This window comes from Pipistrellus kuhlii, unplaced genomic scaffold (assembly GCF_014108245.1).
Source record: "Pipistrellus kuhlii isolate mPipKuh1 unplaced genomic scaffold, mPipKuh1.p scaffold_m20_p_1, whole genome shotgun sequence".
Taxonomy (NCBI): domain Eukaryota; kingdom Metazoa; phylum Chordata; class Mammalia; order Chiroptera; family Vespertilionidae; genus Pipistrellus; species Pipistrellus kuhlii.
The window spans coordinates 158,757,406-158,901,584 of NW_023425404.1; the positions used below are offsets into that span (position 1 = coordinate 158,757,406).

The 144,179-nt window shown below is 38.7% G+C and overlaps 4 protein-coding genes, 1 long non-coding RNA gene, 1 other non-coding gene and 1 pseudogene across 20 annotated transcripts; 3 read left to right on the forward strand and 4 right to left on the reverse strand.

Annotated features, from left to right (window-relative positions):
- Nucleotides 1-6,318: 6,318 nt before the first annotated feature.
- RUFY3 (RUN and FYVE domain containing 3) lies at nucleotides 6,319-72,318 on the reverse strand. 15 transcript variants are annotated; one of them, XM_036414403.2, is made up of 19 exons: nucleotides 71,899-72,309; nucleotides 41,825-41,878; nucleotides 34,370-34,543; nucleotides 33,253-33,370; nucleotides 31,756-31,857; nucleotides 30,689-30,812; nucleotides 29,422-29,483; nucleotides 26,868-26,933; nucleotides 25,028-25,097; nucleotides 22,250-22,342; nucleotides 20,911-20,994; nucleotides 18,635-18,802; nucleotides 18,049-18,146; nucleotides 13,928-14,047; nucleotides 12,871-12,970; nucleotides 12,457-12,521; nucleotides 10,172-10,199; nucleotides 9,332-9,400; nucleotides 6,319-7,682 (listed from the first exon to the last, which is right to left on the reverse strand). In XM_036414403.2, exons 1-19 carry the CDS (start codon nucleotides 72,203-72,205, stop codon nucleotides 7,539-7,541), a joined length of 2,046 nt encoding a protein of 681 aa, XP_036270296.1. In that variant the 5' UTR covers nucleotides 72,206-72,309; the 3' UTR covers nucleotides 6,319-7,538. The 15 variants fall into 15 exon arrangements, 11 of the variants coding, with proteins under 11 accessions (XP_036270296.1, XP_045427848.1, XP_045427847.1 ...); XM_045571892.1 differs by lacking the exon at nucleotides 71,899-72,309 and adding an exon at nucleotides 58,452-59,244; XM_045571891.1 differs by lacking the exon at nucleotides 13,928-14,047 and having other exon boundaries at nucleotides 71,899-72,318.
- LOC118710779 lies at nucleotides 50,111-50,239 on the forward strand. The gene has a single exon (XR_004985523.1). It is a non-coding gene; the product is annotated as a small nucleolar RNA SNORA11 (small nucleolar RNA).
- A 545-nt stretch (nucleotides 72,319-72,863) lies between the features above and the next one.
- On the forward strand, nucleotides 72,864-74,848 carry LOC123651245. The gene is made up of 2 exons (XR_006739833.1): nucleotides 72,864-73,130; nucleotides 73,554-74,848. It is a non-coding gene; the product is annotated as an uncharacterized LOC123651245 (long non-coding RNA).
- Nucleotides 74,849-81,987: 7,139 nt separating this feature from the next.
- Nucleotides 81,988-83,654, reverse strand: UTP3 (UTP3 small subunit processome component). Its single transcript, XM_036414549.2, has one exon. It carries the CDS (start codon nucleotides 83,446-83,448, stop codon nucleotides 82,027-82,029), a length of 1,422 nt encoding a protein of 473 aa, XP_036270442.1. The 5' UTR covers nucleotides 83,449-83,654; the 3' UTR covers nucleotides 81,988-82,026.
- Nucleotides 83,655-106,876: 23,222 nt separating this feature from the next.
- On the forward strand, nucleotides 106,877-116,028 carry JCHAIN (joining chain of multimeric IgA and IgM). Its single transcript, XM_036414591.2, has 4 exons — nucleotides 106,877-107,032; nucleotides 110,173-110,299; nucleotides 114,333-114,413; nucleotides 115,035-116,028. The coding sequence occupies exons 1-4, from the start codon at nucleotides 106,930-106,932 to the stop codon at nucleotides 115,237-115,239; spliced, it is 516 nt and encodes a 171-aa protein (XP_036270484.1). The 5' UTR covers nucleotides 106,877-106,929; the 3' UTR covers nucleotides 115,240-116,028.
- Nucleotides 116,029-122,936: 6,908 nt separating this feature from the next.
- Nucleotides 122,937-136,744, reverse strand: ENAM (enamelin). The gene is made up of 8 exons (XM_036421208.2): nucleotides 136,691-136,744; nucleotides 134,819-134,887; nucleotides 134,653-134,697; nucleotides 133,920-133,961; nucleotides 131,643-131,918; nucleotides 130,587-130,640; nucleotides 129,072-129,122; nucleotides 122,937-125,840 (listed from the first exon to the last, which is right to left on the reverse strand). Exons 1-8 carry the CDS (start codon nucleotides 136,742-136,744, stop codon nucleotides 123,021-123,023), a joined length of 3,411 nt encoding a protein of 1,136 aa, XP_036277101.1. The 3' UTR covers nucleotides 122,937-123,020.
- A 1,948-nt stretch (nucleotides 136,745-138,692) lies between these two features.
- Nucleotides 138,693-138,801, reverse strand: LOC118709742 (annotated as a pseudogene).
- Between the last annotated feature and the right edge of the window lie 5,378 nt (nucleotides 138,802-144,179).

Consider the following 144,179-nt stretch of genomic DNA (forward strand, 5'->3'; position numbering starts at 1 on the left):
CTCTACTTCAGCCACTATTTCCCTTGGCAGCCCTGTCATCACTTTCTAATATAAACTTCCAGTGATATTTACTGTATAGATAAGCAAATATAATAAACATTTTCATTTCTTTTTAGCATACTATACACCTTTTCTCATTTAATATATCCTAAAGATCATTTGATGTCATTATACTAAATCTTTCCTCTTTATTTTTATTTTTTTTATTAATCTTAGAGGAAAGGACAGAGAGAGACAGAGACATTGATCAGCTGCCTCCTGCATGCACCCCAACCGAGAATCGAACGTGCCACCTGATGTACGGAATGAGGCTCTTACTGTCCAGGGCTTCCCTCATTTTTAAAAAGTGATTGTACACCATGGATGTATGCAATCGAACCTGTGTCCCTTACTAATGAACATATAAATTGTTTCCAATCTTTTGCTGTTGTAATGCTGAAGTGAATTGCCTTGTATAAATCTGTCATTTTGTACATATATAAATTGTAGAATAAGTGGTCAGAAAGTTTATATCAAATTATATTTTTTCTTAATTTGCACTAACAGTGCAAGTGCCCATTTGCCCATAGCCTCACTGACAGTGTATTAGCAACTGCTCTTTGCCACTCGGAGAGGTTAAGCACGCACACACGCTTGGAATGGTATTCTTTTATGAGGTAGCATTTCACGTTTGGCTTTTGAATTTCCTTTTCTGTTGTTCTCTTACAATCCCTAATACTAATCACCTTCATTAATTTTAAAGCAAATCCAAACCATAGTATCATTTGTCTATTTCAGTGTGCATCTCTTTAAACAGGACTTTAAAAATACCATCATTTCTAAAAGTACTAATACTTTTTATCACCAAAAATGTCTATCTGAAATGTCAGAATCTAAATAGTCCACACATTGCAGATGGCTACTCTTGCCTCTTTTTGCCCTGTGAAATTTTTAGATACCAAATTTCAATCATACTATAAAGTGATATTTTTTAAATCAGTGCACCCATTGATCTATTTTCTTTATGTGTGTCAAAGTTTGTAAATATCTATATTTGATTCTTAAGCTTTTGGGCATATAAAGTTTTTACTTGTAAAATTTACAGTGAACAAATGTTAAGTGTACCCTTGATGAGTTTTGATGTACAACTTGTAACCCAAACACCCAGCAAGCCATGGAATGTTGTCACCACATCAGGAAGTTTCTGCACCTCTCCCATCTCTTCTCCTTGTTAGGATTTTCACCATGGATTAGTTTGGTCATTTTAGAACTTAATAGAAATGGAACCATATAGTATATGTATGTGTGTCAGTTTCTCCTCAGCGAGATTTTGAGATTTCATCCATATGTTTCAGCTTGGTTTCTTTTCAATGCCGAGTAGTATTCTATGAACATGCCACAGTTTAACTTCTGTGTTAGATGAACCACTGGTGGACAATGGGCTCTTTCCCATTTGGGCTATTATAAATAAAGTTGCTGTGAACCTCTTGTGCAAGCTTTTTTGTGGACCTATGTTTTAATTTCTTTTGAGTAAGTACTTGGCAGAATATCCTGAGTTGAAAGATTGGTATATTTTAAGTTTTGCTAGAAATTGACACACCTCTTTCAAAGTGGTCATCCTATTTTCATACCCACAAACAATATGAGAGTTCCACTAGGTCCGTGGTCGGCAAACTGGCTCGTGAGCCACATGCGGCTCTTTGGCCCCTTGAGTGTAGCTCTCCCACAAAATACCACGTCCTGGGCGAGTCTGTTTTGAAGAAGTAGCGTTAGAAGAAGTTTAAGTTTTAAAAATTTGGCTCTTAAAAGAAATTTCAGTCGTACTGTTGATATTTGGCTCTGTTGATGAATGAGTTTGCTGACCACTGCACTAGGTCTCTAGCCTCACCAATTAGTGGTGTCATCCTGTAATTCCAACTATTCGGTACCCCATTGTAGTTTCCATTTGTCTTCCTTGACAATCGAGCATTTTTTTCCTCATAAGCTTTTGGGCCATTCAAATTTCTTTAGTGAAGTTCAAGTGCTTGTTTCCTATTTTACTCCATTTGTTTCCTCTTCCATTTACTTTTTCCTTTATTTTTGAACAGTTAAGATTAACGATTAGAAGTTTCCACAATCTGAATTTTGCTCATTGTATTCTGTGAATATTGACCACTTTTCTATTTGTTTTTTTTCTTAACTAGTTAACACAGTGGTCGGCAAACTTATTAGTCAACAGAGCCAAATACCAATAGTACGATGATTGAAATTTCTTTTGAGAGCCAAATTTTTAAAACTTGAACTTCTAACGCCACTTCTTCAAAATAGACTCGCCGAGGCCGTGGTATTTTGTGGAAGAGCCACACTTCAAGGGGCCAAAAAGCTGCATGTGGCTCGCGAGCTGCAGTTTGCTGACCATGGAGTTAACAGAAGCCTGTTATTCTTGCAATGAACTAGTTTTAACATCCCTCCCCCCGCCTCCCTCACCAGCATACACACACACTTCATCACTGTTTATTATGGCAGGATATTTTTATATGGTAGAATTCTTAAATTTCCTCTTTTATGGCTTCTAGGTTTTGTGTCAGAATTAGGACATCCCGGTGAGAGGATTTTGAAAGCACCTGGTGATAAGGCATGAAAGCCTGTAGCCAAGGCAGAGTAGAAGGATTCAGTGAAACAGAATCACCAAGATACATTTAAGAAGAAATTTTTCAAGTGATCAGACTAATTTGAACCCCACAGGTGAAACTGCACAAGTATATTCAAAGACTTGTCTCAAAACATACCTGGTTCTAATTGAAATACAAGAGGCTTACCACCTCTTTTTGCCATTTGGCAATGACATTTGGAAATACCAAAAGCAAAAGAGACACTTGAGTTATTCATAATCCTGATAGCTTGGCTGAAATTCCATTTATTTCTTGTCCCTTAAGAAGGCAAATGAAATACAAGTGATAATATTGTGATTTTTAGCCTCTAATTAATGGATAAATTATTTGTGGTAAATGAGTATGAGTGACAGTATTGTGCCAGAAAGCAGCACTCCACAATGGCAAGGCAATAGTGCTGCCTGGGGACTCATAATTTTCCATCTCCTTGCCTCCTGGAGTCCTGAGTGATCTGTTTACCGAGCTTAATTATTATCTCTTAGGAATGTGACATCCTCAGCCATGTTGACAACTGGTCAATGGTTCTTTTAACCAGTTAAATTTTAAAATTTTATATATATATATATATATATATATATATATATATATATATATATATATATATATATATGTGTGTGTGTGTGTGTGTGTGTGTGTGTGTGTGTGTGTGTATGTATATATATATATTGAATATACAATATATATTATATATATAATATACATATATATATATATATATAATATACATACATATATATATATATATTATTGATTTTTAACAGAGAGGAAGAGAGAGATAGCTAGAAACGTCAATGAGAGAGAAACATCAGCCAGCTGCCTCTTGCACACCCCCTACAGGGGATGTGCCCACAACCAAGGTACATGCCCTTGACCGGAATTGAACCTGGGACCTTTCAGTCCGCAGACCAACGCTCTTCCACTGAGCCAAACCGGCTTCGGCTTAACCAGTTTTATATATCAAGATATTAGGTTGTCTTTATTTCTATTTATTTTTAGGGAGGAGAAAGGGAAATGATGTGACAGCAGGAAAGATCATTTACTTCCCCCACTGGGCATGTGCCCCAACCCATGTGTGCCTGACTGGAATTGAACCAGCAATCTTGTGGTACATGGGAAGACATACAAACAACTGAGCCACAGCAGCCAGGGCAACAGGCTGTTTTTGAGTAAAGTTTGTCATTTGAGGCATAGCAATTGTGCTTGCCAGGTACTTGATTTCTGACTTGGTAGACTGACTGACATGCTTACAAAATCAACTGTCCTGAGGAATCTCTATATATAAAAGCCTAAGCAATTGGTTGACTGGTTGGCTGATAGCTATGACATGCCATGACCACCAGGGAGCAGATGCTCAACGCAGGAGCTGCCAAACGACAGCAACTTTGCAGTGTCCTCTTGCCCACTGTGGGACCTCTCGGGGGATGTCAGACTGTCAGTTTTGGACCAATTCCCCACAGGCCAGGCCGAGGGATCCCACCTGCTGGAGGGACTTCGCTCATTCCAGACACCCTTCAAGCCCTGCAGCCACCCCATGTGGGAGGTTGGCTGGACCCATCTCGCTCAGTCCTGCCCTGCCAGCCACCTTCTAATTATTTTCCTTTCAATGTGCACAAATCTGTGCACTGGGCCGCTAGTGTTGAGAATAAAATGGAATATCCCCAAGCAAGTGTTTAAGAACCATTAAGATGGGACTGGAGATAACATTTTGGGGTGGGGGAGAATAAATTAAGTTACTTAGATGTTTTACTAGAAAAGGATGGCCACTTATTTTTGAAGTATAGTTCTTAAATGGGTGGCATTTTCTGTTGAGTAAAGCTGAAATGAGGCTGTGATAATGGCCCTGAGAGCTACCTGGAAATCACTAGGCCATACCTGGAGTCCTTTCATAAAATGAATTTATTTCTAGGCTCTCTATTCTATTCCTTTGGTCTGTCTTTATCACAGAACCACTGCTTTGATCACTGTAGCTTTGTAATAAGTTTTCAAATCAGGAAATGTGAGACTTCCAACTTTGTTCTTTTTCAAGATCATTTTGGCTATTTGGATACCCCTTAAGATTATATATTAATTTTAGCATGGATGCTTCTATTCCCACCATTACTACTATATTGGGATTTTTGGTAGAGATTACATTACAGACTCTACATGGCTTTGGGTAGTATTGACATCTTACTTAAAGGATATCAAGTTTTCTAATTCATGAACATGGGGGGGAGTGTCTTTCCATTTATTGGTATCATTAATTTCTGCAATGTTTTATAGTTTTCAGTGTAAAAGTTGTTTGCCTCTGGTTAATTCTTATTGATGCTGTTGGAAATGGAGGAAAGCACAAATTTTAAGGATGATAGGCTTAACATTAAGTCAAGGTTTTTATGATTTTGTTTCCTTGCTCTTGTGGGCTGCTGCACTAATAGATTTTTGGAGCTTTAAAAAAATCTCATGTAATTAGTTATTACATCTTACAGTCTATGTACAGAGCTGCCTCTTTCCAATTTAACTGAAACTATAAAATAACTTGCTAATTTCCCAAATTATCTGTAGCACCTACAACACTGCTGGCATATATAGGTAGCAAAAAATGAGAAAGAAGAATAACAAAAAACCATTTTTTTCCTCCTTTTTTTAGATTTTTAAAAAATCAATCTTTATTGTTCATATTATTACAAAGGTTCCTCATTTCTTCCCCCTCCACCAGGTTCCCCCCACCCCCCCACCCCCATTGTCCTCATCCGTAGGTGCACAGTTTATGTTCAGTCTCTTCTGCATCCACCACTCCCCTTCCCCCCCCCCCCCCCCCCCCCCCAGAATTGTCAGTCCACTCCCCTCCCGTATCTCTGATTCTATTATAATCAACAGTTAATATTGTTCATCGGGTTTTTTAATTTCCTTTTTTTTTAATTAATAAACTTTTATATTTTTAAGAATAAATTTTAAAATCTAATCATTTTAAACCTTGTTTTTTTTCTGCCCTGGGAACTGAGAAGCAAACTTGTTTACATGTAAACTTGCCCTTAGGCTATCAAAAGGCATAGCCATTCAAATATAAATGAACACATTGTTTAAAGATAGCTGCTGGCTGGAATTGGATTACCTGTTCTGGGTGGGAAGGGCTTGTCCTCCCCTTTCTCCATTAAAATTAAGGTGTTAGCTTTAAAACCTCTTTTTGGCAAGAGACCTTAAACTTTCAGAACTTTAAATTGCATAGGACTCAACTCCCTGGTGGTCCTTGGGGATCACGAAGTCTGGCATAACATAGTAAATCAATTACTTAGCATTTTCTCAGATCAATAATACCTCCACATGCCCAAGGATACACTTCACACAAAAGACATTTCCAAATAGATCAACCAACCTCATCCAGACCCCATTAAGGCACTCAGATCAACACCCCAGCGCTATAACAACTCAACACATCCAGATCTAAGCCTTCATCACTTGATTCAGCAGACCCTCAAGTTCCTGCAAAAGTTTCCAGCCATGTCTGAGAAGCAGCCCTGGGGCGGGGGCAGGCGAGGAGCGAGCTGTTCCGGGTCCGGCTGCTCAGGGCCTGGCCTCTGTTGCTCTGGTTCGTTCCACAACCAGCTGCTTCGGGCCTGGCTGCCCCCGACTGGGCTGCTCTGGGCCCGGCTGCTCCGGGCTCGCAAAAAACCAATTTTTAAAGGTGTAAAAAGACAACAACAAGCTAGGCTAGATTTATTAGATTTTATTTTTCCTTATTACTCTTAAAATTCAGCTTCAAATAACCAGACTTCTGAAATAACAACTCTTTCCCAGGCTGTAACCCTTTTTTAGGAGACAGGTTTATCAAATACAACCGTTCCAGGATGTCTCCACTGAGAATTCTAACCCAGTTACAATCTAGGCACATGTAACATAATGAATATAGCACATACCATTTCTTTCCTTCCTTTGCTAAACGTACCCCCCTCCCCCCCCATTTACCCCCGCAAAGCTTGTTACTGAAAGGTGTTAGAATATCATACTTTCCAAGAAATCTGTCTACCAGTGCTAATTCTTGGCTCAGAATAAAGGATCTCTTGGTCAAGAAAGAATTTAATATTCTGAGCTTATTGTTCTCTGCCATGGATATAATTAAATTGCTTCACTTAACACCCGACTTAGCCTTGCTTTCAATACTTTTTATTTGCAAAAGTTAAACCCCATCTTAAAAACTAACAATTTGCTTTACGACTTGGAGAGGGGAGACTGGGGAAGACAGGTGGCTTGTTTGTAGCTGGAGACTGAAAAGGGCAGGTATTTACTTCTGAAGTCATTTCGTGGAAAAACAGCAACTGTTCCTCCACCTTGTTCTGATAATGAACATACCTACAGGCCAGGACCAGAAAACTCTTGTCCTGAAACTATAATATATTATAGTATTGCTTAAGTACATTTAGAATTTATATTACTCTTTATTGTCCCTGAGCTTGTGTTCACAGTTTGGTAGAGATATTTTAAAGAGGTAGGTAGTGGGGTTGAAGAGGAAACATTGTTCATGTTTAGCAGCACTTGGGAAAATATGTAACGTCTGTCATTTTGATCCTAGATAACATCTTTCCTCCTCAAACATGCAAATGTAAGGAAGGATGATCATTTTTCTTTATATTCTTATCAGCTGAGGACCCTCTCCTATATCTACCAGTGTTAACACTATTCACTCATATGAATAGCTCTTTCAAAGACATGCCGTAAAATAAACCCTTCAAAGTGGGGTTGTCTGGATTTAGAAGAGAGAAGTTCAACTGAGTAACTTTTATTTATACAGTCATTAGGGAAAACGGGCAAAAGTTCCAGCGCCCCAACCATGTCTTCTTCCTGGTCCTGGTTTACTTAAACCGTCTCCATCAGCTCCGGGGAATCCCACGTCTCACACAGGGAGGGCACTGGTCCAGGCGCTGGCCCCCAGCCTTACCCTGGGCTGGTGGAGTACTGCTTCATCAGCTGCTCGTGACAGGGATTGCAAACTCGCTCGGGCTTAATGCTTGAAGGAAGAGGCAGTTCGTTTGTTGAACAGGCATCACAGAAGGTTCCTCTGCAGTTCTCACACACATTCTGTAAGGAGAGGAGCGGGTTAGGAGGGGATGAGAAGGGACAAGCAAGCATAGGATATAAAAGGCCAAATACCATCAACACTTAGCGTCTAATCAGGCTCTGCCTTGAATGTTTGCTATGCACAATCTCTGCCTACAGAGAAGCTTACAATTTAGTTAAGATTTTAAATGAAGAGGATTAAGAAGGACGGATAATACACACATTCCTTATCTTTAGGATACATACTTTCCTTCGCTATATTCACTGTTAGGTAGACTAAGCTAAAATTAGTTTGCAAATGCCTAAGCATTCTCCAAGGCAGGCAGGTAGGCAGGCAATGACTTCGAGATGGATTGGGTAGCAGCCCAAGATTAAAGCATGTGCTGGGCATGAACTGAAAGTGTAATTCCTAATACACAGATGTGCTCAATGCTTTCCTGTGATGCTCTACAAGCAAAGCCTTTGGGATGTCAGTGCAACTCCTCGAATCCTGTCCAAAGGGACATTAGTCTCTTTATTAAGCACTTTGCATCTTCAGAGGCCGAGTGGCAGGACAGCAGGTGGGTCACCATGGCAGTGCCAGTGATGAGGCTGTGGTAGGGTGGTGCACACAGCCCCCAAAGTCCCCATACAGAGACAGTGACAGTGGCCCCTACAAATACTGCTACTTTCTGTCTAACAATCATCTCCCCGGAGGGTGCAGCGGAGGCAGGGGCCACTTCTATTTGAAAGCGGGGAGGAATTTTCCTGGCACAATGAGTTATTTTGCATGGCTTAGAAGAGAGAAGCCAGAATTAGAAGAGCAGTTTCTTCTATATTTCTGAAATTTGTTAAAATCCAGCATAATGACAAATGATGGCAGGCAGGTTGTAATCCAGAAGTTGGGCATGTTTTCTTATCTCTTCCAAGCACTTGCTTCTCACACTCCTGGTCCATGACATTTCTTGTGACTCTACTATGAACAGGGCATGGTATTAGATGCCGAAGGTCCTACTGTGAGCAAGGCACAGCTATGGCAAAGGCACGCTTTCTGAATTTCTCTCCCTCTGACCACTCCAGTAGCATAACGAACGGGAAAGGTGCTCGGGTAGAGATCCTTGAAGATCTTAGAGGAAAGCAAGTGGTTGAGAGTGAGCTCGTTTCCTTCTCAGAGGCTATTTCCCCAAATAATTCAAGGAACCCCCTACCTAAAACCTATCTCATCTGTTCTAAGCAGGATGGACTACAGGGAGGAGTGCAGACTTTGGAGTCAAAGTCAGGGCTCTGCCACTTAGGAGTGGAGTAACTTTGGGAAATGTATTTAACATCTCCGAGCCTGAGGTTCTTCATTCATTAAAATGATGGCACAGAGGACATTAGCTTCACAAGAACAGGGACTTGGTCCACCCTTTGCTCATCGTTTTCTCCAGCACATGGAACCTATATTCCACACTGCAGGCACTCAAGGAATATTGATAAGTTTATGTTTATTTGTGTTAAATTATTTTAGTTGCTTATATTTGTTTTAATGGGGATTTAGCAACATGACTGGAAAAAAAAAAGGTGCATGTTCCTTTTGCCTTCTCCCACCCTGCACTCTCCACAGCCAAGGCCCTGCTATGGGGGGGTAGGGGTAGGGCTATGATTGTAAGGGCTTCCCTGTGAGAACCTGCTCATTTCTCACCAGTTACCTTTGTTAGGCTGCCACCTTCCTGGCAGAGCTGACACACTTGTGGCTCTTCAGAGAGCAGCGGCTGATCCTAAACCACACAGTGAGCCAGTTAGTTTCCCTTAACCCCAGAAATAGTAATACTTTCAGAATATGCAGTTAGTTACAAAGTTAATATAAGCACAGTACAGACTATCTGGAAACTGGCAAATTACATAGAGTCCCACCACCTTAACAAAGCTCTGATAATACTATCTTTAGCCTTGGAGCTTCTTTAATTTTTATAATAAAGTAACGTGATTTTATTTATAAAAAGGAAAGTATGTAAGTATGATGTAAAAAGTGGGGTGGGGGGAAGCCCCATCCTTCTTGAGTTCCTCTATGAGAGAATGCAAAGCAGTGAGCTTCGCTTTATATCCTAATACATAACAGGGTAACTCAGACACAGAAGCATTCATCATCTTTCTCTTTGGGTTGGCAAATGCTATTTATTTGTACAGTATTTTACAATTACTTACTTACATTGTTTATTTCTAAGTGATTGAGAAATATTTTTCTCTCTCCATTTTATATAGGGAAATCTAAGGGATATGGAGGTACTGTGAGCTCTCTTAGGACCAATTTCTTGGGTGACAGAATTTCAAATAAGAGGTGAGAACTAGTGTTTACTTAGGAGACTGAACAAAGTTGTGCTGCTCCCTATGAGTTTCAGGCAAATGCCTGTCTGTTCAGGACCCTGTTAAAAAGCCAGGACACAGAGGCCTGTAGCACTCATCTCCCTCCATGCTGTGTTTACAGCCAGGCATGGCACAGCCAGCCACACAGTTTGTACAGATTTTTCTCAGAAAGGAGACTTAGTTACCTGTTCATCCACCGGGGGAGACTGCAGCCTACAATGGAAAATTAGAAACAGTAAATACAGCAACTGATTATATTTTCCCTTGTATCATTTCAAACGCACACAAAAAGCAACATCATGGTTCTCTTATGTTGTTGGAATCAATATAATCACTAATCTTGACCTTCAAGGAGAGGAGATTTTGGTGGTTACATTTATCACTAGAATCTGACCCTTGGTCTACATTGTGGTTCCTGTTTAAAAACAGATTTGGAATTACAGTTTGTTTCCTTTTTACTACCCAGCAAACAACATTTATTTTTCCAAACCTGTAAAACTCCAAATGGACAACACCATGTTTTAATAGCTTTTTTCTATCTAATATTATAGAAATCTATTCACTATGTTAAATATCAGTCCCCTCTTCCTAATATGTTAACATGTGAGGTTAATTAATCAGGGACAGGGATATGAAGGAGATTGTCACATGCTGATTTTCCCAACTTCAAATAGAACTTAAGAGGAAAGCCAGGTCCACTCTGGCTCTAGGGAAAATGTATCTCAGATCCACAGTGGTCCCACCTCCATTCGGCCGAGTGGCAGTGTGACCCTCAGTGTGACCCGGTTTTCAGCTGTTCCTTGGACCACAACCCTAGGAAGCCCAGGCCTGCCCTGTTTTGGGACGGCCCTGGGAGCAGCTATCATGTAGTGCCTTTCTGAGGTACTTAAAAAGAGAAGACAAGGTAAACAGAGGCAACTTGGGTGTGCCACCCAGCCTGTTTATGCTCCTAAAACTTTCTCATATGTAAGGCAGGAACAGATTAAAGTTCTGCACGGAGAATTACATTTTAAGGCAATGGTGAAGAAGAAATACATTACGGACATAAAGGAGTACTGTCTTACGTTCCCAGGGCCCAAATCAGAACCTGGGGTGTGAGACCTCCTGACTGTAATGAACTGACTTTAGTCTGGAAGGAGCTGCCCCTGAAAGGCATTTTCTACTCCTGGTTAATCTCATGGCCTATTCCCTTCCATCGCTCGGGCCGACCTAATGTTACTGGGCTGTGTCTAAAGTAGGTCCTGGGTCAGACCAGGCTCTATGGGATTAAAGTTAAAGTGTTGGAATCACTCCGGCCTTGGCGTGAGGATACTTAGGCCGAGTACCTGCACAATCAGCCTGCTGTTGCACTGGGTGACTTATCGTCTCCAGCAGCTGCTTTTGCTCCAGATGACACACAACCTTATTCTTAAGGCATCAAAGCCTGGACGGGCAGGCAGATACCAAAAATACACACTGTACAGTTCTCTCAGAACCTTCTCAGGTATATTTCCTTGTTACTAATCTTTTGCTGTTGCAATAGACCTTAACTTTTAGAGCAGTTTTAGGTTCACTGCAGAACTAACTGAGCAGCAAGTCCAGAGATTTCTCATATATTCTGTCCACTTTCCCTAATATCAACACTCTGTACCAGAGTGGTACATGGTGTTATAATCAATTAACCTACACTGGCATACCATAATTACTCAAAGTCCTTAGCTGACCTTAGGGTTCACTCTGTTTCCTACATCCTATGGGTCTGGACAAATATATAATGACAAGTATAATCACCATCCATCTACACTCCCTAACCCCTGGCAACGGTGTCCATGGTTTTGCCTTTCCCAGGATTCAAATAGTTGGACCTCCTTCATTTTTTAATGCAGTGGGATTATGTAATATTTTGTTGTATTTCTACCTTCTAGAATTATTGTTAAAAGTCAATGTGCTTTGAATGACATTATGCTCATCATTGTAGTGAGCAAATCAGATGAAGAATTAAGAAAAAGGAATAAAGTTAACATGTTTGAGACCCTTAAGAGAATAGACATAAGAGCAATTACTGGATTTCTTTGAAACATAGCTGCCTTTCTCTTAGCACACAGGTAGAAGTGAGTCTTACTCAAGTAAATGTAAGAATCTAAGAAACGCCATGACGTGTGCTTCATTTTCTTGGGATACCAATCCAGCAGAGATTAGAGATAATCTTCTAAATGATAATCAGAATTTGGGAATTAACTTTAGGGAAGAGTCAGAGGACAGCTTGATCACCCTCCTTGTTTCTGAAATGGACTAAGTGGGTTTGGTTTACTGTGTTACAATACTTACTTGGTTTTTTATTTACTCACTTCCCCTTCAAAATGTCTTTCTAGAATATTCATATTAGAAGTCAGTGTCTGGACTTATCATTGCCAATGCATATCCAAGGCTCCCTCTTTCCCACCACCCCAAAATCACTTTATATCTTAGTTAATACTTTATTAACAAACACCTGTGGCTTTCTTCCAGGGGCTGTTTTAGTTTAACATGTTCCTCTTGAATTTTATGCTTCCCATCCTGCCAAAATAAAATAGCTTAATTTATTAATGATTCAGAATGCTAAACAATGATGATATTGCAGTCATTTTTTCTTAAGCTTAGGTATAAAGCTAAGCAGCTTTTTAAAGGGAAGGAATTAAACTTTCAAGATGTTTTTTTCTCATTCTTTACTCCAAGTGGTTTCTTATCAGATTATTATGATAGAATTTGCAACAAATAATTTTCAGAGTAGATATTTTCTTTAACTCTTGAGATTCAAATGAAAATCCAGAATGTACTAGTATACTATTTACTTGCATAGTGGGCTCAAGGTATCAGCTATTCTTAGAAGTATAAAATAAGTAAGAAAGGGAGAAACAATTATTACCATTTTGGGTTCTGGCTTCTGGGAACTCTTTCCTGGGATGCTCCTGCTGTTCTTTAACCTTCTTTCTCTTTCCTGTTTTAGTTCTAACTCAAGCTGGTTGCTGGGATAGGTGGGAGAGGAAAAGGATGAACATTTAGAGTTCTGAACTCATTCTAAAAATAATCCCAAACCCTTTTCTTAAAGCTTAATAATAAAATTTCAATACTTGACTAATAAAAAGTTACTCTATATATGGACAACTAGGTTTAGGATCTCCCAGTTCAACTCTTAACGGAGAGTTGTGGTCAACTGAATGACAATTAGTAGCATTTACTACGACTGAAAGACAGTATTTATAAATTTTCAGCATTTATAAATTTTCAGCAGAATCAGTATATAAGCACTGACACTGAAGTCCCATTTCATATGAACGACTATTTCTTCCTACAGTTATCAGAGTCACCTTCAACCACGTGTCCTTAGCAGCTATGAGCATTTATATCCAACACTCAAGTTCTATTTGAAGTTAGTGATTTTAGCACAGAAACGAGCCTCTGAGAGATAATGTGGAAAAGTGAGTTGAGGGCTTGGAGTCAGTGAGAGACAGGCTTTTTAATTAGAACGTCACATTTATTAGCTTAATTGTGTGAATCTGGACAAATTTAATGCCTCTAAACTTTAATTTCATCTGAAAGTGGGGGTAATAAAATCACCTACTAATAGGTTTGATGGGGAGATGTTAAGAGAGAATGCATGTGAAGTGCTCAGTGAAGTATGTGGCACACAGTAAGAATTCAGAAAATGCTGTTACTATTAGTTTTATGTTGGCTATTTGATTCTCTCACTCTTTCCTGTATATCTGGGACCTTAGGTTGTAACTTCCTAATTCTTTGAACACAAAGGATATTGATAAGATTGTGGGAATTCTGAGGTATGTGAAGCTTTCTGAGTTCGAATGTCAGAGAAAGGGCACTGGAGAGACAGACGGAGATGGCTGGGTCACGAGAGCCCCTTCTCTCGCTGTCCAGCCTTAGAATTACCCACAACCGCCCTGTCGGTAGCAGCGCCCTCTCTTCACCGCTGCCTGGTGAGCTCCTCCACTTCCAGCTGCAGGCTGTTGATCTTGTCTCCGAAGTCCTGTTTGAAGAGCCTGTTGTCCAGTTCAGCAGACTGGCGGCCTCGCTCGGCCTGGCGCAATCTGGATGTGAGCCACATGAACTTGTGATAAAAAACAAAAGCCACGGTGGGGAGGAAGACCAAGTTCACAGCACAACATAAAACAACCCAAGGAAGAAGGCATGGAGAGACAGAGAGAAGACAAAAATTCTGCAGGACACAGGGGAAGAAATTATGGGGGAAAAAGATGGAGAAGAAACAAATTCTAAAGAAAAGCAAGATGAAGGTGAACCAGGCAGGAGAGAAGTGATTTTCCATTTTTTTTTATTCTAGTACTACAGTTTACAGCCATTAGATGATGAACAACAAAACACCACTTTTTAGAAAATCCATATCCAAAGCCAACCTCAAGCACATATACTAAAGTTAAAGCCATTTTTTTAATTAAAATTTCCTAATTGGTTTGGTACTTTATAGTCCTGTTTTATACACATAACTAGAACTTGCAAATGGGAAACTACCTTCTTATATATGGAACTGGAACATTTTCCTGGTCCTTCCTCTAATCCACAAATTGTATTAAATCATTGGACATTATATATCAGCCCTTCCCCTGGCTTTGGGTTATTACATAAGGAGAAGCCGTTGTTAGAATTTGGCCACCTCTTTCCTTTTCTATTCCTGCCAAGTGATGTGTAATTGGATAAGCAATTTAGCCTGAGCCTGCTTAGAATTCCTGACCAGATTCTCTGGGAGATTCTGATGAATGTGTTCTGTAACTCTGCACCTATAAAGAAACATGTTCTAAGAGGTGAAATATCCAGGGCTCTATAAAATAGAATTTGGAAGCATGCTATGTGTAGTCTCTAAAAATGTTTTATTTTGGTGTTTGGGCACTCCTAAATGCTCATAGAAAAGGCAATTTACCACAAAAGTTTGATGAAGAAAAAATAGGGGTAAAATTATATGAACTAAAAGGAATGGAAGAGCACAGGATCTTCCATGAGGTTGCTCATGTGCTCTATGATTTGACTTTGGTTCAAGTTTACAAGGACCTGTAAAAGCATACATGAAATCTAGCTTACTCTTTTAATTCTGTCCCCCCCCCCCCCCCCTCGCCCAGGAAGGTATGAACTTCCAGGAGCAGGAAGCAAAGGGATTATTTTTGTCCCAACCCAAGCAGCTGAAATGCTGCAAATAACCGAATGAAAAAAACACTTGCCATGACGTTTTGAAGGGATAAAGGCCTGTCCCCCAAAATTCAAAAGCTATTAAAAAAAAAAATCACATTATTTATTGGATTATTTACAATGTGGAATCTAGAAAGGGTTAAATCTGTGGTCACTTAGAGAAATAAGCCCTGCTTATGATTGTTTGTGGACACCTATTGGGAATCTTTATTTTTAGACTAACTAATAAAGATTGTTTTATTATTTATTTATTTCCTACTTTGGAATGATTTCCTAATAATTAGATCGTTAGTTTCCTAGAAACTTTGGCAAATCCCTATCTAAATAAAAAATAACAGAAACTCTTAGGAAAATGTTTCTAGCATGGAATGACAGGCAGGAAACCATCACTTGTGTCAATACCTGGTTGCCTTTACTCCAAAAGAAAAAGCAGGATTTAAAATACGTGTAGTGTATTTTCTCATAGGAGAGGAGTGTTTTTATTAAAATTTTTCTCTGTGAACTACCTAAAGAGGGAATTGCAAGAAAATGGCAGAGGTAGAAGATGACAAATATTAGGAGGGTTTTCCCAAGCTTCCACATTATTATGTTATCATAAGTTACCTAATCGCTAATTTTATCTCTATGTACTTTATAGAAATGTAAGGATGTTGTTTTCCACCCCCGAAGTCACTAAGGCAAAAAAGTTGCAAGCAATCTTGGTTACAGAGAATAGAATTGCAGGGAAATACTAAGACTTATCCTGGCTTGAGGATTAAATCTACATAACAAAAGTGAAAAGGGGTCAGGGCCTAAGAGACCCAGAACTACTTTAGAGAGTGCAAGCCCATAGGTAGTCACCTGTAGTTCATTACATCGCAGTGGTAGACCAGGCTTGTTATACAGACAACGCCTCTAGAATCTGATATTTCAGGGACTGGGTTGTAAAACATCAATAATACGTATACAAAGCTTCAATTCCCTAGGCTTTTTTTTTTAAATGAAATATTTATTTATTGGTCAACTCAGAAGTAATTTCTCAAGGTTTATTTGGCATTTAATTGAGAACTTACACTAAATTTTCTAACTCTGGGGAGGAAATAAAGAAGAAAAAACACAGCCTATATATCAAATTGTTTCTTTTTAAAAAGTCCAATAAATTCAATTTTTGGTGATGTTTTATATGAATCAGAGCCTAAATGTAATAGCTTTCAGATTTCTTCCTTTTACAATTCCGTTGTGATATCAGACTTGCAAGGTGACAAGCTGCAAAATGCCTAATGAGGTTTGGGGATCAATTTATTTGCTGCAGTATTTAAGGCCTTTGCCTGTTTCACCAAATCCTTTTCACTAAGTTAATAAAATAAAAATAAAAATGGAGTGAAAGGGGAATGAGAAAATGAATAAAAAGGAAAGAGAAAAAATAGCAGGAGAATAAGTCAGCATAATACTTGAAGAGATGTCATTATTTTAATTTTGTCTGCTTTAAATGCAAAATCTAAAAAACACTGAAAATTGATTTTATACATTTCAAACACATAATTTATGAACACTAAAATTGATTTGTTGAATCATAAATAGATAATTGCTTATGAGCAAACACTTAGATAACTTCCTGGATAGACGGATATCTTTTTATTTAAAATCAGCCAAACCTGAGGTTTCAAGCTTTTTTTTTTTAATTAATTTGCAAATGAATTTTTAATTAATATTAATATTAATATTCAGTGCCATTCAGGACCCTACTGGTCAAGAATCATCTGAATAAAAGACATCATCCATTCATCCATTCATCTACTAAATGAATGCCTTATAAATGCACAGCACTGTAACAGATCCAATGAGGAAACTTAAACAACTAGTTAACTAACCCTAAGAAGTTCACATTCTCACTAGAAGATATGACACATATACCAAGGGTATGAGGTAAGGCAGGGATGAGAAGTGGAAAGCAACATGGGAAGGTATAGATATAGGCAATAAGAATTCCAATGGTAGATTTGGCAGATTATTTTTATCTGGGAAGAAGTATTAGAGGAAGCTTTAGGAAAGTCGCATTTGAACCTGAATGTAAAAAAATGTATCTGAAGAACAAGGAAGTGGGGAGAGAAAGGGCATTTCTAATTGTGGAACTATTAGAAAAGATATGGATGAGAAAAATGGGAAGCATGTCCAAGGACCAGTCGGTAGTTTAGTTTTGCTCAAGTGCAAGGGTGATCAGTGGGGGTAAAGGTGGCAACACATGCTGGCAACAATGAATGACCGTGACTGTCATGGCTCGTTTGAGCTTGAAGTCTCAGCCACTTCTCTTGGTACCGGGAAGAAAACGGTGTTCAAGCCAAAAGTAAAACCAAAGAGTAGCATAGGGAAAGGATGTACTTTATGAATGGTGGGTACTGGTGGGAAATAGCTGGTCAGAGAATGAGAATGCAAGACTGAAGGGCAGAGCTGGAGACAGATTTAAGGGCGTGAGGTGACAATGGAAGCTACAGGACTGTTCAGGAGGGAGTAGAGAAAGGGGTTAAATTTATTAGAAGGGCCCTCAGTACCCCTATATCACCTGGCACCAAAGTAGTTAATAACTTTAGGGGATGGACAATAGAATAGCAGAATCACAAACATATTTGAAAGCCCTTTCATCCTTGTTAAGTATCCCTCCTCTAACAAAGGCATTTATATGGGCTTAAGTGGAAGGATTAGAGTTCTGCTGTTCAAAACAGTCATGAAAGACTAATGTTTCTTATAAACGTTTTCAGCAACATCGTAGAAAACACAAAACTTTACCAGCTTTCTCTCTGCCAGCATGCTGATGTTAAGCTGGGAGAATTTAACATATTTTATGTTTGCCAAATGCATAGTACATTCTCACAGTACTTCCAGCACTAGGCCCAAAGTGTCTCTAAAGAAACTTTACCTTTGTTCAAGTTGTTTAATTGTAGCAGCCATCTGATTGGTCTTCTCTTCCAAGCGACTGTTTAGTTCACTTTTCTGTTTTACTCCTAAGTCTGAACTCTGTTGTGGAAAAGAATTACGAGTGATATATATATATACACACAACATAAAATCCTGAAATAAATCTCACATGTCTTTTGAACCTAATGGTATGTGGGAAATAAGAGAAAGAGAAATGCTCATATACTTGGGAACCAGTTAATTCCTAAGTGTAGAAGAAATAAAAAGCAACGGTGAAAATTAATAGTGTTATATGCATCTTTGTCACAAAAATCAACACCAGAAGGTTCATCAATTTAGCATATTCCAGTATAAAAGCTAATGGAATATATAGCTCAATTAGTGCGTTAGACTACAGAATAGAAATTATCTCACAATCTGAAAAGTGGCCATGGCGATGGACAGATTCCTAAAATGGTTTATGAGCAGCTAGCCTCAAAATGAGATGCGACTCTTTCTTCTGGTATTTAAATTTGACTGTAAACAGGAGGGGCAGAGGGGAGCCCTGGGATTTCAGAGAGCAGCGAGTCAGTTCCTACTTCCCCCACCTGCAGCTTAAAGGCAAGTTCATGTTTGAGAGCCCTGAGGTCATCCAGCTGCTGCCGCAGACACACCAGGGCGTCCTGCTTCTCGCAGACGTCCTTCTCCAGCATCTTCATGGCCAACTCCATCTCCTGCCTCATGCTGATCTGGATCTCCAGTTCTTTCTCAACATCCTGCCCCAAAGGTAAAGGAAGTGCTTACTCTCTCTCATATCTACCCTGTTTTCCTGAAAATAAGACAGTGTCTTATATTAATTTTTGCTCCCAAAGATGCACTAGGTCTTATTTTCAGGGGATGTCTTATTTTTCCATGAAGAAGAATATGGTACACATTTATTGTTAAATGAAAATAAAGGAAATTTATTACCTGTATATGGTATGGTAGTACGGTAGTTGTCAACACAAACCAGACAAACTGTGAATCCTACAGTATCAAGAATTTACTCATTTATTCAATGACAATCATGTCATCATCTTCTGGAACATCATCATAACAATCCAATTCCTGAATTTCCTGGTGAATTTCTTGTGACTCCATTTCTTTCAGAATCAGTGGACTAAATCTCTCATGTTTAGCCTAGGGGGGCCTTATTTTCGGGGGGATGCCTTATATTTCACTCAGAAGGAAACCTGTAAGTAGGTCTTATTTAGGAGGATGTCTTATTTTTGGGGAAACACGGTATGCACAAACCAAAAAATTCCACAGGAAAAGGTTCACCAAACTCTCAGGTCTGAATATTCTGACAAAATAGCTATAAGCTCTCATTCAATGCAGAGACACTAATGACAGGAATAATTAGGATAATTACAATAACATTTACTCAATAATTTACAAATCTAAAGAGCTCATCAGGCCAAAGGTAGTGCTATTTAATACATCTAAAATAGCACTACCTGAGGTACTTTATCATTATTAAGATAGACAATTGATGCCATGTCTTATTATATAAGTATATATGTAAGCATATACTATATATTTATATACTGGTATAGTAACCAGCACAAAATGAAGCAGTTGAAATTCTCTTCAATTTGGATGTTGTTGACATATTCAAGAGCCCAAGAAATAAAAAAAGATACTGTGGGTTCCCAGGATAACATTCAATTACTGTGAATAGTCAATATGGCTAACTTAATTTTTAAATTCACTTAACATGACCCTCTTTTTGATCCAGCCATTGTTTCTGTAACATTATTTGGATGATCAAAGCTATTAACACCTGAGGTACTTCTGCATTCAGGCTACCCCAAAGCACAGCTAGGACCTTGCCTACTTGCTTGGTTTCTTTCATTTTTAAACATTTATCTTATTGTGACATAAAGATGTGGAAAATTTTGTGTAAAATTTTTATCACATGCTGCTTAATTGAGGCACTCCTCTAACATGGTTAGCATGACAAAAGTTGGATCAGACTGTTTCTTGTAGTAAAGTTGCCCATATATTATTTGTAGGAGCTTCCTTATGGAAAGTATTTTGAGATCTAATTCACAAACACATAGGAGAAAAATGATAATGATTTCAAGGATGTCAAAACAGTATTATTTTCTCAGAAAACCTGAAATTCTGTTTTATACACTATTAGTGTATAAAGCTCACTCCTTATTTTCAGCCTTTTCCCTATTGCTAGAGATACTACTGGGATGGTGGTGGTGGATTCTTTTGTTTGTCATACTATCTAAATTGCAGGAAGAATTAATATACTAATACCAGGGGTATATTAATATACTAATACTTGGATAAAATGCAGTTCAAGAATATTACTCCTTATTATACAATACATTCTCATATGTATTTTTTTAATTTAAAAATATTTTAAGACTAACACTGATGACACATCTTTCTATTTATGTATAAGAACAAGAATAAATTCAGAAGTAACAGCTAAAAATAAAAGAAAGCAATTCTACATGAATGGCTGTTAGTGATGAGGAGAAGAGCTGCCTCCTCCAAGAAGACACATCAGAATCTTCACAGGAGTGACGACTGAGTTGGGGAGGGGGGAGTACAGAGTTTATAAAGTAGTTATTATAAACCTAATGTTTTTGCAATACAAACTATAAAAGCAAGTAAATAAAGACTGTAAAACCTTATATGCAGTTGAGAATATTCAGAAAATGAACTGAGATAGCATTACAGGGAATATGAGAAACAGTTTATAGGATGCACAAAAACGTATCAGAACACTACTATTCCTGGCTTGGGTTTTAACCTGCTTTAAACCCCTAAACAGGCTGGTACATTCTGCCACCTTCTGAACTATCAGGATGTAAATGAGGTTTACCAGTCGCAATTGTGTCTCCTCCTTTAAATGCTTTCTTGCTTCACTTAGTGCTTGCCCTTCTGAAGTTCTGTCTTGCTTAGGAGCCTTGAAATGATAAATAAAACAGTATGTTTTTAAGGATGAAGAATCTATACAGTTAGCTAACACCGGCATTCCTATTTATTAAGGGAAAATGATTATACCTAAGCAGATATAACAAAGAATGAAGAAAAACAAAGAAATTGAAGAGGGTTAGCAACTTATAAATCCTTAAGCTGAATTGAAGATTTCTTGCTATTTTGTTTAAAGTCTTTAGATAGTTTACCAAACCAAGTAGAAGAAGTCTTAAAAATCAGCCTCTAAAAACAAAACAGTATTCACTGTCAACTATGAATTGGGCCAAATGTTCAAATGGGAATATATTCCTTCTCCAGAGACTTTACATCTGGTATCTCTAACCATCCAGAGAGACCACAGCTAAAAATAAGGAGTCATAAGAAAATTCTTTTGAGTGGTCACAGTTGTTTTGACAAAGCCCACACATTTAAGTCAAAAGTTACTCTTAGAAAACAAGTTTGGTCCTCAGTCAGCCTACTTACTCTTTAGGGACCAATTAAATAACGGATGTCTGGGTTCCTAGTCACAGTAGGTTAGAAGCAGAAGGATACAAGGGAAGAGGAAGACCCTTCTAGAGGTAGCAATACTACTTGCAGTATGAAGAAATGCTAACAAAATCATAAAAGACAGAAAATGACACCCACAGTCATCGGGGAATATTTAGGTACAGGTGCTAGGCGCTCTCTCAACCTCAACAGCTCACTAAAGTAGCACCACTACAATTTAGTTTAGAATTGCCAATGTGGATAGTTCTGATCTTCAGTCATCAAAGAACTAAACCTGTTACATTACATCCTCTACTTATAATTCTACAACATATAAAAGGTTTGCAAACTATTTGTTTAGACATATATAAGAACTTTGGTGCTTTAAGAAATTAAGTTATTTAGAAGGTTCATTTATAAATAAACTCTTTCCCAGTGGTATCAGATAAACACTTCTTATAAAACAGTGAAATGGTCTAAAATGATGGTACATTTAATATAACAAATCTACACTTAAACACAGCACACATCTTTAGTACATAAAAACAAGAAACTGAATTAAAATGTCTCAGATGTAGATGGCGGTGAAGCCAAGGAGCACCTGGTAAGAGGAGCACCACCCGCCTTCCCCTTCACAGTCCCCAGTTCTGCATGAAGCCACAGTAAACAGTCGCTTCCAAGCCCTCCTCTGGAGGCTCCCCCACCAACACAATGACACTCTCCTCAGGAATATTTTATAAATCCAGTAAAAGATTAACCTTCCGATTGGACTCCAGTATGTAGGAGCTTTCCTCTTTAACTCGTTCCATTTCTTCTTGCAAGGTAATAATCCTGTTGTTTGCAACTGCAAGCTGTTGATAAAATTAGAGAGAAAAAATAATCTTTTATCTTTTACTAACCAGGATAGGAGAATTCATGATCTGCTAGGCCATAATTTTTCAGGATTAGCTATTCTTAGAGAGAAATAAAGCTATCTATAACCCCATTAAAATGTCCTTATAAGGAACTTAGGAGAAATATTTGAAAGTAGCTTAGATTCAAATTCAAAATATCTCATTTTGCTGCTTTTTGTGTAAACTTTATTTCAGTACAGAAATGTTAATATCATTTACCTTAAGGGTGTCCTCACGGATAACTTATATTTAGTTACAAACACCCATTTTTAAAGCATTTAAGAGGTCACCTTATACCCTGGGACCCATCTTATGAATCCTCCATTAGATTTTCTACAAGAGTAAAGAAATGAGCTCCTAAGTTCTTGAAGATGTCATTAAGCACTTAAGAGAGTTTACATTTCAGCACCTAAAAAGATAAGGTAATCACGATCAGCAGAATGCGGCTAGGGGAACCACTGTTATCCTCATTCTGCAGGAGGGAAAAGTCCAGTGGGAACACTTTGTCCTTCTCTGTAATCACTGACCTGAATTCTCCACAGAGAAAGTGAAGGGCCTAAGTGAGGCTGGGAAGGGAAATGGGCAGACTGCTCTTGGCCAGGCCTGGACAGCTTTTTATTTCCTCTGCACAAGCAGTGGGGCAGGTTCTGTTTGGTTCCTGCTCTAAGGCGTAAGGACAGCGGAGCTAGCCTCAGGCATGCTTTCTAGAGGCAAGTCTGAAGCCCATTTCTCTGTCTGCTCCATGACTTGATGGAGCATGAAGAAGTAACTCTGGTCTAGTGCATCCTCAGACAGCTTCTGCCAAGGTCTCAACGTCAGAGAGAATGTTAGCAGATGATGAATGCAGATCCAAAAGGGCTTTCTACATCAGCTGCACAACAACAGAGTGCGTATTTATATACCTTCATCTGCTTAATTCTTCTCATTTTGTTATGTTGGCTCAGAACTTAGGAGGCGAAAAGTCTGCTTTTTTTTACTTTTAACACTCATCCTCTTAAATCCAAAATAGATGGACATGAGAAAAGGCAGGCTTCATTAACCTTCTCTGCTCTTTTTTAAGCCTACACACAATGCTTACCTCTCTCTAAACACTCAAAATGTCAAGATAATAAATCTTATTGGTAAAATAAATAAGTCAATGAATAAATAAATTACCAGATTTAGTAAAATAAATCTAGATCAGGAGGTCAATCTTGTGACTGAGGGAATAAAATTAACAAGTATGTTTATACTAAGTGCCTGTGATGTGTCAGGCACTGGTCTAGGCCCTTATGTATTAAATCATTTAATTTGCACAAAAATCTTATTGTTCTTATTCTCATTTTACAGATAAGTAAACCAAGGAATAGAGGCTTAAGTAACTGGCCCAGGATTAGAAAGCCAGAGTTGGGACAGGAACCCAAGTAGTCTAGCTCTAGAGCACATGTTTAGCTGTTAGGCCACATTGCCTCAACATAGTAGCAGTAGAATCACAGTACAGAATTTCTGTGCAGAATATTTTGAAAGCCTTGTGGGATCAAATTCTAAAGGTTGTATCTATAAATTAGAGTTTTAATATAATTTATAAATCTATACTAAAAAATGAAGCCCACAGAGCTGAGTAATAAGGAAGGTGTTATTTTTTTTAAAATTAAAATTATTGGGATAACATTGGTTCAAGAAACCATACAGGTTTCCTGTGTACAACTCAACAAAACATCATGTGCACATTGCATCCTGAATAAGAAAGGTGTTTTAAAGCTGTAACAATGAAAATGTTTTGGGGGAAAAAAAATTAAATAGCATTTCCTAGCTACTATTTTAACTTGGTTTTATTGAAATCATATTTACCCCACTGCAGAACAGTTAGAAACAGAGAAGATAAAAGTCTTTGCCACCTGGAAAATTTTATTTAAGGTTTTTTAAAAGAAACATGGAATGCCACTGAGGAAAAAAAATGTAGCTTAGACTTTGGTAGGTTAGGGGAAAATATATTAATCAGAAGTGAAACATGAACTTATATTTCTCTTTTTATTTTAGGGGCTTTCCTAAAAGTTTTCACATATATATTCTTATCTGACCTCTAGAAAAACTGTGAGGCTGAAAGAGGAAGTGTAAACACCCTGGTCTGCTAGCGAGGGAACTGCGCCTTGGAAGTCAAGTGACTGACTTGTGCAGCAGCACATGACATGTGGCGCATCACGTAGGCGGGGGTCACTGGTCTTCTGACCAGTGCTCTTTGTGTTTTCTCCTCACCACCCTTGGGGAAGACCAGGCCCGTGAAGGTGGGGAACTGCCCATCTAGCACACATAAACCTTTATGTGGCACTTATGAATCTTTGTTTAGCTCTAGCACTGAAAATGTTTGTTGAATGAATAAATGGTGAACATCATGCTACATGCTAAACATTAACTCTAGGCTAGTTCAGACAAAACAAAAGAAAGCAAGATATTTAATCAGCCTAGGTTCTAGGCCAGTAGTCCAGTTGCACAACTGAGACCCCTGACATAAGCCAGCTGGCCATTCTTAGCCACAACAAAGAGTTATGTCCTACATTAGACATTATCTGAAAAGTCAAGTCCTTTGGCTCCAGAGAAATTACTTGCCACTAATGTACATTACTAAGTTCTATAAATCAATCAAAAAATTTCCAAAACACTTACTTCCTCTGTCAGTTTAGTGTTGGATTTTTCTAATGCATCCACTTTTGCTTGAAGGTTGTTTACAGTAGCACTATTAAGAGAAGAAAAACATAATGGTTTCTTTTGAGAAACAGAACAATATCCTGCACTTCCTTTTTTTAAAAAATATTTTATTGATATTTTACAGAGAGGAAGAGAGGATAGTTAGAAACATCGATGTGAGAGAAACATTGATCAGCTGCCTCTTGCACAACCCCTACTGGGGATGTGCCCGCAACCAAGGTACATGCCCTTGACCGGAATCGAACTTGGGATCTTTCAGTCTGCAGGCCGACGCTCTACCCACCGAGCTAAACCGGTTTCGGCCTGCATTTCCTTTTAAACACCCATCATACTTATAATTCATTAGAGGCCCAGTGCACAAAATTCGTGCATGGGGGTGGAGGGTGGTGTCCCTCAGCCTGACCTACACCCTCTCCAATCTGGGACCCCTCAGGGGATATCTGACCTGATTGAGGGGCATTAACTCTAGCCATTAGGGAAATCACACAGAATGCCCTTGACATACAAACTCTGATTTTATGAGTTGTTTTAATAATAATGGCCATTTCTTTAAATATCTGCTTACATACAATACAGCTGGTACTATATGAATTCAGGATGTTAATATCACAAAATCATAGAAAATTGTGGAAATAACCTTGAATTGTGTAGTCCAAACTTTTATAAATATTGGAATTCCCTTTTCAAAGATTTTGAATGCATTTTGTCTTAAGAAGCTCAACCAACTTTTGAGGCAACCCATTTTCTGTGAAAGGACTGGGGGAATCTGGCAGGGCTGATGGGACAGGGCACCATCATATGCTTGTGATGGCATGATGGTCAATTTGCATATCCACTCTTTATTAGATAGGATTGTAATGTTCATGATTTTTTTATAGATAGCTTAAAAGGGGGGCTATGTCTTAGCAGCTTCATCATTGGCACTGAAGTTTGTGTTCAATAAGGACTAATTGAATGAAATAAAAGAATAAATGCACTATACAGTAGACTTTAAGTTTTACTAATGTGTAAGATACCCCCCCAAAATGTACATATGCTTTATAGCTGATTAAGCAATGTTTCTTTCTTTTTAGATTTAACCCACAGGAATTAATAATTATTCAAAGTGTGTATAATTTTTTTTTGGAAACCCTATATAATAATAGGTTGCATGAATTAAGTGCTTACCACACAACAAACACTCTTCTAACTGATTTTACTTGCATGATTTCATTTACTCTTTTCCACAACCCTATGCGTTAGGTATCCCCAATTAAAGAGAGAAACTAAGGCATGAAAGAGTAAACTAATAGTGTCATGCTTATATTTCACTGTCAGCTCTAACCATAACTTTGCTTGACTAAAATCTCCACAGTTCACACTCAAGTAACAATTTCATTCAACGTTGTTTTGTTATAACTTCATGAAATTCATGAGATGCTGTGGAACTTAACTCCTGTCAATTAGCATATGGTAAAACTGGTTTTGTTATACATTGTTTTGCTTAAAGTCATAGAATCTATCAATGATGTTAAATGAGCACTTACCGTATATCACATATTTAAGAGTTTTAACAATGTATGTATTTAACCAGTAGAAGTATAATTACATACTAATCTTATTACTGCCTTTCACTAAAGGTCACCAAAACAATTAAATGCCATTTCTCCAGTGTCTAGGTAAGTGGCTAGCAAGCAAGAATTCTACATACATTTGTTCAGTATTGTCTCAATTTATCCTCACTGCTCACCAGTTTACCCTTCCCTTCCCCAGTACAAAACCCCCTGTAAAGTAGTAGTAATATTTATTCATTCTTTACTTCAGATGTCTGTTGAGTTCTTCTACATAGTTTTTCTGGTCCAGAATTGCAGTAATTTGTCCATCTCTGGAGGAAACAGGGGAAAGAGAGAGAAAATAGAAATAAAATAAATATTAGAAATATCAAGATTCCTCTTCCCTCAGTCTTTTCATAGAACATAGAAAGGAAATTGTGGTATAGATATTCAATCAGAAGATAGACCTGATGTATAATACCCTCGACATCAACAAGAAAGACTTGAAGGTTAAAAAATTAAAAAAGACACACAAAACTCCATATTAATAAAGCCCTTGTTATAGCTTATCTACATTAGTAACTTAGGTTATAGATATAACATTACAATCTGTAAGAGGTATTTAAAGAATAAACATTTTCTTCTCCCAGCTGACAGATTTTTTTAGCTTCATTAGTTTTATAACAATTTTCCATTTGTTGTAGGAATTGAATTAAGCTTAATCTGGTAAAATATTGGGTCGGCAAGTAAGTAATTGCGGGTTTCACACATATATGGCTTCAGTTGAATTTTTAGGTTTGCAGACGTAGTAAAAATGTAAAACACATTTTGTTATTTGATAGTTGGCTATTCAGCTGTTAATCAGTAAAAAAAGTTTTTTGATCTGTTTTGTAGTTTTCGTTTGGCGTTCGTTGAAAAATGGAAAATCAAAAGGAACATTTTCGTCATATTTTGATTTTTTATTTCCACAAAGGGAAAAACGCATCGCAAGCTCATAAAAAGTTATGTGCTGTTTATGGTGACGAAGCCTTAAAAGAACGGCAGTGTCAAAATTGGTTTGCCAAATTTCGTTCTGGTGATTTTTCACTCAAAGATGAAAAACGCTCTGGTTGTCCAGTTGAAGTTGATGACGCCCTAATCAAAGCAATAATCAATTCGGACTGTCACAGTACAACACGTGAGATTGCAGAGAAGCTTCATGTATCACATACATGCATTGAAAATCACTTAAAACAACTTGGCTATGTTCAAAAACTCGATACATGGGTTCCTCATGAACTGAAAGAATCACAGTTAACGCAACGCATTAGCAGCTGCGATTTGCTAAAGAAACGTAATGAAAATGATCCATTTTTAAAACGACTGATAACTGGCGATGAAAAATGGGTTGTTTACAACAATATCAAGCGGAAAAGATCGTGGAGCAGGCCAGGTGAACCAACTCAAACAACATCAAAAGCTGATATTCATCAAAAGAAGGTTTTGTTATCAGTTTGGTGGGATTACAAAGGAATTGTCTACTTTGAACTCTTACCACCCAACCGAACGATCAATTCTGATGTCTACATTGAACAACTAATGAAATTAAACAATGCAGTTGAAGAAAAGCGGCCCAAATTGACAAATCGAAAAGGTGTTGTATTCCATCATGACAATGCAAGGCCACACACATCTTTGGTCACTCGGCAAAAATTAATGGAGCTTGGTTGGGATGTTTTGCCACATCCACCATATAGTCCTGACCTTGCATCATCTGATTACTTTTTGTTTCGATCTTTACAAAACTCCTTGAATGGTAAAAATTTCAATAATGATGATGATGTCAAATCGTACCTGATTCAGTTTTTTGCTAATAAAAACCAGAAGTTTTTTGAACGTGGGATTATGATGCTGCCTGAAAGATGGCAAAAGGTCATTGATCAAAATGGGCAATACATTACAGAATAAAGTTATTTAGTTCCATGAAAAAATTGTCTTTGATTTTCTTTAAAAAATCCGCAATTACTTACTTGCCGACCCAATAGTTGTTCTCAAAGGATACATATTTGCCTTTAATGTCATTTAAATTTGAAATAAATGGTATAAAAAGGTTTTCATAAATATCAAGGGTTTATTATCACATGAAAAAATAAACTGTGAAAAAGGGAAGTTCACTTCTTGAACCAACTAATCTATAATAGGCAAAATTAAACAGCCAGACTTTTCAACTGAAGGCAAAATCAAGGCCACAGACCTCTACTACTATTGACCAAACCATATAATCTTAGCTCAATGTCCAAGGTTGAAAACTTCAAAATAATTGTGCTTTCAAGTGCTAAATTTACAAAGGGTATAAGGTGTGTTTTTGATCTCCAATTTCTATGTAGTATATGAATCTTTTAAAAAACTTTCATTGTGAAATAGTTGTAGATTTACAAGAGTTGTAAAAGTAACACAGTTCCCATACACTACCCCTTAATATTAACATTTTAGGTAAACCCACGATGCATATTTAATATTGTAAATTTTAAGCAAACTGAGAATGTAACCCTTCTCGTCAAGAAAGACCCTGTTTTTAAACACTATATGAAGAGATGGAGCATTTGGCTCATCTTATAAAAATTTTAATTATGTTTTCCCCTGAACCACACAGCAGGAAAATCACTTTACAACCCCTTTTAAGGTTTAGCAGACACAACAAACAGTTTTGGAAAGATGCTATAAAAGCTAAACCACTAGAAATTCTTTTGGCAAATCTGAAAAAAAGTAGTTTTGTTGTAAACTTTAAATAACATAAAAGAACAGTAAATAAGAAAGAAACCTAATTTTCTTTGTACATACCCTTCACTACCTTTACTGCTGTTCCCATCCTTGAGGTACATTGAAAAGTCTATAACTCCAACCTACAGAGAGAATTTTCAGAATTTAATATAAAATTAGGTATTTTTTCTCCAAGGCATAACACATCTCATTCTAGAAACTCAAAATAGTTATATAGTCATGACAATTACTAAAAATTTTAAATGACATTTTAATGTCTTATAATCATTTTAATGTTTTATTATAATCAATTGACAAGGGCTGAAAGACTCAGATGAAGTCAATAGGACTAGAAGCCCAAATAAGACTAAGAAAGTCAACAGAATACTTAATATGAAGTTTTAAGTTTCTCTTTTGTTTATTTCAAGTATTCTGCTACAGAACCACTATGTTCACTTTTAGAAATAACTTTTAAAATTATAATTACAATAATAATGTGCAGCCCCTTTAGAAGTTTTAGAAAATACAGATAAGCAAAAGGAAGTAATACAAGGCACCCATGTCCCAACCACATGAAGATGATCACTGGGACATTTTGGTATCTATTCTTCCACATTTCCATTGGTATATGTCTACTTTTTTCAAGACTACTATTTTACCATTCAGCTTATTTCTTTTTTAAAATCCACATCAAAATATCATACTTCCTGTTCTATTTTCTCAGTGCAAAATGTAACAGGAATTCATCTTAGTATTTCCTACAGAAGGGGTGGAGATAGTCACAGAGAAAGCAGACGGTTTACTTACTGGGCAGTGCATTTGTGCCAGGCCCTGTAAATACATTACATGTACTCACTCCTTTATTCCTCACAATAGCACTATGAAACAGACAGGGACTGCATTTCTTATCTCCATATTACAGATAAGGAATCAGAAGCACCAAGAAACTTTGTAACTACAAAATATATTCAGCTAGAAAATGAAGCTGGAATCTCAACATAAACTGTTTGGGTTCAGAGCCTTCACTCTTAACTACCATGCTAAACTGACATTTAGTATTTAGCCTGTGTATAGACTTTAGCCTGTATATGTATATTTTAGCCTGCACAAAATATTTTTAACAGGGATCACAGTCAAAATAAGAATTTGAAAAACATTTAAAATGTATAAATGAGTCAAGTTGGAAGGTAAAAAATTAATTTTTTATATTCACATCAAAATGAAAGGAAAGCCTATATGTATAACTTAAAGAATTTCCCCTAATTTGGTTGGTATAATCTGATCAGTCCAAATTCTGAGATAAGGGAACTCAGAATGACACACTTGGTAACTGAGTACTTTTTCATACCTGAGAGTCCAAATCTTCTCCTTTCATACAGAAATTGGCATCAATGACATTCAGACCCACCAACAGACCAGCAATTATGGCTCCTTCTTCTTCCATCATGAGTGCATTTGGTTCATAGAATTCGCTGTAAGAGAGATTCATGGAATGTTCTATTGTAATAAAACCTCAAGAACCAATGATGTAATCACGAGACAGGGAGGGAAACAACCGCCTCATGGTTGAATGTATTCATCTATGATAACAGCAAAAAAGTGAAAAAATGGCTTGGATACTTTATTTAGAAGATAGATGCATGAAGAGACTAATCCAGCTGAAAGAAAAGTGATGTGAATGGTATTTTCATTGAAATGAGTATTCATGCTTTTCCCACGTATTTGTACTCATTTTAATGTAGACCAGTTTATCCATCCCCCCCCTTTATAAGTAGAACTTTTTGTCTCCTGTTCAAAAACTTTTTGTCTCCCTATGTCTTCTTCCAAAAATTTTACTGTTTTCTCTTTCTCATTTTATCTACGATCCCTAGAGAAACATTTTTATGTATGTTGTATTTAGATTTAAAATTACATGTCAGCTTCCTGTCTTATTGAACCTTAGTACATGCCAACATGTCAAAGACCTTCCCAGCTCTAGCTGGTTTGGCCCAGTGGATAAAGCATCGGCTTGCAGACTGAAAAGTTCCGGTTCAATTCCAGTCAAGGGCACATGCCTAGGTTGTGGGCTCAATCCCCAGTGGGAGGGTGTGCAGGAGACAGCTGATCAATAATTCTCTCTCATCATTGATGTTTCTCTCTTTCTCTCGCCCTCGCTGCCTCTCTGAAATAAAAAAAATATATTTAAAAAAGCCCTTCCTGTTTTACATATGCCACAGTGCCACACAATACATGTATGTAAACACCTATTCCTAAGCATGTGTGTGTGAGGTGTGGGAAAAGGTATCAGTTGAACTATGTGGAATTGTTATGAACCATTTGTTTCTGATGTACAAAACTGACAAATTTTATATAATTTAACCTCATCTGATGGAGAACATAGCAAGTAAAGAGCAAAATTCAACAAGCTATTCATACCTGAGAAGTTCCTTTTTATTGATCAAAGCTTTCATATATTCTGAAAGTTTCTTTTGCATTAATGCCAATCGAAGCCAGGCTCTTCCTCTGCCTACTGGTGTCCTAAAGTAACATAGAAACCAAACAACTAAAAGTAGCAGGAATAGGGATCACAGGTAGACAGATTCACTTACTTTTGCTAGTTGTCCCCCAGCAGAACGTGCACACTGAGGTGCTCCTCACAACTTCTCCTATGAGATCCTATGTGAGGGCTAGAGGGACTCGGAGGGTGTGTTTGGGACAAACGCTCTGATGAAGAATTAATTACTGAATGAGACCACAGTCTGAAGGCAAGACCTCTGGGAGGCTAAACTAAAAATGTTCCATCAGGTTAGTACTAGTAAATCCTCAAAAATTTAGTATAGATCATATCAGTACTCAAATAATAATAATGTGGACACAGGCCACTTGGACTTCTATCTGATTATAATCAAACCAATCTAATTTGGGAAGGTGATTAGTACTCTTTTTCAAGTTCTAAGGCAGGTTCCAGGTGTCAGTTCCTGAGGTTCACTTGACAACTGTTTCAATCTTGGTTTTCAAATTCTATCAAACACATTCTTAAGTCAAATCCAGTATACCACCCCCCTTGATTTAATTTCTTGAAATTCAGTAATTTCAATAAGTCCATTAAAAAAAAAAGAACATATTTGATATTTTAACATGAAGACAATCTCTCTCAGATTAATAATAATAATTACCCCTCACAGACATACTTCTCTTAATATTTTACACTATAGGCCCAGTGCACGAAATTCATGCACGGGTGTGTGTGTGTGTGTGTGTCCCTCAGACCAGCCTGGACCTTCTCCAATCTGGGACCCCTCAAGGGCAGTCGAATATCTCTCACAATCCAGGACCGTAGGCTCCCAATCGTTTACCTGCCTGCCTGCTTGATTGCCCCTAATTGCTTCTGCCTGCCAGCCTGATCATCCCCTATCTTCTCCCCTGTCAGTGTGACCTATGCCTAACTGCTCCTCTGCTTGCCCAATTGCCCCTAACTGCCCTCCCCTGAAGGCCTAGTTGACTCTAACTACCCTTCCCTGCAGGCCTGGTTCCCCCCAACTGCCCTCCCCTGCAGGCCTGGCCACTCCCAACTGCCCTACTCTGCTGGCCCAGTCACCCCTAACTACCCTCCTCTGCAGGCCTGATCACCCCCAACTGCCTTCCCTTGCAGGCCTAATCCCTCCCAACTGCCCTTCCCTGCTGGCCTTATCACCCACAACTGCCCTCCCATGCTGGCCATCTTGTGTGTTGGAGTGATGATCAATTTGCATATCATCTCATTATATAGGATTTCCGGTTCTCTCAAAACAGTGTCTATTTGTAGCAAGAGTATGCATTTTAGATTGTTAATGAAATAAATTATCATGATCATCATTATCTTAGTCTCACTCTTCAAGGGGATAGTTAGTAAGAATGTTTTCCCTGACAAACAGAATTCAACCTTATACTTACTTAAGTCCGGGAAGATCTTTAACACTTGCTGTTATCTCTGCAGCTTCTGGAACAAGCTTTTCTACCAATTCTAGGGGCCCCCAGAAGGATTTATTTTGTCCAAGAAAAGTTTTCTTAGCTATAGGATATAAAACATAGCAGTATTTTAATATTCTTTACATGCCCTCAACACACACACACACACACACACACACACACACACACACCTCTCCCATCTACTCAATGCTCTTTTTTGGGAACCAATCCTAGATTGCCAGATATTTCTAAAAGTATTCATGCTTTCAGAATCTGTAATATTTTATGAAAATCAAAACCCCCTACTTTCCAAGACTTAGTCCTTCCTCTTTCAGGAAGAATTTGTGGACTAGTTCTATAACAAGACATTTTAATAACACTTAAAGTATTATTACTTTAATTACTATTAATTACTTTATTAGTAATTACTAATTAATACTTTAATTAATAATTTAATTACTATTAATACTTTAATAGTACTTAAAGCTGTGCAATATAATGAAGAAAACAGTACAACAGGGAAGAATATATAATCCAGAAACAGGCTATCAAATATTGGGAGGTGCCAGAAACAAAGCTGAACAGGACCAGGTCCTGTGTTAAAAAGCTTATGGTTAAGTGGGAGAAGCACAGAAGCAGTCAGAAGACCTGAGTTCTAGCACATGCTCTGCCCCACTCACTGTGGGACTATGGGAGGTCACATCTCATTCCAGGCCTTTCTGCAACCACAGAACACAACTGCCAGGCTGGACTAGATAACTGTAAGGGCCCTTCCAGCTCTAGCATTTAATGATCTGAAGTTTCGAAGCCCTGTAAGTCCTTTAAGTCAACCATATGCCAGCATCCATATAAAATGCATTCCAGTGGGTAAATATCAATTCAAACCTCTTTATTCTTTGACTCCACAAAGAATGCTTTTCTTTCTGAACAGCCTGCTGCTCAGTCGTTTGGTCCTCCCTCACTAACCCCACGGCCAGCTTTGTCGCCCCCGTAGCCTGTGTTCGGTCGCCCGTACGGTTGTTTCGGTCGTGGTTTTTTATATTAGGATGTGCATTATTGGGAAACAGCTGTCTGCACGTTGGCACTCTGAGGCCGTGCCTACCTTTTAAGCCGTGTTTCAGGCAGTGCTCCATCACCACGAAGAACTGCTGGAGAGGTGCGTAGTCCGAGTCCAGCGTTCTCCCCAGGTTCAGAGCTGATTCAATCAAACCCTTAATACTCAGCTTGGCCATGTTCATCAGGTTCATGCGTTCATTAGCCATGAGATAATTCGGATCTGTAGCCAAAGGAGATGAAAATGATGTCTGGTTACTGGAAATAGTGCATTTTAAAATTCACTATAATTTCATGGTGTTGATTTTTGCATTGATGGTGCAAAAGAAATGGTGGGTAAAACTGTCACTGTCTTGGCAAGAATCAAGGCAGTGGCACCAAATTATACTATTAGTTGTAGTCTTCTCTGTCATATACTTGTTGTTAAAAAAAATGTCAGTTTCCCTTAGGAATATCCTTGACGAAAGTGAAAATTATTTATCAAAATTTGAGCTTTGATTACAGTCTTTTATTTATTTCTTTAAAAAATATATTTTATTGATTTTTTACAGAGAGGAAGGGATAGAGACAGAGAGCTAGAAACGTCGATGAGAGAGAAACATCGACCAGCTGCCCCCTGCAAACTCCCTACAGGGGATGTGCCACAACCAACGTACATGCCTTTACCGGAATCGAACCTGGGACCTTTCAGTCCACAGACCGACACTCTACCACTGAGCCAAACCGGTTTCGGCTGACTACAGTCTTTTAATATTCTCCCCACTTTCTCTGCAGCCACCCTAACCTGGGCGCCCATGACAGCACACTATTCCACAACCTTCAGTGGTCTGCTTCCGCCTTGCCCTGCCTCCCTTATTTCTACACAATTTGTGAAGTGCTTTAAAATAGTAAAACCAATGAGAAAAAAGCAAAGTACTTAAAGTTTGTTTCAAATATACTATTTGCATTATTAGTATTAATACTAATTATCATCATTATTTAAACTAAGCGTTATTAAATAAACTAAAAATAATTAACATTAGTGCAATGCAGTATTAGAACTTAATCATTTGCAAAATTTTAAAGACAGCATAGAGTGTGTGACTCTCATCAACCAGACAGATAAACTATGTGAAGAAAGGGACTAAGGACCATATTTTATCAACAGAATTCAGAATAACCCAGACACTCAATACTTTATTCACTGGTGTGTATTCTGTGTCAGGTACTCTGGGCTGCTTCTTGCAATTATGATCTCAATTGTTCCTTACAACATGCTACAAGACAGTTACCAACAGCATCAATTTGCAAGAAAGGAAATGAGGCTTAGGGAGTAAGGGGCCGGCCCTGCAGATAGCTAGTAATAGATGACAGAGCCAGAGTGTAGATCCCGTTTCCCCAACTCCAACCCTGTGCCCATGACCACTATTTTCCACTTACCCGTGAATCAATGACTCCAGACAGTATTTATCCTTCTCTCCTGCTGACCATTCTTTTACATGATTATCTTATTTAATCCTTATGACTGTCATTTAAGTAGTATCCTGTCTTTTCAGGTAGTAAAGCAGGCCCTTAACAGTTAAGTGGTCCAAGGCCAGTTTGTATGTGGCAGAATTTGGACCTAGATCTGATATGAAAGTTAATGCTCTTTCTACTATATATATCCCCAAATATAAAATATATCAAATTTCTATAAAAGTCTTAAAGATCTATGAAATATTTTAAATCTTCTTAGGAAGACAAAAAGTACTGATAAATCTATACAAACAAGCCACAACACAAAACAGACATTATTTTATTTAAACTGTCCCAAGCAGTTTTCTTCACACAATGTTTTCAATTACATCTGCTTCACAGTTAAGTGAGCAGAATCAAATAGCCAAATCTTAAGCTAATCTCCATTAAGTTTAAGGACTTACTGTAGATTTACAGTTCCAACTATACCAATTGTGGTTTACTTAGTGTTTTCTATGGTAATACTTTTATTTTTTAGTTAATTTCAGAGAGGCAGGGGGAGGAAGAAACAAATAGATTAGCTGCCTCCTGCATGTCTCTTACTGGGGATCAAGCCTGCAATCCAGGCATATGCCCTGACCAGAATCTAACCATGACCTCCCCTCCTGGTTCACAGGTTGATATTCAACCACTGAGTCACGCTGGCTGGGCGGTAATACTTTTAGAGAATTAAACGGGCTCAAACAAACAATCTACCCATTCTTTAAAAAATATTACTCTCAACCTCAGCAATAATTTTGGGCCATAAATGGGGATGGGAATGCAGTTCTGTGAATCAAGTTTAATAGCAACCCGGTCTGTACCCACTAGATGTCAGTAGCTCCTTCCAATAATGACAACCAAGAGTGTCTTCAGATCTCCAGATATTGCAGAATGTCTCCTGGGAGACAAAGTCAGGTGCCCTCTCCATTGAGAACTACTGCTCTAAACAAAATTTTAAAAATCAGGGTAATTTGACAATTATACATAAGAACTCAAAAGAGGGTGGGCAATGGTATATCTACAAAGATAATAATTTAATAAAAAAAATTAAAAAAAAAGAATTCAAAAGAACTTACTGCTTATTATTGCTTACCTAAAGCATAAGTTAAACTGATTATTATTTAATATGTGTTATCTACATTTTTGTGCTGCATAGTATACAGAGTAATTGTCATTACAAATAATCATTAAGATTTAGTACTAAATTAATGAAAATAATTAATACTTAAAAATTAATTATTTTTTATTTTACAATATTGGCTACTAATTATGAATACTAAATCATTAATTTGATTTGTCACAGAATAAGAAATTCTTGATTCAATTAACTTGTTGTCTTGACCAAAGTATAAAATGATTTTGTGGAACTAATATATGCTGTTAAAAAGATGAGAGCATGAAGGGACTTCTGAGAAGCTGGTAAAATTGTTTTTTGATATGGATGTTAACTATGTGAAATTGTTGAGTGTATGAAAATTCAATGAATTGAATACTTATGTGATCTTTTATGTATATTTTATGCTTTGAACTACAAAAAGTTAAATAAAATTTCACTATATTCCATAGGCCAGAAAATTAAAAAAAAAGTATGACTTATACAATATCATTAATCATACTTTTTCTATGAAAAAAGTCATTAAAATTTTAATTTTTCACAATTCTAACATTTAATATTTATTAATCTCAAAACTGAAATTTTATTCATTCGTTTTCTTTAATTAATAGTGAATATAAACTGGTGTTAGAAATTATATTTAATGTTGGATAATACAGAAACTAGAGATAGGAAAGCTTATAGACAATACTAAAATTTTGGTGATAAACATTATCACCCTGGACAATATCAATTTTGTTCCAGGACAAGTAAATTAAAATGTTTTTATATTAAATAAAATATAATACCCATTTTATGGAATCAAATGTAAATTTTTAAAAAAATATATTTTATTGATTTTTTACAGAGAGGAGGAGAGAGGGATAGAGAGCTAGAAACGTCAATGAGAAACATCGACCAGCTGCCTCTTGCACACCCCCTACCGGGGATGTGCCCGCAACCAATGTACATGCCCTTGACCGGAATCGAACCTGGAACCTTTCAGTCCGCAGACCGACGCTCTACCACTGAGCCAAACCGGTTTTGGCTCAAATGTAAATTTTATAAATATTTTTAAGGCTAAGACAGTACACATGACATTAAGGTAGCATTACAAGCAGGCTGTAAGACCAATACAATTTCCGCTATCACTGATGTACTTCTGTGGAAAGGTTTGAGAAGTACTGCAAACATAGCAATAAGAACACTGAAAAAATATGAGTAGGACATTATAGAAATATGCATAGAAAAAGCTACCTGACCTGGTTCCCTATTTTTTTCATTCAAAGTTAAGGGCAATGAGGAATGGAAGCAGTCAGAGCAGTAGGTGCTGTGTGGAGAAGAGTGAAGACCCAGGGGTAGAATGTCAGGATTTCACAACAGGATGACCCATTGGATATGAGGGAAGGAGAGAGAATGGAGAGTAACTTTCACGTTTTTAGATCTGGTGATTAGATGAACGGTGGTGGGAATTACCTGGCTGGGGAACACAGCAGGGCAGTGGACCTAAAAAAAAAACTTGTAGAAATGACTGTAGGTACAAAAATGAACTATAATATTTGGTTTTCAAATCCAAGTTCAAGAATGTGTGGGTCTTCATTATATCTCTTCAAGACTGCTAATTTCCACATGAAAAAATTGTCATAATCCTTATAGCCATGTGGCTCATTTAGTTACTAGTGATGACAGAAGTGAACCCAAAGTCATAGCTAAGAGTGACAGTGACTCACACTGTTCTGCAAACCAATCATCTGACCAAGATCCCATTTTACCTCTTTACAATGCAATGACTAATGTTCATACAGAGAATCTTGAAAATTATAAAATAACTGAAGGAAAAGTAAGTTATATAATAAAAGGGTAATATGCAAATCGACCGAACACTCAATGTAGGAGCTGCCCCCTAGTGGTCAGTGCGCTCGCACAGGGGGAGCACTGCTCAGCCACAGCCAGGCTGATGGCTGGTGAGCACAGCAGCCTGCCTCCACCGCAGCACTTGGGATGTCCGACTGATGGCTTAGCCATCAGTCAGACATCTCCCGAGTGCTCCTGGACTGTGAAAGGGTGCAGGCCAGGCTGAGGGTCCTCCCCCCAACCCCCCTCGAGTGCACAAATGTCGTGCATTGGGCTTCTAGTATTTGACGTTAACATTAAGTGTGGTACATGGCACCCAATTCTTGGCACAATGGGAATAATTAATATTTAGCAAAATAGCAGTTAATCTTCAAAATTTCCTGGTTATTTGACAGATAAAAATTTCTTATATGAGAAACAAAGGAGTTGTCAAACAGAGATTTTCTCAATGATATTTAAGAGCATTAATGAGATTTAAAAAGACAAACTAACAGAGAGGTACAGGAAGGAAACCTCACTCTATGTTCAGATTGATTTAAGATCAATAATCCCTAAATAAATCTATTTTGAACCTTTACTGTAATAGTTCTCAGAATATAAAATTGGATATAAAATATCAAGTTGTCCTGGATAGTGAAGAAATTACTGAAAGTACTAAAAAGATCTTGTAATAAAACTCCATTAAACTAGTCTGATGACATTTGTACAATATAACCATGAACATTTACTCAATCTTCATTTTAAAATAACCAATAGGATCTTAGGAACCTTAGCTTATCAAATCTAGTATTCAGTGTATATAAAGAATTCTTATGATTCAACAACAAAAGACAATCCAGGAGAAGAGGATGGCAAAGGATTCGAATAGACATTTCTCCAGAGAAGATATACAAATAGCTAATAAGTACATGTGAAAATGCTCATTAGGTAAAAGCAAATCAAAGCCACAATGAGATACCACTTCACAATGGATATAAAAATAATTAAAACACAAAATAACAAGTGTTGATGAAAATGTGGAGAAACTGGAACCTTGGTGCATTTTGGTAAAAATATAACCGGACCCTTCAGTCCGCAAGCTGATGCTCTATCCACTGAGCCAAACTGGTTTTGGCAAGTAGTATGTAGATTTTTAAATTGGCCTCCCCTTACCCCCCCAACTCAGCATAGTTCTTTAGAGAGTCATTCAGGTTGTTGCATGCCAATAGCATTTATTTTTTATAGCTGTGTAGTATTCCACAGGGAAAGTTTTTTTACTCTGTAGACCTCACTTTTCTCAACTATAAAATTATAATAGACTTTTGAAGATTAAACAAGTTCACATATGTTAACTATTTAGAAATGCTTGGGACACACTAAGAACAAAAATTGTAAGCTATTAAAAGTATTATGTTCCTCCATAAATATGACAATTTAAGTTAATTTAAAATAAGCCTTTATTGAATGACTATATGACACAGTGTTAAATGCTAAGAAAATCTCTTAGATAGGTTCCTTCCATTTTTCAAGATAGTGGACATAGAATTTTAACCTAAAAGGAACCAGTATATAATCAAGGAACCAGTATATAATCTTGACCAGATGATATGTCACATAGCTGTATTATTTCTCTAATTGAAGTAATGTTCCAAACATTTCAATGCTTGGAGAGATGGAGAGTAATCTGGGAAACTGAAAATTCACAGAATCCATTTACAAGGCTTATAATAAGTATAAAAAGGAATTCAATTTTTTTGTTAATAAAAAAGGACAGTTTTATTAGACTTGGAAAATATATACATAAAAATGGTCAATCCGAAATCGGTTTGGCTCAGTGGATAGAGCGTCAGCTTGTGGACTGAAAGGTCCCAGGTTGATTCTGATCAAGGGCATGTACCTTGGTTGCGGGCACATCCCCAGTAGGGGGTGTGCAAGAGGCAGCTGATCGATGACTCTCTCTCATTGATGTTTCTAACTCTCTATTTCTCTCCCTTCCTCTCTGTACAAAATCAATAAAATATATTTAAAAAAAAAAAAAAAAAAGGAAACCTGTAAGTAGGTCTTATTTTCGGGGAAACACGGTAATAAGGAAAAGCCTTCAGCTCCAAGTTCTGTAGGACCTGAGTGAATGGAGAAATGAATGTGGGCCAAAGTGGCCAGGGAGCCTCCTGGAGCTCTCAGTGGGACTGAGGGGCGGTGCAGGCGGTTGGGGGAAAGGAGAAGGGGAGTGAATGCCCTGGGCAGGATGTCACAGGAGCAGGGCAGGAGAGGAGGCTGAAGGCAGCTGACACATCAGTGAAGAGGCCAGTCTAGGCAGATGGAGGGTGTGTGCACTGAAGCTGGCAACCTTTAACGTTCTCCCAGGCAAAGGGAGAACGTAAAATAGAGAAGTGAAGGCAAATTTCAATTTTTCCATTTCTATAGTAAAAGGTGTAAATCACCCTGAGCTCCCTAAAATTAGGTGCCAATTACAGAAGAAAGTATGATTGGTTTGGGGAACCTTCATGCATTGCAACATATTTGCAACTTTTCAAAGTAATTCCACCAGCAAGGCATGATGACCAAGCTGAAAGCACTCAATGTCACGCAAATCTACAAATCAAAGCAACTGTCCAGGCCAAATACTTGAGATTGCTGGGATATATTTGTTTTGTCTACTATGGGATTCACAGAAATACATACATCATATAAAAATGTATATATGTATTTTCATGAATGATAAAACGTTTCATATCTTCCCAACACATAAATGAAAAGAAAAAAAGCCATAGAAAAACTTGCTATGATCTTGAAATAAAGTCCTTTTTGAACATGTCATTCAACAAATATTCAAGGAGAACAGTATAAACACAGATTAATGCCATTTTAGTTTAAACCACAAAGATAAAGATTTTAAATGCAAGACTCTGAAAACTCTAATCCTGTATGAAGTATTGATATGAAAAATCTGGCAAACATGCTTACTGCTCCAGTTACTGCCATGGGAAATAAAACCTAAAGATGATATCCCCTCTTATGAAAAACAGACAAACCGTAGTTAGAATTTTTTTTTTTTAAAGAAAGGAAAAAAAAAAAGCTGAAAGATGTTGGTGTGGCACGCACCTTCTGTATCATCACGCATTTGCTCCACCAAATCTGTCAAATCCTCCCAAGAGTCTTTGCAAACGGCAAAAAGAAAGGAAAAGAAAGATAAAGTGTCATGCAAGCCAAGAACGAAAAGTGTATAAAAAACAGGGTTTTAAAAAGGATAACTGAAAGGCAGATTTCTAGGACTCTTTCCACTTAAACCAGCAATTAACAGTGAAAAAGGGCTGGGATTACAACCCTGGAGGACTAAGCACAGGTATCAATTCTATTAAATATGTTTCAAAGCTAAGATTAATAATTTCAAAATTCCTAATAGAAGGAAACAGATTCATATCCCATAAAAAAGTAATGCAGATTTTTCTTTGCCCATGGAAAATCAAGATGAAGCTTTTTGCATTCTACTTATATTCAATGTTGACCTCATTCAACATTTATTTTGATCACTCAATGAAGCTGAAACACATATAGAATAATTTTTTACATGCAGGACAAATATGATGATACAAACTAGTGATTCTTCTTAAAAAAACAACAACAATAATCTAAATACCTTCCCCAATGCCCGCTACCCCCACAGTTCTCATTTCTCAAAACAAAAGGATACTGCTTTAAGACTGATGAGACTAAATAAATCACTTATAATTCAATAAAGGCAGATATTTATTTGCTTAAAAGTATAGTACTCTTTCCCCTTATATAAATTCAGTGTTCTTGTACATGGAATATTCCACGTGAGGCAAAAGGACAGGAAAGAACATAAAGATTACAAATATATAAGATCACTATCTATGCTGAAATAAAATTTGAGAACCTATAGAAAATTTTAAAAATGGATTTAGCTTCATCCTTCAATAACTCTGAAACTATTATACACAACTGCAATATTCATATTTAAACTCACTAAATCATGTGAATTTCATTTGTAAATACACAGAAAATAAAAAGAAATTCTTAGAAGATGAAGCATAATAAAAATGAGAAAATGGGCAAAGAATACACTGTCTATGACAAGCCTTCCTTCTTGAAAAATGTAAGAAGACAGCATATGGCTTGAAGCAGTAATTTGGAATCATCACCTAGGAAAAGAATATCATTTGTCCTACTCTCTCACTAGTTTATTAAATAAGTGAGCTGTAAGGGTACAGTGTCAAATATATAATTAATTATTCTGCAAAGATGCATAAAAAAGATACCAATATATAAAAAGTTAAAATTTAAATTTAAATTAAAAAAACAGGGAAGCAGTTGAGGATCGAGTGATTAGAGTAGAACTTTTCAGAAACTATGTAATATACAGACTATTACATATATATACTGGTATATATATAGAACTTTCAGAAACTAGATATATATAGACTATTGGTAAGGCCAGACACTGAAGGCAGTGATATAAAAGGAATGCAAGTGTCTACACCCTACTTCAGTTGTTTTATCTTCCAAATCAAAAGTCTAGAAATTAATGCCTTAGAAAACCAAGCATAGGAGTACAGCACAGAGGACCAGAGTTAGATTCCTAAACTTTCACCAACATCCCAAGTTAAGTCATTTTATAAACAGAGGTAAGAGAGCATGATGGTTGAGAGAACAGACATAAGAGCCCGCGGCCTGGGCTCACATCCCAGCTCCACCCCTTACTGGTTGTATGACCTTGGCCCAGGTACTTCCTCTCTTTTTTCCTCAGCCAGTTTCCTCACTGATATAACAGAGAAAAGAACAGTACCTATCTTACAGCACTGTTGTGAGGAGTACAAGAGTAAACATAGGTTCCAAATCCTTTTATCTGAATATTTTCTGCCTCCATCTATTTTGAAATCTATTTAAAAAGGTAAGATGATATATACCTGAGACCCACAAACATGTAGAACTAGTAGGTCTGGGGCAGCACTTCACAATCAAGCACATTAATATTTCTGCAGGTAATAAATGAATATTTGAATTAAATACTCAATAAAAACTATAAATAGCCTCACCCTGGCTGGGTGGCTCAATTGGTTGGAACTTTGGCCCATACCAAAAAAAAGGGTGAGCTTGATTCTGGGTCATGGCACATACCTAGATTGCAAGTTCATCCCTGGTTGGGTTCATACCAGAAGCAACTGATCAGTTTCTCACATTGCTATTTCTCTCTCTCTCTCTCTCCCTCCCTCTCTCTCCCTCCCTCCCTCCCTCCCTCCCTTCCTCCCTCCCTCCCTCCCTCCCCCTCTCCCCCCTTTTCTTTCTCTAAAAATCAATAGAAACAAATCTTTGGGTGAGACTAATAAATAAATAAAAAATAAAAAACTTTTAATAGCTTCAAGTAAATTCAGGTCATGTTTTAGCACTAAATGAGTTATGGCAAATTTATGAAAACCATTTTTGGTTTTCAGAGCTTTTTTGGATTCTGCAATGTGAATCTGTATGTGTAAAGCACTTAGAAAGTATCTCATACAGAGAAAGCACAATATAAGTGTTAGTTACTATTACTTATAGTAAATTAGTGTTAAAATACATTGTATAGAGATATATTTGTATCTGTAATTTTCAGGTATATTCCTTGGACAATATGCTACAGATTTAAGTTTATATGTGGGGTTATAAATTCACAAGAATGTACTCTATAACTATCACATCAATTTACTTTACAGACTTGTTAGGTGACCTTGTTAAAGTCAGTAAGATGAATATTCCTATTTTATTTATTTTTTCTCTTTTTTTTAATTAAGGTATTATATGTGCACATACCTTACCAATCCCCACCCCCACCCCCATTCATGCCCTCCCTCCCCTATTTTATTCTTTATTTTCTTGAACTAGAAACTATATTTGTCACATCTATCTATATAAAAGCCTAAGCAACTCTTATGACCCGAACCACTGGAACAACTGGTCAACCAGCTGCTATGATATACACTGACCACCAGAGGACAGACGCTCTCCTCCTTTAAAAGGTAAAAGATGTGTTTTCTCCTTTTAAAGTTGTTCTCCACTTTACCTTGTCCTGCTTAGGATTTTATTTTAATAAAGAATGAACACCATGCTGAAGAATTTATAAAAGATTTTTAAAAAATTGTCCTCTGGAGTATCTTCAAATAATTAAAACAGTAACAACAAAAGTATCATGAATCAAAGAGGTGGATGGGTAGCATCGACAACTCTTGTCTCTTTCCCAGAACATTTCATTTTCCTAAGGATGATACTTTATTGCCTGGTCTAACTTTAATTGGTATCATTACAATACATATTCACAAATTGCAGAGAGGAGTAATCTAAAGGCTTGCTAGCTGATACAGAAGAAAGGACCGGATTAAAATTTTGCAGCAGATAATGCATAATTCAGAATTGTACGGATCAGAACGGTGCCAGATGTGCACCAGTGCTCAGTGAACACACCTACTCACAAGGAAAGGAGTGCAAGTGCACAGTCACTGTGTGTGCCAGGAGTCTGATAATTAAACATTGGCACCACCACTCCTCTCCACACACTCGGATTAAATGGTCAAGAACACTGCACCTAACAGACTATAATCTTATTTTTAAGATGTATATGAACAAAGACATTTTTTATTCCAGTGAAGTTCTGGAGGGTTTGGGGTGGGGTGGGGGGAGGGGGTCAGAAGGGGCAAAAAGGGGACATCCGTAATACTTTCGTCAATGAAAATAAATTAAAAAAAAAAAGAGATGAGACAATACTGGAACTGTATAAGGACCCTGAATTAGGAAGCATAGCTTATTTGAGGTTCATTCTACTATTTTCTTGACTATCACTGTTTCAGATTTAAGAATGAACAAATCAGCAGACTAATTCATGTAGCTCTGGAAATATTTAATTGGGTTGTTCAGCCAAATATTGTTCTTACAACAAGTACACGGTGACACAATGACAGCAGTGTGGTCTGGTAGAGGGGCCCTGCCTTTCTGTGGATGAGGGAAGCGGCTGACGCACCTTCCCTCCTTTCCGGAGAGGTTGCACTAGAATGGGCTCCAGGGGCCTCTCCATTGTTTACGTACACATGGTTGTAAGTCTGCTCTTCTTCTTGATAAATTCTTTCTACAGTAATTCTACTACAGAAGACAGAGTTACAGTTAAGTTTTGAGACAAATGTAGCCAAGTTACATTCTTGCTTTGAAGCTAGGTGTCTTTTATTTGGAGTGCTGCTTTAAAAAAGTTTATTGCAGTTTCTTGAGGGAAAGTCTTCCTGAAGTCGAAACTACAGATGACAAATAACTCTTTCAAGGACTTTGGAAAAATAAAAACTGACAAATTTAAAGTACTTAGCACATCATAGATATTCAATGTCAACTTTACCGTTTACAAGACACCAATGTGTGCCCAATATTCAGATTTGTCTACAAACTGGATTCCTTTATTTGCCATAACTTTTAAAAACACACACACACTAAACTAAGTATGAAACATGGGGTGGGGGGGGGGGCGCGGAATCAATGTAAGTAGACCAAATGACAACTGTAACAGCTGAGGTGCTGTTAAACTAACAATAATGTAATTCTCATGGTAACATGATAAAGATTAACAAAGGAACCGTCAAGCTATTTTAAAAAAAATGCCTAGAGGTCCTGTTCTAATAAATCAGTAACCTAGTCCAAAGTCTATCTTCTCCCCATAGCACAGTAAAAACAAAAATATCAGCAAGGAAATACAAATGGTTCTGGGAAAAGTAACAGCAAGTTATTCTGAACTTATGATTTATAGTAAGAAATATGTATTTGGTTTTCGCCCCCAGTCCCTGACGAAAGGGCTCCTGAAACTTGTAAATTCCTAGGTGGTAAGAGCACAAGGAGCACCTTTTGCTGGAATGACTCAAATCTGGGTGAGCTCCTAAATGCTTCCTGCGATGGGGCTGTATTTAGAAGGTTAGCGTTTTCTGATACACATAGCCCGGGAAGCTGCTGCCCACAGGACTAGACTTTATGGATTCTCAGATGAAATGCAGTGTTTCAAATACACACCCTAGGTTTTACTGCCCTAGGACAAAGAAAAACAAAATCTCAGCAGTCTTTTCATCCCAGGAAGCAAATTCTAACAATCTTAGAAAAGCGTGAGATTTCTCATTGTATATTAACAGTAAATTCATTCTCTTCTGCTTTTGACATTGTCACTAGCTTAAAGGAAACACACACACACCCCTGTGCAACAGTGTCATGCAGTTTACAGTTGCTGAATCAACTGTCCCATAAACCACAACTGTCTCCTTTGGAAAGTTCAGATTTTCATACAGTGTGAGAAACCACAACCAAGTACAGCAGCGAAAGACAAAAATGGGTTGCAAAGTAGTCACCTATGTGAAAACTCATACCATGCTATTAAATTAAAAAAATGTTTATGGCAGCTTGGAAATTGTTTTAAAAATTAAAATACATTATTATTTGACCCAGAAATTTTAGACTTCTGAAAATGAAAACTGGTATAGTGCTCAAACTATAAACATAATGATGAACCCAAACTGCCGATGGTAGCCAAATTTAGAAACAACCTAAATGTCTGTAATAAGGAGCTAAGGACATCATGTCACATCCAAATAACTGAAATTAAGCAAGGTGACACAGATTTCCTTTTACTGATGTGGAAAGATACTGCAGAGGAAAAAAGGCAGGTCACACAACATAGGTTTGGTATGACTTAGCATGCATAAAATTATATGACCTTGTAAGGGAACTCCATGTATACATATTAAAAAGACAGATGTTTACTAAATCTTACTGTTGTTATAGATAGGTGATAGGATTTTAGATGAGTTATACTATTTTGTACTTTCTGTATTCTATAACCCAATTTTTCCTATAACTAGAAAAATAAAGTTGTTTTCAATTAAAATACACACATAACAATACTAAATATATCTTCTAAAAGAGCCCAATTATTGTTAACACACTGACATTTTATTTTTGGAATATTTAATTATGATGAAAAATAAATGATTACTAGGGGCCATTTGGCAACAAGTTTGCTTCACTGTTTCTCCATACTGTTGCTACTAGCTCATCAAATCCTTCTATGTGTTCGCTGGAAAAGTTCAAACACCAAAAATTTCAAGAAGAAATATATTAGTATTTACTCCCCTGCACTCAAATGCAACTTCCTAGCAGTCACAGTGGATAGGTAGGGGTTGGAGGAACCACAACAGAAAATTGTGCCCATTACACTCTCCACTCTCCCTAAGAAAGAGCCGCTACCCCAAACCCCCAAAACTATTCAAAACCACAACTGAAGAGCAGAGGATACTGTGGGTGCTCTCAAATGACAGCATTTGCTCTTTCCTGCTAGGTCTCTCAGGCACCCACGCCTGGGAATCCCACAACTTGCATCCCAATCTGAGCTCCATCACTGAGTAGCATTATCTCAACTGGTATAGCAGTTACCTCTGGAAAATGATAAATATGTCCGTAGTTAGCCTAGTACAAATGACCTTCTGGTGTTGGAAATGATGACCCAAGAAGAGTTAAAGTGAACTCCATGAAAAAACGCCACAAATTAAAGGATAAAGTGAAAACTCCATTCTAAGAAGGCCCAGAAAAGGCTCGCCAATAGAATGACAGCAGGACACTGTGATGAATGACAGTGCAGTAAAGCGACACCAGTGCAGAAGTACATAGAGTTGGGGAGAAACAGAAAGCAGACCTGAAATGGGAAGGAGGAAGCTGCTATTAGGGACAGCACACTATCAGAGGTCAGCTCAGAGGCATCATGCAGCTCTCATGTGGTTTAAAGATGAACTAAGGATCACATGCCACCCTCAGTTTTAGGATTTTATAAAATCTCGGAGGCAAATGGGTAAAAACTTACCTTGAAAAGGGTGTCTCGCTAGACTATTCCCAGAACACAGTGGAAAGAAGGGATGAACCTTGCCCAAAGAACTTTGCCCCGTAGGCATCAGAGATGGGATTAAAAGCTACAACCTTCTTGCTTTGGGAAGTTCACAAAGGCTGCCTTGTGTACCGGTAACTGTAACTCGGAGAACCTGACAATGTAAATCTGAGGTTAACTGGGCCAGTGGCAACAAATGTTCCAGTTATCTCCCCGAGGGCAGAGGACAAAAGGAGACGTGCCATTATTTAAAGCAAAGAATAAAATAAAAAAATTCCCAATGACTCTGAACTCTTAGGAAAGGAATAAATAAAACGCTGCGCCGGCTGCATCTAAATGTAGACACTGCATGTGGCGTTCGGACAGTTTTGAAAACAAAGCACTGCAATAAGTAAACATGGGCCCGGGACCTAGAAAAACCCACTGTCTGCTAAGAATATATAAAAATTATGTTGGGAATCAAATCCAAAGCTGTGGCTCCACTTTTAAGCGATTGCTCCTGTTCATGGTATGTGAAACTCTGTCATAGGAGGTGCTTAATAAACGAATCAGGGGGATGAATGATTGCACACCTAGTTTCCACAAGCTTTTTTCTTTTAAAAACTGCATTTTCCTGATTATATTAATATATATTCTTGTAGAGTTATTTGGAAGACATAAAAAAGTATAAAAATATAATAAAAATCACCTGTAGTTCCTATCCAGAAATAAATACTTTTTACATTTTTGGTACATTTCCCTTCACTTGTGTGTATGTACTACATTTACAAATTATGATCACAGTGTACATGTGGTTTGGGAGACAGCTTTTAAAACTTATATTCTGCCGAAACCGGTTTGGCTCAGTGGTAGAGCGTCAGTCTGCGGACTGAAAGGTCCCGGGTTCGATTCCGGTCAGGGGCATGTATGTTGGTTGCGGGCACATCCCCGGTAGGGGGTGTGCAAGAGGCAGCTGGTCGATGTTTCTCATCGACGTTTCTAGCTCTCTCTCTCTCTCTCTCTCCCTTCCTCTCTGTAAAAAAATCAATAAAATATATTAAAAAAACCAAAAAACCCCCCACAAACTTATATTCTAACCAATATCCTGTGCATTAAATATTCTTCCTCAATACTATATTTAGTGATTGCTGTATAGTTGTTCTACAACTTATTAAACAATTTCCCTGTCAGGCTATTTAAGTTGCTTTTAAGATTTTGCTACAATACATCATAATGCTATGATAAATGTACATACATAAACTTTCCCCCATCGCTCTGATTACTTCCTTCGAGTCAATGTCTGATATAATCACTGGGAGTTAATTTTTTAAGGTTCTTGCTTCACATTGATGAAGTTATTTCCACAAAGGCTTTACCACTGTATATATATACTCTACTAGCAGGACCCCATATTGTAAACAACAAATTATACTAAACTGCTATTTTTCTAAACAAGATACAGTGCATCTGGAATATGAGATAAATGATTAAAAAGAAAAGAAATTAAAGACCTAGAAACCTGGATGTGGAGAGAGTAGAGTGCCTGAAGAATGGCTGCTTTGTAATATACATATCCAACAGCAACTTGGGATTACTTCTCACAGGTGGCAAGATACCATGACCTTCCTGTGATATTACGCCCTATATATATAATATATATATATATATATATATATATATTAAAAAAAAAGACCTAGAAACCATAAAATGTGTGCAACAGAGGAAAGGTATTCTAATAATCTTTTCTTTTTAAAATGAACTTTTTTTGCAGTTATGGGCCACTACCGGATTCGCCTCAAGTGTGTTGGATGTCTACTGTAAACAATACAGGGACCTGCTGAAGAGGAACCACACAGATTAAAAGAAATGTCACTAGAGCCGAAACCGGTTTGGCTCAGTAGATAAGAGCGTCGGCCTGTGGACTGGAAGGTCCCAGGTTCGATTCCGGTCAGGGGCATGTACCTTGGTTGTGGGCACATCTGGGCACATCCCCAGTGGGAGGTGTGCAAGGGGCAGCTGACTGATGAGTCTCTCTCATCGATGTTTCTAACTCTCTATCCCCCTCTCTTCCTCTCTATAAAAAAATCAATAAGATATATTTTAAAAAAAGTAAAAATAAAAGAAATGTCACTAGAGAAGATTCCAAGTGAGTGAGCCAAGTGACAAATAGTTCCTAATGAGACCGGAGATGAGGGTGCTGGATTGTTAGAGAAGGCATTGTGGGTGAGGGAGTCAAGGGTTCTTCCCCTTTCCCAATTAAACTAGAGGCCCAGTGCACAAATTCGTGCAAGGGTGGGATCCTGCCGGTCAGCCTGATGGGGCCAACTTATTGTTCGGCTGGCCAGGGGGAAGGGACACTGGAGGCTGGTGGACTGGCCACACCCCTGACTGCAGTGGGAGGGCAATCAGGGGTGGGGCCAGCAAGGGGGAGAGGCTGAGGGCAGTTGGTGGGCCAGCCCCGCCCACTGGTCAAACTCCCAGTTGAGGGGATAATTTATTATACTGCCTTTTATTATACAGGATGTCAGCATGAAGAGTCCAAGAGGGAATGATATAACAAGAAATAATCAGAATTTTTGTGAAGTACAGAATCAATAGCTGGCTGTAATGCACAAATATTGAAAAGGAATTTGAAAAACACTGGGTAATCTTGCACTGTGGTGGGAATGCAGACTGATGTAACCACTGTGAAGAACAGTATGGAGTTTCCTCAAAAAACTGAAAATGGAACTCCCATTCGACCCAGTAATCCCACTCCTAGGAATATATCCTATGAAACCAGAAACACCAATCAGAAAGGAAATATGTACCCCTATGTTCATAGCAGCACAATTTACAATAGCTACGATTTGGAAACAGCCTAGGTGCCCATCAGCAGATGAATGGATCAAAAAACTATGGTATATCTACACAACGGAATACTATGCTGTCATAAAAAAGAAAGAATTCTTATCATTTGCAGCAACCTGGATGGAACTGGAGAACATCATGCTGAATGAAATAAGCCAGTCAATAAAAGAGAAACACCACATGACCTCACTCATTTATGGATAATAAAGAACATTATAAACTAATGAACAAAAAGATATATACAGAGACAGTAAAGCAACAAGCAGACTGTCAAATTACAGCAGGGAGGATAGGGAGATATGGGGGAGACAAGAGATCAACTGAAGGACTTGTATGCATGCGTATAAGTACAACCAATGGACACAAAAGTCTGGGGGGGAGGGCATGTATGGGTGTGGGGGGGCAGGCAATGGAAAGATATGTACACATATAATACCTTAATCAAAAAAATTATGTAGGAAAAAAAAAAAAACTAGGTAAGAAGATTACTAAAAAAAAAGCACTGGAATGCTTGGCTAAAGAGTTCAATTTAGTTACTACCTCAAGCAATCCATTGTCATGACCATGACTGCTATACCACAAACACCTTTTCACATCATTTTCTACGTCTGATTGGGAAACATTTTAAGTTTAGTATATGATATAAAGGTGCTGTCAGTTTCAGCAGTGTGCCATTTTTGCTATTTGGCAGTATCTGCATTAGGTAAATATTTTTACACACTTCAGAATGGAGAGAGAAAATAAGAGCATAAAAAAACAAATTAATTGATGGCAATCACCAAGCATTGGCCAATGCTCTCTTCAACTGCCTACAAAACTGCTGGAAATATGTCACCAGAGACTGGGAAGAAGACATCCCATATACATCAAGTCTATTGTGGACTTATGGTCACTGGATTCTGGTATAGGAGTGCTGTGTCACAGGTTGATCCAAAGCTACTTGTGTTTGAATCCTGGCTTTACCAATTACTATACATCTTCGAATGTCAATTTGACCATTACATGCTTATTGTTTTCTCTGAAGTGAAAGTAGGAAGTCAAATCACAAAACTGTATGTTACTGATATTAAGGGTAATAGTTGTTTTATTTTTCTACTTCACTGTTAAAACACCTCAGATTTTGGGGACTCTTCCCCCTCCCTACTTGGGAGTCCATTCTGTGGGACTCTTCCCCCTCCCTATGTAAGAGTCTGTACTTGTTCTTCAATAAATCTCCAACTTTGCTATACCAAAAAAACCCCCAAAAAACATAAAAACAAACAAAAAAAACAACTTCAGATTTTAATGCTAAAAAATTAACATTGTGTACACCCAGAAGAAAAAAAAATCTACTATCCCTAACATTTTGAGCCTAGTAAATAATGTGAGATTATTAGTATTTTTGATAAAAAGGTGAAAACTTAATGGAAAGGAAATTTGGAAAGAGGCAGAAAATATATACTGAAAATCTTTCAGTTGTAACATCGGGGTGTCTCTGTAAATGCTGTCTCCCACCACTCCACCTCCTCCAGTTAGTGCCCAGATAACATATCTTTTAGGTCAGAGCTCAAACATTACTTCAACTGGAAATCTCCCCGGGAACTCCCTAAGGTTTTTGGTTCTATAGAACTGCCCTGCAAGGATTACAACTGTACTTGTTGGAAGTACCCCACCCCCCACTCCTCAGTTAAGATTCTCTGCATTTTTGAACAATTGGTTTGTCATTTGGACTCTTCCTTTGGTTCTAAGTTTCAGAATGTATACAAGTATTAGAAGACATCAGTTGGAAGTCATCAATTCCATACAATAACAGACTGTTTAAAACAGCCTTAAGGGATAAAAAAATTCATTTTTAGAAGCCTATCAAGAAATCTCTTAGCAAATGTCTCAATGTGCATATTTTACTTTAAAAAGCATTCACATCCCAAAGTCATGCAATATTCCCTTAATTATAAAATCCAGTGTATCACTGTCTCAAAAATAATTCTGAACAATTTTACTACTTTGAGTATCTATTTGTTTTTAGAACAAGAGTGAGGTGTTTGGTTCATGTAAGCATCTGTAATGGTGCTGTTTGAGTTTCTGGAGAAACAGGGGACAGGAAATATATGAGGGCTGCAACATAAATGATAAGCTTGCTAAGGTACAGACCTTAGGACCTAGCATAGTGTGGGACACAAATTATGAGAATGAAGGGCTGAAGGACTGATCTTATGATAGAAATTGTATGTTTTTCAAGCATTACTTTTTTCTTTGGGAATTCCAATGAACACTAAGGATTTTTCTCCCAGAAATAAAATGCACAAATGTAAGACTTTACATATAATTTTAGGATCATGGATCCCAGGATTAAAAGTCCTGCACCAGACTGTAGTGAATTTATGCTATTGGAAGGAATTTAGAGACAGGACAGGCAGTTAGGGAATAAGAGTGGTCCACGGGAGAGAAATACATAGGTGAGGGCTTGGAGCTGCCAGAATGCTTATCTTACTTTTACCGAGGATAGAGAAAAGTCACACAAGATAAGGGGAAGGAGGAAGCATAGGGGATAGAGAAATGCAGCACGATAAGGGAAGAGGAAAAGGGGAACACCCGGTTGGGCTTTGAACTTTGAAACTGATACCCTGCAAAAGAGTGACCAATGAGGAAAACACGGGATCATAAAATGGGGAAGGGGTCCAATTAGAAGGAAGCTACATTGACAAAGAAATCCCAACTTTTAAAAACCTTAGACAAAGGGGCTTGGGTGGTTACTCCCATGGAAATCCCTTTTACATGGGAGTTCGTATTTGCTTCCAATAAATTCCCACACTTTTACCAACAAGTCCTTTTAGTCCTCAAATTTTATTCATCAAACTTCCTGAGACAAGAACCCACAGGAGAGTCTGCTGTGGAACCCCATATTACACTATGAAGTTTCTTGGTAAACAGCCATCTGGCTTCACCTACCAAAATGCCTATTGGGATGTGTACTTTTTTCCATTGAAACATATGCAGTTCCCAGGCAGGATGGGGTTATACTAGCATGCAGGGACATCAATGAGTCAAGTAACTTAGTAAATGTCTCTGGAGTTACCTCAGCACCAGATACTTGTCAGTGGTTAACACTTTCCTTCTCACCTTCAGGGGATTTCTTCTTGCTTACCAGTTTGTCCTATTGGTAGCGTATTCCCTATTGAACGGAAAAAGCCTGATGCTAAACCTGCACACACACTCCTTTGGGAAATGTGATCATTAAGTGCTGTATGGCTCTGAATTCCACATCCTGGTTCCTAAGAATTGGGTTTGTCCTTTGGCAACTAAGCAGCTCACACTTCTTTTATAGCCACTTCTGACATCTTTGTTTCATCTCTTTACCTTGATGGTGAACTCAAGAGGGCAAGGGCCATCTTTCTTAGTCCCTAGAACTGGACTCCTCAAGGGTTGCCCAAGAAATATTTCTGACCAACTCACAGACCAAAACACATTCCTTGTACATTGCAGTTATTACTATACTCACAGCTGTTTCATGTAAGTTCTTTCCTTAAAAAAAAATAAAAAATCTTTTATTGATTTTTTACAGAGAGGAAGGGAGAGAGAGAGAGCTAGAAACATCGACCACTTGCCTCCTGCACACCCCCTACTGGGGATGTGCCCGCAACCAAGGGACATGCCCTTGACCGCAATCAAACCTGGGACCTTTCAGTCCGCAGGCCGACGCTCTATCCACTGAGCCAAATGGGTTTCGGCTAAGTTCTTTCTTTATACATAACAGTATAAATGCCAGTTATCTTAAATGAACATTAAAATAAAATACAACTACCAGGGAGAAATTGCAGTTATGAAATAACAACATATGAAGTCTGCCATCATGAACAGTGCTCTGAAGCCAAAGTTGTGAGCAAAGGTTCTCAATGTGTCTGTCCAATAGATCACTTCTTCATAGTCCTCTCTTTATCTGTTTTTGAGAAGGAACTTTTCTAAGTAAAAAAAAGTAATTTTAAAGCTTATAGTTGTCTTTGTAACCAAATAGTATGCTTTGTTTAATTAAACTGATTATCCTTGCATCACCTCTCAATATCGAATACCCAATCTTTAAAAGGTTAATAGGAAAACAAGCATTTCTTACTCCGTTTTATTTTTTAGCTAATTATTTTCTTGTTTATTGTCCAAGAAAGGATAATGCTAAAACTTGAATTTAAACTACTAATATTCACCTTAACAATGTTTCAAAATGTTAGATATAAAAACAAGATACATTAAAATGGTAATATATTTATCAATTTTGCTTCAAACACTGCAGTTCAAACCCCTGCTCCATGAATAACTATTACACAAAAAACTATGTATATAAGGATTAACATTGTGAAAGCATTAACTCTCTCATTTAATCCTCTTAACTTATTATCTGGGAGGAACCACTCCTAACTATAATACTTGCTACTCCCTAGCTCAGCTAGCTCTCTGTGCTCTATTTGAAATGCACTTGTGTATCTGGTTGGTGATTACCCAGTTATCACACAAGATCCAGCCCAAGTCTCTTTTTCTTGATGAAGCCTTTCCTGAACCTTCTCCTTCCCGGTGGAATCAATCCTAGGCTTTTGTCTTTAAAGGAAATGTACTCATAATAAAGGTTTGTAGACTTGTTCCTGGTTTTTAAAATAAATGTATTTAAAAAATAGACAGAGATAACCTCCTTGACCACCAATAAGCATGAAGATAATAAAGTGAATATTTTTATTCCCATGTTTTTAAAGGTTAAGCCAGGCAGAAACTAGGTCCTAGCCTACACTGTGGACTGCAGAGAAGGGCAGGGACTGTTTTCAGAGAATAGAAGTTGGAAACCACAAAGCTTCTATTGCTGAGGCTGCACCGCCTATATTATTATTTTCAGAGGGTACATTTTGCTTTTTGCCCACTTTCTTTTGTGGGAGTCAAGGGGCTCCACTGTAGGATCTATGTGGTGAGATGTCTTCCCCTCTGCGGATCACTGAAGCATTCTATGAATACTCCCGTGTGTCCAGGCGCTAGGAGCTCCATTTTGTCAACAAGGTGAGGTTGACATTATCACTGGCTGGGTCACCACCCCTTAAATGCTGATAGCTGAATTAAACCTAACATCTGTCACTGGTATCAATGTTAAAGCAGACATTTCTTGGGCCCAAATGACTGTTTATACATCCAGAATTAGCCAGTGGAGCAAGGAAATAAAAGTACCAACTGGCCCCCTAGTTCACCAAGCCTTCAGATGCTTTCCTGCACCTGGGCTTTCTTTTATTATTTCTATTTTCAACCATTTGAAATTCTTGGCTTTTCTTGCCAAACTTAAGGCAAAATTCCGAAGTTCATTGTCAGCATTTTCTATTTCCTTCACATCCTCTATTGCTGATTCTAAGGGGTTGGGAACTTCTCATCTGTCTGTTTCCTAATCATAGGATGTGCCCCTTTTAGTTTAGGTTACAGCTCTCTTCTGTCACAGATTTCTTCTTTACAAAATAAACGCTAACATAAGCCAAATAGCTCTCTTTTGCTCAGTCATAGGAATTGTGCTCATAACACAAATATGTACTCAAAGTACTAAAATTGTTCAGAACTATTTTTGAGACAGTGATACATTGGATTTTACGATTAAGGGAATATTTCTCATTGCACAACTTCAAAATGCATGGGAATATTTTTTAAAACAAAATATGCCAATAGAGATATTTGGTAAAAGATTTCTTGGTAGCCTGCTAAAAATGTATTTTTCATCCCCAAAGCCTGTTTTAAAAATACTGTCATTGTGTGGAATTCCGGCTGCTGTCTTCTACAATACCTTGTGCATTCTGTAACTCAGAGCTAAAGGAAGCAGCCAACTGACAAAGCCAATTGTTCCAAGATGCAGAGGGCCTTAAAAACTACTTAAACACTGCCCTTAAAGCCACACCCCAGATGACTGCTTTGTGTTCTGTGAGGTTAACCCTTTCTAATACTTGCTCAAGGCTAAATCTAACCGGGGAAAATAAAATTCTTAGCAGACACAATGGGTGAAATCTGAGTCATGGAAAGATTGCAAGGCCAGGTCAAGGGCAGGGAATCACTTTTCCCCAATGCAGTCTGCTATGTGCACTTTCCCTCTACCCACTTGCAGATGATTTGCCTAAACATCAGGAAGAGGTTTATGAAGAATTTCTCTCATTTGTGAGCATGTCTCTCTTCATTATTTTAGGGGTACAGAATAAACACTAGCTAAGAGGCCACTACTGCATTAAAAAACACGCACACAACAAACCAACTTGGAGCTATGACTCAAATTAATTCTCTTCCTTACGGTATTAAGAGAATTAAGGGGTAGAAGCTAACAACCTCTTACAATTTAGAAAGTGATAAGGTAAGAGCACACAAGTCTCAAAGGTAGTGTCAATGGAAAATTTGGGTCACCATAGTGACCACAAATAATTTGCAAAAAGCAATGGCCAAAAGACTCCATGGGTAGGGATTACCCTATTAATCATGTTTAACCTTTTCAGCCATTATGCTGTTTTAAGAATCCATAATCATTAAATAAGCACGGAATGTAAAACTGCTTTCTCATCTAACCTAACAATTCATATTATTTAAAAAATGATGTTTGACCAAATATTTTTCTAGATATCATAGCCTGTTTAACATTATATCTGATGATACGATATTCCTTGAGTGTTTCAACTGTATCATGTACAATTATAATCAGGCTGTCCTAACTTATTCTATCAATATTAAGAGTCACTGCGATTTCTATAGTAGTTCAGTATATAATCAAAGTTAATAGATTTTTTATTACTGATGAGGGTCAGATGTGATAAATGACCTCAAATGTTCTCTTCAGAGGCTTAAAGACAAAGAACTCTAAGCAAGCACCAGCATCTTTTGCAAGGATACTTTAGGGGGCAGGGAAAATATTTATTTCCCAATAAAGTACAGAAGGTCTTTAACAGTTAAGAGTAAGGTTTCCTCCTGCCTGTCGCTGGCCCTCCCGGCCTGCTGTAACAATGAGGGTGCTGGTGAGATACTATGAACAGGGTCTGACCATACCTTCATGGGTAGGCTCTGGGTCAGGCGTAAGTGAGATGTCATCCAGCTCTCGCAGGCAGAGCCATTCTCCATCCATAGACACTCGGAATTTGCAAAGGTAGATGGTCTCCATGGCAGCCTGTGTGATCTTGTCAGTGGTGGGGGTAGGCATATCGGTTGGAGGCGTCAGAGCAGACATGATGACTCAGCTGGGACCACAGCACACACACACACACACCCCCGACAAAAATAAAACCTCCTCGCCAAAACCCCCCAAATCCAAGCTCTGGAACAAAGCTCTCAAGGGGTGCAGGAGGTTAAAAAAGAACACACACAAGGAACACTATCTTATGGTTTAAGAACCAACTGTTCAAGAAAAACAATTCTATACTATCTTTTCCCATAGACAGTTTCTACCACATAACAAAATAAAATTATGCTGTCTTCTCTCAGCTTCACTGCTTTTATCTTCCCTTCCCTACCCCGTCTTCTTCAGCTGAGCTATAGGCTTTAAATTCTGCACAGCGGATGCCACCTGAGCTGGCTTTAAAAAACTGGCCTCTGCATGTGTAAGTGAAAAATCCTCCTCTTTTGTGCAGAAAAAAAAAAAAGTACAAAAGGAAAAAAAAAATGAACAAAATTTTCAATTTAGCTTTAACAAAATCCTGAACTGCAGAATCACTTCCAGGATCTGCTCAGATGAGCCGAGATGCTGAGTTCTGACAGGATTGGTTGTGCGCAGTAAGCAGGGTGTTGACCAAAATGGCTGACTAATGAACTGAACTGAAAATCCAGGCTCATGTGACCAGCTGCTCTGAACGCAGGGCGAGCAATTCCCAGGATGCTTTATAGATGCTGCTGATGCAGGAAGAGCAATTAGGCTGCTTGCTCTCATCCTGCACAACCCACTTCCAGACTGTGCTAGTCAAACCGTGATCAGGCATAACACAATGCACAGATCCTCATCAATTCCCCTCACTTTAGGATAAAGGCTGGACAATTAACATAAGAGGCAGTTAGATTAATTTAACAAGCACATAGTCCACATCTCTTTTATCCTTATATATCTAGATATTAAAATTCTTTTTTATAATCTTTTTATTTTATTTTAAATATATTTTTATTAATTTCAGAGAGGGGAGAGAGATAGAAACATCAATGATGAGAGAGAATCATTGCATGCTCCCCAATGGAGATTGAGCCTGTAACCTGGGCATGTGCCCTTGACCGGAATTGAACCTGTGACCTGAGTCTGCAGGCTGATGCTCTATCCACTGAGCCAAACCAGCTAGGGCTAGATATTAAAATTCTTTACTCTGCTAAAGATAAAGCAGATTTTCAATTTAAATATTATACTCTCAGGCATTTGTCATTTCCTTCTCCAAAACACAAAAACCTGACATTTTACACTTGACAGAAATGCAAGAAAAAAAACCCTTGATGTTAAAAAGTAAAATCCTTCCTGATTAATGCCAATTTCACCTCCTATTAATACTTCTGTATTTACCAAGTTTATGTACTAAGCATGTACTGTGTTTCTAATCAGAAGATAAAACTATGTTACATTTTTTAAATTCTCCCATCCTAGAACACCCTAAGGACACATTTTCATATTCTCTTAAACCAGCCGACCAACTCACCCACTGACCCACATGCATATCTGTACTATCCAAGGAGACGTTTATACTGTATGTTGCTTTGTAGGCTACATAAATAACAAGGAGATAAGGGATGATAAAGATTTTCTTTGATAGTGTTCTGGATGATTGAAAACAAGATTTTTTGTTTTTTGTTTTTGTTTTTCTATTTAAGGATCTGGTTGTAAAGAAGAACATACAACTTTAAGAAATATATCCCAGCCGTAACTGGTTTGGTCCGTGGATAGAGCGTCGGCCTGCAGACTGAAGGGTCCCAGGTTCGATTCTGGTCAAGGGCATGTACCTGGGTTGCGGGCACATCCTTAATAGAGGACATGCAAGAGACAGCTGATCGATGTCTCTCTCCCTTCTTCTCTGTAAAAAATCAATAAAATACATTAAAAAAAAAAAAAAGAAATAGATCCCAAGATGATTGATTTCATTCTAGAGATTTATCAGAGGGATATCTTGATTTACTAATTTTTGAAAACTAAAAGAAAAAATTATCCTAGAACATTTCATAAATGCTTTATTCTAATGTGAGATTAAGGTCAGTGAAAAAATGCTAAGATCCAGATTCTGTAGGTAAACGAGCATTATATTGTTAGAGGAAGGTAAACTGGTATAATGTAAAAAATGTATATAAGTATATACATATTTAAAATTAGGAAGAAATTCCTTAAGTTAGTAAGGAAAATAAAATATTCCAGGTTTACTCATTTCTATTTAAATCTCTTTTAACATTATCCTACATCTGGACCCAGTGCTATTCATTCATTCATTCATTCATTCATTCATTCAATATTCACTGAGAGTACTCTAGGTTGCCAGGAAGCAATCCAGACAGTGGGTATGCAGTAGTAAGACAAGATCACCTTTGAGGATGCAAAATTTGCATATCCAAATACTGAGCACCAGCCTTCATTTAACACATGTAATTACAGTTTGATTTCTTTCTAGCTATACATTTACATATTAAAGCTGAAAGGGGATAGAGTTTCACTTTAAGCCATGCAATACCTCAAAACACAGTAAACATTCATGTAAAGTCTTATACTGAATAGTTCCTGGAACCACAATGCCAAACAGGCCTGGCTATTTGTATAGATGACATCAAGATTCTAGGTTACTGATACATTCTTAAAATACAGAACAGTGAATTCCTAAGTAAACCTGAATGCTTTGGGGTTGCCTGTAGTCTACCCATACCCCGATTCAGTCTGTCACAAACCACAACAAGCAATCCTTTTACTAACCAACCAATCTACTAACCTAGGGGTGTCGAACTCAATCAGAGAAGGGGCCAAAATCTAAAATCCAGCCTAAATCGCGGGCCGAATGGTTTACTGAACAGTCATAAACTGTCATTGTGATGGAAACGCAGTGGAGTGCAGTGATGACAGCGCGGTATGGGCCACATTGCAAGGCCTGGCGGGACGGATTTGGCCCGAGGGCCTTGTGTTTGACACATGTGTACCCCTGACTAGGGGATTCAGGTTGATTACAACATACCAGCAATAGAACATCCAGGTTAATAATCAGAGAAACTTGGTTACCTTTCCTTCCACAGGTCCTTCTCAAAAGTCAGCTAGAGGACACATGAAGGGAAGTCAAAAGCAACTAAAATTTTGCCAAGGAGAGAAAAACCTGCCCACACTGGGTTTTCCTTGAGTTTCCCAGATCTATCTGTCTGAGGAGGAATTAGCAGCCATTTCAGAAGATCTGTGGGTGGGCAGGAAAACCCATACTTCCACTATTAGTAATAACCTGTTCGTAGGTGAACACCTTTGAGTCTTCAGCATGAACATTTACTCACTGTCTCTAAGCAATGAATTTACTACAAAACAATCACTATTTGTAGACTAATAAAATAATTCTAAATATTGGTGAATACCATTTTTACATGTGAGTCCTTACAAGTACACATATTAGCTTAGAATATAAAGGCAATATTAAGTCATCAGTAAGTCATATAAACCTTGATCTTTTTTAAAAAATATATATTTTATTGATTTTTTTTGCCCCGCTCCCTCCCTCCCATACATACTCTCCTTCCCCAGAGTTTTATGTCCATTGGTTGTACTTATATGCATGTACACAAGTCCTTCGGTTGATCTATTATCTCCCCCAGATCTTCCTCCCCTCCTCACTGTAATTTGACAGTCTGCCTGGATCTTTTTTTCTTATATTCTCATTTTTCCTCATAAACATACTAATTACATAATGTAGTGAACTATTTTCTCATTTAATCCCACTTGTGAATAAAGGCACATATTTGTAAACAATTGTGAGGAGGGTTGGGGTAGTCTGTGGCCCTAAACAGAATTAATAGGCCTATGTGAAGTGCAAACCCAAGATCAGGAGCTAAGACTATGTTCTAGCTGTTCATGTAGCTCATCTTTTCCACATTACAGCTGATTCAAAGCAAACAAGATTCACATTTCAAACTTGGAAGTGACATTCCTTTTAAAGTATATTTACTCAGTTACTATTATGATATAAAGACTGATTTGTTATGCCCAAATGTCTCTGTTATAGAATATGGAAAAATTATTGCTTAAAGTAACAATCATTTATTAAATTTCTACTTTCTGTAGGAGGTTTTATAGATACTGTAAAAAAAATCCTCACAAGAATCCTGCAAAATAGATATTGATATGCCCTTTTTACATACAAGGAAACCAAAGGTAAGCCAGTGACTGGCCCAAGATCACACAATTAGTGAGGGGCAGATCTGGGATTTCAAACTGCTTGTGTGTTGATGCCCCAAAGTCCACGTTTCCTTCTATGCTTTGCAACTTTAGCGCTTCATCCCCAAAATTACATTTTTACGCAGGGAAAATAATAAGACACAAAGCAAAACCAACCAACCAAACAAAAAACAAAACAAAACAAAAAACAAACCATAGGCAAGGTCCTCATGAAATTTCCTAGACATGAATTTCAACAAATTTAAGATTTGAAAAAGAGGACATTTCTATCAGCTTTTACACTTTACACCTTAATGCTTCATAAACCATATATTCCATTTACTCACTCTTATACATTTAGCTCAGGTTTTTAATAAGTGGCATTTTCTGAGAAGCTGAGAACTCAGCATAGATCTTTCCTGCAGTGTGCAATCATTTCTAAATATGGCATAAATCATCTTATTTTTAAAATATTACTACAAATATACAGTTGCCTCAACAATAGATTTAGCTTCAGTTATCTTCTTTTTTTTTTTTAACTTGAAGAAAGGGTTTCATGTACTTTACAACCTTCTAAGCCTTTCACTCAACACCGTGTTTTCTAAGATTTATCCACACTGTAGGTGTGGTGGCTGTGGTTTATCCTTTTGGCTACTGTATTTTAAGGTAATATTCCACTATATGTATAAACAATTTTCTGATTCATTTCCATGCTAGTGAGCATTTGTTTTTTTATATATATATTTTTTCATTTTAAATGATATTATGTACTTTTCAGAAATAGATTTCTTGCAGGTATGCCAATTCTTCCAAAAGGTTTGAGGGTAAGAGACCATTTCACTTATTTCTTTTATAGTTACTTATCTCCTTTTACTTAGTTCCTATTCTGTAAATAATGGTGCTTCTTAAAATTTGTCACCCTTTGGAACTAAATCAGTCTGTAAATATCACAAGTTATGCTGCCCAAGGCTTCTTGTATCATAGTTTTAAAATTTAAGAAGAAAAACCTCATCTTCTCTCCCCCGCTCCCCACCCTTTTACTAGTTGCTATTAGCACAAAATGGTTTCCTTTGATAAATTATTGTGATAATGACATTGGTAGAAAGCCCAGATGTTTTGCTAAATTGTAAGATTATTCAATGGAATGCTCATGATTTATTCGCATAATCTAGTCCACCCTCCCTCTCACTTTCTTCTCTTTTTCGGACAAAAATCTATTATGTTTACCTCTGATGCTGTTAATATTTTTATAATTTTAGGTTTATACATTTGGTGGACTCAGTACTACTTAGTGGATATTAACCAAGGATGGTAATAAGTATTTTAAAATAGTTACAAATGAGAAGCTGGGTAACTATTTTGTTAGAAACAAACACCATCAGAAGTATTACAAAGCATAATCTTATTACTAGTTAAAATTAACCAGAATAAGTCCTGGCTGGTATGTCTCAGTTGGGCTTCATAATGTGCACCAAAAAGTTATTGGTTCAGTTCCCAGACGGGACACAAGCCTGGGTTACAGACTTGATCCCCAGTGGGGGCTGTGCAGGAGGCAGCTGATCGATGAGTCATTCTCATATATCAATGTTTCTCTCTCTCTTTCCCTTTCTATCTCTCTAAAAAATCATTTAAAAACCTTTAATTAGAAACACTTAACCAGAATAACACCAGAAATAACTATTACCTTAATAACTAAACCTGATTTCATGGCTAACGGGCAATGATTTAGAGATGTCCAGCTACCAACAACTTAGTAGATAATCTTGGAAAAGTTATCCTCTTGTCTCAATTTACCCAGTTATAAAATGAAACTAAATAACTAGCTGCACAAAGACCCTAGGCTTCAGGAGAACTTTGTTTGCTTTGCACACCATTACACATCAGCTTAAATAGGCCTACCGAATACCAGAGTCTCAATAGATCCTGGTTGGTATAGATACTGGTATGTAACTCTAAAATACTCCATATTCTTGCAGTGGTATTATTTCCACCCTCCCGTTTCACTTCAACCATGAAAACCAAGTTTTATAAAAGTAAGCTATATTTATTCCAGGTCATCCTAACACAGGCTTTATTCGTTTGTACCTGTCAGAATCATTCATGTAGCATGAATAAGGCACCTACTATATACTAGCCACTAGGAATATGAAGAAAGAACAAGGCAACAGACAAGAAAAAGACAATTACAGGTGTCTTAGGAATTCCTAAGTCCTTGGCACACAGATGGCTATTCCGCTTTGTTTTCATACGTAACTATTTTCTCTACCAAACTGGCGACTTGTGAATTTCACATTCATTCATTCACTCAATTTTAGCAAATAGGGCTTTGCTCAATAGAACAAGGAACTAGAGGGTTGCTGCTGCCTGAAAAGGAGTCTCTAATTTAGGACACGATTCCCGTTATGGGGAGGCAGGCTGAGGGAGCATGTGGACTCTGGAGTCAGAATGCTCACAGTGAGTCCTAGATCCCACCACTCAGAAGTTGAGAAACCTTGGCAACTTACTTGTTTCTGGGCCTGTTTCTTCACTGATGAAATAGGGATAGTAACTTAACTCAGAGTTAAATGAAGCAATGTAAGTAAAATGCTTAGCGTGGAGCTTGGCACAAAGTAAATGTCAGCATTATCATCATTATTAGTGCTTTTGTTTTCTAGAGTTGGGGGAGGAGGGGGCAAAAACCCTAATGTCACATGAAATGAAAATCAGTAAGGATGAATGTTCATGGGACTGTGACAGAGGAAAGTGAAAAGGAGATCTGATCAAAGGTACGCTGGGGCCTCTTTTGGGCTTTGAGGAAGGAAGAAGAGAAGGGTCAGAATTTTACCAGCATTCACATCAGACCAGATTTCTTAAGTTCATAAAAAGGCAAGGGAAGGAGATGAATGTCTGTGGGGAAGTCCTAACCAGATTCTAGAGGAAGAATTTCTCCTGCTTTTTGAGATGGGAGGAGGGATTAGAGAGGTCTCTTAATACTAATGCGTGGGGAACAAACCCCAGCCTGTAGGAACTCACCCCCACCCCAAATCAAGAAGTCAGAAGGGCCGAGGATGGACCTGACCTGGTGCTCCTAACTGGGGAGAGGGAGACTTCCTGTAACCTGGGATACTATCAACCGGAAAATCAGAGAGGCACAGAGGGTGATTCAAAAACACGAAAGATAACGCTGGTGATTCCCTCAATCTCTGGGGTAAAAACAATCCAGTGAGGATTTTAAAAAAATTAAAAACTTCCCTCAGAAACGTAACATCTTCAGATAGCGTGTAATTGTAAATTAGTAACTACCGGAGAACTGGAAGTGAGATTTCAGAATATTGAAATGCAGGTGGGTTGAGCGTCTGGCCACTGGTGGTCAGTGCGTGTCACAGTCACCGGTCGTTCTGCTGTTCGGTCAATTTGCATATTATGCTTTTATTATAGAGGATTATGCTTTGATTGGTGTATGGCCTACCAGATGACTGGGCACTTCACATTAGGCCTTTATTATATAGGATATACTGTAAGATTTTACAGACACAGTACACATCCCAAACCCAAAAAATCTTAGGCTACTCTTCTTGCACGCACTTTTGCTATTGTCATTAGTGTCTTTTAAATAAAGTTGGCTGTGACTCAGATGGTTAGGTGTTGTCACGGGCACCAAAAGGTTGCTGGTTCCATTTCCGGTCAGGGCTCATGCCTGGGTTGCAGCTCAATTCCCAGCAGGGGATGTGCAGGAGGCATCCCATACATGTTGGGTTCTCACATATGCTACACTCTTACATGGATGTTTTCCTCTCTCCCTCTTCCTTCTTCTCTCTCTAAAAGCAATAAAAAATCTTAAAAAAACAAACAAGCAAAATACAAAGTTTTTAAATTCAAAAGTAAATGTTAACTTTAAAATCTCTGAGTACAGGAAGGATTCCTAAAATAAAAAGAGAATGCCTTAATATAGGGTGGTGCAAAGTAGGTTTATAGTTGTAAAAACACAAAATAGTTTATTCTTGTATTATTATTAATTACTCTATTATTTTCCATATGAACTGTAAACCTACTTTTGCTCTACCCTGTATAATCTCTCAAAGTTATTATATTAACCAGAGTTAAAAACTGAGGGTTGAGTAGACAAATATTCATTGGATGAGTGCAAGTATTGTCCTGATAACAGAAATGGGAAGTCTTTTAAACACTGGTCTTAGTTGCTCAAATGGACAGTAGGGAGAGCTAGGGTTCTGGTATCAGGTACATCACAGAAAGCAATATTGCACTGACTACACGGCAGCGACAAGAAAGTATTTTTATTAATAAACAGGGTATTCCTTTTTCCAAATATGCGTGAGTTCTAAAGTACATATAAAAATAAAAGGTAAAAATAAAAACTCAGTGTAAAACAAGAACTACTTTAAGTCAATTTTATATTTGATTAAATATACAACAGTTATCTTTTACTAATCTGAAACGTCCTTGGTGAGTGACTGGTCTTTAAATGCAGTGGATGGAAGTGGGCCCTGGCTGGTGTGGCTCAGTTGGTTGGAGTGTTGTCCCATACACTGAAAGATGGCGGGTTCGATTCTGGTCATGTCACATACCCAGGATGCAGGTTTGATCTCGAGGTCAGGGTGCATGTGGGAGGCAACCAGTTCATGTTTCTTTCTCTCTCCCTTCCTTTCTCAAAAATAAGTGAAAAAGTATGAGGATTAAAAAGAATAAATAAACACTGTGGAAGTGGGACTCTGGCATTTTCCCAGTAATTTTTCTGAGCACTTACACACACACACACACCAATAAATTATTTCAGAAATAAAGATCATGAACAGCTATTAGAATTTTAATGCTAACAAACTGTGCCATATACCTACTGTTATTGTAGGGAGGAATCAAATAAAATCAACTGAAGTTGAAATTAATATCCACTAGTTATACTGGCCAACAGTTGAAAAATTCTTCCATTTCAAATGCTGTACCACAATCGTTATACAGCGTTAAAACGAACTGATAGGCCCAGCTGGTGTGGCTCAGTGGTTGAGCCTCAACACATGAACCAGGAGATCAGGGTTTGATTCCTGGTCAGGCACATGCCCAGGGTTGTGAGCTTAATCCCTTGTAGGGGGTATTGAGGAGGCAGCTAACCAGTGATTCTCTCTCATCATTGATGTTTCTACATCTCTCTCCCTTCCTTTCAGAAATCAATAAAAACATATTTAAAGAATAAACAGCTGAAGCCGGTTTGGCTCAGTGGTAGAGCGTCGGTCTGCGGACTGAAAGGTCCGAGGTTTGATTCCGGTCAAGGGCATGTACATTGGTTGCAGGCACATCCCCAGTAGGGGGTGTGCAAGAGGCAGCTGGTGGATGTTTCTCTCTCATGGACGTTTCTAGCTCTCTATCTCCCTTCCTCTCTATAAAAAAAATCAATAAAAAAAGAATAAACAATTATCTCTTATATAATAAAGAGGGAATATGAAAATTGACCCTCAGGCTGTAACAAAGATGGCAGCCCCCACGGGAGGGGGGGTGGGGATGGGGGTGGGGGTGTGGGGCTGGCTGCTCCACGCACCTGCCTGCCACAGTTCCTGCAGTCCCGTGGGGCAGGGTTGGCAGAAGGCTCCGAGGCTGCCTAGAGGCCAAGCCAAGCCGCGCCGCCCGGTGGTCCCACTTGAAAAGGCCAAGCCACCCGAGGTCCCAGATAAAGAAGCCACTGCGCTGGCCGCCGGCGCTATGGACCCATTCGGGCGTGTGGTGCTGAGTCCCGGGCCTCTAACCCACCGCCCTCCCACCTGGGTCTGAATCTTTTCCTTTGAGCAACGTTTTTCCATGCATGCGTGTACAAGTTCAGGGTTTTGTTTTGACCCCAGAGATTGAAGGAATCACCAGCGTTATCTTTCGTGTTTTTGAATCATCCTCTGTGCTTCTCTGATTTTTCGGTTGATAGTATCCCAGGTTATAGGAAGTCTCCCTCTCCCCAGAGTTCGGAGCACCAGCTCAGATCCATCCTCAGCCCTTCTTTACTGGGGGGTCGGGGGTGGGGGGAAGATCGTGAGTTCCTACAGGCTGGGGTTTGTTCCCCACGCATTAGCAGTGCCTTTGTTGTTGCTGTGTGTCCCAGTTTTAACTGGACAAATGCCTTGCAGTCCTGAGAAGAAGCTGCTCGGCGGTCCTGGATGCCAGCTTAGCAAAATCTTACAGGAAGACAATTCTGTCTGGGTTTGCTCAAATTTCCTCAGCCCCTACTCACCCCTCTGTAAAGGCGCATAACAAGTGAGGCCTTTAAATAAAAATCAGAGGTCTCCAGCAATGATGGGCCTCTCTCATCAGTCGTTTGGACTGGATGGCATTTGAGTATTTATCTAGGCACCATGACAGAAAAACACAAACTCAAGTCATGATCTCTGCTCTTAAATAATTCACAATCTTATTAAGCGAGTGGATGATAAAAGCACAGTAATGATGTCAGAATGTAAGGCAACAATACAGAGGAACAGAGGCTAGGGTGATTTTCCAACAATTAGTACAAAGAGTATGTGCTGTGAATTAAATTAAAAAAGTGTGGAAGTAGTTGCTTCATGAGTATGGCATCCTTTCCTATTTTAAAGGAAGCCGAGTTTCATGTGAACTGAGTACTATGCTATGATATCTGAGGCACAGGACAAGGGAGGCCCTAAGTGTACTATGCTTTGATATTTGAGTCATTCTTTATTGTTCAATGTGATTTATTTCTATACGCCTCAGTTTTGTAATAGTTAAATTACTAGAATAATACATCTTGCTATAAAATATTACTAGAAGATCAAATGATCAGGAGACATTTATTGTTATTTTCTATAAATGAACACAATCTCTGATATGCTAAAGTTATAGGTATTATAGAAATATTCAGATAGGGAGACCTACAGGCTTGATTACAAGTAAGGTTTACTATCACAACCTAAATTTACTGCTTAGAAAAAAAAAATCAGGAAGTCAACTCGAAACTGAACTAAATATAAGCCCTTAAAGGGCAAATGTAAATTGGATAAGCTTCACTATTACAAGAGAAACAAGAAAAAAATTCAGATGCAAGAATGAGAAGCACACTGAATCCACTCTAAGTTGCTGCCAAAGAAAAAGAATGGTATACTATGAAATTATCGATACTTAATTGTTCAAAGAGGATTTCCTAGAGTAGGTGGTGTATCAGTTAATTTTTTTTTTTTTTTTTAAATGTGAAGAGGTTAGCTAGATAAGAAAAAGGTATAAGGGTCCCAATTGCAGACGGTGCAGACTGGGCTGAAGCCCCCTCCCCCCAATGAATTTCGTGCACTGGGCCTCTAGTATGTATGTGTGTGTGTATATGTGTGTGTGTGTGTGTGTGTGTGTGTGTGTGTATATATATGTATATATATATATATATATATATATATATATATATATATATATATATATATATAAAAGCCTAACTGACCAGCTGACCGGTAGCTATGATGTGCAATGACCACCAGGGGGAAGACACTCAATGCAGGAGCTGCCAAGGGACAGTAACTTTACAGAGTGCCCTCTCATATTCTGAGACCCCGTGGGGGGTGTCGGACTGCCAGTCACTGCCCGATCCCTGCAGGCCAGACAAGAGGGACCCCAGGTGCAGGAGGGATGCCACTCATTCCACAGAGGCCCTTGGAGCCCCAGTGCTGAGCACACCTGGCTGGGGAGGGGCCACAGGAGGTTGTTCCAGGGAGTGTTGGCCCCCGCCAGCCACCTTCCGATTAATCTTCTTTCAATGTGCACGAATCCGTGCACCTGGCCACTAGTTCAGAAATAAAAAATTTAAGGAGAAAGATAGAGGCTGTGCTGAAAGAACAAAGCAAAAAGCTGAGTCCTTAGAACCTGAAAAGCAGTGTCGAACTCTGCTTATAAGGACTCATTTCTTCCTTGATTAGATATTCCCATCGGAAGATTTTGTAGGTAAGAAATAAAGAAATAAAAAGAAAATAATAAAGGTGACACTGGACTACTTCTAATGGACCATAACCCAGGAGGGATCTCCCAGCACAGTTTTGGACATGTGGTATTTGTTTAAAGCGCATGAGATTTGGTAGGCAAGGAATTCGGGCCAACTTCATTCCTTCTCTTACTGTTTTTTAGGACAAATCCCTTAATACTGATCCTCAGCTTTCACATCTGAAAAAGTGGCATGGCATTTGGCTCACAGAGAGGTGAGGATTAACTAGGATAATCAGCACATGCACAGAGGAAATATTCAACCAATGTTAATCTTTTCCCAGCTGATGGCTCAGGCGGCAGAACTGGCGGTCAGCAATGAAAAGGTTTGCTTTGGTGCTTAAAAAAAACAAACTCTAGTTGAGAAAGAAATGAGAAAGAGAGAGAGAGAGAGGGAGAGGGAAAGAGAGAGGGAGAAAGTGGAGGGGAGGGGAGGAGAGGAGAGGAGAGAGACAGACGGGACCCCCTTATTACCCTAGGCATGTAGCGTTCCCTTTTCAGAGCTCATACAGCAAAGTAATTCACATTTACACACATATCATGCCTCGTAGTATCTTCAGTATCTACATGTTCACATGTAAGATCTCGTCTTTTAAAATTAGATTTAACGCTCCTCCAAGAGTCCTTTATACACTATTGCCCCATCCAGGGCCCCGCTCATCACGGAGGCAGCGGACACTGGGGACTGAGCAGCACGGAGCGGGGCAGGTGGCTGGAGGCTACGGTCTCAGAGGGCGGCGGCCTCTTCAGCCGAAACACCGAGCCGCCATCCATCCCCGCCTCGTCACCTCGCGCACCGGCCGGGTTCCTCTTCCCACCCGGGGCACGGCCTGCGATACCGAGCGGAGCAAACGCCCTGAAACCCTCGGCGGGGACCACGGGGACCACACCTACTGGGCGGCGGCGCGGGGAGCCCGGGGAGGCGGGCCGGCCGGACGCCGCCCCCGGCCCCCGCCTCCGGGAGGCCCAGCCCGGGACGGGGCTGGGACCGGAGCACGTGAGTCCGCGGGGAGGGCGCCGCTCGGGAGGGGGAGGCCGCGCCGGGCCGGAGCCCGCGGGGAGGGAGACTTGGGGGTAAAGGGTCAGGCGCTCGGACCGCGGCCGCCTCTCGCCCGGACAGGTGCCTCCCGGAGCCCCCGCCGCCCGCCCCCGGCCCTCCCCGCCCCGGCCCCCCGCCCCGGCCCCGCCACTCACGGTGCTTGCCGCCGCCGCCGCCGCCGCCGCCCGGGTAGCTCAGCAGCAGGAAGGGCAGCGGGGAGCCGGGCGACGGCGGGGTCCTCCAGGCGCGCGGCTGCGGAGGCGGCGGGCGCGCCGCGAAGCCGGCGCCCCCATCGCCCGGGTAGAGCAGGAAGAAGGGGGCGGCCACCGGCGAGCCGGGCTCCGACTGCCCCCCGGGCGAGGCCGGCGGCGGCCCCGCCTCGCCCTCCGGGTCCGCGCCCCGCGCCGGCTCCTCGCCGCAACTTTCCGCGGCGGCGGCGGGCGGCGCTGAGGGCTCGGCCATGCTGCTCCTCCCGCGCCGCCGCCGCCTCCTCCGCTCGCGCCCGGCCTGGGAGGGGGCGGGGACCACGCGGAGCCGCTGCCCCGGCCCGTCCCGCAGCCGCCTCCCTCGTTGGCCGCGGGCCGGCGTCTGGGCTCCGCCGCGCGGTCTGAGCCCGCCCCGCCGGCCGAGCCAGCGGGAGGGCCGGCCCCGCCCGACGGCCGCCTCCTCCCGGCGCCCCCGGGGGGGTGTGCCCGGCCCGGGGGGCCGTGTGCCCGGCCCCGGGGGTCTGGAAGGTGGCGGTGCTCCACTCCCCCCTATGGCGCGGAGGGACGAGGTGTGGGTTGAAAGCCAATTTAGCCGAAACCTGTTTGGCTCCGTGGATAGAGCGTCAGCCTGTGGACTGAAAGGTCCCGGGTTCGATTCTAGTCAAGGGCATGTACCTTGGTTGTGGGCAGCTGATCAGTGATTCTCTCTCATCGATGTTTCTACCGTAACTCTCTATCCCTCTCTGTAAATCAATAAAATATGTTAAAAAAAAAAAGAAAGCCAATTTAAGCGAATTTTAAAGTCGTGTCCCCCCCCCCCCCCCCCAGCCCCCCTTCCCATTAAACTGTGTCCTTTGCCTGAACACATAGGACTTTAGACACAGATTCAGGGGTTTGGCTCAGGGGCTTTCTGTGAGGAAGCAGAGGTGGGCGTCGTCCTTTCGGCGCCTCCTTTGTCCCCGGGCCGGGCGGGGACGGAGCTGTGTTTGGTGGGACTTGAACCCCCGGCTCCCGGCCTCCCCGGCGCCCGCCCGGGGCGTCTGAGGCAAAACAGCTTGGATTTAGGGATCGGTGTCAGTTCCAGGCCGACCGCCTCCACTTCCCTCCCGCCTCGCCAGTAATTGGACCCTGCTGTTTTGCTTTGATTATTTAAATCAACGACTACCGATCCGGTAATTCCCGTGAGTACACATTCTCCGATAAAGACAATTTCTCGTTCCCCTCCTTCTCCTTCCCGCTCCTTGCCGCGCCCGTCCCCCCGGGCACCTCCTAGCAGATGGGCTTTGTGTTCGGGTTGTAAAAATGCTGTCATGGAACCCACGTTGACTCTTAATTAAAATCGCTGTTGTGTAACGTTTTGCCCACCTGCTTTTTACTCGGGTCTGTGTTTCCCCGCCCTGAAGAGGAAGTTTCTTCTCTAAAAGGAAAAGGAAATATTTTTATTTGTTATTCTCTGAAAAGCACTCTTGAAATTGCCACGTGGCCCTCACCAAATCCGTTAAACAAGCTCGATTTAAAAGGAAATGTTTACAAGAAGCTAACTTCAAAGCAGCCAGAAAATTTCTTAGTAACTAAAGTTTTTGGCATTTCCCCTGGCCCTGTAGGTCCCAGCGCTATCACCTTCCTGAGTAAGCTGTCATCTGAGCCTGGATTCCTCTCCTGTAAGAGTTATCAGATCACTTATTCATAGGTATGTTGTAGAAGCTAAATAAGAAATATAAGCTTTTAGACAGGGTTAACAATAAATATTAGCTACATTTTTATTATTTTGGCAAAACATGTAAGAAAAACTCGATTGAGAAAAGCCTTTTCATTATACTTTTAAAATTTTGGAAGTTTGTTGGACCTTTTCATTTTAGTTGTGGTGATGGTGAGATTATTGATAAAAACAAAACACCCCACCACATTTGCCTTTTAAGAAGTCCAAGTTGTATAATACCCTGAAGAGAAAAATGAAAAGATCTCAGGTAAAGGCAGCTTTCAGTTATCGCAACCTGATACAAAATCCACAATTTGTTCTAAAAGTATGTTGTCTGCACCAATTTTCTCTTTAAAAAAAACTTTAAAGAAATTTTTTTTATTATAGTTGATATTCAATATATTAGTCTCAGGTGTACAGCACAGTGATTAGATGTTTATATAACTTGCAAGGTGATTCCCCATAAGTCTAGAGTCCACTTGACACCAGTTATTGTATTACCAATGATATTCTCTGTGCTGTATTTTATATCCCCTATTTTGTAACTACTAATTTGTACTTCTCAATTCCTTCACTTTGTCCATCCAGTCCCCCAACCCTGTATTACATGGTTTTAACACCCATCTTTAAGTGGATATTTTACCTTGGTGTGTTTTTGTTGTGTTTTTTTTCAGGCAGAAATTTTGAAGTATCCTTATATCAATATTTTGTCAGGTTCCTTCAGAGACGGTCTGCATTGTTTCAGTGAAGAATCTGACAAGAATATACACTTATGCCATTGTAGGTGGAAGAGAACAGAGTCCTCACAAACCACTCTTGAGAAAGGCCAATAAGCAGCCAGGGAAGTCATCAATTTAAAGAACGAAATGCTATCTAGCCTAAGTTGCTAACTTTCTCCTTTCTAGTTAGCTAAAATACTTATAGGTATTAGAAACTTTGACATGCTGTGGGATCTTGAAGTTATTTTTTTAAAACGGCATTCTACTTTTAAAAAGTTCTATTTATATTTTATGTCATTAATTGGCAGAGTAATGAATATAGAAAATGCTGAAATGTGGGTCTCATAAATTTTATAGGGAACACTATTTATGAGCGTTTTCTTTAAAGGTGGATATTACTCCAAGTTCCCAGTTTCTGATGCTTTTAGCTTTTGGATCAATGATGTAATCACAGCCCTGCATAACCTCTGGTGACATAAAGGGATGATTCAGCTGCTACACAAATTTAGTGAAGCCAAGATTATAAAAATAAGCCTGAACAGGACGCTCCCTCTTGAAAATGCACAGAGCATCTTCCTATAGTTTTAAAGTGACAAAATTCAAGCCATGGTAAAAATCAAGCCCTATTTTCTTGTCATATAAAGCAAGGGATGTTTTTCAACTTACCTGCATTTTATTTTTATTTGTCCGTGTTTGGTTTTTTTGAAACCCTGTGATGATCTTAAGGATGGACACTTAGATTACAAAACATTTTAGAGATCAATGTACATTTAGCATAAGCTTCTTAGAGCTGTGATCAGAGAAAGTATAACACTTGAGAAGGGTTGCTATTCTTCAGTCTAGTAAACAGATGTATTATGATTCCAAATAATGGTTTTCTAGAGCCGTTTATTTTTGTGTGGTACTTGGGAAAAGTCTTATTTGAAAACAAGGCAATTTAAGACTTGATGTTAAACTTCTCATTTTAATAAACGCAGGAATTTATTTGTACTAACCTATAATAATAAAAGCACAATATGCTAATTAGACTGGATGTCCTTCCAGACTAAGCCAGGGCTGCAAGGGAAGCCCAGGTCTCCGTGGTTGGAGGAAGGAAGGTCTACTCTTGCACGAATTTGTGCATTGGGCTTCCAGTTAGTTAATATAAAGCCTCTGTGAAAAACGCTCTTTACAGTCCATCTTCTTTGCTTTAAAAAATATATATATATTTTTATTGATTTCAGAGAGGAAGGAAGAGAGAGAAACATCAATGATGAAAATCATTGATGGGCTGCCTCCTGCACATCTCCTCCTGGGGATTGAGCCTGCAAGCCGGGCGTGTGCCCTTGACTAGAATTGAACCTGGGACCCTACAGTCTGCAGGCAGACGCTCTATCCACCAAGCCAAACTGGCCAGGGCCTTCTTTGCTTTTGAATTACTAGGTTTTGATTATGGTTATTTCTATTTTGATTATTATTTGATTAGTATCCAGTATTAATTTCAAAAATACTTAGTCAATATACACCTTCTTTCCATGTTTATTGGATCTACAATGCTCTTAAGAAATACACTATTCTTAATACAACAATGCACTCTCATTAAAAACCTTTATCTTAATGTGTTTAGTCTAGGTCAATCAATGGCAGTTTTCTCTGGGTAGTAGAAATATGGATGCATTTTTCCATTTTTCTACTCTACTGTATTTGCAAATAGTCTATAATAAAAGTGTTAACTTTAGCACAATACCAGTTGAGAAAAATCAACTGGCATTTTAAAAAAATATATATTTTATTGATTCTTTACAGAGAGGGAGAGGGAGAGCTAGAAACATTGAGAAACATTGACCAGCTACCTCCTGCACAACCCCCATAGGGGATGTGCCCGCAACCAATGTACATGCCCTTGACCGGAATGGAACCAGGGACCTTTCAGTCTGCAGACCAATGCCAAACCAGTTTTGGCTATAATGAAAGTGTTGACTTTATAGTAGAAAATAATAAAATATCTTGAGAGACTATTTTGATTAAGTTTGATAATTATCTTTATGATCCTGCTAACAGCAGGTTGTGTTCCTTGTGTATATTGTGGAGTAGAATTCCTACCAAATAGGAACTTATCATACTTTGTGTCTATTTATTTTTAATACCTTTTCATTTCTTAAATATGTATATATATGTATCTTTCTTATTGAGTTCTAAGAGGAAGGGAAAGGGAGAGATAGAAACATCAATGATGAGAATCATTGATCGGCTGCCTCCTGCACGCTCCACGCTGGGGATCAAGCCCTGACCAGGAATTGAATTGTGCCAGGCTAGTTTTAACATCTTAATAGTGTTGCTGCAAATAGTTGGTTGCTTTTGCTGACCTTCTATTAAGTTTAGTATCTACAGTTTGTTCCAATTTTCATGTGCTCTTTTTCAAGTTCTCTTCTACATCTCTCAAATCTGCCTCTTAATTTGTTCTCTTTGCTATAATGGAAATCTTCATCTTTTCTTTCCTTTCTTTTTTTTTCCCCTAGCTGGTATGCAGGAGAGTTCCAAGAAGGGGAGGAGGTGGGGGAAGAGGACGGGGAAGAAAAGGGGAAGGGGGAGAGAAACATCAGTGTGAGAGAGAACAGGCCAGGGATTCAACCTGTAACCCAGGTATAAGCCTTTGACTGGGAATCAAACCCACAACCCTTTGAAGGGACACTCTGACCATTTAGGCACATCAGCCAGGGCATACTTCCATTTTTGTGTATGTCAAGCATGATGTAATTAAAAATATATGTCTAAGCCCTGGCTGGGTACCTCAGTTGGTTTATAGCATTGTCTGGATACACCAAGGTTGCAGGTTTGATCCTTAGCTAGGGCACATACAAGAACCAACCAATGACTGTATATATAAGTGGAACAACAAATTAATGTCTATCTCTCACTCAAATCAATAGATTAAAAAAGGTTTCATATAAGAAAATACAGTAGGTGAAATTTAAAGCACACGTGATATTAAATTTTCTATGCTGTTTCTGTGTTCAAACTTTTTCTATCTCAAAACACAAATTTTACAGAAGAATCAATAACTAAAAGCATTTAAAAACTCTCATTTATTATCTGAAGCAATATTCAGTTTGAATGATTTGGAACTCTAGTTGAATCCTACAGGATTTTTTTTTTGGATCGTCTACAGTGGTACATGTTCATCACTGTGATCCCTGAAATGTAAATTATACTTATTTTCCTTTCATGAATTATTTTTATAATGTTAACTTTAAAAGTAATTACTTTAACATTTAAAAATATATATATTTTATTGATTTTTTTACAGAGAGGGAGAGAGATACAGAGTAGAGAGAAACATTGATGAGAGTCATCAATCAGCTACCTCTTGCACGCCCCCTACTGGAGATGAGATGTAGACACATCTCCAGTACATGCCCTTGACTGGAATCGAACCCAAGACCTTTCAGTCCGCAGGCTGATGCTCTATCCACTGAGCCAAACCGGTTTCGGCTACTTTAACATTTTAATTTAAAATTCTTTTACTTCATACAACCAGCAAGAAAAAATAAGCAACTCAAGCCATTCCTCAGAGATAGCAAATATTTTGTCAGATATGTGAACACAGTTATTCAAGTTATCTAAGCTAGCTTTTATCTTTAAGATCACACACAAAAAATTCTAGTTTACCAAAAAGCTTTGACCATTAAGGAAGTTATATGCATCTGATAAGCAATTAAATGGATTTCTACACAAAAAATTAAAGAGATGCTAATTTAACTCCATAGTTAAGAAGAGAGGCAAGAAACTGTGGCCTAGGGAAATTGACTAGCCCAAAGCTAGTCAGAAATTTGGAATTTTCTTCTTAAATTTTGAATATTTTATATTTTCAATAGCTGTCCATAGCCTAATATGCTGACATAAAATAGGTTGTTACTTTGTATTGATGCCTGATAACTAGTATCTACTTTATTGGAACTCTTATCCATGAGACTCTCCAGAATTCAGAGTCTCTGAAAAATTTTAACATTGAGTAGTTAATTTATTTTTCATGTGTTAGGACAGTACCCATCAGTGATCTTTATTATTTTTTAAATTTATTTTATTTTCCATCACCATTTATCCCCTCTATGCCCTCTTCCACCTCCTCCGACCCCCCCTCAGTGCTCTTTAAATGTCTAACTAAATTCAAAATTTGGATAATGTATTAAATCCAGCAATTTGTTACATCTTTTGCTATTAATTCACATCAGACAAGGCCACTTTTTGTTTATAAAATAGGATAGCACACATCAACACCCTAGCTATTCCAGTATGTATTAACATTTATTAATATGAGGTCTCTAAAGGAACACTTGATATATTCAGAGCAATATATAACAAAGCTTAATTTTTCCACTTTCCTAAATGGAAGGGTTTTTTCTTTGAAAATATATATTTTTTTTTCACTGCAAGTTTATACATGTCAGGGATTTGACATAGAACATAAACACTTTAAACGTCTAACTTCATTTCCTTGTTTTATTGCCCTATTCAAGAGTTTTCTATATTCCTTCATGTGCTCACCCAATACTAACCTCTTCTTCCAAACTTATATTAACTTCTCAAGCATTTCTATATATGACTACATTTTATTCTCTATATTCCTGTAATAAATAGGAACCACTATACTATTAGTTACAATTCATTGAGCACCTCTGTGCTAGAATTCTCACAACCCTGTATTAAGAGCCAATGCTTTTTAGATGATTCCCATATAACGGACATTGTTTAAGTGCTTTACATGTATTGACTTAATCCTCTTAATAGCTCTAAAAGTAGGTACTGCTACTACTAACATCCCTAATTTGATGAAAAATCTGAAGAACAGAGAGGGCAAGTAACTTGAGCAAGTTATAAGAATTTAAGTGATGGAGCTGGATTAGGAACCTGGGTAGTCTAGAGTCTGCCCTAAAATTAGGACAGTTTTTCACCCGTGTGTGTCTCCTTTACTCTCACACTTCTGCTAGACTCACAACAGTTTCTGACACCAGATGTACTGAGGCTTTCCCCCACTAAACAATTCTCTGTGACAGTAGCTGGGTGTCTTACAACTTAATTCTGTAGCTGTCTACCTGAAGACAACCAGCTTGTCATCTGTGCTTCTGGCTAGTGAGCTATAAATCAGAGGTTCCCAGGACTTCCTCCTGGGGTTCAATTAGTTTGATCACTGAACTTATGGAATTACTTATTTACATCTACCAATTTATTAAAAGGATATGAGATACAGATGACCAGTGAGATAAAAGATAGGGTGAGGTCTGGAGGGTCCTGAGCACAGGGGCTTCTGTCCAGGGTGGAATTGGGGTGCATCACCCTCCCAGCAAGTTCACCAACTTGCAAGCTCTCTGACCACCACACTTGGGATTTTAAGACTTTCTCACATAGGTATAATAAAAAACTCAATTTCCAGCTCCTCTCCCCTTTCTGGAGAATGGAGAGTGGGGATCAAAATTCCAAGCTTCTAATCATGGCTTGGTGTTTCTGGTGACCAGTCCCCCACCACCCAGGAGCCCTCCAGAGTCACCTCATTGAATAAAAGATGCTCTTGAATGATCTTATCACTTAGGAATTTTCAAGGATAAATTCAGGGGCAGAAACCAATATATATTTTCTATGATCTTACAGCTCTTAACCATTGTTATTCCTCCTTCTTCAAGTTAGATATAATTGTACTATACACATAAAATAAGTCAGACATCAAGTAATTAACTCAAAACCACCCTAGTAAGTTAACTCCAAAACCTGCAGGTTTTTATTGTTTTCAGAGAAAGGAGAGAGAGAAATGATGAGAACCATCGATTGGCCCGCATCCTGCTCACCCCGCCATGGGGATCGAGTTCACAACCCAGGCATGCACCCTGACAGGAATCAAACCCGGAACCCTTTAGTCCACAGGCCAATGTTCTATCCACTGAGCAAAACTGGCCAGGGCCCTGCAGTTTTGTTTTTTTTAAAAATATATTTTATTGATTTTGTACAGAGAGGAAGGGAGAGAGATAGAGAGTTAGAAACATCGATGAGAGTCATCGATCAGCTGCCTCTTGCACACCCCCTACTGGGGATATGCCCGCAACCAAGGTACATGCCCTTGACCGGAATCGAACCCGGGACCTTTCAGTCCCCAAGCGGATGCTCTATCCATTGAGCCAAACCGGTTTCGGCGGCCCTGCAGTTTTTATATATCAGAACAGGATAGGGCTTTGCACACTTAATAGCTATAGACCTTGATAAAGTTACTTAACTTTGTCACAGTTTCCTCATCTTTATAAGATGGATAATAGAATTTGCCACACAAGAGTAGTTTTGAGGAAATAAGTACAAAGTGCACCTTAGCACGCATTGAGTGTTAATTTTACTTCCAACCTACCTCTTTTATTTATAAAACAAAAGATAAACTAATTTGACATCTGTACTATTCTAAGGAAGCAGAAGTAAGTCAGAGGTTAAGAGAATGAAGGCTCAAAAACAGCTGGCTTGGGCCCAAATCCCAAGCATGTGCTCTTTAGAAGCTTAACCTTTATGAATTTCAGGATCATCTCTGATATAAAGGTATTACCTCACAAAGTTATTACAAAGATTGAACACTTGGTACATGGTAAGTATTTAATAAATATTAACTGCTGTGCATCTTTAGCAGCTAGCCCAATGTTTGATGACAACAGTGACAATTAAGGCATCTTTTGTGCTTTTCTTTACTGGTCTCTCCTTTTCTTCCCTGGCATCATCCTAAAAGTTCACAATATCAATCTCTCTCTCCAACTAGAAATACCAGAGTAACTAAAGAAAACTGTAACTTTGTTTTTTAAAATATATATATATTTTATTGATTTTTCACAGAGAGGAAGGGAGAGGGACAGAGAGCTAGAAACATCGATGAGAAACATCGACCAACTGCCTCCTGCACACCCCCCACTGGGGATGTGCCCGCAGCCAATGTACATGCCCTTGACCGGAATAGAACCTGGGACCCTTCAGTCTGCAGACCCACTGAGCCAAACCGGTTTTGGCAGAAAACTGTAACTTTGTTATTAATTGAAGTTGGCACTTACCTAGTGGTAATCAGACCAATTTTTCAGCAAACGGAATATACAAACAGCAACCACTGCAAGTTGGCAGTACAGAAGGGGAAATGGAATTTTGTCCTTATTTCCCAAGTTCAGGACTATTAGAAAATATCACAATTAATGTAATCAAGGAATATCTCTTTCTACTTTTAACCAAAGTTCCATTTTACTCTAAGCTTTTACCATACAAAATGTACAAAACCCTTAACATTATAAACCTATTGACAAGTATCCTGGCTCAAGAATTATATTTAGGTAAATGAAATAATGTCAGAACTATTTCATAGGTTATTTTACAAATGACTGCCAAGGTGTATTCTCTTCAATTTATGCGAAAAATTACAAAGTTTGACTTTTGCTCCCTAACTGGCTGTGAAATTTTCCTAGATAATACTTGACAGGTTACTGAAGAACTTTTTTCAGAACCAGCTCTTTTCCCAAGCATCTGCATATAGCCCCCACAGTTCTTGTATGACTTTAACATAAACTAAAGGACAAATAAATTGAACAGTAACCCAAATGAATTTCCCTGTTGACAAGAATTTTTAAAAGGTTAAAAATTAAATTTATTGATATAATTTGCAAAAACAAAACTTTACTTAAGCTTAATACTCTTTTTAACTCCCGCACGAATTCCAGATAGTTCACCACTGTAACGTTGCTCTTCCCTGCGAACTTCGCGGACCTGGCCTCTCCTGCGGATTTTGGCTCTCCTGAACTTCTCCCTGTGTTTCACTCTGGGATTTCGATCAATCTTCTTTCTCCTTGGTGTAAGTCCCTTGTTTTTAGCAATCTGATAGGTAATGGCTCGCTTTGCATTTTTATCCTCAAGATCCTGTTCTTCAGTACTATTTTCTTCTTTCTTTCTCTTCAACGTTTGCTTGTCTTCCATGTCTTTATAGTATTTCAGTGCAGCTTCATCCAAATTGGAATCATCAGAAAGATCTGCAACAGCAGAGGCAGCAGCAGCCTGTGAAACAGATTTTGGTTTGGCCTTGGTGGCTCTTGCTTTTGGAGTTAGTTCTTTCTTTCCAGCACCATCCTTAAGTGTGAGTAGATAACGAATCTCTGAGGACAGCTTCTGATCCACAGCTGACAGCTTGTTGATTAAAGTTCGGTAGGTAACAAGCCTTTCTATAACAGGATGTCCGTGTGCAGGGACTCTCCTAGCTTTCAGGATCAAATAAAAACTGATGTTGGAGCAGTAATTCAAATAGAGGTTGTACTTGGTCCTCAGGTATTGGCTTCCTTTTCCAGGTGGAATGACCCCTTGCTCCACCAATTGCAACAATGGCTCCAGCTCATCTTTCACCTCCATCAACTTAACTTTCAGGTCTTCTATCAGCTCCAGGAGCTCTGGGGATTCCTTCTTCAGCATCTTCAGCTTCTCTTTCACGGAAACTTTTGCCAAGTCCTTCACGACACGTGTCTCGGCCTCATCTACCTGAGGGGCCTGAGGTTTTGCAAAGGCCTCCACCCAGGTAACCCCAAAATCATCCTCTTGCAAGGCTTGGGCTAGGCGCCTCTGGATGAGCTGTGCCTCCTCCTCCTCCTCTCTTTCCTCCTCCTCTACTTCTTGCTGACTCCGCCGGCCTCGGGACTTGGAACCATAGTCCGTATCATAGTAAAGTTTTTTCCTCTGACCCCACGACAAACTGGGATCCGCAGAGGCCTCAGCTTCACTCTGCACTGAGCTCCCACCATCATCGTCATCCTCCTCCTCCGCACTCTCTTCATCTTCATCGTCCTCATCGGCAACATCGAGGGCTAGGACCTCCTCCTCCTCATCGCCATCCTCCTCCTCGTCCCCACTCTCTACTTCGTTCCAACCCTTAGCCAAGGCGGCTCGAGACCGGGCCTCATGAAAATCATCTACCTTGTCTTGGTAGTAGCTGGAGTCCCCCGGTGAGGGTGGCAACTCAGAATCGTCTTCCGTTTCTTCCGCCGCGCCGCGACCTGCCGAGGCTCTCACCGCGGCCCACTTGGCCGCTCCGCGCCGCCGGGATCTCCCCACCATAGCTCCGCGGTCTCAGGCTGTGCACCGAGGTCCAACCAACGCCGCCTCTGACCTCCGCGCACGAGGCAGGCGCTCCGGCAACACCGTCCTCAGGGAACTGCCACGCGCTCCCCGGCCACGCGAGCTTGCCGCGACTGTAGGAGCTCCTACCTACTTCCGGCCCCCAGGATGCTCTCCGGGGGCGTGGGAACCAGCACTTCCGCTCGGTCCTGTAACGTTAAGAGCACTTCCCTTTCCTCTCTGCTCTTTAATGCCAATAGATTCGCGTTGTTAAAGTCTTTCCGTGTAGGAACAATAGGCATAGGAACTTTAGTTCCGCCAAGCTCCTTAAGGAGACTTCGGTTCTTATTCTCGCGAGCCCGGGCGGGGTGGGGCGGGGCCGTGGGGCGGAGGGGCGGGTTTAGTGACGGGATCGCGAGGCGAGGCCTCCCGCATCAGTAGAGGGCGCTCTGCCCCCACGCCTTTAATAGTGAATTGTGCTGCCTGGTAAGAACCCGGTGTCTCCCACCGGGAGCCGAGTGCGGGTGTTTGTGGTTCCCTGGCTTACCGAAATGGTTTATCTTCTTCGCCTGTTAGTCTGGAAATTAATCTGGTTACTTTTCTCTCCGAAATGTGCAAATACACTTCCGGGCACCACAGCCCGAGGCCCGCCGGCGCCGCTGGACGGGATGGTCGCGGTGCGGGTTCCCGGGGAGGGCACAGGCCTGGCTTCCGCGGACCCCAGCCCGCCTCCCGCCCCGGACTCCCCGGGGATTGTGCCCCGGAGCTGAGCGGAGGGGAGGGGAGGGGAGGGGACGGGAAGGCAGAGCCCCCGGAGAGTTTGACTCTTCCCGGGAAATTCAAGCTGGCTGCAGAGGGCGCTGCGAGTTCTCCTCTTCAGGATGCAGTGCTTTGGAAGTGAGATATTTTGACTCAGTGGCGTACCCTTTATTTATTAATTTCTTCAGCACAGATCAGCGTCTTAGGCCTTGGGAGGACAATGGTGGGCAAACTCTCCTGTTCTCACAGTCGTGGAGCTGGTGGTCTGGGGGACAGGCGTTAGCCCATCATGCGAGGCCTGCCAAGTGACTCCGGGAAGGGGGGCTGTGCTGTTGGAGACAGGGTGTAAGCTTACAGGGTCCTTGCCTTCGAGGGGGCTAGCAGGGCTGGCCCCCTACCCACACAGTTTTCCCAGACTTGTTTGGATGGCTACTATCAGTAGAATGAGAGCAACTTGTCATGGCTTACCAAGAAGTCTGTAACTATTGACTGAGATTTGCTATACCAAGAATTTGTCCTGCTGTTTCTCCCTTAGAGGTAAAGAGGAACAAAGAGTACATTCCTCTTGACAGACTTTCTATTCAAGTGTTTGTGTATAAAAGGCATTAACAGTTAATAAAGCTGCTATACAGTTGGTCAATGGCTACCTGTAGTCCTGTCTTTCTTTTCTCAATTCCCACCTCCCTACCTCAGCCCAGTTCAGCTGTCAGGCTGGCCCTGGCACCGTGCCACCCGACCTCCAGTGGCTGGAAACACTCAACGTGCCTGATATGTTGCTCTTTTTACAGATGTCACCCTCCTTACTTAAACATGGTGCAGGACTCCTGCACCTTGGGAAATTTCTGCTGCATTGAAGAGGCAGCTTCAGCATCACCTCTTTGACCTCAGCTCCCTCAGCTTTATTTTCCTCAGTTCTTCTACATCAGTGTTTCCCAAACTTCTCTTGTGATGAGAATCACCTGGTGGAGCTGTTAAAATACAAACTCCTGAATCCCAACTAAGAAGTGCTAAACTAGAATTTTTGGGAACATATAGGTAAAACTGTACACTTAACTTAGTGCTCTGTCTTAGAGCTCTGTCTTAGAGCACTAGTTAAGTATACAATTTTACCTGTATGTTCCTAAAAATTCTAGTTTAGCACTTCTTAGTTGGGATTCAGGAGTCTGTAGTTTAACAGCTCCACCAGGTGATTCTCATCACGAGAGAAGTTTGGGAAACACTGTTCTACATCACCTGGTAGATCTCTCTCTACAAACACTGTATTGCAAGCGCCCAGTGCTGTGTCTGGCAGAGTATGTGTCCAATCAAGGTTTTTTTTTTTAGGCAATAAATATTGAAATTACAGTATTTTGTTGTTAACCCTCACCCGAGGATATTTTCTCATTATTTTTTTAAAGAAAGTGGAAGGGAGAGGGAGGGACACACAGAGAGAAACATCAATGTCACATCGATTGGTTGCCTCCCCCATGCACCCCAACCAGGCTAGGGATCCAGCTTGTAACTGGGAATCAAACCCAGGACTCTCAGTCTGCCCATCCATGCTCTATCCACTGAGCCAAACAAACTGGTGCAAAATTACAGTATTTGATTACCTTTCTGTCTCAGGTGTTATAATACATAAAACGGAGTGAATGAATAAAGCAAACACCTCTAAGGGAGATAGCCTGAGCTGGAATGGATTTTAGGAATCATTAATTCCAACTATTTACTTTTATTTTATACCTGTGGCAACAGAGACTTAGGGAGATTACATTAGCAAATCTGGCACAGAAACCAGGGTCAGGGGCTCCCCGCCAGGTTTCACACTCAGCTGTTCCCAGTCCTTTGCCTCTTCAGTGTGCATGAGGTTCAGACCTCCCCCAGTGGGTATATTTTGGTGGGTGGATGAAAGAAACTAAGAGCACAGGTTAAAGTATTTGAGGAAAAGGGTGGTAATAAGGGAAGAATTAGTCAACCTTGTCTTTAAAAGTATTACTAGGGCCGAAACCAGTTTGGCTCAGTGGATAGAGCGTCGGCCTGTGAACTGAAAGGTTCCAGGTTCGATTCTAGTCAAGAGCACGTGCCTTGGTTGTGGGCACATCCCCAGTGGGGGGTGTGCAGGAGGCAGCTGATCAATGTTTCTCTCTCATAGATGTTTCTAACTCTCTATCCCTTTCCCTTCCTCTCCGTAAAAAAAAAAATCAATAATTATACATATATATATATATATATATATATATATATATATATATAAATATAATATGAACAATAAAGATCTATTTAAAAAAATAAAAGTATTACTAGGGTTAAAAGTCTGAAAGGACAACCCTGTAATCTTAGAATAATTCAGGTGTTTTTTTTAAAAATATATTTTATTGATTTTTTACAGAGTGGAAGGGAGAGAGATAGAGAGCCAGAAACGTCGATGAGAGAGAAACATCGATCAGCCTTCTCCTGCACACCCCTTACTGGGGATGTGCCCGCAACCAATGTACATGCCCTTGACCGGAATCGAACCTGGGACCTTTCAGTCCGCAGACCGACGCTCTACCACTGAGCCAAACCGGTTTCGGCTAATTCAGGTTTTAAGTTTTCAGACATTACATACGATAGGTTCAGGGTTAGTATTTTGATACTTTCAAAGGAAATCGTTGGAAGTTGAATTTTTGATATGTTGCTAAAATTAATAGTGACATACAGTTGTTTTGCAGAAAGTATGTTATTAGTTTAAAAGAAATACACATTTTTGGAAAAGTGATGCTTCAAAGTAACTTATGCATTTGAAAACCTTTACAAGATTTTAGAAAATACAATTTTATGAAGAAAATTAAAAAACTTACGTTTTGATGGCAAGAGCAGAAAGATTTTTGTCATTCATCAACTGTTTACTAACTAGCAGAATGCTACATGTTATAATAGATCCAAAGCTAAATTAATTGCAGTCTCCTCCCTCAAGTAGCTTACAATCAGGTAGAAAGGAAGACATGAATTCAGATTACTAAAATACAAGGCAGTGTGTGTTATAAACCCTCTGCTGTGAGAGATCGCTTTTGGGTTTTCATTCTAGAAATATTCCTTAAAAATGTTTCATCTAAACTGGAACTGTAATTATGGCCTTGCTTTAAACGCAATACTGAATATTCATTATATACCTAGACATTAAGTTTTATTTAGGCAGATAAAACAACCCCCCATTTTTCTGTTTATTTTTATTGCAGATTATTTGAAAATGTATAGTCATACTTCAGGACCAGTGTGCATATATTATTTAGAGAAGTTAGAAAAATATTTTGGGTATATCTATATCTATGTGTGTGTGTGTGTGTGTGTGTGTGTGTGTGTATATATATATATATATATATATATATATATATATATATTGTATATCTTTTTAAAAAATTGATTTTAGAGTAGAGGAAGCGGGAGAGAGAGAAACATTAACGTGAAAAACATTGTTTGGTTACCTCCCATATGTGCCCCAAATCCTGGGTATGTGTCCTGACCAGGAATAGAATCCATAACCTTTTGGTGCACAGGATGCCATTCCAACCAATTGTACCATCTGGCCAGGGCTATTTTGGATATTTTTAATGGGAATGATCACATTGCTTTAATATTATTTAGTTTATACTGCATATTCCATTTCCTTTTTAGAAGAGAGTTGCGAAAACCAACCCATATTCAGAGAGTGTTTTGTATAACATTCTCATATCTTTTTAATAAATTACGTTAAAGTCAATTCTTTAATTCCAGTGGCGCCCATACAATAGTCTTTCATAGCTTCATCTTATCATTATACTAGAGGCCCAGTGTCTGGGGTCCCTTGGCCTGGCCTGCAGGGATCGGCTGAAACCCGTCCAAACCCGCAGTCTTACACCCCCAAAGGGATGTAGCAGTGCACAAAGCGGCAGGTGGCCGGGGAAGAGCTGGAGCCAGGCTGGGCACCTGGACACTCCTACTCATCCCGGCCAGCTGCACCTGCTGCTGCCTCTGCTCAGTGGGCTAACTACTGCACCGCTCTGGTCTCTGCATGTGCCTGTCCTAGGGCGATACCAGTGATGGATTGAGAAGCGGCCGCGGGCTTGTGCCCAGTCAGTCCCAATCCTGGTCCCAGTCCAGATGGGGGAGGGTCGCACAGGGGGAGAGGCTCAGTTTGCCACAACTGCACTGGCCAGCCATGAGCCCAGCATCTGGTGCCCGTTGGTCAGCTGAGCGGCGCTCCCACTGACTACCAGAGATGTGGGAGGGGGGAAGCTCCTGTGTTAAGCGTCTACCCCCTGATGGTCAGTGCGCGTCATAGCTACTGGCCAACCGGTTGAGTCGTTGAGCCGTTGAACAGTCACTTAGGCTTTTATATATATAGATTCCACTTTGGTGAGGAATTTTTTTTCCCCTTAAATATTTTTATTGCTGAAAATACATTAATAGACTTATTTTATCATATTCCTATGCCAGTTAAAAAGAAAAACAATAGGCCCCCAGAGAAAAGAACAGTTATTAAATTAACATTTGACATTAATATTTGTGGCGACTATAATTTATCATCAACCTGAATCTTTATTATATTATGGTTAGAGGCCCAGTGCACAAAAATTCGTGCACTCAGGGTGGGGGTGGGGGGAGGTCCCTCAGCCCAGCCTGCATCCACTCACAGTCCAGGACCCCTTGGGTAGGGTCCCTAGGCCTGGCCTGAGATCAGTGCCTATCGGGGCTTTCCTTCCCCAGGCTGCAGGCAGCTAGCTCCACCCCGTCCCCTGACACCAGTGGCCTCCCTCGCAGGTGACAGGCTGGGTGCAATGGCTTGGCTGGCCTGGGCCTCCCTCTTTCTTTGCTGAGGGGCGGGGCCAGCCCTGCGAGGGGTCATCTGCCTACCTGATCACCCCTAACCGTTGGCCTGCCTGCCTGATCACCCCTAACTGCTGGTCTGTCTACCTGATTACCCCTAACAACTCTGCCTTCCTGCCTGATTGCCCCTAACACTTGCTTGGGGGCGGGGCCATCCTGGCGAGGAGCTGTCTGCCTACCTGATCTCCCCTAACTGCTTGCCTGCCTACCTGATCACCCTTAACCACTCTGCCTGCCTGCCTGATTTCCCATCTCCACTTGCTTGGGAGTGGGACCAGCACTGACTTCTGGTTGGTCAGCCTCCAGTCTTTACTGGTTGTTACGACCCAGGACTTTTATATATTGGGATGCCTGGCTCAAGGGTTAGTAAGCTATACATAATGAGAGGCCAACAGTTTTTAAATGAAAATGCTTTTGCCTTTTCTAAGCCCTTTAGGGGAAGGTAGGGGCATGTGAATGACACACTAGGTCAGTGGTCAGCAAACCGCGGCTCGCGAGCCACATGCAGCTCTTTGGCCCCTTGAGTGTAGCTCTTCCACAAAATTCCACGTGTGGGCACGCACGTACAGTGCAATTGAAATTTTGTGGCCCATGTGCAGAAGTCAGTTTTCGGCCTGGGTGAGTCTATTTTGAAGAAGTGGCATTAGAATACTCAAGGGGCCAAAGAGCTGTATGTGGCTTGTGAGCTGCAGTTTGCTGACCACTACACTAGGTGATATTAGCATACTTTCTTCCACCAATGAATTTTGGTTGTTGAAGGTATTTTACTACCAGATTAGCTTAATCTCATTTTCTTCCTGGAAAAATGCAGCAATAATAATAATTGCTAATAATGAGAGCAGTTAGTATATGCTAGGTATTGTTATAAGCTCTTCATATTCAACTTTATGAGAAGATATGTACTATAATAACCTCTAACATAGGGAGCTGAATATGGATCTTAAATGAGGTCATAAGGCTAGGAACTGGTAGAATTCAAGTTGAATCCAGATAGCTGGCTTAAGAATCCATACTGTACTGTAGCTAACTATTGTATTATACTGACTTTCAAATATTTACTCAATGTCTTCTCATTTCTAGTCTCTGTTTTACATTGATTTAGTATAATCAGATATATCTTTCTAGAATACCATTTCCCACACCATTGTTCAAAACCTTTCAATGACTCTCAGTTATTATCAAGATAAAGTTCACAACATGCATGGTCCTCTCACAGTTTTGCCTCAAAGCAAACTTTCAAGCCAGCCATGTCTTCTTCCTCCCCCCCCCCTTTCTTTCTTCTTTCCTCTTTTCATCAATCAATGTCCAAAAGTGGCTTGTATGCAGAGCATAGGTGATGTGGCAGTCCCAACTCCAGAAATGAGGGAAGCCAGCTATGGTTTTATTACTTCCCAAATATACCCTTCATTTTTACCGAAGTGCTCTACCACTTTTTATTCCTCAAACATTGCTTTGCAATTTCCTTTTCTGTTTCTGTGCTCACCTTCTCAGTGTTCTCATAATTACTTATCAGAAATTTATAAGTATTACAGACATGTTTTGGGGTAAGAAACAAATTCTCACACCGGTCCATATGGGACTTGTCTGAGGCTATTTGAAAAGCTCTTATTAGTAGCAGGGAGTTGGAGATAACCTGGATGCCCATCCTTGGAAGAGCAGATCAATAAAATGTCATGGATGAATAGCATGGAATTTAGGATCATAGAGAGACTGCATATCTTGTTTTTCCTACAGCCCTGTTTAACCTGTTATTCCAGTGTAATTATTAATAGCACCTCCCATATAATTTACCATGATTTTGATGGTAAATTATATGGCTATTTTAACTACACAGTAATTGGAAATAGTAGATTACATATCCATATAGCAACATGAATGGTTCTTAAAAACAATGTGCTTAAGGAAAAGAGTAAAAAATTAGATACCAGTATGTAATACAATACCATTCACATACATTACAATAGAAATACTTGCATAGTACAGCACTATACAATTTTTATACACAAACAAAATAATGTACATTAAATATGAAAAGACATCCCTGGTCTTTGTTGCCCACTTGGTCGAGCATAGTCCCAGGTACCAAGAGGTCTCTAGGTCAGGGCACATGCCCAGGTTGTGAGCTCAATCCCCAGTAGGGGGAGTACAGGAGGTAGCCAATCGATGTTTCTGTTTCCCCTTCTCCATTTTTCTGTCTCTCTAAAATAAAAAAAATTAAATAAGAAAGGACAGTTGCTTATGGAAGGGCAAAGACTGGAATGAGGCTTGGAGGTTAGAAGGAATAGGAAATGAACTTTCTATGGACAAACAGGTTTACAGTTGTCCTGAGAAAGTATCAGGAACTGAATATAACTGTTCAACTAAAATAAGCACACAAAAAATGACTATGCAGCTCCCTAACTTAAAGTTCTTTAAAAGCTTCCCAACATCTATAGGATCAAGTTCACATTCCTTATGAACTGACTCCTGAATACATCAGTAATGTTATGTCTTATTGCATTCTCAGTGCCACCATTTAGGGCATAGCATTGCATTTTTTTTCATATGCATATATGTTATATTTACAAGGTGTGGCAAAAGTAGGTTTATAGGTGCGAATGCATGAAGCACAGAGTTTATTCTTTTTAAAAAAATATATTTTATTGATTTTTTTATAGAGAGGAAGGGAGAGGGATAGAAAGTCAGAAACATCGATCAGCCGCTTCTTGCACACCCCCTACTGGGGATGTGCTCACAACCAAGGTACATGCCCTTGACCGAATTGAACCTGGGACCCTTGAGTCCTCAGGCCGACGCTCTCTCCACTGAGCCAAACCGGTTTCAGCCAGAGTTTATTCTTGAATTATTATTAATTATTTTTATTATTTTCCAAAGGAACAACTGTAAACCTACTTTTGCCCCACTCTGTATATGTAATATAATAGAGGCCTGGTGCACGAAATTCATGCACAGGGTGTGTGTGTGTGTGTGTGTGTGTGTGTGTGTGTGTTTGTCCCTCAGCTCAGCCTGCACCCTCTCTAATCTGGGACCCCTTAAGAGATATCCAACTGCCTATTTAAGCCTGATCCTGATGGGATTGGACCTAAACAGGCGGTCGGACATCACTCTCACAATCCAGGACTGCTGGCTCCCAAGCGCTCGCCTGCCAGCCTGACTTATTACCCCTAACCACTTCTGGCTGCCAGTCTGATCACCCCCTAACCACGCTCCTTCCAGCCTGATTGCCCCTAACTGCCCTCCCCTGCAGGCCTGGTCACCCCTAACTGCTCTCCCCTGCAGGCCTGGTCACCCTTAACTGCTCTCCCCTACAGGCCTGGTCACCCTTAACTGCCCTGCCCTGCCCTGCAGTCCTGGTCTCTCCCAACTTCCCTCCCCTGTTGGCCTGATTTCCCACAACTGTCCTCTTCTGGTGGTGATCTTGTGGTGGCCATCTTTGACCACATGGTGGTGGCCATATTGTGTGTTGGAGTGATGGTCAATTTGCATATTATCTCTTTATTATTTAGGATTTTATAGGATTAGGCTAAGATCTAAAGCCTTTATTCTAGAGAATGAGGGCTGACTAAAGAAAAAAGTTTCATGTGAACCATGTTTCAGAAGACCTTCACTATCAAAGCTATAATTATCATTGAAGCAATAGTTAATATATAAAAAATTATATCTATAAGATTCCTCATGAATCCTGTGCAGATTGTGCTCTTTCTTGCCTCCTTGCCTTGCACATGTTTTCTTTATACTTTTTTGAGAATTCTTATTCATTCATTAAGACTAATTTTAAATGTCACTTTAAAAGCCTTTCCTGACCTCCTCAGGGTGAAGAACTTATTCTTTTGCAATTTCATGTTTCATACTTATCTTCATTTATACTTACTGTTTTCCTTCCACTAAGTGTATGAGCCCCCATTAAGTCTGGATCCAAGGAGTCATTGAATCTAGGTCAGTGTCAGCATATCAAAATAGTAGCCTTTAACAATGAATTGCAGTGTCTTTTGTGTTTCTCTAGTCATCAGCACAGGTTTTTTTTTTTTTTTTTTGTTTGTTTTTTAATTTAAAAGATGGAATATTTAATATGCCTTTGTGATCTTAAACTAATAGTTAATCATGTATTTACTTTTTATCCCAGTGTCATAGACTAGGTTTTGATGACTGAAGTTATTGAAGAACTATCTTTTTAAAAAATGTTTATTTTATTTTTTTATGCTCAGAGAAGTAGTAATTATAAAAAATGCATTCTTGGTGGTAATATTTATTAACTTATTAGGTAATTTAATGTAATCACAGAAATTCCTTGAACTATTTTGGGTGCAAAAAAGAAAGAAGGATTATTTTTAGGTGTAAGAAAGAAAATGGAAGTGATGAAGTATTGTTGCCATCTGCTCACATTTCTGTTAGAAACCACTTACTCTGAAACCAGTAAGTGGTAGATTATTTTTGCAACTAAGATATGTATTTATTTAAAGACACAAAAATCCTAGAAGTGATTTGGAAGTAAAATACAGAATTTTTACTGAAATATATGATAAACAAGTATAATTTTATAGTTGTCTATATAAAATCACTACAACCATATCATATAATAATGACGAATTTACATTCATGTAAAATATTTTAATTTTGCACAGCACACAGCACCATAGTAGATGCTTAATTAAGAGTGAATATGTTAAAACATATAAAATGTATGGTTTCTGGACTCATATTATGATACTGAACATTCATTTCCTTGAATAGTCATATTTTCTCTCAATTCGAAGTTGTCAATGTTATATTCTCTTCTACACCATATTTGTCACTTTTTTGCTTGACTTCTGCTCATCTTTCAGTCTCATCATAGACATTAGTTCCTCTGGGAAGCTTTCCCTGACCCTGCCTAACCCCCTATCCCCCAATGTCCATGCTCTTATGGCGTGTTTGTCATCATGTAAATATATATTAGCATTTTCCAATAGATGTAAATGTATCTGATCAAAGGTCATACCTATCTTATTCACTTGTATCCCTGTCACATACAGTAGATGCCAATAGATAGTTATTGAAAGAAAGAATAAATGAATAAATGACCATTTGAATTAAGGTCCTGGTAAGCAACATTAGCCTTACAGGTCACAAAACCATGTTTACTGTAATGGCAACTTTATTTCAGTGTCTTAAAGAAAAATTCTTTTTTTAAAATAACTATTTTATCTATTTATATGGCTCACAGTAAAAATAATGGTACACTTTGGAAATTCACTGGCACAAAGTACCCTGCCATACTTGAGGGACATTATATATATATTTAGAAAAGGGAATTAAAAGGAAAAATATCCTCATTTCAAAACACTGCGTTACATAATTTTACCTGCACAAACATATCATTTACAAATATCAGGGCAATAAACTGCTGACATCCATAAAAATGTAGCTTTCTTACTAAAATGCAAAAATTTAAAAGATAGATATCTAAACAAGAAAAGACAAAAACAAACTGGAATGAAAGCCAAGATATCTAAAATCAGGTTTTTGGTGTTTTTTTTTGTCTTTTATACTCTTCTCTCCTTTTGCCATATCCTCCTCGAGTTCCAGGACACATTCCTCTGGGACCCTGTCCACACACAGGTCCCTCCACCCCTCCACCCCCAAATTATTTTCTTTTCTTTTTTTAAAAAAAATATATATTTTATTGATTTTTTACAGAGAGGGAGAGGGATAGAGTTAGAAACATCAATGAGAAACATCAATTCAGCTGCCTCGTGCACACCCCCTACTGGGAATGTGCCTGCAACCAAGGTACATGCCCTTGACTGGAATTGAACCTGGGACCCTTCAGTCTGCAGGCTGATGCTCTATCCACTGAGCCAAACTGGTCAGGGCTCCCCCAAATTCTTTTAAATAAAAATATTTCCTTGCCCCACTTATACAAGGAAATTATGAATCAAAAGATAGCTACAGCCCAAACCGGTTTGCTTAGCATTTACATTAGTCTGAAAGAAGATGCCATCTTTTCTCAATGCAAAATAATAATAATAATAATAATAATAATAATAATAATAGATGATAAAAATAATTGGGTGTTTATTTGTTGCTAGAGACCCAGTGCATGAAATTTGTGCCCTCGTGGGGTCCCTCAGCCTGGCCTGTGCCCTCTGGCAGCCCAGGAGCCCTTGGGGGCTGTCTGACTGTCAGACATCATTAGTACTGCCGCAGAGGTGGGAGAGGCTCCCACCACTACTGCTGCGCTTGCCAGCCATGAGCCAGGTTTCTGGCTGAGCGGCACTCCCCCTGTGGGAGTGCACTGACCACTAGGGGCAGCTCCTGTGTTGAGTGTATGCCTCCTGGTGGTCAGTGTGCGTCATAGCAACCGGTAATTCTGCTGTTCAGTTGATTTGCATATTAGCCTTTTATTATATGTTATAGCTATGTTCTAGGTGCTTTCCATTTATTCTCATCAATCCTATGAAGTGTGAACTATGCTCATTTCATAGATGAACTTTAGGGAAAGAGAGGTTAAAGAGCTTACCAAGGTTTCATTTGAACCCAGATAATCTGATTCTAGGGCTTTTGCTTTGTTCAGGATGGTAGATGGAGTAGATGCATCTCTTAAGACACATCTTTACAGTGTAAAGTACCATGTTTTAGGTATTGTTAATTATTAGAATATGTAATATGTTTATAATGTTGAAAAATTAGTTGAGAAAAATTATTGCACATCTTTCGGGCTAAAGCAAGTTATTTGGAATTTGAGGAAGATACAAAATACTTATTATGATTCTCTTGAAAGAAGCCATCAAACATTTAAAAAATATTTGACTGGGTATTCCCCACTATAGCTTTATGCTTTTTCCTTGTTAAAACAGATAGTATGACACTTACATTTGATGTAAAAATCAGGATAGAAGAAGTAGAATAAGAAAAATTCTATTTTATCTCCCATTCTCTTTTGTTGTTTCCTCAGTTCTTTTATTTTTTGGTGCCAATTGCTAATGCTCTTTATGAACCCCTCTTTGCCACTAGGAAACATTAGAATAAGAGATAATTTTGAGGAAAAGGGATTAAAAACATAAAGTAATATGCCAACGGGTGTAAAATTATGTAAAAACCTATACAATTAATTTATTAGCAATGATGAAACAGAGAGTAATGCGGTAAACAGAGTTGGATAGTAAGCAGGTAAACCTTAATAGAATTAGTTTTAACGATTTTTGACAAATGTTGCAAGAAGGAAAAAATATTTGTGGTGAGGAAAATGACAAGTAAAAAAAGATTCTGAAACAGGAATTAGCTAATCACATACAGGAAAAGGAAAGCAGATATATTTGACTAGGGTAGCGGCCTCCCCTGAAAATAGACGAGAATTTCCTTAGAGCAGTGAGGGACCACACCACTGGAGTTAATGAATCAGAAGAGATATTATTTGAGAGATTTCCTGGGAGCCTTGTTTACTATTGTGTCTCTAGAGAAATTATCATGAAATCTAAACTTGTTTTTCACATGAATGTTTGGAAATAGCCCGTCTATAAATTGAGACCTACCCAGAAGGTAGTGTGGTAAGTGGAAAGGGCTCTGCATAATGCTCAAATGGCTGACATGTAATATCCCAAACAGCTGTTCTTTGAAAAGTCCCTGCAGGTGCAAGTTTATTTAAAAACAGACCACAACACAGGTGCGGTTCTCCTTATAAACAATTAACCACAAAGCACTCCCCTAAAAGTCTACGTGGAAACCATTGGAAAAAAAGAGAATTCATTTTTTTTGTCTTAATTTTTTAATTTTTCAAAGAACTGATAATGCAGTGTCTGCCTCCTGTTTTAAGTGTTTTGTTTTTTTTTTGTCAAGTCAGCTGTTGCCTCCTGATATCTTAATATCAATTTTACATACCCTTATTGGATACAGACACATATTTGAAAAAATTCTGCATTCCAGAGCCAAATTGTTCAGGGTTAAAAATGCCAATTAGAAGAAATGTCTGCATATAGAAGCGAAAGACATAGTAATGGCTTTTGATTTTGTGGGAGGTGAAATGGCCTGGAAGTTAGGAGGCTTTGTGCTCCACCTTTAGCTTTAGAATGACTAAGATTGATTACAAAGTTCAAAATAGACTCTAAACTTGTATAATTCACACTTTATAAAGAAGTGCGTAACATCATCTACCACAACTCTCCGCTTCACTCTGCTGAAGCTCCAGGGCCTTCCTCCCTGCTACCCGTCCTGTGCAGACCAAGCTCTCTCCTATCTTGGGCCTTTTACTTGCTGCTTCCTTTCTTTTTGGAAATCAAATTTGACTATGTGATAGGCAGAATAATATCCCTCTAAAATATGTGCATGCCCCAATTCCTAGAACTTGTCAATATGTTACCTGTTACATAGCAAAAGAGACTTGGGAGTTGTGATCAAGGGTGTGGGCCTTAAAATGGGAAGATTATCCCTGGTTATCTGAAGGGGCCCAATATAATCACATGAACCTCTAACACACATGAACCCCTTCCAGCTGGAAGCAGGAGAGATGAGGCAAAAGCAGAGGTGAGAGAGGTGTGAAGTGTGTGAAGGACTTGGTCTACTGCTCTAGCTTTGAAGATCAAGGGGGCTATGAGTCAGGGAATGCTGTCAGCGTCTAGAAGCCCAGGACAACTTCCATATGGTAATGGGCAAGGGAAGGGGGATCTTGGCCCTAAAACCACAAGAGACTGAATTCTGCCAACGGCCTGAATGAGCTTGGAAGTAGATTGTCTCCCGAGCCTCAGGATAAGAGCTAAGCTGGTTGGCACCTTGGTTTCCACATTGTGAAAGTGGAGAAGAGGAATTAGCTTAGCCTACCCAGGCTTCTGATTTACAGAATTGTGCAATAATACATTTGTGTTGTTTTAAGTCATTCAGTATGTAATTTGTAAGGGGAGTATAGAAAACTAATGCAGGCTCCTTTCCTATTCTCTCTATTTAATTTCAACACACACACACACACACACACACACACACACACACACGTTACATCCAATATTATTTTGTATTAGTTTCAGGTGTACAGCATAGTGGTTATATAATCATATACTTTATAAAGTGTTCCCCTGATATTTCCAATGCCCACTTGGCACCACACATATGTATTCTAATACTATTGACTATATTCCCTATGCTAGTACAGGCTCCTTTTCATTTGTTCCTGTTTTTGCCTAGATATTACTTTTTCTGAAAGTATGTCTTCTAAAGTAAACTATGTTAACCCTAACCCTGATGCTCTCTAACAGTACCTTGTCTATTTCACTCATTACTCTTATCACAAACTCTTTATTTTGTTTGTTTTCTTATCTGTCTTTCACATCACAGTATAATCGCTGGGAGATCAGAGCCTGATTAGTCAGGTTATTTATATTTTAGCACCATGATATTTATATCATCAGCATGTCATATGCATAGTAGTACAACATAAATTTGTTGAAAGGTAGTTTTTGATTTAATAGTAAATGGGGTAACCCCAAATAGAGTAATAGAGACTTTATGGTGACCATGACATATCAATGTAATGGAATATTATGTAACTATTTCAAAGGTTAACATGGCTTCTATATTAGTTTTTGTAAATTGGTGTGTGAAATGTATATGACAAAAAGGAACACAAAATAGTTTGCAGAAAAAGTAATATTATATAAATGTAGTTACATATGCTTTGAAAAATTAGAAGTTAATTTTGGAAATCAAGTTTAGTATTCTTAATTCTATCCTTAATACTAAGCATTCGTTTAATCTATAATAATATTCAAAATGTGGGCCATTATTTAATTCTTAGCCAATAAATAGATCCAGAGTTAAGATTATGAAAGGGAAGGGATAGACATTCATTGTTTGGAGTGATAATTGGTCTTCTTTGGATAATAACTCAATTTTTAAAAAATTGTTATGAATATACAAGTTGTAAAGGATAATATAACAAACTCATATAATACACCTTGGTCTAAGAAATAAAGCATGGCAAATAGAGTTATAAGCATTTGTATTCTTTTTAAGATTATTACATTTTTGTTGGTAATGATTCTTGATAAATTATGCTTTTCTGGAGTAGGAGAGAGCGTGCTATTTCAGAGTCTGGGGAAGTACAGAGCAGCATAGCCAGGATCTTGATGGGGAGGAATAAACTGCCAGTCAGACCAGCCTTTAGCTCACTTTCGTCACAGAAAATTCCTTCAATCTTTGTGAGTAACTTTATGTACAATGGATTTGTGGAACTTTGAGTGACTACAGGATGTTTTAGGACTTTTAGAATGTTTAAAATTAAACTGATAAAATTACATATTCATTACTTTGTGTATATATACACATAAAGTATTTTCCACTTTTGAATGCTTTATCTTGCTTCCCTTCTCTTGGAGGTCATTTTTGCTGGTAGATTTTCTTGGCAGAGATCTTCCCTCCAGTGCTAATAGTACCTCATCTCCATTTATTTTTAAGGTTCAATTCAAAAGTTACTTTTCAGTTGTTTAGTGCCTCAAGGGTACAGAAGATAGAGATATGGTATATATGGAGAAGGTGTTAAGACTGTGTTCCTATTTTTCAAATAAAGTTTAAGGATAAGTGGAAACAGTGAATTGTCATACTAAATGCAAAATTTAATCCATTAAAAGAAAAATCAAGAGAGTTCAGCTTGATTTAAAACTAATAAGTTCTTTTAAGATATCATCATCTCTTTTAAGTGTTTAGTGGCAAGATGCCAGTATACCAAGGAGCCTTTTATATTATGTAAGACTTTTTTTTTCTTTTATTAAATTATTATCTGTATACATCTTACCATTGTTATCTAAGACTTTTAATGGAGGAAATCATATGATGGTAAAGGTAGAGGCTAAGGAGAGATTGATTCCTTATAATTATTCATGCTATCTTTGTGGACAAAATGAAGAATTACAGTCTGTGTGATAGAATGGTATTATATGAATTAACCTGAAATGAACTGCTATACCCAAAATGTGCTTGTTAATGGACTGATGTTAGCTTAGAGCTGGGGCTTTTAGATGTATGCCTGAGAAGTCTCCCTTCAGCACTTCTTGCCTGTCTTCCCACAAGGTTCTCTTTCCCTCTCCACCTGCCTCTGCTCAGGGCCTCTGTACTTTCTAGTCCCTCTGCATGAACACTTCCCATATTGAACATTTTCCTTAATGACTTAATTGAGGATTCTAATGGCATGATATCAAGTTTGCAGATGCTGTGAAATTAAGAAAAATAACTTTCAGAATCGTGAGTCAAAAAGAATCTAGTTGGTTGTAATGTTGATTTGAGTTTAGCAAGATAAAACTTAGAAACATCAATGATGAGAGAGAACCATGGATTGGCTGTTGCCTCTTTCAAGCCCTTTCCTGGGGATTGAACCTACAACCCCTGCATGCACCCTTGATCAGCATAGAATCCGGGACCCTTCAGTCCACAGGCCAATGTCCTATCTATTGAGCCAAACAGGGTAGGGTTATAATATGTTTTTTCTCTGTACATACATAGCTTTTAACATAAAGGAAGCACTTTGGTTTCTCTTTAGAATATTTGAATTGCCAGAATCACGACTCTTTCACTCTGTGGCCATTGTTAAGTAAAATAAGGGTGACTTGAACACAAGCACTGTGATACCATGACAGTAGATCTGATAAACGAGACTGCTACCGTGACTAGCAGAGCAGTAGTGTATACAGCATGGACAAAGGCATGATTCACATTCCAGGTGGGAGAGAGCAGGACTGCAGGAGATTTCATCATGCTACTCAGAACAGTGCAAAATTTAAAACTTATGAATTGTTTATTTCTAGAATGTTCTATTTAATATTTTCAGACCACCATTGACCATAAGTAACTGAAACCACAGAAAGTGAAACTGCAGATAAAGGGGAACATCTATACATAATTGGTATTAACTATAACCACCATGCTGTACCTTAGAACTCTGGGACTTATTCATCTTATTTTTAAAAAATTTCTTTATTGACTTATAACTGGAGGTTTGTAATCTTTGACCAACATCTCCCCACTACTCACACCCCCACCAACAATCACCATTCCACTTTTTTGTGTCTATAAGTTCAATATTTTTATATTTCACATATAAGTGAGATTATAAAGTATTTGTCTTTCTCTCTCTGACTTATTTCACTTAGTACAATGAACTTCAAGGTTTGTCCATATTGTCACAGATGACAGGATTCCTTTATTTTTCTAAAATTTATTTTGTATTCATTTATTTTGTTTAATTTTATTTTAAAATTACACTTTATATTCAATATTACTTTATATTAGTTTCAGGTGTACTGCATAGTCATTAGATAATATTATACTTTATAAAGTGTTCCTCCTGATATTTCCAGTACCCACCTGGCACCATACACATCCTCCTATATAATAAAAGACTAATATGCAGATAGACCGAACGGTGGAACGACTGAATAACTGGTCCCTATGATGTGTGCTGACTGCCAGGGATAATGCATGGAACATGGCAGGTGTTAACCACAGGATGGTGGAGCAGGTGAGTGGGGGCGTCAGACCAAGATGGGGCCACAGTTGCTGTCATCAGGGCAAGCCTCTGGTGGTTACTGAAAATTCTTTCCTCCCATGTGCTGCCGGTGCCGGAGCCACTGCTTGTACCCACTGCCAGCGCCCAGAGCCAGTCTTGATCGCTTGGCGCCATCCAAGGGTGCGAGTGGTGGCTGCTGGCCCCAGTCACCCCTCAGGGCTTCTCTACCTCCCCCTGCTTCTGAAGGGAGATTGTGGCTGGCAGCCGCCTCTTGTATCCACTGCCAGCGCTGTCCCCACTCACACCCGCAGCTGGTGCCAGGCCCGCCGCTCACACCTGCCGCCAGTGCCGGTGCCGGTCCTGATCGCTTGGTGCCATCAGTGGGAGCTAGCAGCAGCTGCTGGCCCTGATTGCCCCTGAGGGCATCTCTTCCTCTCCTTGCTCCTGAGGGTTGATTGGGGTAGCAGCTGCCACTCACCCCTGCTGCTGGCACTGGCCCCAATTGCTCTGCGCCCCTTCAGCGGGTGGGAGTGAGGTCAGCACTGTCAGTGTGTGGGAGCTGCAGCAGTGGGAGCAGGGCTGCCAGAAGAGATGGGACTGGGGGGCCACAGTGGGAGGGGCCAGGTGGGACGGGAGGATGGACAGAGACTCCACCCTGTGCCCACAGCAGCCTCATGGCCCACAGTTCCTTTCAAGGTGCACGAATTTGTACACTGGGCCCTTAGTTTATTATAATATTATCTTATTTAATAAAGAGGAAATATGCTAATTGACCCTCATACCACCACAAAGATGGTGGTGCCCATAGCCAATAAGGAGGGAATATGCTAATTGACTGCCCCACTCTCAAAGAAGGTGGCACCCACAGCCACAAGATGGCAGTGTCTAGTCCTCCCAGCCCCGCCTGGGTGGCAGTTGTGCGGCAAGGCATGTCCCTTCCCAAGGTGGGCCTGGCGGCTCCTTACGCTTGGCTCCTGAATCCCCCAGTCCCCTCAGCCCCCCAGACGCCCAGGGCTGGCCTGAGGGCTAGGCAAGCCTCGGATGTTGACTGCCCAGCCATCCAGGGCCAGCTTGAGGAACAGTTGAGCCTCAAATGGCTTCTCAATTTCCCATTTTTGCAGGGTCCCTGATCTCTTTGTGTTATTTTCTTGAATTTCTACCTCACTTGACTTTGAGGAGAGAAGGGCACCCTGTCCTCCCCTCTCCCAATAGTAAAAAGGGGGACTTCTCTTACCACAAGCACTACTATTTCCACAAAATTTTTTTTAAAAAAATATATTTTTTTTATTGATTTTTCACAGAGAGGAAGAGAGAGGGATAGAGAGTTAGAAACATCAATGATAGAGAATCATCGATCAGCTGCCTCTTGCACACTCCCTACTGGGGATGTGCCCTCAACCAAGGTACATGCCCTTGCCCAGAATCGAACCCGGAACGTTTCAGTCCGCAGACCGACACTCTATCCACTGAGCCAAACTGGTCCCGGCTATTTCCACAAATTCAATAGCTCCTATGATGGCATTCTCCTTTTTTCTCCTAAATCCTCTAAACTAGGAGTGGGGAAGGTCTGGTCTGAGAGCTCTATAAGGTCCATGAAATCATTTTGTCTGGCCCTGCCCATGCATTAGGGTGAGTTAATTAAATGTTTGACCAAATATAGCAGGCTAATTTTTAAGTTAATTTAGTATGGCCCGCGAATGATGTCATAAATATCCAATTGCCCTTAGCAGAGAAAAGGTTCCTCACTCCTGCTCTAAAGACTGGAGGAGGGAGAAGCGGGTTGGTGGTCATTGGCACTTAGCTGAGTTCTGTTGCCTTTTGTTAATAAGCCTTGGAGGAAATTGAACTAGAATTTGGGGTACCGTACTTAGCTCTTATTGTTAGTCATCTATGAGTCCTAATTGCCAATACTGGGGCAAAGGAAAGATCACTTTTTATTGCTGAGGCTGTTGTAGTAGCTTTAAAAAGAGGATGGGGACTTGGACTACGGTGGCAGTGAAAATGGAGAGAATCAGATATGTTTGGGATAGATTTTGGAAATAAAATCAACAGGACATGATGGCAAATTAAATGTGGAGAGGAAAAAAGGGAATCAAAGAAGAAGGTTTTGGGTTGAGCAACCGCGTGGATATAGGTGCCATTGATTGAGGAAGATTGAAAACAAAAAGAGATCGGAATGGTAGGTAGTGTGAGGGTGGCTTTCTCATCAAGATTACTGTTTTTCCTGTTTAGATTTTAGGCAGCCAAGTGGAGATATGAAACACAAAGTTGGATATAGGAGTTTGGAGCTCAATGGGCAAGGTAAAGTCTAGAGTTATCCACTTGAAAGTCACGGCATGTCCTATATTCATAGCCATGGGATCAGCTAAAATTAATTAGGGAGAGTTGAGAGAAGAGAGAAGGCTGAGGATAGAGGAAAATTCAGCAGGAGACAGGAATCACCAAAGAGGAGGAAACAAGGAGAGTGTGTTCTCTATTTCCCAAGGGATTAAAGTCTCTGTCATGATTTGAGTATACCGAATATAATAAGCTGTGTCAGAGGAAGTGAAGCATTGACCTATTTCAGGTGGTTCTTAAACAAGTGCTGAACTCAGACTGTCTGCTGCATAGGAAATTGAAACAAAACTTGAGTGGAAGTAAAGAAGGTGAGACTAAATTACCTTAAGGTTTGTTTCAGATAAGTCTATCACTGAACCCCTTACTGTAAGAATCTTTTGTATGAATGTAAAAATAAACCATGCCCGGCCGGCATGGCTCAGAGGTCATGCCTGGGTTGCTGGCTCAATCCCCAGTGTGGGGCGTGCAGGAGACAGCCAATCAATGATTCTCTCTCATCATTAATGATTCTATCTCTCTCTCCCTCTCCCTTCATCTCTGAAGTAAATAAAAATATTTAAGAAAAAAAAACAAAAACCATTTTGGTGAAAAATTTAGAACATGAAGCCAAGCTTCCAATTGTTTGGCTCCCTTGCTTAGAAAGGGTTATACTATTCAGAATTTACAGTTTTTATGGAAAGAACAAAATCTGGAGATGAAATGGTTTAAAAATTAGACTGGGATCTAATACACACACACACACACACACACACACACACACACACACACGGTATTTTCCAGCGTATAAGACCACTTTTGAAATGAAAAAAAAGTCAACCGAAAATTGGGGGCAAAAGACCAAAATTGCACAAAAAATACCTGCAGATCTTGACAACAAAGTAAGTCTTTTCTTTGAAGTGGGGGGTAGTCTTATACAGCGAATATAGGCATAAACCTATGTTTTAACTGTAAAATTAGGGGGTCGTCTTATACGCCGGAAAATACGGTGTGTGTGTATGTGTGTGTGTGTGTGTGTGTGTGTGTGTGTGTGTGTATATATATAGATAAATAGATATATTTGATTATAATATATCTATATCCTATATAATAAAACTACAATATGCAAATTGACTGAACAGCAGAATGACCAGTCGGTGGGGGCCAGGCTAGGGAGCAGGTGGTGCCAGGCCAGCCGAGGCACGTGCCAGCGGGCAGAGGGAGGGGATAGCAATGCGGCAGATGGCAGCAACCAGTGGTGGTGTGATGGGGCCGCGCTGTCCAGCGCAATCCCCTGATGGGCTGCCTGGTTGCCTCCAGCAGAGGGAGGCTGGCAACGGTGGCAGTGGTGGGGTGATGGGGGTGGTGCCTTCCCCTGATCAGGCTGGTCGCCTACCAAAGAGTGAAGCCAACAGCAGCAGCAGCAGCAGCAGCAGTGGGGTGATGGGGGGGGGCATCCCCTGATCTGCCTGCTTGGTTGTCTCCCACAGAGGGAGACCAGACCGTGGCTTAGGCCCCCTCCCCGCCCCCCTCTCCCCCAGTGCATAAATTTTTGTGCACTGGGCCTCTAGTAACTATACAATAGTCAGTATATACGTAGGTATATTTGCTTAGTGCTAAAAAGATGAAACAATTTGCCTATATCACAGAATTGTAAAAATAAATTTGTTTAACAAATTGCCTTTATTAGCTTGCTCTTCTACCAATTTTCAAATATTAGTGTACATAAAGTAAGAATCAACTGGAAGGCTTTCTAATGATACATATTCCAAGGTTACATCTGCAGGAATTCTGGTTGGATGTAGCCAGAAAATCCATATTTTGATTGGATAAGTATTGATAGCTGTACTTATATGAATACCCATATTGAATCTTAAAAATAAGTAGTACAGGTGATTCTAGGGACAATGATCTCCTGAACACATTTTGCAAAACCCTGGTCCTGATACTATATTGCAAGTCTAGGTTACTCTTCTGGTGGCAAAAGTGCTACTTGGATCTCACACCTTATTTTTATTAAAATATCTTTGTAGATGCATAGTTTACATACTAGAAAGATAAAACTATAAAACTGAAAGAATATAAACACCAAATATAGTATATTTATAAATCAAGTAATCTTTACTTTAAAAAAAATAAGCTTTTGTGAAGCTTTATCCCCATGAATTTTTCCAATTGTTTTGGGGAGCTAGACTAGTCTTGTGTTTATTTTTAAGGACATGATAATTTGTAAAAAGTATCAAGCTAACTTCTAATTACTCTTTTTTGGAGTGATGGAATAAATCATTTAGAAACTACAGTTACCGATGAGGAGCTCTTAAGTGGTTAATATTTGTTTTGACACCCTGACCACATTACTAAAATGTGCTTTAGATGTTCCTTTTTCTACTAGATGTAATTGTTCATGTGAATCCAGTATATTTTCTTAACCCCAACTAGTTTCTAAATGCTATGATAGTGGAAATCAAAATGAAAGTAAAGTTTGACAGCATAGCAATAGCGTGTGCTCTAGAGCTGACACTTTGTTCTTGCTAGACTTTCAACACATTATTGAAGGAGAACAATGTGCTAGACTTTATAGCTTTCATTCTGCTATTTTCTACTGCCAGCTAATAAATCTGCTTGGCTACTTATGATCCTGAAGTATTTCTTTAGTGCCTCTCAAAATTCTAGGAGACTCTTAAAAAATGGGAGGACTCAGAACCCAAAGTAACATATATTTGATGTTGCATGTAAATGTAACCAACATGCTCATTTATCCTCTCTTATTTATTGTTCCAAGCCCAACAAATATCATATATACTTGAAAACTTTTTTGTCTAGGGAATAACGTTAAACACCCCTACTTAACTTTAATGGACTCTTTGAAATTATTATTAGTCTTCTGCATTAATTAGAGTAAATGTAAAATAAAAAGTGATTGCATCAAGATGACTTTTGGGCAATGCTTTGGAAGAAAACAGATAAATCTAAGCCATACATTTCTTTGCAGTGCAGCATGAAAATTTCAGACTTTAGCCGCAGTTGTGATTGGCTTTAGTTTGTTAACCTGGAGCGTTATTTTAAGAAAGCAGAAGCAACATCATTTGCACACTCCTTATAGCGCACACACCTTAACCCTGATGGTTTTATCTCCAGTTTTCAAAAGAAGTGAAGGCAAGATGAAGAAGCATTTGCTTTTCTGGGGAGTCCTGGCCATTTTTGTTAAGGCTGTTCTTGTGACAGGTATGTGATATTTTGAAAATAAACCCAGATAAAAGGGAAAAAATGTAGCACAGATCTGTTCTTCAGATCTAAACATTAATGCTTGAGCTTTGGTTGGCCAACTAGCTGGCTACTTTTCTCTAACATGTCTTAATCTTTATATAGGCAGTGATCTTTATGCAGTAGTTCTCTTAAGTGTCTTAAATTAGTTTCAGGGATATGAAGTAATAATTGCTTTAAATACAACATAGACTCCAATGGAATTTTATTTTCCAAGACAGACTAATACTAGTTCAAATAACTTTTCTGGGTCTGGGCCTACAGATTTATTAACAATGTTTAATGTTTTATGGGGCCTATAACTTGATCACCAAACTTTGGTTATTTTATGTATTTACCCTTCAAAGTACTGTAGAAAATGGAGTACATTCTGAATATCGAAGTACAGTTTTTAATAATTAGCACATGATTAGTATGATATAATTTGGCTGAATTGTTTCTAAAACTAACTTTATTCTTATTTCAAGACTGAGTATGATATAATTAAGAATAATCCTTTAAATATATTTCATACTAATTTAGCATTAAAAATAATGAACTTCTAATATTTATAATATAAAGATAGCAGTAAAACATGTATAGTACAGGTATCTATACATATTTATAAATATGCCCATACATATACACATATGAGCTGTCATTGATTGAGCACATATCAGGTTCTAGGCATTATGATAACTACTTTACATATACCATTCCATTTCATTCTCACAGCAACCATTTCAGGATAGGTGTTATTGTAATTTCTTATATAGTCGAGCCCATTGAGATTAAGAGAGGCCAAATATCTTACCTAAGCTCACACAGCAAACATTGTAGTAGATAGAACCCAGGCCCTCTGACCCTCTGACCCATACTCTTAAAAAAAAAATATTTTATTGATTTTTTACAGAGAGGAAGAGAGAGAGATAGAGAGTTAGAAACATCGATGAGAGAGAATCATTGATCAGCTGCCTCCTGCACACCCTCCACTGGGGATGTGCCCGTAACCAAGGTACATGCCCTTGACCAGAATTGAATCCAGGACCTTTCAGTCTGCAGGCTGATGCTCTATCAACTGAGCCAAATCAGTTTTGGCTGACCCATACTCTTAACTACTATCTTATTTTTCCTGTATAAGAGAATCAACGTTTAGTAAATTAATTTGTTCTTATGTAGTATGTGTTGTTAAATCTATTTTATTATTTGTTTGAACTGAGTTAAATTAAATTTAACAAATATTTATTGAGCACCTACTATATCTCAGTTGCTCTTCGAATAAAGTAAGGCACAATCCTTAATAATAGATTTGTTAGGGAAAATGCTACTTGTCAGTGAGAGAGAATGTTGAATCATATAAGTCTTGGTGAATTGAAAGTATTTGTACATTTTCTAGTAGTTATGTAGGCTGCCTAATATTTTTATATAACAACAGAAATGTTAGTTTTTTCCTATGTTTCAGGTAAGAAAATAAACTGTATACCATAAATAAAATACAGACTACTTAAGATTTAATTGTCAACTCACATATTTGATTTAATTTTTTTTGGTCAGATATTTCTGGCTCATTGTATTTTATTGAGAAAGCATTTCATGAATACAGCGGTAGGGAAAAGGACATCATTTTATTCATCTTACTCTTCAAAATGTTAAGCAGAATTATATGATGATCTTAAATTGACGTCATAACGTTTCTTCTCCAGTGCCATACAGACTTTTATCAGAAGATTTAAGAAGTTATGAGTAATATTATAAAAAATTTAAAACGATTATAAGTATGATAATAATGATCTTAAAATGTTTTTGTAATAATTATTATCACCAAGACTGAAATACTGCAATTAGGTCCTCTCAGCTGTGAGATCATTTCTGGAATAATTAGGCTTCCAGTAACAGAGATATCTATCCTAATCACTTAAACTTTATAACTTTATGTGCTAAATTTTTGTGTTGTTGTTTTTTTCAATTGAGGCTTGATGTGAGGAAATTCCTAAAATTATAGGAATAAAATATATTTAACATTTTTATTTAATTAGCACTATTAAAGCTCTTCAAATATCTGTTAACTGATCAAGTCCATATATTAGTACATTTTCTTTATTTATTCTTTGCAACACTTACCAGACTTCTTTGTCTAATATTTAGATTAGACAATAAATGTTGATACTCAGAGTTAAGGCTTTTATGGTTACCTGTGAATTTATTCATTTATTATTTTTTTTGCATTTGGGCACATTAAATTAAATATATAGTTAATCAATATTTTCTGAATTGTTTTTGCAAATTTGTAACATTTTATATCGATATATACTATAACTTTAAAAATAATTCTTATGAGAAATATTAATATAGCATCTGTTATTTTATTTGATTGGATCTTATATCATAATAACCTGATAGTTACTACAAAAAAAAAAGAATATAATTAAGTTTAAGAAGATTGTAGTGGAGAATACTTAAAAATCGTAAAGTAAGGTTATTTTTGGGGAAAATGTATCTGTGCTCCGCTCTAATGCAATGTAACAAGCTATGTATATAAAGGGGAGTTCAGTGAAGGATGTGGCATTTCACACTGGGTTTACAAAGGCTAATGTTAATTTTTGTTCATTTTTGAATGGAATGCTTTGATCTGAGAGAAATCCAGTCTAGATTTTTGTTTTCTCTTTTATTTTGGCATCTGTTACTCATGTTTACAAGGCTACATCATTCAGAGAGCTCTGCTCTATTAATGCATTGGATTAAAACCAGAATGCTTAGGTGTCTCTGGCCTGGTCCAAGGGAAGAAGAAAATTCCTTTTGGAGTACATTGGGTGTCCTTCATTATGCTGTGGGATTCTATTCAGCTATTTTAGATTTGGAAGGAGAACAAATGGAGAAAACTGAAATTGATCAACCATAAAACTGATTTTTTTCCCCCAGCAGGAAATAAGATTAACTCAAACCAAAGTTGTTCAGTAGTTTTTAATTCCTGTTTCTTCTTCTTCTTTTAAAATATGTATTTTTTATTGTTGATAGTATTATGGATATCTCCCATTTCCTCCCCTTCTATCTCCCTCCTCCCAGCCCTTACCATCCCCCCCACCCCCAGGTCCATTTCTTCTTAACATCTTGTATCTTTCCAGCCCAAGACGAAGATGAAGGGACCGTTCTTGCGAACAACAAATGCAAGTGTGTCCAGGTTAATTCTAGGGTCTACCCTTCTCCCGATGATCCTTCTGAAGACATTGTGGAGAGGAACATCAGGATTATGTATGTGGTATTTTATATTTCATTTCTTCATGTTATAAGCAGAGATACTCTGTCATATCAGTCATTGTTTGAAGGTAATAACTATGTCTTGCTCCTCTTTGTGATATGTAGCACCGGACATGAGACTGAATCTATTATAGTTAATGGACCTGAGTCAATTATGTACAAGTTGGGAGCAGGAACAAGGTTCCCACACAATCTAAAACCAGTCAGCTGGATCAGATGATAATAACTGAAGGTTCAGATCTTGTCCTCAATATGCCCTGTGTATATGGAGTTATTTCTGTTTGCTTCGGAACTTTTAGTTGCTCTTGATCAGTTCAAAATGAAACTTGAGATAACACTAAAAGCTTTATTTTATACCACATCTGAACTACAGAGTATTTTACATAGTACTCAAGTGGCGGCATAGAGATAAAGGAAGGCAGACTAATCAAATTGACTAATGTGATTTAGTCTTCACTTGTCCATTGGACTCCAGATATTCATTTCTCTTCACATGTAGTCCAAGTTATAAGTTATGAGTCTTGACGTTTAATTTGCCAAAATGCTAATAATATTTAATAAATGAGATTCCTATTGAATCCAATCAGTAAAGCCTTCCTTGTGAACACTTCTGCCTTGAATACTTTCCTAACAATTAGGTACCTCTTTCTGAAACAACGTAATATCCAATAGTATGTTTTTAAAATTTTGTTTAAAGTTCTGGTTGGGTCACTGGTTGTGTTCTTGTATACAAGTTACTTAACTACTCTATAAACTTCAACTTGCTCATCTTTTTTTTTTTTTTAAAAAAATATGTTTTTATTGATTTCAGAGAGGATGGGAGAGGGAGAGAGTTAGAAACATCAATGATCAGAGTCATCATGGGCTGCCTCCTGCACATCCCCCTACTGAGGATCTAGCCTGCAACCCAGGCATGTGCCCTGACCAGGAGCCAAACCTGGAACCCTGCAGTCCACAGGCCAATGCTCTATCCGCAGAGCCAAACCGACCAGGGCAACTTGCTCATCTTTAAATAGGGGGAAATAGTATATATCTTATGGAGCTACTATAAAGGTAAATTGAGACCTATTATTTTTAGAGAATGAATAGTTCCTGGCAAACTTTCAAAAAGTATTTGCTTTTATTAATCCACCTAAACTACATGCCAATTATCTTTATGTTACTATACTTTTTTCTAATTAAAAAATTGATTAAAATTTTACATATGTCTCCTTTTCCCCTGATTGTTATTAAACTGCTTAAAATACCTTGGTTTACCCAACATTGTTACTGTGATGAATTACAAATGCCTCGGCTTAACCACTGAGCATAACTCTCAAGCTCTTCCATTGACACTTTTTTCCACCTTATGTTTGAAAATCCAGAAATAATGTAGTGCCCTTATTATTCCCCACTCACATTGCTTTCTTCCTCTTCTATTTTTGCATGTTGTTCCTTTGCTTGAAGAACCCTTTCTCCCACTCTTCTTAGCCTCGTTAACTTCTCCTCAACCTGCATGTCTTAGCTTAGACATCACTTCCTCTGGCAGGTTTTATCAAACCATTCAGACTCTATACCACTCAGCTCCCTATTAGAGAGAGAACAGTTGGAGAAGTATGCAACTTGAAGGGATGGATGGCATTCATTGAAGAGGAGGAGTGTATATCTTATGTTTAAATCTTCAGATTTTTAAAATGGCACTCTATAATTCTTTAACTCATCTTTTTTTTTTTCTATGACCATTCTTTTTATATTTTTCCCCCCCTGAATTCAGATAATTCAGTTACTTCATCCACTTTGCCTGATGTGTATTAATGGCTCTGTGATCTCATTTCTAAAAGTTCTATTATTATTGCCATGTCATTATCCCAACTCCATCACTTCCTAGCAATATGACTTTGGGGTAAATTACTTGACTAATTTGAGCCTGTTTCCTAAGCTGTAGAAGAGGGATACAGTATATGTATGTAGATATACTAGTATACATATACTTTATAGGGTTGTGAGAATTAAATGTGATAATATGTAAAAGTGTCTAGAACACTGTTTGACCAAAAGCAGACATTCATACATGTTTATTCCCTATCAATATCCTATCAATATTTAAAGCCCTTTCTCATATTACTAGAACCTTTCAAGCCAATAAAGAATAGATCCATTCTTCATTCATTCAACAAATATTTATTGAGTGCTACTAAATGCCACTGAGGATTGGAGTTGGGGACTGTTGGAGAACTTACAGTCAAGTAGGGAACTGTAAACAGGTAAAAAGGCAATTACAGTACAGTATTGTAAATGCTATGATGACAGGAATAGCCAAAGGATGTTAGAGGGCACCCAATCCAATCCTTGTGGGCTGGAGGAGAGTGGCAGTGGAAGCAGGAAGAATGTTTGGAGTAGGTAGTGGAAGTGAATGATGGCTGCTAGCTGGCTGAATGGGAATTAATTGGGTAAATGTTTGGGGGAATGACAGGCTTGATAAGTGAGAAAGAATCATTCTAGGAAAAGGAATCAGAGTTGCTATAAGGAGTACATGAGATCATCATTTAATATATTTAGCATAGTACCAGGTACACTGTAAGTGCTTAGTAAATTTGTTTTTGTTATTAAAACATGATGATGAGAAAAGCCTGGTAAGTTTATGGGATTGTCAGCTGTTGTTCAGAGCTGGCATGTAGTGTAAAGAGGGTGGCATGGCGAGAGATGAGGCTGGAGAGTGACGGCATGCCATTAATGATACCCTGGTATTTCTGGGAGACACTCGGTGCTGTTTTTAAAAAAAATATATTTTATTGATTTTTTTACAGAGAGGAAGAGACAGGGATAGAGAGTCAGAAACATCGATGAGAGAGAGCCATCGATCAACTGCCTTTTGTATACCTCCCACTTGGGATGTGCCGCAATCAAGGCACATGCCCTTGACCGGAATCAAACTTGGGATCTTTCAGTTCGCAGGCCAATGTTCTATCCACTGAGCCAAACCAGTTTTGGCGAGACACTCTGTTTTGAGCAGAGAAGGAAATTAGGCTTGTATTTTAGAAAGGCCATTTTGACAATAATGTAGCCAATGCACTTATAGGGGTCAAGATTGAAGGAAGGCATTGCTAGGAGAAAAGAGGCAGTGTCCTGAACCAAGTGGATGGATTTCACAATTGAACTGTGACATGGGATTAAATATAGGTCATGACAGAAAGGGAGGACTCAGGGATGTTATCCAGGTTTTTGCTTAGATATTTATATAAATATTATTGCTAAACACTGAGTTAGAAAACACAGGTTTTTTTTTTTTTTTTAATCTTTTGGTAGAGATGAGTGCTTGTGAGGAGAATGATGACATAGATAAAAAAATGTACAAGTTGAGAAGATCACCTGAACTAGTTGATTAGCATTATCTAATTTTTCATGGCAATCACCAAATCAAGAGATTTGGATTCCAGCTACAGCTTTACTACTTAGTAGTTGTGTGATCTTGGATAGGTTGCTAAGCTCTCTAATTTATAATTTATGCATTTCAAAATTGTGGATAATAATAGCTGTCCATCTACAAATATTGAACATATTCCACATACTACACATGTAGTGAGGCACTGGGAATACATAACTGTTTTTGCATCAAGGAACTATGTAGTCTAGGGAAGCAGTTATGCCTCAAGCAACTATGATTCGGTGATTGTTATAATAAAGATAGATGCGCTTAATAAGACTGGAGAGGAAGGAGTTTATTGAGGGGTGGAGATGGGATCTAAGTTATCATAGAGGTCATAGAGAGGGTAAAACTTGAGCTCATTGATGAAGGGAAAAACGGATTTGCCAAGTGAGCAAACATCACTGAGAGAGGAGTTGTTGTGAGGTTTATTTTGAATGGGAAATGCTTAAATTATAGCAACTTACTGTGAAATCTGAGTATGAGCATCAGCATAGACTCTTTTAGAGTGCTAAATTCACTAAATGCCCAAATGAAAATTACTGCCCAAGCAATATACCTAATACCAAAAAATAGCAATATCTGTTAGTTTAATCATTTTGACTTGTTTTTCTCTTTTTTTAGTGTTCCTATTAACAACAGGGAGAATATCTCTGATCCCACCTCGCCATTGAGAACCAAATTTGTGTACAATTTGTCTGACGTGTAAGAGATTTTCCTTCATACTACTATACATATATATGCAAGTTAACAACTTTACAAATTAACTTGTTAGTAAGAATGTTTTAGAAAATATTTTTGGGTCTAAACATTTATCAATATAATTTTAATTTTTGAATACATTAATTCCCATGCTAATTATTAGGTACCATAAATTGATAAAATGTAATCGCAAATAAAAGTTAGCTGTAAGTTTATTCTAACAAAGAAATACTTGCCATTAGTACAGGAAGGGCTGATTTGTTTTAATAGTTCAATTATTGGATTTCAGGCATATTAACATGTAGGTGTTTGTGTTTTTTAAACTACAGAATTCAGTATCAAACAATTTCTTTAAAAATATTCTTCCTTCTTTGTCATCATAAATAACTTATTTAATTCCAATACATAATTGTCAATTAATCTAACAGAGTAGAAATTGCTACACAGTATAGGCAAAGCAATAGTATATTATTAATCATATTACTTACTTTCAATTAATTTTTATATTAAAGGTTGAAAATAAATCCCATAAACCATTCAACATTGTAGAGCACTGCAAAGAACAGGTTGATTTTGGATACAACATTTGATGGGGATTGCCTAATGCATAGATTTGTTTTTCAGCTGTAAAAAATGTGATACTACAGAAGTGGAGCTGGGAAACCAAGTGTTTACTGCCACCCAGAGCAATATCTGTGATGAAGACAATGAAACCTGCTACGCCTATGACAGAAACAAGTGCTATACAAATAAGGTCCCATTTTCCTACGGTGGTAAGACCGTAATGGTGGAAACAGCCTTGACCCCGGAGTCCTGCTATCCTGACTAATTCATTGTTGACTGCACAGCTTACCTTGAAAGGCTCTCCATTTTGATCCAGAAAGTTAATAAATTTATTACCAAAGAATTTGAAACCACAATATTTTGATAATGTAAAGCTCTAGCCTCCAAGTAATTAAAATAGTCACATTATTTTTATTAGTTAATTACTTCTCAACTCTTAAATATTGTATTTTCACATCTAAGTGTTGAATCTCTTATTGCCCTCACCTGAAAGGGTCTATGTTAATAAAGTCATTTCTAACATTTAAAAAAATAGACAAGGAGAGAAAACAAAACTGAAGGTTAAAAATCAGGATACAGAAGTAAATTTTATGGGTGTTTTTTGTAGTTTCTTTTATTTTATTTTTTGCTTTGCCTTGGAGAGCCAGAGCTTTTGCACATTCCATGCTATTCTCTTTGAAAAAAAGTAAAACGTATAGAGGAAAGTGATATGCAAACACAAGTCAATTATAACTCTTCATTAAAAACGTGATTAGGAAACATGTTTTAGAAATATTTAAAAAATAATTAAAATTGGATCTGTAATATTTATGAAATCAGTGAGCTGAAAGTGACATAATTAAATGCAGAATTGAAAAATTTGTTTTGACATAACACAGATTTGGTAGCATATGATACATTTTTTTTTCCGATAAAATTAAAAAAAAACAATCACGGTAGTGTAAGAAATTCCTACTGGAAATCATCAATGTTGTAACTGGATCTAATGAAATATGTATTCCACAATATGTATTCTCTAGCATAGTTTGAACAATTAAATAGATTTTTAAGCATATACCTGTGTGAAATAATTTATTGGAAAAAAGTTTGTGTTAACTTTGTTGTATGTAAGTTAAATATAATTGATTACTTATGAATAGTTTATAAGTATGATGTGATTATTCATTAATTACTGACTTCATACATTTACTGAGGTAGCTATGTGATACAAAACTAAAATTAAATAAAAAGGCAAGGTCCCTCACGACAAACATAGCGTTCCTAAGATTAGTTAACATCTCTCACTTCATACAATTACAAGCAATTCTGTTTCTTGTGATAAGAACTTTTGTGGGGAGAGTTTCTGGAGAGGCTCCTCTCAGTCTCCTCATCTTTGCCTTGTGTTTTTTTTTTTTTTTTTTTTTTTTTTTTTTTTTTTTTTTTTTTTTTTGCCTACCTAATAGGAAAAGATTTTGTGACCACATTGCCTCATTAAATGCCAGCTAGAAAAGCACCTCACACATAATCCTGTGACCTTCTTTCAGAAGTTCAGTTAAACTCAAAGATCCTCATATTAATAATGGTTTAGTATTCACTATTAGGTAAGCATCAATCAATGTTTTAAGTATTAACTCATTCAATACAAACCTAGAGTAGCTGGTGGCTCTTAAATGAGAGTTACTGAAGAAAGATAAAGGCATTCCTGTTAGCTTGTTTTAGTCAATAATTTAGCAAGGAAACACTAAGGAAGCAACGGAGAGGAGGCAGCTCTGAAAGGAGCCTCTTGATTCTTTGCAGGGAGCGTATTTGACCAGTGGCTCTGGTACCCACCACTGTGTGTATATGAGGTAATGGGCTGCTCCCAGCTAATGCTGACTGAGAGGGTACCGATACTAATAGAGACCAAAGCCTGGGAGACACAGGACTCCTCTGATGGGTTACTGACTTGAGGACTCCCATCAGCTTTACTGAAAATTTCTTAGCACCACACCTCCATTATATATTATCTATGCAATCTTCCTTCCCACCTCCTTTCCTCCACACAGGTTAGACCTGAGTCAGAATCTGATGGCTCTCTCAGGCTTCTTGGGCTCCTGCCCCATTTTCTTTCACAGTTGTTTTTTTCTAATAAATACCTTGTACCTTTAAATCTCATCTTGGAGTCTGCTTCTGTAGAACCTGAATGAACATAGTAGCCAATTTGAGGTATCTGATTTAATGATGATGATGTTGATACTGAACATTATTCACTTGTCATGTGATTCCTCTATGTCAGTGGTGGGCAAACTCATTAGTCAACAGAGCCAAATATCAATAGTTCAACAATTGAAATTTCTTTTGAGAGCCACATTTTTTAAACTTAAACTTCTTCTAATGCCACTTTTTCAAAATAGACTCACCCAGGCTGTGGTATTTTGTGGAAGAGCCACACTCAAGGGGCCAAAGAGCTGTATGTGGCTTGTGAGCCACAGTTTGCTGACCACGGCTCTATGTCATCTAATTTTATCCTCAGAATGAATCTTTGGGTTACCTTTATGTTGTTATTGAGAAAATGAACTCAGTGCATAATTAACTGTTTGACTGGTTCACTGGCCTCTTAAATGGCAATGAAAACTCAGTCACTGCCATACTCTCAACAAATATCAATAGAAGCCCTCTGATATTCATTTTTTGCCCACTATAACATTTTCTTTAAGTTTCTGTGACATTTTGAGGTTAATGTGACCAATTTATTAATCTGTTATAAGTCAGTTATTTCTGATTTTTTTGTCCTCCTTTTAAAATTTGAGTTAAATGGATGCTGTTTTTAAAGGACAGGTATCAGTGGGTATTAGTGGTGAGAATGTTTTTCTTCTGCATAGTGCTTAGCTATTACCCACTAGTAAGTGAGCACACTCAGCATCAGCCGGAGAAAATTAGAGTAATTAACAATAAGAGTAATGTTCCTTTATGTCAGGCCCTTGAAAACCAGTAGACACAAGTCAAGTATTCACATTAAGACTATGGATAGGAAAATTATCCTTTACTGGTCTTTCCAGGTCTTGGCTTTGGGTGGCTGTGTAGAATGGCCTTGGTGGAATACAGATTCTATACTTAGTTACTAATCACCAAGGCAAGTTCATTCAATCTGATTAAAAATAGGAGTAAAAATAACTCTCTCATAGCTTGTAAAAATAAGGACACATGCCATAATTTATGTGTACCACTTATTACAGCTAGTATAGCATTCAGCAACCTTCTGTAAATTGCAGTTGTCATTGTGTGTTAATTGACTTCTGGCTCTTCTCTCTACCCAGTCAACAAATCATGAAACAATGTGACCTTATTGGATTACTGTTTCTCAGTCTTTAACATGCATGAGACTCATCTGGAGGACTCATTGAAACTGATCCCTCCTTCCCAACTCCCATGATGATTAAGTAGTTCTGGGATACAGCAGGAACAAGTACATTTCTCAAAAAATTCCCAGCTGCTGCTTTGAATCCTGTGAGAACCATTAGCATTATAAGCTTCCGTCTCCTCCTGGTGGTTGATTTGTGAAGTACAATGCATATTCATTTTCATCATGTTTCATTTAATCCTCAACTGCCCTATGAAATAAGTACTATCTTCATTTTACAAATGATGAAACTGAGATGCAAAGAGATGAAGTAATATTCGTAGGTTTTACAGATAGTGTATGGAGAAGTGGCAATTGAATCCAAGACTGCCCATTTTCTGTTGAAGCAAAGAAAAGAGGGCGCTGGGTCCTTAGGCAGATGAAATGGACACTGAGTACAGGGTATACCGTGACTGGGGAAGTGATGGGCTTTGAGAGCCGCTTCATCTATTTCACAATCATACATGTGTCAAACTACAACTCAGCTTCCTCCTTCATTTGAAGAATTCTGCTCTGCCAAATGGAATTTTGTTTGGTACCAGCTAAACCCTGTTTCTAAATCTTATTGGCCATGATTTCAAAGTGAGAGATGAAGGTCTAGTGGCTGATGTTGCAGGACTCAGGGTGAGAGGCAAAGAAGAATGGGTGGACCAGACCAGAAGTTTTGGTTCCGTTATGAAATGGCGATTACCTATCCCCATCAGCTTTCTGAGTTTTAATGGGCAGCTGGTGTGAGTCACAGTGAAACCTCTGAGGTTTTGTGAAGGAGGGTCACAATTGTTGATTTGAACCCACCATTTTTGGTTCCCTTTTTGACTTTTAGAAATGAAGTTTGGCTTCCTGAGGGCAAGGTGAATCTTCTTTAGGGCCCTTCTGATCATTACTTAAGTAGAGAGGGATATGTCAAAGCAAGCAATAAAAGTAGAAAAAGGTCATGTCTTGTGAATTTCATTTGAAGGAGTATTACGTTAAGACTCTGATGTGAATGATTAAAGTAAAATATGTTCAGGGCATTCAAAAGGCCAGAGGAAGAACCTTCATGATGAGGGTTGCTAGACTAAGTGTTCAGAGGTGGCTGGACCCTACACTTATTTATTTATTTAAAAAAATATATATTTTATTGATTTTTTACGGAGAGGAAGAGAGAGGGATAGAGAGTTAGAAACATCGATCAGCTGCCTCTTGCACACCCCCTATTGGGGATGTGCCCCCAACCAAGGTACATGCTCTTGACCGGAATCGAACCTGGGACCTTTCAGTCTACAGACCGACGCTCTATCCACTGAGCCAAACCGGTTTCAGCAGACCCTATACTTATTATTCTACTTCACTTTCTGCTTAAATTGGAAAATTTCAAGATTTTCCCCAGACAACTGCATCAATGGTCAACTTCCCTTTAAAGAAGTCCATTTCTGGCTGTAAATCAGAAACACTTACAAGTCAGGTATATTAGCCTTCCTGGATTATCTTCTATTTGCCATCCTTGGGTGTTATTGTCTTTCTTTTTTATTTACATTATCATATAAATATATGGCTAGGATATATCCAGCCATTTAAAAATCAGCAAGTGATGGCCACAAGATGTAGGAACTTGCCATAGAAATGGGGAAATGGCGGTGGGTTGGGAGTGCTAGAGACAGGAGGGGGTCCCCTCGGAGCCTGCCATCCCACTGCATGCACCTTAACTTTAGAGCTGAGTTTAAAAGCTTTATCAATAACTTAACAAGAGCACACAGAATAATTCCTTTACTGCAAGGAATTCAGGCCTGGTATCCAGGTTTGCAAAAGGATATCTGTGCTGACAAAGAGTCATTTTCTACAGGGACATTTCCCCTTTTTATTTTCTCACTATAGTCTCAAATTTAATAGATGTTATTATCCCCATTGTTTACATTACAGAGGTCTCAGATGATAAATTGTTTCAGTAACTCATAGATGAAGATTGTCAGCATATCTGCCAAAACAAGTGTATGATCCACACGTTTTGATGAAATAGTGAAGTGAAAGAGTATTTTACAATGAAAGGCATGCATATCTAGATTAAAAAACCATTTGAAAAAAGTAGTGAAACATAAAATGTAATTTTATTTTGATGAGGTTAATTCTTAAGAGACAGTTTATTTAGAATAAGTTAATGATTTTGCAATGAGTGATTCAAATATAAAACTGGCGATGGGGGTGGATTTAAGCAACTAGTAAATGGCCTAGACAGTCTACCTCTAAGATCCCTGTTACCCTGAGATTCTATAATGCAAATGTCGCTGAGTACATTAAGCTGCAGAGTGTGGTGGCTCATTCAGCATCCCCAATGGTTTAACCCGCAGGAAAAGCACACTGTGGTATTTTCATGGGAGCTTTAATAGGTTATCTACTATGTGCCAAAGACACTGAGCCAGGAACGTTAGAAGACTCAAAGGATAAGATTCGTTTCCTCAGGAAGTTTTCAACACTCTATTTTCTCAAATTTTGGAGGTCTCATGAAATCTATCCTGATGGTCAGACCTCAGAAAGAGGGCAAGGGAGGGTGAGAGAGGGGCAGTATGAGATCAAACAAAAGACGTGTATGCATGTATATAAACATAACCAATGGACACAGACAGTGGGGTGAGGGCCTGTGTTGGGGGGCAGGAGCGGGTTGGGAGAGGTCAACGGAGGAATAAAGGAAACATATGTAACACTTTCAATAATAAAGAATTAAAACCAAAAACAAAAAAAGGAGTATGACCCAAGAAGAAGAAAAAAAAAAATTAAAAGAAATCTTTCCCAGGAAATTTCTCCTAAGAATTCCTTAGAGTTAGAAGGTAACTTTCTAGGTAATTCTAATAATTCTTTTTCTCTAGGAAAGAATATATAGATGGTGGGCCAAATGCCATTAATAAAAACAAAATATCTAGATGTATTCTAAGCAAGGCAATGTAAAAATGTCTACTTTACAAAATAATTTACACTATTTAATCAAGATATGAAGAAAGTGTGACTGCAAATAATTTTAGTAGGATATGAAGAATGAAAATCTTTATGTTGCCCTGGCCCATAGTTCTCAGCAGTTAGTACATCAACCCACACACTGAAGGGCTATGGGTTTGATTCCTGGTCAAGGGCACACATTTGGGTTGCATATTTGATCCCTGACCCTAGTCAGTGTGCATGTGGGAGGCAACAAATTGATGTGTTAATCATCAATAGTCCAACACAGCCACCAGCACAGCAAGGGCCTTTCTCACATTCTCACATTGATCTTTCTTCTCTGTCTCTCTCTGTTTCTTCTCTCTCTCTCTCTCTCTCTCTCTCTCTCTCTCTCTCTCTCTCTCTCCTCAATCCCCTGCCTCTCTCTGTCTCTCTCCTCTCTCCCTCTCTCTCTTTCTCCCTTCCACTCTCTGAAAACAATGGAAAAAATATCCTCATGTGAGGATTAACAACAACAAAAGCCTATGTTTCCAGTAGCACACATGGCTAGAACCACTTATACTGTACTATTAAAGAACACTGTTGAGTGTTTCCTTTATTTGATTTAGGGCAGTGTTTCCCAGATGATGAGTTGGTGATGGGATATACCAAGTCCTAGTCTTTTTTGTCTAAGTGCTCAGTCACAGAGTGGCAGTCTGTCCCTACCTACTTCCCTAAGCCTTATCCCCCTGCTGCTTGTTCTGGGTAACAAGCCTGTTTCCCCCCCCCCATACTTCTCCTTGAATGTGTTCCCTTGACTGAGCTGTGTTTACCTGGAAAGACCCTAAGAATATAAAAAATGAAAGTAGGTGTCAGTATCTACTATTTATGAAATATATTCTATAAACATGTTTAGGCTAGGCCAAGAAAAAAAGTAGGATAGAGTTTAGAGAGTAGTCTTAAGATAAGAAAATGGTGTAAGGAGAACGATAAATTGAAGGGAAGAAAGGAGTCAGAGAAGAAAGGGACTGGTTGACAAGTGACGTATTAGGAGACAGAAAAAAGGGGGAAAGAGAGGGAGACAAAAATGAAAAGGTAGATGTAAAGGCTAATGATGGTTAAAGATAGCTTACTATGTAAGAAGTGATAGAAAGGTGGAAAGGAAAGAAATAGAAAGCTAAATATGGAATGGTTGAGAGAGAATTAAAAGAAGAAAGATAAGAAAGTAAGTAATAAAGGTAGAGAAAAAAGAGGTAGTGAAAGAAAAAAGTGCCAAGAGAACATTTCCTAGGGGGGAAAAAAACTGAAAACAAAAATGGACAAAGACAAAAAAAAAAAAAAAAAAAAAAGTACAATCATCAGGATTATACTGACACAGATCTCCATACACAAAATGGAAAGTTCATCTGCTTTTCTGTTTTGCAAAACCAGAGCATTTTGCAAGTATGGGACTTTGAGAGAAAAAAGAAGACTCAGCAAGCAAAGGGAAATGAATCCAGACAAGTGGCTTCCAAGTTTCAAGGTAGTGGTGATCATAGTCTTCCTGCCTTTTTGTTTGCTTGTTTTTTAAGGTCTGCACTAATAGTGGTAGCACTGGATGTAGTGACTTCAAGAGACCCAACCTTATCAGCACCACATGGGTCACTACTCCTATTGTTGGAATGGGGGAAAACATAAGGATCACCAAGCAGGTCAGATATTTAATAAAATATTCAGGGGAAAACTTTGAGAACCACTGTAAAACCACCTGTAAAATTTTCAGGTGTTTTTCTTCTCCAAAGAATGCTCAGTTGATATAATATCTAGGCCTGAAGTAGTAAGCAGTCTTGTGGATTGGTCCCTATTTGAAGAGAATCAAATGGAATGTGTTCATCTACATTATAGGGGTCTACAATTATACTCTGAAACTGAGTCCCAGTAGCCAATGAGTCAGGAATTTCAGTAGGCATTATTGAATCCCCGTTGAATGGGCTTTCCCTTCCCATGCTAGATGGAGTTCCAGGGCTGGAGGAGTGATACTTTGCTAATTTGGAGCCAAAGCATGGTAACTGTAGAATGCTAGATGGTCTTTGTTGTTTCCTTTCGCCCTCATTTCCTTGTACTTCACTTTGGATTTCTTCTGGCTTGGGGCCTTCATCAGGTGTGCTGATAACAAGCTGCTCCGGAGTAAGGTCAACAGTCCTTTCATTAAGCTGGTTGCCTTCAATTATTGGTTCCAAAGCATTGTTTCCATCTCCTCCAAAGTCATTTTTGAGACAAGGTATATTCTTTGATTGAAGGGAACTGGCTTCAGAAAAGGGCATAATTCCCCTTTGATTCTTTATAGAACACGGTGTGTTCCTCCTCAAAGTGGACACATCATCTCTAAAAGGACTTGGGTTTTGACTTTCTCCAGGCTGTCTTTTCTCTGAGCTGTTTCTTTGGCCAGGTAGGCTGCTTGTCGGGAAGATGGTTTGTCTTGCTTGCTTAGTATGGCTATCTTTTGTATACAGGGGACTGGTGTCTTGGTTCTCCCCTGGTTCAAGACCAAAGGATGGAGTGTAGTCTTGTAGAGCAAGTGGATTGTCCTTGTGTCCAACAGAGCCACCAGCACAGCAAGGGCTTCTTTGGTTTTGGTGAAATAAATGTGCTTCTTTTTGACCTGCTGAATAACTTGGAGGAATTAAGTCACGGAAAGCCAAATGTTCGTTGTCTGGTGAATTTAACCTAGTATTCTGCATTCCATAATTCAAATTCTCACCTTCACGCCATATTGGATTTTTCTGAAGCCCAGCTGGGGAGTTACTGGAATAGTGTGGGTTCTCTTTCTGGTGTGGTGGACTAACAGGGGCTTTATGTAAATTGGTTGGCCGATCCCAGAAATTTCTGTTAAAGTATGGTCTTCTTTCTTTCTGCCCTTGGGTTTCTATCCTCTGGTCCCAGGAGTTCCAAGAAGGAAACAGAGAGCTTTCTTCTTGTCCCACAGGCCTGTTGGCATAATAGCCCCTGTTCTCCACAGGTGGTGGTACCGTGGGAATTGCATTATATGATGGGAAATTCTCATCTGCGTTCCAGGGGTAAAATTCACCATAAGGAAAATCCTCCCTGGGTTTCGACGGATTATCTAAGGAATAGGGAAGGTACTCCTTTGGTCTGTTTGAGGTATACTGTTCATCTTTGTAGTGCCTAACCGTGGTGCCTTCTCTAAAGCGTGACTCCTCCGCACCCCATCTACTTTGTCCTGGGAAAGGTTCATCTCCAGTTGGGTCAATTGGGTCCTCTTCATTATAAGGTACTGTCTCTTTTGGGTCTGGAGTATTCACTGGGTACAGCGGCTCTTCCGGTTGTCCCACATTATTGGGAGAATCATCTCTCTCATCCCATGTATTGCTTCTAATGTATGGTGAGCTTTCCCTGGGGTCGTAGGGGTTATAGTCAGGGTAGTACACATCTGCCCTAGAACCATGGGAAGGATGCGGTAAGTGTTCTTCCTGCCTGCTGGGATCTTCCTTAAAAGGTGGAGAGATGTCTTGGTGGTTCCAAGTATTTCTTCCAGCAGGAAAAAGTTCTCCTGCAGGGGAAGGGATGTCCTCAGGGTATGCAGGCTGATAGGTACTGTGCTTTAATTCTGGTTGATTAGTTTCTGATTCATACGGGATCCTTCTTGGCTCTAAAATAATCCCTTTGGGCAAATTCTGGCTTTGGGTTTGTCCTTCAGCATTTGGGGCTCTTCTGGAATCTCCTCTTGGGTAATAAGAGTTTTCACGTTGATCAATAGAATTAAAATTTGGGGGTAGCACTTTACCTTCGGGAGGAGGCAGTTTATAGTTTGATTTATTAGCTCCATTATCTTGAGAGTTTCTCCAAGGGCCAGTTGGATCTCTTGTAGGAATGACTACTCTTTCTTTTTGACCTAATGGCTTTTCTCTTGGGTTTTGAATTTTTTCATTGTGACCAACAGTACCATGTTTGGGACCCAAAGGGGCAACATTGGTTCCCATAGGCTGTTTATTTGGCCCCTGAGGTTTTCTTCTGAAATTTGCTGGATTGGGAGAATTGCCTCTTGCAGTGGAAGCATAAGGTCTGCGATAAATTGGATTTCCTGGATGAACAGCTTGCTTGCCTCCCAAAGCATAGGAGTTCCACCGAGGACCCCTTTGGACTGGGTTTCGGTAAAAAGGCCCATTCTGTCTGGGTCCCATGGCAGTACCAGTGGGACGCCATTGTCTTCCTGCAGGAAAACTTGGAAAGTTAGAATGTGGGTAATTTTCACGAATATTTGGCTGACCTGAGCCCCATGGGATATGACTTCTTGGTGGCCCATGGCCTGAAACGTTAACTGCAGGGGCTGGGTTGACCCCATTTTGAGCTGTAGGGTTGCTCCCAGCGTTGGGCCCTTGGCCACTGTTTCCTGTTGGGCTGGTGTCATTACCACCCGGACGCCCCCCGGGATTGGGTGCATTTGGTTGGGTAGAATTAGTCTCAGGAACTGTTGAATTAGATGAGGGCTCAGTGGCTGGACTTTCCGTTTTAGGAGGGTCTTTTTCTTTGGGTTTTTCAAAATCTTGTTCAAACATTTCCTCTGAATAATAGGGAGGACGACCCCCAAATCCCTGATATCCAAAATATCCAAAGTAAGGATTCTGTAGGGAAGAAGATAGACATTGATAATTACTCTCTGCTTCCCACTATGATGGTGCTCAGAATTTTTTAATGTGATAGGGAAATTTTATTAGCCACATGTTTCTTTTAACACTAAAGAATTAAGCTTTCTTTCTTGACATTTGATTCCTCCTTGGGTTCTATGACCCTTTTCCCTTCTGTTTCTTGTAATTTCTGTCCATTACCTCTCAGCTTTCTTTTTCTTGGCCTCTATTCTAAAACTATTTTTTTTTTTAAGATTTCTATCCTCTATCTCATTCTCCAGTTCTCATTTTACATATCTGCCTGAGCAAGCTATTGCAGCCAAATTCTTTTACTACAAATATATGCCAATGACTTCCACAGTCATAATTGGCCATCCCAGTCTCTCCTGAGGTTGAGACAGCAGGACAGCTTCAATGAAGCTCTCATGAGTCCCTCCAACAGAATGTACCCAAACTAGACTCATCTTTCCCTAAATCTCCTTCTCTAATATTCTATATCTAAGTAGTATTTAACAGGATTTACTCAGTTTCCCAAGTTGTTTCTGTTTTTCTCCTTTATGTTTTTTGTAGTAATTAATGACCACATCCTATTAACTCTAAAATTTTATTCTCCTCCTTTTCCCCTCTTCCTTTATCCCCCAAACCCCTGAACTATTGCAATAGTTTCCTTACTGGTTACTCTGGATGTAATATTACCTACCTCTAACCTTACTTTTCCATTGCCACCGGAGTAGTGGAGTTTGGGGGGTTGGGTGTGTGGGAAAGTTCTATCACTTTCCTCTTTATTTTTTAATTTTAAAATATTTTTGTTGATTTCTGAGAGAGGAAGGGAGAGGGAGAAAGAGGAACATCAATGATGAGAGAGAATCATTGATTAGATGCCTCCTGCACACCTGCTACTGGGGATCAAGCCTGTAACCCAGGCATGTGCAATGACTGGAAATTGAACCCTGACTCTTGGTTCATGGGCCCTTGTGTAACCATGGAGGCATACTGGCAAGCAAGATGAATAAGCTCTAGAAATCTATGAACATTGTACCTATAGTCAACAATACTGTATTCTATACTTCAAAATTTGTTAAGAGGTCAACAAATGTGAAGTATTCTTATCACAATACATAAAAGAAAAAGAAAATTACAACTAGTTCTCTGAATATTCTCTCTGTCTTTCATTGCCTCTGCGCATAGCTTCTTCATAGCAAACCTTTTCACAGACACATCTATTACTTCCTGGCAAGCTTGACTCATTCTCAGGATTCAGTTTGAATGCTCTCTTCTCTGTCCTGACTTTCAGGGACAGAATTAGGCTCTACTTGGGGTGTCTACAGCAGCATAGACTTATGCTATAACAATTATCCACTGCACTGCAATTGCCCATTTTCCTAGGATTCTCCCACTTGATTCTCCCATGTGAACTTTTTGAGTGAAAACATTTTTTCATCTTTGTTTTCTAGGTACCTACTATGTTTCCCCAAAAATAAGACATCCTCCAAAAATAAGACCTAGCGCAACTTTGGGAGAAAAAATTAATATAAGACACTATCTTATTTTCGGGGAAACAGGGTAGTGCAGGGGAAGTGCTTAAAAAGCGTTTCATGAATGATGCAATGTGTTTGGTAGACATTTGTGTGGGATTTAGGTCATTTAGTTTTTCTTTTAAAATAAACACAATCTAGGGAAAAAGTATTTTTAATTTCTATTTGTGGATGGAGATGATGAGACACGTGGCTGTGGTGATGCCTCTGACATGTAGGAAATCAGACAAGGTCCTTGGAGTTGGAATACAGTTTTCTTAATGCCTATGCCAACTGCCTGGGTCATTCAGCCTCACCCTCTCATGTTATAGTTGTGAAAATTTGAAGTTTTAGTTTTTAGGCTGCATACAATTATCTGACTCATTTTTATTTGGGATTATTTCACAATGATATTTGTTAAAGCACCTTATGACATTACTAACAATAATTTTAAAAAATGTTTTATTGATTTTAGAGAAAAAGGAATGTGGGGAAGAGAGAGAAGAGAGAGAGAGAGAGAGAGAGAGAGAGAGAGAGAGAGAGAGAGAGAGAAGAAAGAGAGAGAGAAAGAGAGAGAGAAAGAGAGACAGATATCGGTCAGCTGCCTCCTGTGCATTCCCTAATGTGGATGGAGATCAAAAGCTGAGAATATATCTTAACCAGGAATTGAATCACCAACCTTTTGGTGCATAGGATAATGCTCAATCAACTGAGCCAATTCAACCAGGGCTAACATAAAAATTTTAATGTCACTATTTTAACTGTCCACTTCCCAGATCTATCAGGTTTCTGCATTTCACTGAGGACATAGCATATATCTAGGAAAAAAGAGGTGGCAAGCTGTGCCACCATCACTGCAAGGATTTTTTGATGACACAGTGCTGGAACATATTAACAGCCTATCACTCTGTGACAGTGGTTCTCAACTTTCTAATGCAGCTACCCTTTAATACAGTTCCTCATGTTGTAGTGACCCACAACCATAAAATTGTTTTTGTTGCTACTTCATAACTGTAATTTTGCTTCTGTTAATGAATCATAATGTAAATATTTGTGTTTTCTGATGGCCTTAGGCTCTACAGCAGTGGTTCTCAACCTGTGGGTCACCCAAGACCATCGGAAAACACAGATATTTACATTACAATTCATAATAGTAGCAAAATTACAGGTTGAGAACCACTGCTTTATGACATGCATTTGGCTCTTCTCCTAGTGTGGTGTCAAAAAAAGTTTGTTGAACTTGTGTCAGAAGACTTGGATTCTGGGTCCAGTTTATCTACTAACTCAGTAGGTGAAATTAATTAGTAATTTATCTTTGCTGGGCTTTGATATATTTGTACAATGATGGAGTTAGATGATTACTTCTCTTGTGGAGATAACATTCTAAGATGCTTTTACTTCCTTCTCTGTTTACTAGTTGCTCCATCACTGGAGAGTAGGTTATTAGGTTAGCCTTCTTTGACAGAGCGGGAAAGTAAGAGAGAGGGAGGGAGGGAAGGAGGAAGATTCCAATACATGTAGAAGAGAAATTATGTATCACATTTATTGTATTTTTACTGGCTTGATTTATTTCACTTTTTCTCCCTTATATCATGGGCACTACAGCAATAGGTTCATGTGTTGGATTTTAGTTTTCTTATTAGGTAGGGATAAATAAAGTAGAGACTGAAAGGTTGTAATTGCTAATGGGGAATGTAGCTTTACTTGTACTTACCCCCCCTTCTTCATTGCTGACTGGTGGACGTCCATAACCTGGTGGTACCCTCTGAAAGGTGAAAAACACAATGAACACAAGAGAAAACCACTTCCTATACTGCTGTTTGTTTGTTAGACTCGAGGTGTCTTAAAATAGTTCCTATCAGTGACTGGGTGTCAGCACTGTTAGCTTTTAGCATCTGAGTCATTAGTTCTCACAATCCAGCTATTAATACAACTATAATTATAATCTGACAGTGAATACTGGTAAATACAATTGCTTTAGAAGGATCCTATTCATCCTACTGAAAATATCATATCCTAGCATTCACCTGGCCCCATCTCCTCAACACACACACACACACACACACACACACACACACACACACATACACACACTCAGACACATAGATGGGAAGGGTGAAGGAGAGGGAGAAAGTGGGATGAGTTCCATTAGGGTCCAAACATCCATATTAGAACATGCAATGATGAAGATTAAATAATGATGCTATTTTTAGATAATCTACTTCACATTTAGGGTGACAAATTGACAATCCTTTCTGCATTATTACTATAATGTTTTTATTTGACCAAGGTTTATTTTTCTACTCAAATTTGAGGGCTGGGTTTCTACTCAGAGGAGGATTAGAAAAGCAGTTCACCTTCCACAGATCTTCCAGAATTTTATATACATGTGTTTAATAGCTACTTCAGCATGAGACTCATGCTCACCTGCTTTTTAACTATTCACCCGGTACTGCCTTAGTTTCCTTACTTCAATATGCCCAGTGTAAGCGGAAGTAACTTTTTTAAGAAAAAAAGTAAGGCACTCTTATATAAATGAATTGTTCCTTGTTAACAAGAAACCTTCTTGGTTAAAAGTATAATAAATAAGAAAAACCAATGAATGGAGTAATCAAATATTTATTTATTTATGTTACTTTAACAGCAACTGGTCTTTACTATTTCTTTAGTTTAAATAGTTTATTTTGCAATTCACATTTTTAATGCCTGTAATGCAATTTCAATATTGTATTTTACTTTAGTGACTTTAAACTTAAAGGATTCTTGTAAATGTTATTTTGTATGTTTTTTTTTATAATAAAATAGCTGTGGCTAGAAATTAGATATGACAATGGAAAAATTTTTGTCTAATCATAGCTTATCTTGTGATTTACAAATTCCATTTTGTTCAAATTTCCCCATTACATTAAATGAGGATAATCTTTGTGTTGTCAAATCTTTTGAGGAAGCAGAAAATGGTAATGAAGTAGCACAACTTTTTAAAATTAACTCATTAACTAAGTTATTAGCAGTTGTTTGATAATTTAGGCTGTGTTCATGCCACCAATTTGAGTAAAAAGTTCACTTAAAAATTCTTTTGTCCTACATGATCACTGATGTAATGATTTTGTCCCATGAACTCTAGGATTGGCACATAGCATTCCCTTTAGAGTGTACAAACTTATATTAGTTTGAGATACAACATGCTAATATTACTTTTCACTTCTAATACTAAGAAGAAAAAACTCACATGCCACGGTGGCTGTTGATAGGGAAACATCCCATTGCCGAATGGTGGGAATGCCTTGAAAGAAAGAAAGAATTGTCATGATGTGGAAGTGAGACTATATGAAAAATAAAACAAAACTGGTAAATACAATTATTTGAAACTTGAGAGTCTACATCACCCTTTGCACTAAACTGTGCTTTTTAATTGTAGGGCAGAGATGATAATAACAACAATAATTAGTATTAGTATTATTGAACACATGTCCTAGGTATTGTGTTGAGTATTTTATATTGGTAAGCTTACTTAATCCTCACATAACCAAAGAAAATATGTGCTATTATTATTCCCATTTCATTTAAGATTCTGAGGTTCAGAGAAGTTAGGCACTTGTCCCAAATCTCATAGCTGATAAATGATTGGAACCAAGAGAGTCTTTTCATTTAATTTTGTTTTCTCTACATCTATAATAGTGTCTAATGATAAATGCTAACCTTCTAGAAGACAGTTGTTTAAAAGCTCCACATGAGATGAGATCTTGAGAAACCATTTATCAGTTCTCGTGCTTTAAGTCAGGACCATCCTGAAGTACTGAAGCAGTCCTGCCTTTCAGGACAACATTTTAGGTAATCAAAATGTAGAGCTTGCAAGGGTCTTAGAGATCTTTTTGTTCATTCATGGGGAACCTGGAGTCTAAAAAGGTGCAGTGACTTGCTCATACTACTACCCTCCAGTTCTACTACTGAAGGTAGAACTCAGATCGCTGTGTCTGGACTCTTCCATTAGAGCTCAGATTACTAGACTCTCCTACCTCTGTATTTTAAAGGGCCTTCTTTAAGGTGAGTTTTTGAGTAATTTTAACTCAGACAAGAACTGAAATGGACTCACCAGGCAGCTTTGAATAGGAGGTGACTGAATCACCTTGGAAGAAAATGTCAAAACTAAAGATTCTCTTTTGCTCACAGCAGTCCCCGTGCTGAGCAGCAGCATGAAGGAAGTGTGTATGTGTGGGCAGCAAGGCCTTCCGAATCCCTTTGAGGCCATATGACTTGGGTTGAAATTTTGCTGGGTGAGCCTCACCTGAGGTGGCCGGGCTTCCTCTTCGGGCGGAGTTGGGGCAGGCGTTGGCTGCTTCAAAGGTCTCTTTGGTGGTGGCTTTTTTGGTTGAGGCGGGTTGGGCTTCGGGGTCTCTGGGGCTAGGTCCGTCTTGCCCTGGCGTTTGGGTGCTGAAGGAGATGAGGGTTTCTTTGGGCGCCCAGTGTTGGGTGGTGGCTGCGGCCACATGGGCATCTGGTACTGTGGGAAGAGCTGAGGGGGTTGCATACCATACCCATATGAGGGGCCCAACTGTGTCATCTGAAAGGGTAGCAAACAACAGTAAGGTCACATGAGGGCTGAGATTCCAGCTCTCCCCACCCTCTTGTGTCAGTCTCCATAATCAGCCAGGAATCTTAAAAATCCCATGGAATTTAACAATGGAAGCGTCAAGATCTTTAGATAGCATTCCCTTACATGTTATCTCACAGAAATGAATTTCATCAGTCTTCTAGAAAACCAACCAACCAAACAAACAAACAGAGCAAAGGACAAATTGGGCAAGAAAATTCAGTTGAAGAATAAAGCTTCTACAGTTAAGAACTGTGTAAGTCAGGTTATAGAGGAGTTGATGTTAAATTCAAAATTCCTGTGACTTGTTAGAGGCTGGAAGAGGAGGAGGAAAAGCAAAAGGAATAAAGTGAGAGTGTTAAAAAAAACAAATGATGAGAGAGAGAGAGAGAGAGAGAGAGAGAGAGAGAGAGAGAAAATTTGTGTAAACACTCTAATGGTGCCTGTGCTTCTTGATTGCAGGTGAATCCTCATTAATTCAATTTTCATTATCAGAATTTCCACAATTTCAAAGTTGATGGGAAAGTAAGAGGAGCAATAATCTGAAAATGCTAATCTAGAGATTGACCTCTTACAACATCAGTTCCCATTCAAATGCTCCTTCTCTGTTTTCACACCAGTTTCTATCTCCAGTCTTCATTAAGCAGTCTCTTGCTGTCTATTGGATGAGGTACACACACATATGCAAATGCCATGTAAACTGATGGAAGATAAAATTTCAACTCTTGCATTAAGATGTAGTATTTTATGACAATTAAGTTGGTGAACACATCAAATTATAGGCAAAGTCACTAAAACTGAGAATGACAGTTTAAAAAGAATTGGGTCAATCAATAGTCAAAAGTGAGAAAATGGACAATGATGATAATTTTAGGTGAGGGGCTTTAAAAGAGAATGGCTTTTTTTTTATTTTTAAATTGTATCTTTATTGCTGAAAGCATTACAGCTATCCCTCCTTTTTCCCCATTGACCCCCTCTACCCTGAACACATCTCCCACACCCCAGACCTTCACATTATTGTCTGTCATGGGTTATGCATATTTTATGTAATAAAAGCCTAATATGCTAAGTGTCTGGTCATCCAGTCAGCCATTCAACCAAAGTGTAATATGCTATGATGTGCACTGACCACCACGGGGCAGATGCTCTGACCAGTAGGTCCAGCTGATCTGGACTAAGTAAGATGGGTCCAAGTGATCTAGACTGAGTAAGATGGGCCAGACATGCCCTGGCCAACTTCCCATGTCCCTCGCTAGCCCCAATCGTGCACCAGTGAGATTCCTTGGCTTGTCCTGCGCCCTCTTGAAATCTGGGCTGAGGGACCCCCTCACTCCAAGTGCATGAACTTCATGCACCAGGCCTCTAGTATGCATGTAACTTCTTAGGTTAAAAAGATTAAGGAAAAGCAGACGAAGTCCTTGATTTTCCTCCAAAATGCTTTTTATAATCATGCCACAAGTCAAAAGTGACAAATGATATTGTACTAACACACAATTTTGTCTGAAAAATCATGCCAAAAGACTCAACAGATGCTTGCTTAATTATTAGTCAGTTCTAAGAATTACCACACAGTGATAAGTATAATTAAATTTATTTAAATAAAATGATAATTTATTTCATAATTTTGGCATTATCTTTTAAAAGAATCCAAATGAAATTTACACCACCTCCACTGAATATTTACTATGCTATTTTTTGTTCTCATTATTTGTGAATATATCTTGTGTGATCTTTTCTCAGAACACATTTCTTTTGGATTTAAAGAGCCCTTGTAATTAAAAATGAGTTTTATTTATTTGAAACAACAATAATAATGAATAAGAAGAAAATTTGTTATAAGAGGACAGGTGAAATTAGTCCCCCCCCCCTTGAAACTCTTATAATTAAAATCTGTGTATAGTTACAATGTAATTATCTTTATATAAACAAGAAATCACCAGAAAGTATAGATCATTAGACATAATAACTTACATGTGGGGAGTTCATGAAGTTGAATTGACCATACCGCATCATCTGTGACCAAAGGAATCCATTAATGTGGCACAAGTGAAACATTGTCATTCAATCAATCCACAAATCATAGTAAATAAGTTGTATTGATTTTTAAGGTACAAGAGTCATAATATATTTTACTGGTTATTAAAAAAAGTTAAATGCAATAAAAACTTCCATGGCATTTTAATTTTTTACTCAGAATTTTATTTTGAGAAGAATAATAGAGAATAAAAATCTTGTCTACTTTGAAGCTATTAAATGTTCACTTCTACTTTTTTTTTGGAATTCAGGGTCTGAGAGTGTGTTAATTCTATAGAAAGATGATTCTTTTTTCTGATGAGTAATGAGTTTGGCTAATGATCCTGGGAAAACGTCATGTGAAAGTTATTTATATACTTAAATGTCTAACAGCCCTTGGTATAAATGGCTACCTTTGCTGGCTTGAAAACTTAGCAAAAAAGCTATAAAATGTAATACAAATTCACATTTAATTTGAGAAGAAATATTGAAATACATAGGTAGGATGGTGCTGAGGAGATGACTACTTTGCCTTAATTTGAGAGTTTAAGTCTTTCAAATCTCACTTCCTCTACCTCTTTCTTAAGACATTTTTATACCAGAAAGTTTTCCAACATTTTCCTTTTTAAATGAACTCTCAGGACAGGGCTCTGGAAAACTTCTCATCAGACACTGAACATATAATACATACCTCCTCACTTTTACTGCTAAACCCAGGCATCCGGGGCATGTGCATCTGAAAGTGAAAGATACCAATGATAAATTCAGAATGTCAGTTGAAATAAGCCCAATAATTTTCTTCAAGCTATGTAACAAAGAGCACACAAAAAAGTCCTAAATTTTAAAAATATACTCACTGGCATAGCAATAGAATTACCAAGCAGACCTAGAAAGACCAGGAGAATCCTCATTTTCCCATTTGGTACCTGAAATAAAAATCTGGATTTTATTTTTGGACTATGAAATACTTAAGCTTGGGATACTCTGCACTTATTTAGGCACTAGCCCACCTGTCTGTCAAGAGGAGTGCAGAGGCAGATAGTGAGAGGGACCTCTGCTGCCATTTTAACTTTACATTAAAAAACTGTTAGTTATTACCTGGTAATGTTCTAAGCTGCCCAAAGGGTCACAGTATAAAGGAAAGATGAGAGGGAAGAAGTGTGGGAGAGAGGGAGGAAAAGAGGGAGAGGGAGGGAGGGAGGGAGGGAGAGAGAGAGAGAGAGAGAGAGAGAGAGAGGGAATTGATGCTTGAGAAATTAGAAGATGGCTTATCGTACTGAAATGTGGAAATGAGAAATTAGGAGTTTTCCTGAAAAATATGAATACTGCTGATTTTGAACATCTAGTTGCTAGGCTGGTTTAAAAAGGCATAGTAATTTCTGACTATATTCAGAATATCTCAGTTTCAATGAGGGCATACTCCAAAATCAGTACTTTAAACTACTTTCTAATGTGATATAGACAACATTCCATTATATGGGGGCTAATTAAAAAAACTGGAATATCCCAGAATCCTATCATTTTCTTCATTATTATATTATCTTATATTTAAAAAGTCATTTCTGCTCAAGGGCTGGTCAGATAAATAGAAAAACATAGGCAAAAACCATAAATTCATCTCTGTTAGATACTTTGATTAAACATATGGAGGAAAACATTGAAACTGAAGACATATATGATGCTTCGAGATTGTTTTCATTTATCCTACTTTAGCTAATTATGAAAGTCTTGTATAATTAGAACTTGTATTTACTTATTTGAACAAGATTTATTCTGAAGCATTTCCTTAGCTAATTCCTTAAGAAAACTGTTCTATTTGCGTATACAATTGAGGAAAATAAAGGATTTAGTCAGAATGACTTATTTTTATGGTATAGCAGATACAACACGATTCTTAGCATAGTTACCAGCATAGGGACACCATTTTTATTCCTTTTGTTCCTGCTTTTATCTAGGCATCTAGTAGTGATTTGAGCCAATACTCAGCCTTCTGCTAGCTTCACAGAAATATAATTAAAGGACACTAACATTTTCCTAAATTTTAAGTGTAATCAATTCCTTTTTATATATCAGAGAAGTTGGGAGAGTGTAATGAAACAAAGGAAGCAGTAATATGTAAATATTTTTTCTCTTAATTAAAGGTTTTCAGAATCATAACATTGTGGAGAATTAAAAATTACAACTGAAACTAGTGTGTTTAGTACAGGAAGCTAATAAAGAGAATATTGGTGAATGCTTTTCCCCCCTAAATATACTTTCCAAGATTATGGCCTAAGATTTGGGGAACTTTTGGATGTTTAATTTCTCGCTTGCTTAGTCATCCATTTAATCTCAGTAGTAGCTGTCACTTAGATTTTTTTATGTTATACATTCATGTAGGAAGATGTGGTCTTATATTTTATAAATATAAAATGCCACTCATTTTCTCTTTTGCAAAAATAATATATTATGTTGGATGACTTTTAAGATTACTTCCATCTCTAGAAAGTTTATGATTAGGTGAAAGTCTATGATGAGTTATTTTTCGAGCTGAAAATAATACTCATAATTATTGCTATGGAGTACAATTATTGCATAAGTTCTTACTTCTTCCATCCCACCTGTCAACTAAAAAATCCTTTGTTTCTTCTGACATATCTAAAGTGTTTTATCCCCTCAAGTATATTTCTGACAAAATTTAGTTTGATATGAAACCTGTGTGTATAAGGAAAATAAATGATAATACTCACCAAGTTATCTAACTTAGGAAAAGAGGTTCCATGTCTGCACTGAAGCAGCAACATTTTTTCACCAAAATTTTCATAAGCCTTTAAGAAAAATACACATTTGGCATGAGAAAAAAACCAATATAGAAATGAAACAAGCAAACAAAATGAATAGTAAAGCTTCAGTTCTATGGCTCACGTGCAATGTTAATTATTTTGCCCAATCATGTCCTCATTAGGGTCTTCAAAAATCAAGCTTATTCTGTTCTTCTAAGGAAATATGAAAATTAAATCAGAGATAAAATGACCCAGGTATTGTACTTGGGATAATTCTAGTGCAGTGTTGACAAAACTTTACTGCTTTATTGGAAATGTACAAAATCACAGTGTTAAGATTAGATTAAGCAGGTTGGAAGAAAACTTAAAAGAAAAACAAATATCCCAAATAAACCAAGGAGTTTCAAGTTTTATCAGAAGATCAGTCTGCAAAACATAGTTATATGCAATATGGTAGTCGACCAACATCTCTAACCTAAGTTCCTTTTTTGGCTCTATATTATTTGTGTTGATAGTTTCTAATACATACTCACCCAATTAGAAGCTCCAATATTAAAAAAAAAAATAACTTGTACTTGAACTTTGTTAGTCTGTCTTTGAAATATATTCTTAAATGGTCTGCAGTGGAAATGACTATAAATTGCTGAAGCCAGAGAGATTTCAAGAAGCAAGACACATTTATTTCTTAATAATAAAACAAATTCATCATGAAGATATCATGTTCTGTACCAAAAGGCTTCTCCTCGTCAGAAGAGGTTGGGATAGCAAGGTCACATTTAAGCACTGCTACAGACCTGCACAACCAATCAGCTTTGAGGAAATAGTCTCGCCAACACAGAGTTTAAGGCAAAAAAACACATCCAATGTAAAATCTGTAATGTGTTATTACAGGAGTTGTTAAATCAAGTCTATTATTATGTATAATAACAGTCTAGGAAAATGAGCTTGTAGCAGTAAGTTTTAGATGATGCTTTCCTTGATGAATTTGGGGCTTTTTAAGTATAGAAACGTTGTTTATACAAAGACATCTAGGAAACAAAGATGAATATTGACTATAATCTGTTGTCATTGATCACTGAACATCATTAAAAGGCAGGTCAATATATGTATTTAATTTAATGTTAAATTAACGTATACTTAATATATAATTAAAATGAACTGAATGCCATGGACAACATAAGGCTACACAGTGTTATTTCTGAACTCAAATATATTTCAGTCACTGGGGATACAGAGTTTTAGAAGCATTCGGCAAAACAGCAAATGGAATCTTAGCTTTTCATGACAATACAACTTCTTTAAAGTATGAGCTGAGAATCTCACTGAAGGGGTTATGTTATGGATTTTTTTTGGAAACCTGACTTACCATAGTAAAGATTTTGTTTCTAAATAAATAAACGATACTTTTCATTGACAGAACAAGCTTTGTGGTCTTTGCTGAGCTTGGATTCTGCTGTTCTCTTACGGCTCCATTTCCAGTGATGATGCTTGCGTGTTATAATGCTTGCATTTGAAAATTAAGAATGTTTAAATTTGATGCCAAAAGCTGGTTCCTACTCTGTATGATTGTGCATAGCAGTTCACCCAGTGGTTGCCCAGGCCACTATTCTCCCAAGGCATGGGAGGTGCCATGTCTTCTCTTGAGCCCGCTAACAACTCTCTCTCTCTTTTTTTTTTCTTTCTTTTAAAAAATATTTTTTATTGTTGTCAAAGAGGAAGGGAAAGGGAGAGAGAGGTAGAAACATCAATGATGAGAGAGAATCATTAATCGCTGTCTCCTGCACGCCCCCCCCCCCCCCCCCCCCCGTTCACCAATAGGGATGGAGCCAGCAACCTGGGCACATGCCCTGACCAGGAATTGAACAGCCACCTCCTAGTTCATAGTTTGATGCTCAACCACTGAGCCATGCTGGCTGGGCTAATACTGCATTTCTTAGCCCCATTCCTACACCCTGAATTTAGTACCACAAATTAAAATTGATCCAAGTATTTGACATTATTATTATTATTATTTCAGTTAATAATAATAGCGCCTCAGATAAACCTCATTGGCCATGATACTGCCACTGCACAAAGCTGAGAGTATTTGACTTTAAATTAAGCTTTAAATATCTTTTAAGTCTGTGGTTCCCAAGGTATATCTGCTCCAAACACCTGGCTATCTTTGTTGGATTTTGTAGATTCTGAGTAGAAATTATGATACTGTACATACTGTATGTACGTTAAGATTAATTTTCAGGTGGTAGGATGTTCAGAGCACAGAGTATTCATGGAGGTGAAATGTTTGCCGACCCAGGCCTGTGCTTGCTCTTCACACGGGGGCTGGAGTTTTTATTTCGGCCTTAGCTAGATAGTTTATTGGAAAATGCCACTAAACCTCACTTTTTATCATCTTCTCTAGCTATCCTTTCCCACTGCCCAGGGAAATCTGTTTTAAAAATCTAGCCAAGTTATTGAATGGGTAAACTCTTAGTAGTGGTAGCTTGGATTGAGAGAACAGCCAAGTTTCTTTTTTCTTTAAAAACTTGATATAATATCTTGAAACCAGTCCTTTGTAACATTTCCCTTTCTACACCAGTTATCTCTACTTATTTTATAAATTCTTTTCCCTCCAAACCATTACAACTATTTGTGAACATGTTTATGATTTGGCTTTTTAAAAAGTTTGTGTATCTGTTCCCTGCCCCTTCTCTCTGTTCGTTATCTTGTCCATAAAACAAGTCTTCCTAACTGGGATCTGTAATCCTTGACATTGTATATAAGTATTCGTGTGTGTGTGTGTGTGTGTGTGTGTGTGTATGTGTGTGTGTGTGTGTGTGTAAAAGCACTTTAATTTTTCCCTGAAAGAGAACTCATATCCTCTAAGAGTTTGTGACCTCCCTACTTTTCTTTTCCTCCAATTACGGTATTAAGATTTTCTCATTGCTCTAGAGTTTAAGCCATTGGGAGCAGCAAAGTCTTCTGGTTTTTTACTCTAGCTGTGGTAGAAAGAGGCCAGATTTGGCATTGCCAGACCTGAGTTTAAACTTTTTGCATATTATCCAAGTATTCAATTTCTGTTCAGTAAATTAGAGAGTAGCAAGTTTATTCTAAGAAATAAATGAAATAATGTATGTAATGTCTGGTACCTAGTAGACACTGAGTGATGATTGGTGATAATGGATCAATACACAGGTTACTTGTATGGTTCCACATTACACCTTATAATGACTTACTAAGGAGAAATAAAAGCAGTCATATTTCTTAGAGCAAATAAATCCTCTCTTCTAAGCCAATAAATCCTCTCTTCTAATGTTGAGCTGAAGGTCTTTGGATTAATTTTAGCAGAATACCCCAACACTGCAAACTTACTGAACTTGAGACACTTGAGATAAAGTTGTCTTAAGAATTCATTTTTGGGCCGAAACTGGTTTGGCTCAGTGGATAGAGTTGGTCTGCGGACTGAAGAGTCCCAGGTTCGATTCCTGTCTGGGGCATGTATATTGGTTGCGAGCACATTCCCAGTGAGGGGTGTGCAGGAGGCGGCTGGTCGATGTTTCCCCTCATTGATGTTTCTGGCTCTCTATCCCTCTCTCTTTCTCTCTGTAAAAAATCAATAAAATATATTAAAAAAAAAAAAAGAATTCACTTTTGGTGACCAAATAGTGTTTAAGAGTCCACAAACTTGACTTCTCTCTGGATCCATTCATATAGCATATCCTAAGTCCTAAATTTGAGAAACTCTTCCAGTTAAGAGAAGAGGAGTGTGACTTCATTTCTCACATATTCAATGGTTAGTAATGTTTTATTCCACAAACATATCCCGAGTGGCCTCTCATGCAAAGCCCCAGCTTAGGTGCCCACTCAATCTGCACAAGGTATTAAGATAGAAAATTTTCTGAGTCAGCACTCTGAATGGGGCTTCAGTTCTGGCTTCAGACAATGACTAACTTGTTTTCAAATCTTGGTCAAGTGAATTAATCTCATATTCTCAGTTTCCTCACTTGTAAAGTAGAAAATAACAATAGTCTTTTCTTCATTGAATTTTTGAGAATTTAATAGGTAATATTTAAAGTTCTTAGCACATAGTGCAAATGAATATTATAAATAAATCGGTATGTAAAGGTTACTTACCTGTGATTGTGTTTAGAGCTTGCTTAGTAGTTGCTTTGACACTGACCAGTGATATATTTCCTAAAGATTCTTAAGGACTGTTTTACCTTATTATGTATATTCATTAAACAAAACAAAACAATAAAAATAAGAAACAAAAGCCACCCAAGGAGCAATAACATGTATATATAATTAGAACCTAGAAAATATTAAATCATGAAATGCATCAGGTTTATCTAGTTTAAGCCCAGTTTTCACTCTATAAATGCAAGTGTTACCCTGTGGTGTCAGTGAGTTACAGCTGGTGGGTGCTCATTTTTTTGGACCACCCTCAGAGGTAGTGTTTACCTCTTGGAGCTCTGAGTAACACTCTCATATATGTACTCAGGATCATCTTTAAAATGATTTAGAATAGAAGAAGACTGTCTTGTTCTCCATTTTCTCTCTTCATCCCAAGGAGAAAATGTTACCCAATGATTAAGAACACAGATCTTGAGGTTTGAAATACTGAGTAATGGTGTTCACTGTGCTTGGAACAGTGCCCGACTCATACAGGAGCTTCACATGGGTTAGATGTTTTTAACCTTCTAATACTTCGTATAAGCTGGTTGTAATGGAGACAATATATTTATTGACCATTTGCTATAAGGATGCTCTAAGCATCCACTTATTATAGATTGAAGATCCCTATGAGGTTTTATCACAGTGTAGTATTCCATATTCTATTATTATCCATATTTTATTATAAGAAAACCCAGCCACAAAAATTAAGCAGCTTGTTGAGGGTTTAATGTTTACTAGCTGTTAAATAGCTAGTAACATCAGGTAGTTTGGCTCCAGAATCCCCATTCTGTACTTCCTCTACTCCATGCTGTCTTGGCATTGAAGCAAAGAGGTTAATACACAGCTTACCTAGCTTTTCCTTTCATAACAATGGTTGCTATTGTCTTGATTTTAACTGTGGGGGGGGGGGGGGGAAATCACAGGGAGTCAGAGTATCTTTCTGGCTTTGTATCATTGGGCCACCTGTAGAATGAGTAGGTATTGAGAGCTAGGCATGGGAAGTAGGAATATTTCTAGGAGCCATTCCTACAAGAGAATACCTTAGTAGTATTTTAACTAGACACAGAAGTTGACTGTGAATCACATAAATATATTGAGCTACACCCAAATAAAATGTCTCCCTATTTCAACTTTCTCAAAATGCCCATGGCTATTTCAACACCATAGGAGTTTGGGAGAAGCAGGATGGAGGGACTATAGAAGTAGTAAGAAACAGTAGTCTTCACCAATTGTAGGCAAATTTTACCAAACCTCATGGCCATGTGAACACTGAGGGTGCAGAAGGGCTTTGTTAGTTTCATTGTGACTCGACCTTGGACTCCACATTGAGACTGTCTGTGAACTTCCTCTCTGCCTGCCTACCTTCTAATTTTATCTGTGTTACTACTACTTGCTGTGAACTATCTAAAATTACTTTTTGAAAAGAGATAGATATAAAATATTTAATTAATAACATAAAATGGTGACAATAAGCCTTGCCATTATTGTTTTCTTGTAGTAATAGCACCTTGAAATGGAGAACAGTAATACCTTCATTTACTATGTGGTGGGCACTATGCTGTGTGTGTTAGATGACTTTCCTTATTTAATATTCACAAAAAACCCTATAAGATAGGTGTGATAATTCCCCTCACCAACATTTTACCTTTGAAAAAAAAAAAAAAAAAAGGAATCTGAGTGAAGATAAATTGCTGAAGGCTAAAAAGTAGAATGAGGATTTGAAACTAGATCTGCCTGTGGTTAACCATTTCACTCTAAAGAGTGTAGCCATGTACAAAATGTTTTTGTCAGGGGTGTCAGGACACCAGGACAAAGATTCTATAAAGGACTTCTCTGTAAATATGAAGCGGATGTGAACTTAAAGGAGATTGCTTTGTGGAACTTCAACTCCAAATACTGACATGGCTTATAATTTTTTAAAGTTTAATGGAAAGTTAAAAAAATGTCTTGCTCATCTTGACAACAAGAGGCTCTCTTGGTATTTGAAGTGTAGTGCATGCTGGGCAAGATGAATCAACTTTAAATAAACAGTTATAGCAGACTAGATAATTGAGTAAGTTGAAGCTTGGTGAGTCTATCACATCATTTCTTACCAGACATCGTCTAATCACTTTTTTCAGAATTGCTAACATCTACGCTGACACATCGACAGTGAAACGATGCACACATTTGGTTCAAGCTCCTCTTCCTAAACCAGTCCATACACATGGAGTGCAGCCCTCTGTTGTGTGCGTTCCCTTTCTCACCCGTCACTACCCAAATTTCCACCCGTGAAGGGACTTTACAGGGGATGGATCTCATAAGCCCACACTTGAGATGTTGGGCAAATGTGTCCTTGGATTCCAAGAGGCTATACCCATTTGAATAGAATGTGACCTAGGGAAAGAGGTGTGTACTTCAAAATATGTTGTTTTTTCCCCCTCAGAATTCTGAATAGCAGATAGGTTTGAAGATATCTGACTTGGCATATTTGGGCTTTGGGTGGATATACCAGAAAGCTTTAAAGATTCAAGACAAAGAGGCAGTCTCTAACAGGATTTATTTCTTTTTAAATTTTCATTGGTTTTCAGAGAAAAAGAGAGAGAGAGAGAGAGAGAGAGAGAGAGAGAGAGAGAGAGAAACCAATGGAGTTACCCAGCCAGGCCAAGCTCTTTTTTTTTTTTTTTTTTTTTTTTACAAGGTTGCAGAAATGCTGTAGTTTCTGCCATCTGGAATTCAGTCCTCCTTGTATCATGGAGGTAGCCCAGCCCACACAGTCATATAGAAATGATGTTCAAAATGTGCTAGACACATAACCCCAGACTGACCTTTTCTATGTCAGATTTTCAAGCACATCTTTAACTCCCAGACAGTTCTAGTTTGTAAGTAAATTAGAATGTAAATCCCCTTCTACTCTGAAACTCTCACAATCATTTCCTTCACTGTGCTCACTACAGCTTATTTTTAAGTCATTATCAAACCGGTTGTTAAGTGGGTCTCTTGGTAGAAAGCTGCTGAACCCTGGGGAAAGATGAAAGTGCAGGAAGAGAGCTGAGAGCATCAGCAAAAGGTATTACGACAAACAGCTTCATAATGATCACTTCTCAAAGCTAGGGATTGTGCTTCTAAAGTCTGCCTCTGCGGAGTGTGGTTGTTGGTACGTGGACCATCCCCTCCCTCCAGTCTCTAATGTTCATGGGCGAAAGGAATGATCTAAACGGCTGGTTTGATCTCCCTCTGGAAAATGCAGCACAGTCTGTCTGTTGATATTATTTGCTATCACATGTTGTCTATATGAGTCAACCCGTCCCTGCTGAGCATT

Bases quoted from the DNA above. Each gene is read 5' to 3' on its own strand.
- RUFY3 (XM_036414403.2), bottom strand. From the start codon at position 72,205: ATGGCCGAGCCCTCAGCGCCGCCCGCCGCCGCCGCGGAAAGTTGCGGC. The intron at 33,371-34,369 runs GTAGGCACGGCC...TATATCCTATAG, and splicing joins CCTGAAACACGGCTTAAAAG to CTAAGAAAACTTTTCTTGGA. The intron at 7,683-9,331 runs GTAACTGGTGAG...CTCTCCTTACAG, and splicing joins AAGGTGGCAGCCTAACAAAG to AATGTGTGTGAGAACTGCAG.
- UTP3 (XM_036414549.2), bottom strand. From the start codon at position 83,448: ATGGTGGGGAGATCCCGGCGGCGCGGAGCGGCCAAGTGGGCCGCGGTG.
- JCHAIN (XM_036414591.2), top strand. From the start codon at position 106,930: ATGGTTTTATCTCCAGTTTTCAAAAGAAGTGAAGGCAAGATGAAGAAG. The intron at 110,300-114,332 runs GTATGTGGTATT...CTCTTTTTTTAG, and splicing joins GAGAGGAACATCAGGATTAT to TGTTCCTATTAACAACAGGG. The intron at 114,414-115,034 runs GTAAGAGATTTT...TTTGTTTTTCAG, and splicing joins GTGTACAATTTGTCTGACGT to CTGTAAAAAATGTGATACTA.
- ENAM (XM_036421208.2), bottom strand. From the start codon at position 136,744: ATGTTGCTGCTTCAGTGCAGACATGGAACCTCTTTTCCTAAGTTAGAT. The intron at 134,698-134,818 runs GTGAGTATATTT...TTTCACTTTCAG, and splicing joins GTAATTCTATTGCTATGCCA to ATGCACATGCCCCGGATGCC. The intron at 131,919-133,919 runs GTAAGTTATTAT...CTACCCTTTCAG, and splicing joins ACTTCATGAACTCCCCACAT to ATGACACAGTTGGGCCCCTC.